The sequence below is a fragment of the Nicotiana tabacum genome, chromosome 4, assembly GCF_000715075.1.
Source record: "Nicotiana tabacum cultivar K326 chromosome 4, ASM71507v2, whole genome shotgun sequence".
NCBI classification, from domain to species: Eukaryota; Viridiplantae; Streptophyta; class Magnoliopsida; order Solanales; family Solanaceae; genus Nicotiana; species Nicotiana tabacum.
The window spans coordinates 92,457,641-92,601,819 of NC_134083.1; the positions used below are offsets into that span (position 1 = coordinate 92,457,641).

At 37.0% G+C, this 144,179-nt stretch overlaps 9 protein-coding genes, 1 long non-coding RNA gene and 1 other non-coding gene across 27 annotated transcripts in view; 5 read left to right on the forward strand and 6 right to left on the reverse strand.

Moving 5' to 3' along the window:
- Positions 1 to 4,260, forward strand: part of LOC142180040 (uncharacterized) — a 4,776-nt gene extending 516 nt beyond the window's left edge. Inside the window, exons 2-3 of the mRNA XM_075250960.1 lie at positions 1 to 289; positions 4,242 to 4,260. The exon at positions 1 to 289 is cut by the window's left edge and continues 37 nt beyond it. Coding sequence (XP_075107061.1) covers positions 1 to 289; positions 4,242 to 4,260 — 308 coding nt within the window. The remainder of the gene's footprint in view (positions 290 to 4,241) is intronic.
- A 4,155-nt stretch (positions 4,261 to 8,415) lies between these two features.
- LOC107779246 (coronatine-insensitive protein 1) lies at positions 8,416 to 12,492 on the forward strand. Its single transcript, XM_016599642.2, has 3 exons — positions 8,416 to 9,198; positions 10,376 to 10,883; positions 11,446 to 12,492. The coding sequence occupies exons 1-3, from the start codon at positions 8,723 to 8,725 to the stop codon at positions 12,229 to 12,231; spliced, it is 1,770 nt and encodes a 589-aa protein (XP_016455128.1). The 5' UTR covers positions 8,416 to 8,722; the 3' UTR covers positions 12,232 to 12,492.
- Positions 12,493 to 24,875: 12,383 nt separating this feature from the next.
- Positions 24,876 to 26,605, reverse strand: LOC142180217 (uncharacterized). Its single transcript, XR_012708380.1, has 2 exons — positions 26,165 to 26,605; positions 24,876 to 25,020 (listed from the first exon to the last, which is right to left on the reverse strand). It is a non-coding gene; the product is annotated as an uncharacterized LOC142180217 (long non-coding RNA).
- Positions 26,606 to 40,058: 13,453 nt separating this feature from the next.
- Positions 40,059 to 41,953, reverse strand: LOC107779245 (transcription factor DIVARICATA). The gene is made up of 2 exons (XM_016599641.2): positions 40,830 to 41,953; positions 40,059 to 40,629 (listed from the first exon to the last, which is right to left on the reverse strand). Exons 1-2 carry the CDS (start codon positions 41,207 to 41,209, stop codon positions 40,257 to 40,259), a joined length of 753 nt encoding a protein of 250 aa, XP_016455127.1. The 5' UTR covers positions 41,210 to 41,953; the 3' UTR covers positions 40,059 to 40,256.
- A 713-nt stretch (positions 41,954 to 42,666) lies between these two features.
- On the forward strand, positions 42,667 to 42,739 carry TRNAR-CCU (transfer RNA arginine (anticodon CCU)). Its single transcript has one exon. It is a non-coding gene; the product is annotated as a tRNA-Arg (tRNA).
- Positions 42,740 to 45,659: 2,920 nt separating this feature from the next.
- LOC107779244 (laccase-4-like) lies at positions 45,660 to 48,573 on the reverse strand. The gene is made up of 6 exons (XM_016599640.2): positions 48,393 to 48,573; positions 48,105 to 48,256; positions 47,727 to 47,971; positions 47,455 to 47,583; positions 46,294 to 47,211; positions 45,660 to 46,035 (listed from the first exon to the last, which is right to left on the reverse strand). The coding sequence occupies exons 1-6, from the start codon at positions 48,486 to 48,488 to the stop codon at positions 45,905 to 45,907; spliced, it is 1,671 nt and encodes a 556-aa protein (XP_016455126.1). The 5' UTR covers positions 48,489 to 48,573; the 3' UTR covers positions 45,660 to 45,904.
- Positions 48,574 to 49,198: 625 nt separating this feature from the next.
- On the reverse strand, positions 49,199 to 50,777 carry LOC107779249 (lachrymatory-factor synthase-like). The gene is made up of 2 exons (XM_016599644.2): positions 50,290 to 50,777; positions 49,199 to 50,162 (listed from the first exon to the last, which is right to left on the reverse strand). The coding sequence occupies exons 1-2, from the start codon at positions 50,296 to 50,298 to the stop codon at positions 49,656 to 49,658; spliced, it is 516 nt and encodes a 171-aa protein (XP_016455130.1). The 5' UTR covers positions 50,299 to 50,777; the 3' UTR covers positions 49,199 to 49,655.
- Positions 50,778 to 62,886: 12,109 nt separating this feature from the next.
- Positions 62,887 to 65,303, reverse strand: LOC107779243 (sedoheptulose-1,7-bisphosphatase, chloroplastic). The gene is made up of 8 exons (XM_016599639.2): positions 65,127 to 65,303; positions 64,885 to 65,004; positions 64,604 to 64,789; positions 64,434 to 64,515; positions 64,137 to 64,358; positions 63,718 to 63,818; positions 63,538 to 63,609; positions 62,887 to 63,449 (listed from the first exon to the last, which is right to left on the reverse strand). Exons 1-8 carry the CDS (start codon positions 65,244 to 65,246, stop codon positions 63,168 to 63,170), a joined length of 1,185 nt encoding a protein of 394 aa, XP_016455125.2. The 5' UTR covers positions 65,247 to 65,303; the 3' UTR covers positions 62,887 to 63,167.
- A 15,902-nt stretch (positions 65,304 to 81,205) lies between these two features.
- Positions 81,206 to 85,842, forward strand: LOC107779241 (uncharacterized protein At2g39920). Of its 7 annotated transcripts, none has more exons than XM_075252195.1 (7): positions 81,407 to 81,547; positions 82,011 to 82,068; positions 82,172 to 82,230; positions 82,326 to 82,484; positions 83,588 to 84,035; positions 84,652 to 84,852; positions 85,233 to 85,842. In XM_075252195.1, exons 4-7 carry the CDS (start codon positions 82,415 to 82,417, stop codon positions 85,444 to 85,446), a joined length of 933 nt encoding a protein of 310 aa, XP_075108296.1. In that variant the 5' UTR covers positions 81,407 to 81,547; positions 82,011 to 82,068; positions 82,172 to 82,230; positions 82,326 to 82,414; the 3' UTR covers positions 85,447 to 85,842. The 7 variants fall into 7 exon arrangements, with proteins under 7 accessions (XP_016455119.1, XP_075108297.1, XP_075108299.1 ...); XM_016599631.2 differs by having other exon boundaries at positions 82,178 to 82,230; XM_016599633.2 differs by lacking the exon at positions 82,172 to 82,230 and having other exon boundaries at positions 81,206 to 81,547.
- Positions 85,843 to 86,661: 819 nt separating this feature from the next.
- On the forward strand, positions 86,662 to 88,318 carry LOC107779247 (glucan endo-1,3-beta-glucosidase-like). The gene has a single exon (XM_016599643.2). The coding sequence runs from the start codon at positions 86,883 to 86,885 to the stop codon at positions 88,143 to 88,145; it is 1,263 nt and encodes a 420-aa protein (XP_016455129.1). The 5' UTR covers positions 86,662 to 86,882; the 3' UTR covers positions 88,146 to 88,318.
- Positions 88,319 to 88,552: 234 nt separating this feature from the next.
- LOC107779240 (uncharacterized protein At2g39910) lies at positions 88,553 to 112,515 on the reverse strand. 11 transcript variants are annotated; one of them, XM_075252205.1, is made up of 11 exons: positions 112,387 to 112,438; positions 110,842 to 110,909; positions 98,851 to 98,970; positions 98,217 to 98,751; positions 98,019 to 98,105; positions 97,144 to 97,334; positions 95,785 to 95,980; positions 95,456 to 95,520; positions 95,081 to 95,182; positions 94,852 to 94,951; positions 88,553 to 89,017 (listed from the first exon to the last, which is right to left on the reverse strand). In XM_075252205.1, the coding sequence occupies exons 3-11, from the start codon at positions 98,889 to 98,891 to the stop codon at positions 88,994 to 88,996; spliced, it is 1,341 nt and encodes a 446-aa protein (XP_075108306.1). In that variant the 5' UTR covers positions 98,892 to 98,970; positions 110,842 to 110,909; positions 112,387 to 112,438; the 3' UTR covers positions 88,553 to 88,993. The 11 variants fall into 11 exon arrangements, with proteins under 11 accessions (XP_075108306.1, XP_075108307.1, XP_075108303.1 ...); XM_075252206.1 differs by lacking the exons at positions 110,842 to 110,909; positions 112,387 to 112,438 and adding exons at positions 108,082 to 108,156; positions 108,536 to 109,046; XM_075252202.1 differs by lacking the exons at positions 110,842 to 110,909; positions 112,387 to 112,438 and adding exons at positions 100,109 to 100,302; positions 101,700 to 104,390.
- Between the last annotated feature and the right edge of the window lie 31,664 nt (positions 112,516 to 144,179).

Sequence of the window (144,179 nt, forward strand, 5' to 3'; positions counted from 1 at the left end):
GGTGGAGAGCCTTAACTAAGGATATAGCCCAAGAGTTGGAAGGGTGGTTGTCAGTTATAGGAGCTTGGAGGAGCAGCGGTGACGTGAGCACTATGTGGTCAGCGATAACAGACTGTATTAGGGAGGTTGTGAGAGAGGTGTTAGGAGTCTCGACGGGCATCTCTGGTAGGCACAAAGGAGACTGGTGGTGGAATGAAGTGGTTCAAGGTCAAATGGAAGCTAAGAAGGTGGCGTACCTAAAGTTAGTGGGGAGCATAGATGAAGAGGAGAGGCGAGCATGCATGGAGAGGTACAAAACAGCTAGGAAGGAGGCTAAGCTGGCGGTCACAGAGGCTAAGACTGCTGCATATGGTCGTATGTACGAGGAACTGGGGAAAAAAGACGGGGAGAAGAAGTTATTCCGGCTGGCCAAATTGAGAGAGAGGAAGGCTCGGGATTTGGACCAAGTGAGATGCATCAAGGACGAAGATGGTAGAGTATTAATGGAAGATGCCCAGATTAAAAGGAGATGGCAGACTTACTTTCATAAACTTCTGATTGAAGAAGGGGATCAGGATATTGTGCTAGGCGAATTGGAGCATTCCGAGAGTCACCGTGACTTTGGATACTGCAGGCGTATCGAGGTTGATGGGGTCGTGGGAGCTATGCGTAAGATGAGTAGGGGCAAAGCGATCGGGCCAGACGAGATTCCGATAGAATTTTGAAAGTGTGTGGGGAGAGCAGGTTTGGAGTGGTTGACTAGGTTATTTAATGTTATTTTAAAGGCGAAAAGGATACCGGATGAGTGGAGGTGGAGTACGGTGGTCCCATTGTATAAGAACAAAGGTGATATCCAGAGTTGTAACAATTATAGGGGTATTAAATTACTGAGTCATACCATGAAAGTGTGGGAGAAGATGGTTGAAGTGAGGGTAAGGATGACAGTGTCTGCATCCGACAACCAGTTCGGGTTCATGCCGGGTCATTCGACTACAGAAGCTATACACCTTGTTAGGAGGTTGGTGGAACTGTACAGAGAGAGTAAGAAGGATCTGCACATGGTCTTTATTGACCTAGGGAAAGCGTATGACAAGATTCCTAGAGAAGTTCTCTGGAGATGCTTGGAGGCAAAAGGTGTATCGGTTCCTTACATTATGGCGATTAAGGACATGTATGATGGGGCTAAGACTCGGGTTAGGACAGTAGGAGGCGACTCTGAGCAGTTTCCGGTTGTAATGGGGTTACACCAAGGTTCTGCGCTCAGTCCGTTCTTATTCGCCCTCGTGATCGACGCGTTAACACACCATATTCAAGGGGAGGTGCCATGGTGCATACTATTTGCCGATGACATAGTTCTGATTGATGAGTCGCGAGCCGGTGTTAATGAGAGGCTAGAGGTTTGGAGACAGGCTCTTGAGTCTAAGGATTTCAAGTTGAGCAGGACGAAGACGGAATACCTGGAGTGTAAATTCAGCGCTGAGCCATGGGAAGTGGTCGTGGATGTGAGGCTTGAATCACAGGTCATCCCGAGTAGAGGCAGCTTCAAGTACCTTGGTTCGGTTATCCAGGGGGAGGAGAGATCGACGAGGATGACATACACCGTATTGGGGTAGGATGGATGAAGTGGAGGTTAGCATCTGGAGTCCTGTGTGACAAGAGAGTACCACCAATACTCAAAGGTAAGTTCTATAAAGCGGCGGCTAGACCAGCCATGTTGTATGGGGCTGAGTGTTGGCTCGTTAAGAACTCACATATCCAGAAGATGAAAGTAGCAGAAATGAGGATGTTGAGTTGGATGTGCGGGCACACTAAGATAGATAAGATTAGGAATAATGTTATTCGGGAGAAGATGCAAGTGGCTCCCATTGATGACAAGATGCGGGAAGCGCGACTTAGATAGTTCGGACATGTTCAAAGGAGAAGCCCAGATGCTCCGGTACGGAGGTGTGAGCGGCTGGTTATGGAGGGCACGAGAAGAGGTAGAGGGAGGCCTAAGAAGTATTGGGGAGAGATGATCAGACAGGATATGGCGAGGCTCCAGATTTCCGAGGACATGACACTTGATAGGAAGATGTGGAGGTCGAGTATTAGAGTTGTAGGTTAGGATGTAGTTGAGTCTTGACTTACTTCGTACCATTGTGGGATTAGCCAGGTAGGGTTTTTGTCTAAGATAGCTAGTGACAATGTTGTATTTTACTACTTCGCTTTTCAGTGCATGTCCTATTTACTAGCTATCGTTTTTGTTTTGCATCTTTCTTCTGCATTTCATGGTGTTCTTATTTTTGTTATGATTGTTGTGGTGATACTAATGTTGTCTCCTCTTGTCATTTTGTCGTTTTGTTTTCTTGAGCCGAGGGTCTTTCGGAAACAGCCTCTCTACTCCTTTAGGGTAGGGGTAAGGTCTGCGTACACACTACCCTCCCCAGACCCTATTAGTGAGATATTACTGGGTTGTTGTTGTTGTTGTTGTTGTTGTTGTTATTAATTACTTTTGGAGAGATCCGCCGGAGACCAACCAAATCATTCACACTATTTCTATGACATACTCATTTTGTCCTCATTATTAATGTCCTTTCTATTCCTATGGGGTTTCTACCCCTTTAATTCCTCTTGTTTTGTGCTAGTGCTACCTCATTGTTTGTAGATTTGGGAAGGGGGGTAAAAGGAATTAGTAGAGGTAAAGTGGTACTCTCGGTTTTATACAGAATTTAAATTTAATATTTATAAAAAATTAGTGAATATTAATACATATATACATATCTTACTTCGTCTTAAAAATACCGACATCATATGAACATGTTGTGTCAGAGCTGCATCTATCATTGATGACAGTTGGAGAGTTTCTACGCTATGTAATACTCTATATACTATTAAATTAATGGAGAAATTTTGTCGTTCCAAGATAAAGATTTTCTTTTCTCATGAGTCATGATCACTCTGTCTCATTCTTCCACTTTGCCTAAGAAATAAGATACAGATGATTTTCAAATTTTGCAATTTTCCCGTCTCGCTCTTTCCTCTAAAGTCTTGAATTAATACTTTTATAGAGAGCCTCCTAGTGCAAAGCGACCATAAATGTCTTTTTAGCATTTGATATTTAATTAGTAATCTAACAAATTACTCACTCGTTTTCTCATTTTATATGACATTTATTTGTTTTGAAATGAACTTTAATATGTTAATCTTGATAGGGAAAGAAAATATTAAAAATAATAGTCGAAATGGAAATATCATTGCAAAAGTTAGAATAATTAATGAATGTGGAATCTTAAAAGTGTATAGAAATGAAGTAATTATGGAACATTTGAAAAGACAAGTGTCATATAATTGAGACAAAATGAGAGTGTCTAGGGGTGGCAACCGGATGGGTGCAAATTAAAAATAAATAATAAAAAAATAGATAAAATATCTGATTCAACTTATATTTAATACGGATAAAAACGGATTAACCCGCAGATAATATAGATAATTCGTACTTATTTTTAAATAATTTTATTTTATTATTTACCTTATATTTTTAAATTTTACCTCATATCTTTTTTTTATAATAATTATAAGTTTATTATTCATAGTTTTTGTGCTGACATCTTGAAACGACGGTAAATAATACAATGTATCCAAATATCATATTTATCAAAATAATATAGTACAATATAAAATAATATAATACGACAGATTATGAAATGACATGTAACAACCATCCAAACAAGCTACTAGGAAAAACATAATATCTTACTCACACGCTTCAATGTGTGAAACGATAGTGTATTTTTGGTTACTCTAAATGAAATTGTAATTTATTCTACCATTTAAATAGAAAATAGATACTCATTAAAACTTAAAACAAGATATCATAATAATATTCTCTATGACTAAAAATAATTCTAGTGCTTTTACACTTGTCAGTTATCGATTAAAAATACTTATGAAGGGGATGGGAGGGGAAATTAACTCCATCGTTTTTACTGCTCCCTCCGTTCCGATTGATGTGAACATGTAAGACTGGGCACGGAGTTTAACAAAAAATGAAGATTTTTAAAATTTGTGGTCCTAGACAAGTCAAAAGGGTGCCAGGGTATTTGTGTAGTTATAAAAGCTTCTCATTAATGATATGATTGTAAGTTTAAGCTAAATTGTTTTCAAATTTAGAAAGAAGTCATTCTTTTGGAACGGACCAAAAAAAATAGGTTCACATAAACTGGAATGAAGGGAGTACTGCGTTAGCATGCATTAATCTTAAATCTTTTTTTTTTCCTTTTCAGTTACTTAACTTCTACTTGATTTTGGGAAATAGTTTAAGAAACACAGCTTTATCATTTCCTCCGTTGATGCAATTAAATTAAGAAACTCATGATTGCACTAGCTTTTAGCTTCGACAATTCTGAAATACTATTATTAGATGCTTTTTACCTAGTTCGTGAATAAAATTTAAAATATGAATAAATAAATAAATAAATAAATAAATAAATAAGTAAAATAAACAGAATTAGTTCATTATTCACATGAAATCACCAATGAATATGCATTAATAGGTTCAGCATTGGTTATTTCACATCATATTTTTGGGAGGATAATTTACGCAATTCCGTTGACACCTTAATTAAACACTAATGTGAAGTCAAAGTAATAATTAATCATCGAAGTAAATTGGACATGAAGTCACAAAATCACATCTTTCTTGGTTTGCACACGGCTTTGTAGAAGAGGTCCATCAACATGCTATTCCACCTTTCTCTATCATATATTCCGGTCCACAACAAGTGACCAATTTACTTTTTTATTTTGATATAAAATAAGTATTCATTTATATAATCAAGAAAAAATTCAATTTATTTTTTTAAAATTACCCTTATGTATGTATTCCTAAAAAATTTTTTGTTCATCACATTAATTATGCTGCAATATTTAATTAATGGTAGTTTAGTCACACTAACTATTTTTATTTAGAATTTTATATTTTTTTAATGAATATGCCCAAGATAAATTGATCATTTATTATGGACCGGAGGAAGTATATACTTAATTCGTCGTTTTTTTTTTCATTTCCCATCTAAATAATCAAAAAAAAAAATAATTAATAGTACAATTATTTTGAAGAAGAAAACGAACAACCACTTGATAAGGGGAGAGCAGGCCAGAATTCGTCGTTTTCAACATCAATATCCGTTTTGCGGGGTAATAGTAGGAGCAGCCCCAGGATCAGGGCAAACCCCCCAAAAAAGAACACACTGTCACGGTCAAATTAGCCGTTTTTACCTCTTTGGTAAAACCTGACACAGAATCGAGTGCAATAAGTAACCAAATCTCGGCGATCTTCCCAATCCCTGCTTGCCACGTTACCGTGTACACTCCCACTTGAACAGTTTATTTATATTTAATTATAAACTTCAACTTCCTCTTGTCAAAATAACAAAAAAAAAAAAAATCTGTACTCTATCAGTCTTAGTTAATGTGACAGTAATCCTCTGTTTCAATATGAACCTGTTTGACTGATCACGTAGTTTAAGAAAAAAAATTTAAAAATTATGATTTTAAACAAGTCAAAAAGGGATCCAGATTATTTGTGTGATTATAAAAGTTTTTCATTAAGGATAGACTTGAAAGTTTAAACTAAATTGTTTTCAAATTTAGAAAAGGGTCATTCTTTTTGGAACACACCAAAAAAGAAATAGGTTCACATAAATTGGAACAGAGGGAGTAATAATTTTCTTTTTAGTTCGTTTAAAATAAATCATAATTCATCTTTTAAGAATAATATAACGTAAAACTTTTTCTTTTTCCTTAATGAATGAGTTATAAATATAATCTCATAAATGTGTAAAATTTTTAGTCCATAGTTTTCAAAAGTTGATTTTTCTTTATTAAATTTCATGCATAGTAAAATAATAGTATATAAAATCGGACAAATGGAGTAATTATTTAAATATAAAATATTTTAATCGTTTTAAGCAAATAAATAAGAAAGAATTCAAAAAAAGAAGAAGAAAGTTCCGATAAAAATTATGAGTAATGATATTTTATTTTTTATAGTTTGTTTTAAAGTAAATTTTATTTTTTATTAGGATAATTTCAAAGGTCTCCACTCATGTTTCACTTTATTATATTAATCTCCTCTGTGATTTATAATATTATGCTTATCTTCTTTATTTTGATTTTTTTTAATTCTTTTCACATTTTTTATTAGTATGAATAAAATATTATTTGATAAATATGCTCTTTTCTAACCAGTCGGCTCTCCCAATTTCTCTACTTGACCCTTTTTTTGGGTTTCTTCTTCACAGAAAACATCACATTTACAAATTCACAATCATCATTCTCTAGTAAAAGAAAAAAGGACATCACAATTTGCATTCTTAGTTTCTTACCACTATTTTCCCCCAATTGAAACCCTTCTTCACCTGCTTTCCTTCTCAGGAAATGTGATTGTTCCTTGTTGGCCCTCCGATCCCTTGTGATCTCTCCCTTTTCCAAGTTTCACTTTCCCATTATATAAACGCATCCGCCATAACTACCACCCCAACTTCTCCCTCAGCTAGCCTACGATTGGGTTTTTCTTTCTTTGAACATAGTGGTAACAAGTTAAAAAAAAGCATTTTATTTACATTAACAAAAATAGGTAAAAAGAATTATTACGGAAAAATTTAAATAAAAGAGATAAATATAATATTGTAACCAAGAACAAGGGTAATATCCAAAATTATAACAACTATCGGGGTATCAAGTTGCTTAGCCATATTTATGAAAATGTGGGAGAGGGTGGTGGAGCTGAGGGTGAGGAGAAGTGTGCCTATTTTTGAGAATCAGTTTGGGTTTATGCCGGGGTGTTCGGCTACGGAAGTCATTCACATTGTTAGGAGATTGATGGAGCAGTATAGGGAGAGAAAGAGGGACTTGCATATGGTGATCATCGACTTAGAAAAGGCCTATGATAAAGTCCCGAGTGAGGTCCTGTGGAGATGTTTAGAGGCTAGAGGTGTACATGTTGCTTACATTAGGGCGATTAAAGACATGTATGATGGAGCTAAGATCCGGGTGAGGACAGTAGAAGGGGACTTGGACTACTTTCCGGTCATGATGGGATTGCACTAAGGGTCGGCACTCAGTCCCCTGGCAATTGACGTATTGATGCGCCACATCCAAGGGAAGGTGTCGTGGTGTATGTTATTTGCAGACAACATTGTATTGATTGATGAGACGCGAGGCGGTGTTAACGCGAGGTTAGAGGTGTGAAAGTAAACCTTAAAGTCTAAAGGTTTCAAGTTGAGTAGGACTAAGATAAAATACTTAGAGTGTAAGTTCAATGGAATGACTCAAGGAGTGGGTGGGGAGGTGAGGCTTGATTCACAAGTCATCCCTAGGAGAGAAAGTTTTAAGTACATTGGGTCTATTATACATGGGGATGAGAGATCGACGAAGATGACACACATCATATTGGAGCTTGTCATGTAACAGAGTAGTGTTTGTCTGTCTGATAAGAAATGGATGAAATTGAGACTTTCTTCCGATTTTTTGTGTGATAAGAATATTCTAAAAAAACTTAAAGGTAAGTGTTACAGAGTGGTGGTCATGCCGACTATGTTGTATGTGGCTGAGTGTTGGCCAGTCAAGAGCTCCCATGTCTAGAAGATGAAGGTAGTACAGATAAGGATGTTGAGATGGATATGCGGGCACATAAGATTAGATAGGATTAGGAATGAAGTAATTCGTGACAAGGTGGATGTAGGCTCTATTGAGGACAAGATGGGGGAAGTGAGACTTAAATGATTTGGACATGTGAGGAGGAGTAGCACAGACGCCCTGGTCAGGAGGTGTGAGAGATTGACATTGGAGGGCCTGATGAGAGGTAGATGTAGGCCGAAGAAGAATTGAGAGAGGTGATTAGGCAAGACATGACGCAACTTCAGCTAACCAAGAACATGACCCTTGATCAGAAGGTGTGAAGGCCAATGATTAGGGTAGTAGGTTAGTTAGTTTAGTATTCTTCATGTCATACCGGTAGTATTAGTATGAAATTTTGTATTCTGTTGGTATTAGATTTGTTGGTATTAGATATCGTTTCTTTCATTTCGATCATCTTACTATCTGATTGTTATTTATGCTACTTGTATTGTTTTTCTTTTTATTAATGTGGTGCTTATGCTTTTCTGAGTCGAGGATTTATTGAAAACATTCTATCTATCTTCATGTTTTGTTGTTGTTGTAACCACGAGGGAGGTCAGTGCAATAGAGCAAAACTTGATAGAAGGTCTATGAAAATATCCATTTTTTATATTATCCTTAAGGTCATAATAGCTTAATTTTTTTTCTTTTTAAAATAATATATTTTAAATCACAAATTTTAAAAGTATCTTTTTCTTTCTAATATTTGGTGTCCAAAGAGATAATCCCACATAAAATAGAGGAAGTTCTATAAAATCGCCGTGTAGGGAGAGTTTCTAGTTTACAACTTGTTGTAATCCCATTCGTCCAACCTCCCACCACCTTTCAAGCTTATTTTATTTCATCCTTATATTATTTTTTTAATCCTTCCCTTGTCCGTCTCTCCGATTTCTTACGTTTGAAGCGCACCAACAAAAATGGTGAATGGGGACCTCTTTCTATCTACCCTCTGATCCTCTCTCCATTTCTCTCTTTCTGCTTCTTCTTCTTCTTCTTCTTCTAGTCATGGACTAGTTCTCCCAGTTCCTTTCATTTCTTCCAATTACCTTTGCTTTTCTCTTCAGTTACAAGTGTTTTTTAATCTATGGAGGAGCGGAACGTGAATCCAGCGGTGATATACGACACCGTATGGGTGTGCGTGATACCGTACGTACAGGACTCGCGTGACAGGGACGCGGTGTCGTTGGTATGCAGGAGGTGGCACGAGATCGACGCGATCACTCGGCAGCACATAACTATGGCTTTGTGTTATTCAGCGAAGCCGGAGCAGCTTTCTAGAAGGTTCCCTCAACTGGAGTCACTCAAGCTCAAGGGGAAACCACGCGCTTCTATGTTTAATTTGATTCCTGAGGATTGGGGAGGATATGCTACGCCCTGGGTTCACGAAATTAGTAGGTCCTTTACTCGGTTAAAGGCGCTTCACTTCCGCCGTATGATTGTTAGCGATTCTGATCTCGAACTGCTCGTGCGTACGCGTGGTAAACTACTTCAGGCACTCAAGCTGGATAAGTGTTCTGGATTTTCTACTGATGGTCTTCTCACTGTTTGTCGTTCCTGCAGGTATTCCACCTCTTCTTCCGTTGACTCCATTTTACTTGTTGGTAATTACTCTGTTAAGATTAAGTTTTGTTCTCTGAAATTATAAATTTATTGTTTTTCGACATAAAAATAAGTTTCTTTCTTCTTCTTTTTTTCAGTTCTGTTCTATTTATTTTTTTATGTAAAATTAATCTCTAGTTTTAACGCCTGAAGTTATTGTCGCTTTTGTTTCAAGCTGTTGAAGTCTTCAAATGTCGGTGAGGATTGAATTGCTTAGGCGGAATTTCTTCTTCCTTTCTTAATAAACGGTGTTTTTGCTTGCAAGCCAGTTTCTATGGTAGTGGAAGTGAACTTTTAAGATTCGGGAAAAGGTAAAACTATAAAAAAGTTAGAGGAGTTTCATTCTATTCTGTAGAATTTTGTGTTGATAAAGAGAGGAACGGAATCATGCAACAAATTAGGTTAGGGATCACTATTATCAAAAGAAAAAGAAAAAGAAAAAGGATATAGGGATTACTATGCACTAATCCAATTCAAACTTGATTGCATATGCAGATTGATTAGGACAATTGGTGTATTGCACACAATAGTGAAGCATGGCAGTTATGAATCTGGTTTCAATGTGATGTGGTTGGCAAAGCTTTTGATATACTGGTGCTATTTGCCTGCTTCTTTTCCTTTTTCTAGTTTAAGAGGGTCTATCCTTTGCTTATACATTTGCCTAGAAGTATGCAATTCAAGTTCATTGCTCTCTGGTTTAACCAAAACTTTTAGGTGATGGGCTCCATGGTTCTCGGGATCTGGTTTCTAAAAGTGTAAAGGGCAGAGGCTGTTTCCACAGCCTTACCCTATATTTCTACAGGTTGTTTCCGCAGCCTTACCCTACATTTCTGCAAGATGCTGTTTCCACGGCTCGAACCCGTGACCTCTCCAGGTCATATTGCACTAACTTTACCAGTTACCCCTACATTCAAGTTCATTGCTTATTTGAGGACTACATTAAACAAGAGAGAATTGTGAACGGAAATCAACATCTTTGTTTCCTTATACTACACTCCTTTAGAGGTTTTAATCTTTTGCTAGACCTGTCATGCCGCTCAAAGAATTTCTTAGGAGTGTTATGACAAGCTTAGTTGTGCATTAAATTTTGTTGCCTTTTTTGTCTCTGTGGTTCTCATATAGCCCTTTTATCCTGCAGGAGTTTAAAAACGTTGTTTCTGGAAGAGAGTACTATAGTTGAGAATGATGGAGAATGGATACATGAACTAGCCTTGAACAATACAGTTCTTGAAAATCTGAACTTTTACCAGACTTATCTTGGCAGAGTGAATGCTGAAGACCTTGAACTGATAGCAAAAAACTGTCCCTCTCTTGTCTCGGTAAAAATTAGTGAATGTGATATTTCAAATCTTATTGGTTTCTTCAAAGCTGCAGTTGCATTGGAGGATTTTGGTGGGGGTTCATTTAGTGAGCCAACAGAACCTGCTGCTGAGAATGGCTATAACGAGCAATTGGGAAGATATTCTGCTGTATCATTTCCTCAAAGATTATGCCACTTGGGTCCGACGTACTTAGGAATAAATGAAATGCACATTCTCTTTCCTATTGCTTCTCATTTGAAGAAATTGGATCTTCTTTATGCATTTCTTGACACGGAAGCCCATTGTTTCTTACTGCAAAAGTGTCCCAACTTGGAAATACTTGAGGTTGAATCTCAGCTGTTCTCACTTTTCTTTTCTTCTATGCAAATTGGCCATATATCTTTGTACATAGCTGTTATTGACACTGGCACTATTGTTCTGCTTTTGCTGTGATAGTAGTCGTAAAATCAGGAAGTGAATATTTGATGAAGATGGACATTGTGTTTTGCTTTTCCTTTTTGGATCAATTTTTTTCTAAAATATGTCACAGCTATTCTGCTTGATTGGCTGTAGATGTTTGAAAGCATATTCTATAATTGATTGACTTCCATGAGTCTAGTATATATTTCTATGTTTGTTTGTACAATTCTGTTTAATCTGTATATATAAGTATATTCACATTTTTTTAATTCTTTTTTGTTCTTAGCAAAATAACTGCTTGTAATTTTTATGGTTCTACATCAGAAATATGACCTGCATTTCTTCTGAAAAACGGTAAAGAAAATCGAGATGGGAGGAAGAAGTTACGGCTGGATTTAAAAAAAAAATGTTATGGCTGGAGAATATAAGTCTATGTGGGGTAATCTTTAAACTTTTTATTTATCAGTGTTTTTGTCATCGTGAACAGGCAAGGAATGTTGTTGGGGATAGAGGAATGGAAGTGCTTGCCCAATTTTGCAAGAGATTAAAGAGACTCAGGATTGAGCGAGGAGCAGATGAACAGGAAATGGAGGATGAAGAAGGTGCAGTTACCCAGAGAGGATTGATTGCTTTGGCCCAAGGGTGCATTGAGCTAGAATACATGGCTGTTTATGTATCGGATATTACTAATGAAGCATTGGAAAATATTGCCACATATCTGAAAGATCTGTGTGATTTTCGGTTGGTTCTACTCGATCGTGAAGTAACAATAACAGATCTGCCACTTGATAATGGTGTACGCTCTTTACTAAGAGGTTGCCAAAGGCTTAGAAGGTTTGCTCTCTATCTCAGGTCTGGGGGTCTCACAGATGTGGGTCTCAAATATATCGGTCAATACAGCCAAAATGTGAGATGGATGCTTCTGGGATATGTTGGGGAATCTGATGAAGGACTTATGGAGTTCTCGAGGGGATGTCCTAGCCTGCAAAAGCTAGAAATGAGAGGCTGTCGTTTTACTGAACGTGCATTGGCTTATGCTGCTTTGCAGCTGAAATCGCTAAGGTACTTGTGGATCCAAGGATTCAGTCCATCTTCGAGTGGTTGGGATCTGTTGATGATGGCACGCCCATTCTGGAATATTGAGTTGATACCTGCGAGACGAGTGATTACCAGTGCAGGAATTGCTGAGCATCCAGCTCATATACTTGCCTATTATTCCCTTGCAGGCCGAAGAACAGATTTTCCAGATACGGTTTGGCCTTTGGACCCATAGTTGCTTCTTGCTGAATAAACTTGTAAATATAACCTTTTTCTTGTGGGATGATGGTTTCGGGTGTGCTTTAGAGGTTTAATATGCTCCTTCCTTTTTAGGTGTCCTCTCCATACATAGGTGTCTCTTCCTTTCTTCTTTTTTTTTTTTTAGAAGAGTTTTACCATATTGATTTTGTTGTCGTCTTTTAGACATGGGGATTGTAATAAGTTTTCTTTTCTTGGTTATTCAGAAGAATCTGCCACTTGGTGCTCAACCTTTTCTAACTGCCGACTGTGTCTTGCTCTTTGAGTGACTACAGTTTTTACAGAAATCAGTGACATGTAAAAGTAGTGAAATTTGACCATGGCCTTTGCGTTGTTAGAAATGATCCGCTCAATTATTTCCATTGTGGCTTGTCAACTGGTAGGTTAACTGTACATATGAACTCGTCAAATGTTACCAGCTTTTTGACACAAGAACACTCGCGAAGAAGAAGAAAAACAGTTTATGAGGTTTCTGGGAACCATCAACTATGGCACTTGCTACATTTATCCTTTTATATTTCATTTTTTACATGTTCAAGGCCATAAACTGAAGGTCTAAATGTTACTAGTATTATGCATTATTTGTCCTTTAGTTTAAGGAAATTTGTAGTTACCACAAGTTAATTCTACTGAAGATGGGAAGTATCATAGAAAACAAATTTCAGTTTGTTGGAGTTCCACCAGAAAATCTATCAGTCGTTGGCCTGCTCCTTTTATCACTAGTCTACTTTGTTACGCGCAATATCTTTTTATCTATGTAATTGAACTGGAACCAAATATCAAGTAGTGACCGGTTAATCTGCCCGCGCTTCGGGAGATCGTGAAAAATATATTTAAATTTATTCATACCCTCTTTTCTATGAAAAAAAATTAAAATGCTTATAAATAGGAGTGGCAAACGGGCGGGTTGGGTTGGATATGGTTCGGGTCGAAAACAGATAATGAAAAAATAGATAAATTATCCGACCCATATTTAATACGGATAAAAAATGGGTTAACCGACCATATTATCCATGACTTTTTGAATATGAATACTTTTAGGAGAATTCCTTGTTTCCCAAACTTGAGGAATCCCCAAATTTGAGACTTTACAAATGTAAAAGTTAAATCCATTAGTTATCCATTTTCTAAATGGATAATACGGTTATAATCCATATTTGACCCGTTTTTAAAAAGTTCATTATCCAACCCATTTTTAGTGGATAATATGAGTGGTTAACTGTGTTCTTTTAATCATTTTGCCACCCCTACTTATAAACAACATACATATAGATATATATTTAAAGTAGTTTGAGAGGAATAAAGGATTAGATAGTAATCAATGTTTTATATGTAAATGGTACCCCCAGTAAAAATAACAAAGCTAAATGTAGGCTATGTTATTTAGAAGGATGCATCATATGTTTACAAAAAGAATATAAGATAAAATTAGAAAAGAAAGATAAAGAAACAATAATTCTATATATATATATATATATATATATATATATATATATATATATATATATATATATATATATATGGGTTCCTTATCAATTGTATACTGTTACTATATCCAATATTCGAATTTAATACTAATTTGAAAAGAGAAGAAGAACATATTTCGTCTTGACTTTTTTAAAATTTCGTATTCTTGTAATTTATATAATATCATAAAATACAAAAACATATTACTATAAATATTCATAGAAAACTAAATTTATAATGAATTTAAAAGTTGTAGATAATTTATGAGAAATGTTACATTTAAAACTTAAAAATTGTATTTTAATGATATTATATCAATTCGAGAATACTAAACATAAAAGTCAATATAAGTTTAAGTTTCAATAACTTCTTATAGTAATTTTTGATTCGCTGAGAAAGAGATGGATGTATGTGTCGAATGAGAATACAAAGAGGAGGTTAAACTCTAGTCATTGTGTAACTCAATACTACTTTTTTTTATTTTGTATCTTTATCTTTTTGTATTTAATTCTCATAAAATGAACGGACATTTCCTTGTGACATCAAAGTAATAAAATTAAAAATTAAACCTTCAAAAAAGGCGTAGTGTGCCTGCATTTTGTGTGTGCGTGCTTGGATCTTCCAACTTTTGAGTAAAAAGAACTTAATTTACAGATAAATGTATTATATGATTGTTCATTTTGATCACATTCATTCACATAAATATAAATTACATCAAAAGTGAGGAATAGTACTTACCAAAAAAAGAAGGCAGCTTATATTCTTGTGACAACTTCTGCCTTCTTGTTTCAGGTAATCACCTTTGGTTTCAGTTCTTTCCATATCGTTATTTTTTCCCTTCGTTCTGTTCTTTTCCTATTTTTGCCGTCATTTTCTTATGTGAAAGTACAAAAACGATTTTAAAAAAAAGTTAACCTTTAATTGCCAAAACAATTCTATTGCTGCAACAGAAAAATCAAAGGCAAATGACAAAAATAGGGAAAAGAAAGACATATGGTTTTCTCGGTCTAAGAGATACACCACATCACCTTTCTTTAGAGTTGATACCAGAATTATATAGATACAAGCAACAACCTTCAATTAGAGTTTAGACCACATTTATATAGATACAAGAAACAATCACAAGCCGACTCATCCTACTCCTCAGCCTGGTGGTATATTTACTTGTTCTAAGCATTACATCTTTAAACCAAAGAAGCATCTTGATTACTTGGCTCTAGTTGTATCAACAAGCCCTTACCCTTCTGGAAGTAGATTCCGATAAAGCTTAAATTGACCTTTGCCTCCTAAATTAATTTCTGAAACAATGTATTGGCAAAATATTTTGTAGAATATTTATATTTATATTGATTGAGAAATGAATATGCTGACAAAAAATAAGATAGTTATGTCCGTATAGTTGTTTTCCAGTCAGTTTGAAATCTAATAAGTCAGAACCTTTGCTCGTGAACCTCAAGAATGAAAATGTCTCTCAAAGGTAGATGGCTTGAAGATGTTCTCCATTAGCATGTCAAATTATCTTCCAGCAACAACCTATACATTAAGCTAACACTATATTTGGATCATTGTTACCTATTATTTTATAATGTATTATATTGTACTGTATTGTATTGTATCGTTTTATGGATACAACGTTTGAATAGATTGTATCATTTGCGGTTGTTAAATAATATTTTTGTTGTTTGATTTGACTGTATCGTACAATATTGTAACCGATAAGTTCACTAAAATACCCGCAATTGTTTTAAATAAAATTTATTTAAAATTACACATAAAAAATAATTTAAGAAAATCTCTTTCTACTTATTTATCATTAATTACCTAGCTTGGAAACAAGAGCAAAAATCTGGGGAAAAAAGGTTAACTAATATTAGCAACCAAAAAAAAATAAATTAAAACGATAAAAAGAGACAAAGAATCGAACGGAGACTTGGATAATAAAAAGAACGGGGCAAACCAACTCTAGAAAATATGGAAGAAGACAAAGTAGGTCAATATGTTGGAGATTTGAAGTTAAAATTAAAAAAATTAAATGATAAAATAAAGTAAGGGCATAATTAGAATAGAAAATAGGAAACGATCCCACCACACCAAATCGGTTATTTCATAAAATGGGACTTTTGCTTGTTCCGGAATAATGAGTTTAACAATACAATACAATGAATTTTAAATAAACAATCAAAACAAATATTATTTTGGGATAACAATACAATACGATACAATGGTTAACAACCATCTAAACAAGCCGTAAGACTTAGACAGGTTCCACAAACTTCAAAATCTAAAGAGATTAAGCTCTTCATTCCGGCAAGAATAAATTTAAAAAATCTGTAGAGGTCAATCAGATCTCTTAATAGATATCGTGTCATGATTTCTTTTTATCAAATATTAATAAATTAATTATATATATCTTTCCACATCCTAGGATAGATAATTGGTTCTAACTATTTTACTTACCTTTTATTGTGTTTCCGCATTGTAATATCGAGCAATCTCCTCCAACAATCATATTTACTGACTACTGCTTTAATAAATTGATTCTTTTTTCTAAAAATTTCCTGGAGCTGCCTCTATACTTCAAAAGGAGTCATCACTAACATCTCGGTTAGAATTCAAGAATGAATATAATGTGACTCTACTCCATAGGATGTACTGATTAACAATCACTTTCATCTTTTATTTAAAAGACCAAAGTGAACGTCATCGGACATTAATATCATAGCAACAAACTTCAACTTGTCATGTAACATGATAAGATAAAGTTATAGCAGTAATTAAATACGCGTACGCAAATGCATATCGACACTCATTTTCAACAACCATCCTTTTCTTTGTTGTTTTACCGAGTCAAATTAATAGATATTTTGGAAAATATTAAGCATTTACACCTGTTACAGTGAGCGTGAGCCTAATTTAATTTAATATCTTTTTGTAAAGCAATTTAAAAAAAATATAATTCAAGTAAATACAACTAAGTAAATGCAAGTATATTACTTCAGCCAAGAGAGAGACCGAACGCTACTGACAAAAAGAAAAAAAATAAGCTACTCTGTTTTACCTTACCACTCTCTTTTCACTAGTCAAATCATATTCTTCCTCATCTAATTTCTTCTCCAAAATTTTCGCTTTTCTTTCCGATAAAATCACCAAATGATACTTTCCTTTTCTTATTTAGATCCTTCTACAACTCTAATACACCCATTATTTTTCCTATAAGTATAAAGAATAGAAAGGACTAAGGAGAAAAATGAAGATACTGGAGTGACATCGCACACAGAAAAAATCCAAACATTAATGCAAGCACACATAGTTAGAAGGCTAAATGCGAAGAAATAACGTGCACCATTTTGAGTAGATGTGGTTCCACTAAAGCACTTTTTGAATCGGATGTCCATTTTGATTTGGGAACAGAATAAAAGGACTGCGACTGGAAAAAAAAAATTAATACAGATACACATGAAGTCAAAGACCAATCAAACATGATGATTCATACCTTCTGACTTTTCTCACGGTGTGTAATTCAGGCCATGGAGGAAAATTAGAAAACATTGCAAAGTTCAATTTCATAGAGATGCAATGTTGAAGTGAAGTTTTGGTTTGAAACGTTTCTTGAGAAATTTGAAAGACACGCCTTTTCTAAATTTTTTTCATAAAAGTTTTTAGCAATTGAGTTTATTGTGTTTAAATTCTTAAAAATTTGAGATAATAGATAAATACATTTTCCAATCCATAAAAGATGCCACATCACTCCTTAAAGTCCCTCCTTTATAAATATATATAGATTCTCAGAAGCTGCACTATTTAAGGTATTCACAATTATTGTCTAAAATGTTCTAAGAAGCCCAATCATCAAAGGTAGTTTGTCACAAAGGATGTAGCCCAATCCAATTCTAAAATTCCAGCTCTTCTGTTTTGCTCCTTTACATAACTCTTTTTCCAATTATCCTTCAGTTTCCTTTTTAAAACAATTATCAAGGATAAACAGAGAACAAATGACCTTAAAGTAGCTCATGCAAATGTGAGGAAGAAAACATAGTTATTCAGTAAGAGAATTACTGCCAAAAATTGTTAAAACCAATTTTCGTAGATAAATAATATCCTTGAAGCCTTAATAAATTTAACAAACCTAATCCAACTGCTCAACCGCTATATAACCTTAACAAACCTAATTCAACAATCTATAACATGAAATGAACGTGTAACTTTACAGAAGTAGATATCCAAAAATGAAACAAAAACTGCAATCTCTTATCTAATCAAGAAAACAAAAGAGCACTTTGTGTTTGGCTCATAACCATGGATAATTATATAAAGTTCCATGACAAGAATATGTTTACTCAATATTTTCAATAATACTCGTACCTCATTAGTCACGAGAAACACTTAATCAACTTTTGAGAAGGAGCTTAATTCTCGATATAAACGATATCTCTGAATCACCATCTATATAAAATAAATATTGAGACCGATTTTGTTGAGAGAATCCCTATCAAAAAGCTTGAGAGAATTAACACTACTAAAAATCTGCTAAAAACCGACCAACTATTTCCGACCAACGTTGGTCGGTCAAAAAATGCGACCAAAAACCGTCCAGGTTGGACGCAAACTGGGAAAAAAAATATTTACATTTTTTTTAAACAAAATACCGACCAAAGTTGGTCGGTAAATTGGTCAATAGCTGGTCAGACAAGAAAATTTTGGATTACCGACCAACGTTGGTCGGTAATTTGGATCCAATTTTTTAAATTTTAATAATTATTTTATTATTCTTAAATATTTTATAATATTTAAGAATTTATATTTAAAATTACCGACCAACGTTGGTCGGTTAAAGATTTTAATTTTTTTTAAAAAAAACCGACCAAAGTTGGTCAGTTTTTGGTCAAACGGTCAGCACTTAATGTACCGACCAAAATTACCGACCAACTTTGGTCGGTAATTCTAAAATCAGAGAAGTGAAAAACGGGGGAAACCCCCATTTCTCTAAAAATTTTCCCTCTTCTTCCTTCCCTTCTCTCCTTCTCCCAGCCCCTCCCCCTCACCGTCCAGGCCTCCCCTCGCCGTCCAGCCGTCGTCGTCGCCTCTGCCACTGCCACTGCCGCCCCTCGATCTCCTTCTCCATCTCCTACAAATTCTAGGTTTGAATTACAACCCATTTATTTATTATTTCCAGGTTTTGTTAATTAGTTATGAATTAGTTTCAATTAATTAGTGTTTTAATTATTTGAACATTGTATTTTATTGAGGATTAGGGTTTAGGTCTTGTTTTAATTAGTTTTGTTAATTAATTTTATTAACTAATTAGTTTTGTTAATTAGTCAATTATTTATGAATTAGTTTAGTTTAGGGTATGGGTTGAATTTTTTTAGTTTAGTTAGTTTATATTTAAACTCGTATGATATGAATTGAAATTTTAGTTTTTAGGATTTGTTCTTGTGAATTGAACTTTTAGGATATGATTTGAACTTTTAAGATATGAATTGGACCTTTTGGATATGAATTGAACTTTTAGGATATAAATTGGTGTAATTAGAAAAAAATAATTATCTTGAATTAACTAAAAAAGATATAATTAATTTATAATTGTAGAATAAATTAATTTGTTCTTGTGAATCGAACTTTTAGGGTATGGGTTGAATTTCTTTAGTTTAGTTAGTTTATGTTTAAACTCGTAGGATATGAATTGAAATTTTAATTTTTAGGATTTATTCTTGTGAATTGAACTTTTAGGATATGATTTGAACTTTTAAGATATGAATTGGACCTTTTGGATATGAATTGAACTTTTAGAATATAAATTGGTGTAATTAGAAAAAAATAATTATCTTGAATTAACTAAAAAAGATATAATTAATTTATAATTGTAGAATAAATTAATTTATTCTTGTTTTATTTGTATAGATGGAACATCGTACTTGGATGTACAATAGAAATTATCCTAATCGGCGGGGATTGCAGGAGGATTTTGTAGAAGGGGTTGATGACTTTATTAGACATGCAATGTCACTTCCACCATACCAAAGTGAAGGAGTAATTAGGTGCCCTTGTGTCAGGTGCGATTGTATGAAGTTTAAAAAATCGGAGGAAGTTAAGCTTCATCTTTATAGGAAGGGGTTTATAGAGAATTACTTTGTGTGGACTAATCATGGAGAGATCGATGGTAGCCGTGAGATATTTCATAACATGGTTGTTGGTGAAAGTAGTAGGTCGGTGGAGAATACAAATCTTGATTCTAGAATTCAGGATATGGTTGCGGATGCTTTTGGGGGTGAGCCCAATGAAAATGTTGAACAAACTCCTAATGATGACGCAAAACGTTTTTATGAACAGTTAGAGGAAGCTAGTCGTCCACTACATGAAGGAAGTCCGCACTCTGAGCTGTCTGTTGCAGTTAGATTACTAAGTATCAAATCTAATTGGAATATTTCTCAAGCAGCCATGGACTGTTTCATTGACCTTATGAGTGAACTAGTTGACCCTAATATCAACTTACCTGGTGATTTCTATAAGGCGAAGAGATTGGTTTCTAAGTTAGGACTTTCGTCAATGAGAATTGATTGTTGTGAAGATGGTTGCATGTTATATTATAAAGATGATGCAACTTTAGACAGTTGTAAATTTTGCGAAAAGCCTCGTTTCAAGAGGCTTTCCAGCGGGAATATGGTCGCTGTCAAGGCAATGCATTATTTACCTCTTATACCTAGGTTAAAGAGGTTATATGCGTCGATGAGTTCTGCTCCTCATATGAGATGACATTTTGAAAATAGAAGACCACCTGGTGTTATGTGTCATCCTTCAGATGGAGAAGCTTGGAAGCACTTTGATAGGACATATCCAGATTTTGCTAGTGAACCAAGGAACATTCGGTTAGGTCTGTGTGCCGATGGCTTCACGCCTTTTTCTATATCTGCGACACCATATTCATGTTGGCCTGTCTTTCTTACACCTTATAATCTACCACCTGAGTTGTGTATGACTAGTCCATATATATTCTTAAATTGTATTATCTCCGGTCCACGTAATCCGAAAAGTTTGATTGATGTATATTTGCAACCTTTGATTGATGAGCTAAAACAATTGTGGTATGATGGTGTTGAAACATATGACATATCAACCAAGCAGAATTTTAATATACGTGCTAATTTAATGTGGACTATTAATAATTTTCCTGCGTATGGAATGTTGTCTGGGTAGATGACTGCTGGAAAGCTAGCTTGTCCTTACTGCATGGAAAATAGTAAAGCGTTCACTTTGAAACATAGCCGAAAGCAATTATGATCGATATGGCAGGATCATCATAGTCCCTGAGGGTGATGGGTAAGTGTTATTCATTATTTTTGCGTCTATTGATTTGTAACATTTTTACTAAGATATTAATATGTTTTTGTTGTTAAATTGCAGGTTCAGGCCGGGTAATAAAACTACGAGGATAATCACCAATGCCATCAGAAAGCTTTATGATGGCCCTTATGCGACTTGGACTGATTGCCCATTCTCACTGAAGGAGCAAATTTTCAATCAATTTAAGGTATAAATGTTCTTTTAAACAGTTTAATAATTTATATTTATGATATTTCCATCTAATATTTAACTTTTGAAATACAGAGCAAGTGTGTATGGGAAGACCGCTATAGCGCGGAAGTGGCTACAAATTTTCATCATAAAGCTCGCAAGAGATTGGCGGATGCTTTCTCGGATGCTAGAAAGAAGAACAAGAGTCCTGGCTGGTTACTTGAGAATTTGTGGAATGATTTGCAAAGGCAATGGCTTACCGCAGAGTTCTTAGAGAGGAGCGAAAAAGGAAAGAAAGCTCGTGCATCCGAGAAGGGAGGCTCCTTGCACACTGGAGGTGCGATCAGCCTAGGAACAATAAAAAGAAGATTGGTACGTAATTGCTTAAATTATTTTACTTTTCTAAGTATATCTATTCTGTTTATTAACTAAATTAATTTGTTTTCAGGAAAAGAAGTATGGGCGTCCAATGAGTCATGATGAGCTATTCAAGGAGACACATGTTGTGAAGAAGAAGAAAGAGGGGGATCAAGATAGGTGGGTCGAGGACCGGGCCTCGACTGCATATGTAAGCTTTCAATTTTATTTAAGTATTATAATTTACTTTTATAAACAACTTGAAATACTGATTTAATTTAAAATAATATAGGGTCGCTACCAAAGTAACGTGGAGGAATTCATCCGTAGTCATCCAGCTGGTGAATCGGGTGAGCCAACCCAACCTTCGGACGAGGATGCTGAAAGAATATGGTTGGAGTCTGTTGGCGGTCCAAAATGGGGGAAGGTATACGGGCTTCCTACTAAAAACTTCCATCGCTATAAGTGTGGAATGCGAGAAATAGGGACTTTCTCGCATGGCGAGCAACTTAATAGGGAGAGTCTCTCCGCTATGCGGGAGACAGTGACAAAGCTCACATCAGAGCTAGAAGCGGCCAAGGAAAGAGAAAGGCTTAGAGATGCTCAATTCCTTGGCATGCAAGCTCAGATCAGAACTCTCCTATCTAGTGGAGCTTTTCCGTTGCCCCGATCTCGTGAGTCATCTCCAGAGGGTCGACCTCCACGTGATCGTTCCTCCCGCCCTGCTCGTGATCGTTCCTCCCGTCCTCCCCGTGATCGTGCTTCCCGTCTTCCACAAGACCGTTCTCTATATCGTCTTGTAGATGAAAGTTCATCAGACGGTGATGATGATGTTGTACAAAACACCCCTTGACTTTTATATACTTTGAACTAGACAAATAGAACCAGTTTTGAACTAGTTGTAATTAGTTTTAACTTGGTTTTGGATTTTTATGTTCAATTGAACTTTAATTTGTTAGTTTTAAAGTATTTATTGAATATTTTGGTTGTTGTTGTTGTTGTTGTTGTTGTTATGTTGTTGTTGTTGTTGTGTTGTTGTTGTTGTTGTTGTTGTTGTATTGTTATTGTTGTTGTTGTGTTTTTGTTTTTGTTGTTGTTGTTGTGTTGTTGTTGTTGTTGTTGTTGTTGTGTTGTTGTTGTTGTTGTGTTGTTGTTGTTATGTTTTTGTTGTTGTTGTTGTTGTTGTTGTTGTGTTATTGTGTTGTTGTATTGGTATGCTGGCAGGTGGTTTAGCTGCCAAAACAGGCATTTTATGCCAAAATTAATCCCAGAAAAACCGACCAACGTTGGTCGGTTTTTAATATAAAAAAAAATTATTCCAAAATACCGACCAAAGTTGGTCGGTTAATGAACGTTGAATTCCCAGAATTCAAGACTACCGTCCAACTTTGGTCGGTATTTTGCTTGCATTGTTGAGATTACCGACCATAGTTGGTCGGTAATGTTTAATTTTAATTAGTTTTAAAAAATATATATTTTCAATTACCGACCAAAGTTGGTCGGTTTTTTTTAATTTTAATAATTAATAAAAAAATATAATTTAGTTAAACCGACCAACTTTGGTCGGTAAAATTAAATTAATAAAATATGTTTCCGACCAAAGTTGGTCGGTAAGTAATTAAACTTGTCAGATGGTCATTTTAATATACCGACCAAAGCTGGTCGGTAATTTCCGACCCACTTTGGTCGGTAAGCCGTTCCGACCATCAAAATACCGTCCACACCGTAAAGGTCGCGTTTTGGTCGGTAATTTACCATAACCGACCAACGTTGATCGGTATTTTTGGTCGGTTTTTAGTGAATTTCTAGTAGTGTAATAAGCATCGAGAACACCCCTTTTGAAAAGCAGCTCCTTTCGTTTTAGCGAAATAGTTCGAAATTCTAAAATGTTTTATTAAAAGACGTTGGTCATCTAAACAATTTCACATTTGTGGCAACGACTCCACAAGTTTTCTATCTTCCGTGTCACACCCTTTTTTCTACCCGCAAAGTAATATTGTGTGGATTAAAGGATTTTTCCAATTAAAGTGACAAAATTGAGTAGGGATTATTTTATTTACAGAGTCGCCACTTGGAATTGATTTTGTTGGTGTTCCAAGTCACCTTTTATTTGAATCCCTAATCAAAGGAAGATTTGACTCTATTATTATTGGTCTGCGAAAACAAAGTCCGGGTAAGGAATTCTATTAACCGGGGAGAAGGTATAAGGCATTTCCCGAATCCCGTGGTTCTAGCACGGTCGCTTTTATTGACTAAAATTTGGCTTGAATTATTTTTGGATAAAGTGTGTATTATTTGACTTAAGTTACTATTGTCTAGTGCTGCTTAATAATTAATAATTTTGGTCTAGGAGCGTGCAAGCACACAAAGTCCTTATTTGATTATATGTATTAAAACAAAGAACGTGTCGGTACACATGGTTTAAATACAATTAATATTGAAAAGTCAAGGAGCGGGAATGCACACATGACTACTTTATTAAAAACAAAATCGACCAAGGACCGTGTATGAACACATGGTCTACATCTCAAACGTGCCTAAAATTGCCTATCGCTTAAATTAATTAAAAAGCGCTTCTTTTTTATTTATTACTTGTTCGACTAAAAAAAAAATTATTATTATTAAAAATAATTTTCACTAATGCAAGATATTAAACCCGGGTAAGCTTATGTTAAGCTTTCATGGTATTGGGCCACTTATTTTATTTAACTAAAGACAATTTATTGGTTTTAAAGAAAATGCTCATCTTGCTTTCTATTGTCATTGGGCCTACAAATTTTAGCTTATTTGGCCCATGTCGCTTAAGAGCCTCGATCACCAAGACAACACAAAATAACAAGTATTCTTCTAAGCCCAAATTGCTTCTTACATTGATGTCCAAACTAAAAATTATTTTTTTTCATAAAAAGAAACTTACATGCTAATTATTATCTTTTATCTTCTTAACCAACTATTTCTTAAGGACTAACATAATATTTCTACTCATCTACACCAATCATGACTACACTCATTAACAACATAAAAACCACGACTAAATATAAAAATTACAAAAAAACGGTAATACTTCAATGCTAAAAAGACCTATATTAAGTATAACATTATGTTGACTATAATTCAAAGCATCAAAACATTTGAAGTTAGAAGTCTTTCTTAGATAATTATACATGAACCATGAAAGTAACTCACGGAAGAGAGCCCAAACTAAACAAACATGGTTAAAAGTGGGATCTTTATCTTTTCCTTAAACTAAGTAATCTTAAGAGAATGCAATTTCAATCATATATATAAAGAAGAAAACGATAATTTAACTAATTTTTAACAGATTTACATGATGATAACACTAATATAACATTCATCTTGAAACAAAATCAGATCTAATATATTCCATCAACCAAACCGGGATCAAATCCTTCTTATTATCATCAAAAATCTGCAATATAAGAATTTGAAAGTTACCTGGTTTGTGGAATAATAAAATACAGCAGTGCAGCAATTAAAAAAAAACTCAGCAGCAAATACAGTAGAAACAACAGCAACTCAAGTGTTAAGACAACCCAGAAAACTCAACAAAGATGCTTGAAACTGGTAGCTATCAACTACACAAATTGCCTAAGGGATCTTTGTAAATTTTTTTCAAGGTTTTGGCACTCAAATAATCCTCACAAAAACTCTAAAATTTTAGCTTGTTATATGTATTAAGCTGCTGATTTTTCTCAAAGATATATGTCTTTCAGCAACTCTCCAAGATGTGTCTCAATATAAGATAGAGTGTGTAATAGAGTGTCCCCCTTTTCAGTAAGTAAGGAACTCTCCATTCTAAGTGTAAGACAGTCCCTTTTATAGGAGAAAGCCAGCCCTTTCAATAGGCAAATAAAGTTAGATTTTTGGACAGATTTTGGTTCCCCAAAAATCTGTCCAAAAGACTGACTTTGTGTGCTAAACACTGTTCAAGGTCTGGCCCAAAGGTGAAAGGACAACCTGAAAATCTGCTGTGTCAGAAGCAAGGAGAAAAAAATGTCCTTTCAGCCACCCTACTAGTAAAAGTAAGCTACTATTACCCTATTTTGTGATAAAATAAACTAAACTTCAGATTTTAACCATCAACAATAAACTACTAGCTCAACACAAATCAAACTTGGACAACTATGAACTGACAAAGCATAAACGAGACTAAAAACGTAATTGAACTAAGTATTAAAACCAACTTGATGGGAATGAATTGGATTTGTGCAAACTAATTACTAAACAAACAACTAAATTCACAAACTAATTCTCAAAACAGAACGAGCATCGTTAATAATCGAACAACGACTAACAACAACTAAATAATCGACTAACTAAGTAAACGATTTAACTAATACACTAAAGATCATGTTTAAATCAATAACGAATCTAACAAACCACTAAACTAAATAGAGATAGCTAATTAAATAAACCTAATTTGAAACTCTAATTAACAAGAAATAACCAAAACAGAATAAATAAATAAATAAATAAAAATAAAAAATAAAAATCAGAAACTAATCTACTAAATAAAAAAAATCAGAAATTAATTAAAGAGATGACGATTATACCTAACAAGTATGCTTGAAGCCGAAAAATAGCTAAAATGGAGGTTCGGGGCATTTTGGCGGTGGTGAGGCGGTGGAGCCGTGGCGGCGGCGAGGAGCGGGCCGGCAGCGACGGGGATTTTGGGGGTGAAATGGGTAGGAAAAGATAGGTCTCGTAGAGCTCTATCCATTCATGTATGTGTTGTAGGGTGGTGTTGGACGGAGCTTCAAGAATTTGGACCAAAAAGTGGCGGCTAAAGTTTCTTAGATCTAAAATTCAAGGAGTTTGAGGGTTTTTTGAAGGAATTGGTTTGGAGATATGGGAAGAGGAGGTTATGGAGATTATATGGTGTTAATTTGGAAGTGTTTGGAGGTGGTCCACCGCCGGTGGATGATTTTCGGCGGCGGCGGCGGCGGTGGAGAGAAGAGAGAGGAGAGAGAAGAGAGAAAGAGTTATGGGTGAAATGAAGGAATTTTTCAGATTTTTGAGATTTTAAATACCTCTTGAGAGATCAAATATGGACCATTAGATCAATGGGTGATCAATGGGTGAGATTTGATATTGGGTCACTTAATGAAACGACGTAGTTTTGAGGCAAAACTACGTCGTTCCGGACCCTTTCAAAGGCAACCCCTTATCTTGCACTTTTGGCCACTTTCTCTTTCAAATTTGGCCCAATTTCTTTCTTAATCCTACTTATTAAACTAAATTTACACAAACAAATAAATTAATTAAGTAACTTATTCAAATGATCAATTAACTAGATTAATTCACCAATTGAATAGTTAGTTAATTCCTAAAATGCACAAATAAAGAAAGAACTATTTTTTGGTATTTTTATGATAGGAAATATGCAATCAAAGACACAAAAATTGGGAAATATAATTAAAGCAACAAAACACTAATGACTTTAGGAGGTATTAAAATAGTACAAAAATTAGGTATTCACATTCCGATTTTACTTTTTCTTTTTTGTTATCTTTATAAAATGTATATTTATATTTTTGCACAAAAAACTTGTTGAAATAATGCTTGCTTGAAGGGTACAATATATAGTTACTTAGCTTTTGATAGATATTTTGGTCTTTCAATTTATCACTGTAAGCTTCATACTTATAATATCGATAGTATGATATGATGATACGATACGATTTTCACGTTAAGTTGATCCTTTTTATCCGAAGGTTAAACTCTTTTGTTTTAGCCTTTTTGTTATAGAGAAGGGTCATCTGTTTCGTCGAAAAAAGAAAGGATGAAGTCATAGGTCCCTCACATACTTTGACATTATAACCCCCCTCCAATCTCATTTGATAGAAAGTTAATCGAACATAGGAGTGATTTTGTCCCTTTTTTTTTTAAAGGAATAGCTGCTCCTTCTGGTAATTATAACCCCCATCCTTTTTTCCTAATTATTATGTTTGTGCGTCTATCTAAGTGCAATTGTCTGTCTATACTCTATACATGTGCGTGTCTAACGCACTTTATATATGAAATAATAATAATATATTATATTCTTCACACATACTTACTATTGGGAAAAGTGTATGCACACATCTTAAGTTGGTTCATACGTGATAGCATTATTTAGAATATATATTATGGAAATTAAAAATTGGTAGATATTTTCTCCTGAATTGAAAGTTGTATGGATCAGAGAATGACATGAATGAAAGAGATCAAAGTAGTCAATCTACCCTACAATGTCGTCACCTAACCATCATCTTCAATCACTAGCTAATATATTAATTCCTTCTTCCTTCTCCAATAAAACAAACCAACAAATTTATGTTATGAAATATAGCTCAAAATAACAATATAGAATAAGAAAAAACAAGCTAAGAAATATAGAGAGAAAGAGAGGAGAGATTATTATTTCTTCTTCAATTGTGCGTATTTTCCTATCTATTGCAAGGCCTTTATATAGGCATGAAAAGTGAAGAAAATATGTCATTGAATATGTAATTAAACATAGAAAATATGTCATTGAATATGTAATTAAACATTTGAGATGAAAATCATGCAGGAAGAGTAGACATCTACCATAATTTGATATTTCTTATAACACTCCCCCTTGGATGTCCATAGATAATGTGCCTCGTTAAAACCTTTCTAGAAAAAAAAATCCTAGTGAAGGAAAAAGAGTACGCATATTTAAAAATACATTTTTTGGTTGCCTCATTAAAAACCTTGCAAGGAAAATCCAGTGGGACAAAACCTTATAAGGGGAAAAGAGTACACCGCGTATTAACTCCCCCTGATGAGAGCATCAATTCACATCCTTGAGTCTTCGCATCCCAATCTTGTACACTAGTTTCTTGAAGGTTGACGTCGGTAGAGATTTAATGAACAAATCAGCCATATTATCACTTGAACGGATATGTTGCACACTGATATCACTATTTTTTTTGAAGATCATGTGTGAAAAATAACTTTGGTGAAATGTGCTTTGTTCTATCTCCTATTATGAATCCTCCCTTCAATTGAGCTATGCATGCTGCATTATCTTCATATAAAATTGTGAATAGTTTGTCACACTTCAAACCACATTTGTCTCGAATAAAGTGTATTACAGACCTTAACCATACACATTCTCGACTTGCTTCATGAATAGCAATTATCTCACCATGATTAGATGAAGTAGCCACGATTGATTGCTTAGTCGATCGCCAAGATATTGCAGTACCTCCACATGTAAACACATAGCTTGTTTGAGATCGAGCCTTGTGCGGGTCAGATAAATATCCAGCATCGGCATAACCAACAAGATCGAGATTGCAATAATTGCCATAAAATAAGCCCATATCGGTAGTCCCTTTTAGATACCGCAATATGTGTTTGATTCCATTCCAATGTCTCCTTGTAGGAGCAAAGTTATATCTTGCTAAGACATTAACTAAAAAAGTTATGTCAAGCCTTGTAGCATTAGCAAGATACATTAGTGCCCCAATTGCACTAAGATATGGTACTTCAGGACCAAGAAGCTCTTCATTCTTTTCTTGAGGTCGGAACGGGTCCTTATTCACATCAAGTGATCGAACAACCGTCGGAGTACTTAATGGATGTGCTCCATCCATGTAAAACCGTTTAAATACTTTTTCTATGTAGGCAGATTGATGAACGAAAATCACGTTTGCCAAATATTCAATTTGCAAACCGAGACATAATTTTATTTTTCCGAGATCTTTTATATCTAATTCCTTCTTTAAATAATCAATTTTCTTTTGGAGTTCTGTAGGAGTTCCAATAAGATTAATGTCATCAACATATATGACAAGTACAACAAACTCCGATGTTGTTTTCTTTATAAAAATACATGGACAAATGACATCATTTATATAACCTTCATTTAATAAATATTCACTAAGGCGGTTATACCACATTCTTCCTGATTGCTTTAGACCATACAAAGATATTTGCAATTTGATTGAAAATATTTTCCTGGACTTTGAATTATGTGCGTCAGGCATTTTAAATCCCTCGGCAATTTTCATGTATATCTCATTATCAAGTGAGGTGTAAAGGTAGGTTGTAACCACATCCAATAAATGCATGTCAAGTTTTTCATGGACAACAAAACTAATGAGATAACAGAATGTTATAACATCCATAACAGGAGAATACGTCTCTTCATAATCAACGCCAGGCCTTTGTGAAAATCCTTGTGCAACAAGGCGTGCCTTATATCTTTGTACCTCATTTTTCTCATTCCTTTTACGTATAAAGACCCATTTATAGCCAACAGGCTTAACACCATTTGGTGTTTGGACTACAGGCCCAAAAACTTCACATTTCGCAATTGAATCCAACTTAGATTGGATTACTTCTTGCCATTTTGGCCAATCACGTCTTTGTCGACATTCTCCAACAGATTGAGGTTCAAGATACTCATTATCTTGCAGAATGCTAGATGCAACATTGTATGCAAAGACATAATCCATCACTATATTCAATCGATTCAAATTTATTTCAATATCGATTGGATTTATTGATAGTTCCTTATTTTCTTGAGTCTCAGGCTCATCGATATCCTCATGAATCTCAGGATTGGTTAAATCATGAGTTTCTTTATGAGACTCTTTCCTAGTGTCATCTTGATCATTTATTTTCTTTTTTCTAGGATTTCGATCCTTAGAACCCAATGGTCTGCCACGTTTTAGGCGTGCTTTTGACTCATTAACTATGACACTAGAAGATTGTCCAACAGGGACATCAATACGGATTGGAACATTCTCTGCAGGGATATGTGATTTCGTTATCCTTTTCAGATACGTAAATGCATCTGGCATTTGATTTGCTATTTTATGTAAATGGATAATTTGTTGCACCTCTTTTTTACAAATAGAGGCACGTGGATCAAGATGAGACAATGATATATTTTTTCACAAAATTTCACGTTTGGTTTCACCAATTTCTCCCCCTAATTTTGGGAAAAATGCCTCATCGAATCGACAATCTGTAAATCGAGCAGTGAATAAATCTCCATTTAATGTTTCAAGGTAGCGAATAATGGAGGGCGATTCACACCCAACATTTATTCCTAACATTCTTTGGGGGGCCATCTTGGTGCGATATGGCGGTGCTACAGGCACATATACAGCGCATCTAAAAATTCTTAGATGGGATATATTAGGTTCATGACCCAAACTAATTGCAACAGGGAATATTTATGATAATTTATCGGTCTGAGACGAATTAGTATTGCTGCATGAAAAATGGAATGACCCCAAACTGAAGTGGGTAACTTGGTTTTCATGAGTAATGGTCTTACTATCAATTGCAGACGTTTAATCAAAGATTCTGCAAGGTCATTTTGAGTGTGAGCATGAGTTACAGAATGTTCCACTTTTATCCCAATTGATAAGCAATAATCATTAAATACTTTAAGATGAAAACTCAGTGGCATTATCAAGTCTAATAAACTTAATTGGATTATCGAAAAATTGTGCCCGTAATCGGATTATTTATGCCATTAATTTTACAAATGCCAGGTTGCTAGATGACAATAGGCATACATGAGACCATAAAATATCTAAACGACCCACTAGGTGGGTGAATAGGTCTACAAATATCCTCTTGAATACGTTCCAAAAACGCATGGGACTCAATCCCAACCTTTGTTGGTGATGGTCTAATAATCAACTTGCCTTGATAACAAGAAGTGCAAGAAAATTCATTATTTAAATGAATCTTTAAATTCTTTAATGGATGCCCATTTGAGTTTTCTATAATTCGTCTTATCATAATTGATCCAGGATGTCCCAATCGATCATGCGAAGGTACAAAAGTATTGGAATTAGAAATCTTTTGGTTTACGATAGAATGTGCCTCAATTGCACTAATTCTTGTCCAATACAGGCCACAAGATAAAGATGTGAACTTCTCAATAACCCTTTTCTGGCCAGAGACATTCTTGGTAACGATGATATATTCGAGATTATTCTCATCTATTGTCTCAATATGAAATCCATTTCGACGGATATCTTTAAAACTCAACAAGTTTCTCTTGGACTTGGAGGAGAACATTGCATTCTCTATGATAAGTATTGTTCCCTTAGGCAGAGTTATATTAGCTCTTCCAGAGCCTTCAATTAATCTTGTACTACCATATATTCATCAACATCTATATGGTGAATATCTATTTTAAAGAGAAAGTTATACCATTATGATCATGGTCAAAATTAGATGCAAGATTTGTTTCTTGCATTATTGTTGTCCTTTAGTAATCACATTGCCAAAATATTTTGGCGTACAATAGGTACGTGACCAATGACCATTCATGCCATAATAATGATATTATTTTCTTATTTCATCTCAAACCCCCTTCTGTTCATATTCTTCCAAGAATGAATATGTATTCATATTGATTATCACATTGTTTTTTCACATTCACTTCAGGAATGGAATATAATAATCTATGCGTGCTTTATAAACTCTCATGCCATATCAATGGCAAACATCACTTTTACAAAGTGGAGGATTATTTTGAGAGCCATTATTGTTCTCATTACCATAATGATGACGATTATAATTTCGTCCATTACCACGTCCATATCCATTCATATTTCAACGGTAATATCATGTCTTATTTTAGACTTATGGGACGAGTTTCCATTATTGGTGGAGATTGAATTTAATTTGCATATGCGAACTTTCATTAACTGAACTCAATCAAATAAAAAGGATCAAGCAAATATAGAAAAACACATAATCAATTAAAATCTACGTGTCCTTTGTGATAATTATCCCACTTTAAGATGGAAAATATATGTGATAAAATAGAAAGGAAAAAAATGTACTCTCTCAAAAGTCTTCACTTCGTGTTTCTTAATATTAACACATAGGAACATAATACTTGTTATAGGAAAAATATTTATCATTCTTTACACCAAAAATCCTAACATGATTTGATGAACTTTCAAGAAAAACTTTTCCGTAAAGCAAGTTTGTTCATGTATGGAAACATAAATAGCAAAGTATAAAGAAACTTGAAAACTTATTAGAAAAGACTAACCGTGATGGCCGAATATATGATGGCGCTGTACACCTTATATTGTCATCGTTCTTACCATATTATTAACATTAAATGACGCTACCAACACTGTCCGTATCATAACAACTCAGTTGGCTAGAACTTCGTGCTGATAACGTGTTATGAAATATAGCTCAAAATAACAATATAGAACAATGAAAAACAAGCTAAGAGATATAGAGAGAAAGAGAGGATAGATTATTATTTTTTCTTCAATTGTGTGTATTTTTCTATCTATTATAAGGCCTTTATATAGGCATGAAAAGTGAAGAAAATATGTCATTAAACATAGAAAATATATCATTGAATACATTATTAAGCATTTGAGATGAAGATCATGGAGGAAGAGTAGACATCCACCATAATTTGATATTTCTTATAACTATATATATATATATATATTGTCGCGGAACCGTTTTTCTGAGGGTTCGGCGAGGGCAGCGAAGTTAGCCTGACTGCTACTTAGCTTCAGCCCTTAGACAATAAATATCACAATTGTGCTAAAGCGATGGCAATTGTTTGGGAAGTTCTCTCGGCATCACGTCCTTATTATCATCAAGGACTTGTTCAATGCAGGGAGGCAATGCTACTGCCTCAAGGGAATGCTCAACGATTCCCGTCAAGGTTGCAAGAAGTGTTGGTTCCCCTTTCTTGAAACCTTTCACAAGTTGCATCGCTGACAGATGCATTCCAGTTTGTGGTACCCGAACAAGGGGCACAATACACGAGCCTCCGGGATCGCTTATGTGAAGCTGGTTGATACGTGGTGCAATAAGTGCGTTGACCTCGTACCAAAAGTCCAATCCCAGAATATATATATATATATATATATATATATATATATATATATATATATATATATATATATATATATATATATATATATATATATATAAAGTCGTTTAGTGAGAAAAGCGTTTCTCTAAGCCATATCAGATATATCATTTCTAGATGCTTCTCCATTTCTCGTGGTCTAAAGTAGATATATTCAAATTAAAAATATATTCCTCTTTATTGTTGTGGGCATATCTATCTACAGCTTAATTTCTCTTATTTTATATGAACATATCATATGATTATATATATATCGTTGCGGCGTGCAGCCCGATTCTCTAAGCCATATCAGATATATCATTTCTAGATGCTTCTCCATTTCTCGTGGTCTAAAGTAGATATATTCAAATTAAAAATATATTCCTCTTTATTGTTGTGGGCATATCTATCTACAGCTTAATTTCTCTTATTTTATATGAACATATCATATGATTGAACACAATAATTAAAATATTAGCATGCCATCGTATTATAAAAGTAGTGCTCGAAAAAACTTCTCAGCTTTATTGACAGACTAAAAAGTATCAAATTAAAGTAAATTCGCATAGTTAAATGAATTTAAAATCTTGAAATTTGTTAAAATTATATTGAATAATATTATCAACAAAATGATGTTAAAATTTTTAGGATGTTTCAAGATAGAGAGTACTATGAAAATTGGAACATAGAGTACGTAATATTTGTTTGTAGATGCCACCATTTTAATAAAATGATAAATATTACCGTTTCAATTGTTATATGTTTGAGAGATTTTGATTACTGAGTAGTCACAATTAGAACTAATCCAAAAGGAAGTGATAATAGATATGAAATAAGTTAAAACAAAATTATGGAAATCCTATAGATTATATAATACCACGAAAAAATCTCGATTAAAATGTAGGGTTGTAATGTAATTCAAAAGAGAAAGCCATGGAGCTAAAGCTAGCTTGTGATTGCATTATAATAAGATGGGCCAACCTATTTCGCTATAATGATAGTAAAAATTCTCCTTTCCAAAAACTTTCCATCATTTTTATTGAAGGAAAAGGAATGCAAAATTAAAGCGATTCCATTAGGAAGAAAAGATGAAAGTACAAGTATCGGACTTTATTATGTATATCCAATTTGGAAAGAGAGTGTCCTCTCTTGTGATTTGTCATGCAACTTGCAAAAGATCTTAATATACTTTTCTAAGGAAAGATAAACACCCCTCGCTCTTTATATCAAGTAATGGCGGAACCACATTTACTTTAAGGGTTCAACTGAATTCTTTTCGTCGGATAAATTATTAAATCTCTACGATAAATTTCTTGCCTCTGCTGATATCAAGTACATATACATAAATGGAAGGTGAATGCTGGACATAATGCAAAACCATTCATAAAATTTAGCTCTAAAAATATCACACTAAATGGACCAATGATCCAAGATAGAATTGTTAGGTACTTACAATTTAGCAGTTTTATATTGATGTGACATTGACGCTGATTAAGATCCAAGGTGAAATTGGAGAACTACGATAATTTTGTGATACCTTTACGAAGCATGAATTTGGTTCATTCATTTTCTAAAATTTATTTTATGGCAATTAATAAAACCATCACTAAATAACATGCATAACCACTTAATTTGTTAAGTGCACAGAGTTCACTGTCTAAGAAAGTACGTGACCTCGTGATTATGATGTCATTCCATTTTACTATACAACAATAACTAGACACTACCTTTTCCTTTTTCTCCTTTTCTTTTTTCTAAGTAACACAAGTTAACCATTGATTAACCCAAATGGATCTCGTTGTTGTTTTCTTTTCAGCATTCAAGAACAGTTTTAATTCCCTCTCTTCAGTCTCCCTCCTAGCAATCAATTATCAGGTTAAAGATAATATTTTAGACTTCAAATATCATAAGACATTTTTATTTCATGTTTTACTCTTATTATTAACTACTCATTTACCCAAATTGTTTTCCAAGACTTTTGAAAATGCTATCATTATTATGGGTAAAATTGTAAAATATATATATTTTTTCCTTTTTTAAGGGAAGTGCAAAGTCAAAAATGAATAACTAAAATTGAACAAATGGAATAATGGAATATCTAGTTCGCAAAAAGATTTAATTTGGACTTTTTCTTTCTAAATTGAACTAGGCAAATGTTTTGATTTTCTCCGTGGCTGCTGAGGAGGGACAAGAACCATCTATATATAATAATATAAATCAATGTATCGGTGTATATCTGGCCCAAAATTGGAGCATCGGCTTAATTCTGAAACCCACTTTAGAACGCAGATAAATCGATTTTGGAAGGGTTTTAATTTATTTTCTGATTGTACTCATTTATTGTTTGTTTGTAATAAGATATGAAGGAATTAATATAAATCAATGCCTCTCTTTGTTCTAAAACAAGAAACAGAAAGCTCTCTTTCAAAGTTTGTCCTGGGTAAGTAAATTTCAAACAAATTTCTTCCTTTGTAACTCAAGTGATATAGAAACTTTGCACTTTTATTTATAATTGACGTTTATATAAAAATGTTTTCATTTAGAATTGGTGAAACAAATTCGACGAATCTTGTGGAATGTAACTGTGTTTTTATAGTTTCTTTGACCGAGATGCACTAGTATTGATCTTAGAGATAGGGAAAAGGGAGGAGAAGAAAGGAGTTTCAAGTTTCAACTATATATTGTATTCAATCTCTTCATATAACGACCCGACCGATCATTTTGAGTACTAGTTCTCTGTTTTGTATTTCGAGACCTCCCGTAGTTTTATTTGATGATTTATAATTTGCATGTGTGGTCTGTGTCGCTCTCCGGAAAGTTCTTATGTGGAAATTTAAAGAAAATGTGCTTTTTGGATTTAAAAACGACTAGAGTTGACCACGGTCAATAATTTTGGTAAATGAACTCGGATCAGTATTTTGAAGATTTCGGTAGGTTCGTATGACGTTTTTGGACTTGTACGCATGTTTGGTTGGGGTCTCGGATGACCCAAGGCCTTTTCGGCGCATTATATGAAAAGTTTGAAAAAATGAGTTTTGAAGCTGAAAACCTTGAGCTTTAATGATCAATTCTTGATATTTAATGTTATTATGATGATTAGAGTTAGCGAGCGAGTTTGTATGATGTTTTTACACCTGTGTGAGTATTTGGGTTGGAGCCCGGGGGGCTGGAATGAGTTTCGGATGCGTTGCAGATGATTTTAGCTTAGTTGGAAATTTCTGCTGGTGTCAATCTGCAGATCTCGCATTTGCGAGGACCTGTTCGCAAATGCAAGCACCGCAATTGCGATGCCAAGCTCGCATTTGAGATACTAGAGGGGGCTGGGTTAGCTTCGCTTTTGCGAAACTCTGATCGCAATTGTGAAGGTGGAGGTCTTCACTTTTGCGAGGATACTATCGCATTTGCGAATGTGAGAAAATTAGGGCAGTTTCGCATTTGCGGACTGCACAAGATTCGAAGTTGCAATGAGTTTATCGCTTTTGCTATGTTGGAGGTTCAGAGACTGGTTCGCAATTACGACTAGTAGTTCGCTTTTGCGAACGTCGCAATTGCAAACAAGAGTTCGCAATTGCAACATTTGCAGCTAAGTAAAATGTGGGAATTTTGGGACTTAGCTCATTTTACACCATTTGCGAACGTCGCAATTGCAAACAAGAGTTCGCAATTGCAACATCTGCAGCTAAGTAAAATGTAAAAATTTCGGGACTTAGCTCATTTTACACCATTTTTGTACCCTAGACTTCATATAGACTTCATTTTGAAGAGTAATTTCTTCCTAAATGCATTGGTTAATAACTTTAACTTGTTTTAAATCAATTTTAATTATTTTTTCATGAACTTCATCATCAAATTTATGAATTTCAAAGTAGAAATTTTATAAACTTTAGATTTAGACCTCGAATTGAGGTCGAATTTTGAAATAAATTACATATCCAGGCTCAGGGGTGAATGGATAATCGGGATTTGGTCTTAATCTTGAATTTCGATTACATGGGTCCAGGTTGACTTTTGTTGACTTTTTTAAAATTTAGTTAAAGATTGAACCTTTTTCATTCACTAGTAGTTTCTAAAGCTTGTTTTGAATTGTTTGAACGATATTTGGTTAGATTCGTTTGGTATGGAGGATTTTTCTAAAGGAAAAGCCATGTTGGATTATTGATTGTGTTCCGAACAAAGATAAGTGTCTTGCCTAACTTTGTTGTGAGAATTTTTTCTCTAATAAAATAATATTATGTGCTACTTGCGGGGTGATGTATATGCAAGGTGACGAGCGTATATGCATGTGTTAGGGTTATCTATGCTCGGGGTAGATTATATGATTCTTTGTGCCTTGTTGGACTTTGTGATTTTTTTGCCTCATGTTTTACTTGACTTATATAGTAATATGAGCACAATTTCAATACGAGTGTAGCACCCCGAAAGATTTTCAAAATGTTAAAGGGCTAATTAGAAGGTCAGTAAGCACTATACGTATCATTTGTAAGTTAACAATAACTACGACTATGGATAAATCTATTTGGATATGTGGACATATATTGTACATGGTTTGAAGTATTATAATGATGTTTAGAAATGGGGAGAATTAGCTTGGAACAAGATAGAATTGTTTAGGAGAAAAAGATACCCAAAGTCGCACATGACCTAACTTCAAACTATCATATCTCTCTGTGTATAATGAGTTACGGCGTGGATAGGATATAATTTATTAAAGATCTTATAGTCTAGTTTCTAACGGTTTAAAGCGTTCATTATTTGGACTTTTGTAGAAAATGTTATGACCATTTTACTCAGCATTATCCAATATACACGCCCGACTGCGCAGCCGCGCACCTAAGAGTGCACCTGGAGGAGTTAGCAGCCCCAAGTGCGCGTCCAAATACGCATTCAAGTCCTAGATGCGCGGATCGGGATACAAATAGTAAATCGAGATTTATTATCATACGTATCTTTCTCATGTATGAGATGAATAAATCCATTTATTTAGTTCTACAGTTATGCATTCTTTGCACTTATTATACCTTCTCAACCAGATTTAGATATATAGATACTTAGATCTATACTAAGAATTTCAAATTCTTCAAATTCTATTAATAATAAATATTATCTAATTTCTAATTAGTAATTATAATTCAAATTCTTAATTTAATTATAATTATTACAAGATATCTTTATTTATATAATAACATAATAACAGATACAAATAGTAAATCGAGGTACCCCTTCTATGACAAATTTGAAGAAGTAATAAATAGAAGTACAAATTGTTATTCACTATGTCCTACTATGTGACACACTTTAATCTTTAGTCTATTCCAAGAAAATAATTTATTTTATATTTAAAAATAATTTAATTTTAAACTTTTTATTTTACCCTTAATAAAATGATATTGCAGCCACCAAAATATCTGTAGCATATTTAGAAATAAATTTTAAAAGTTTATCTTTATCTCTTCCTTTAAATTTGTTATATCAAATCTGTCACATAAACTGGGACGAACAGTGTACAAGTCAATTTTAATAAGGCAAGCAACTCAAATTGCAACCTCCATATATGTAAAATTACATATTTTTCTTCCATAGCATTCTTAAAATAAAAATACTGCGGCAGCTGTTTATAGTAATACATGTGAATTAGGGAGAAAGAGGATAACACCGAGACAAGTGGAATGCAGACTCAGCAGCAACCTCTAGAAAGTAGACTGGCAAAATCATGGGTCAACTTGGCCAAATTGCGTACTCTTTTCTAATTCCATACTTTGGAAATTCAATCAAATAGTGCAAACTGACAACATTTATTGAGTCAGCTAAATCAGCCACAACTTCTAGTGTGACATGTCTTCTTGCCTACTTAATGTCTTTTAGTACGAAAAATTCTCAAAAATGAAAATGGATCCCACAAACTTTCCACTAATTAATAGCACGAGGCAATAGGGATTCATAATTATGAGTTTATGAATTATGGGGTCTAAGCGTTCTATATATTTACATATATTTAATAGATTATTTAATGCAAATATAAAATATTAATCAAAAGGTTTTCCGTTTTGCCTTTAATAAAAGGAAAAATCCTGCACTTAGCCTTTAAAGGGTAGATACGATTAGATAGGAGTGCAAAACTCTGGCTAAAGTTAGTTCACTCTGTAACGCGGAAAATCTTGTAAGCTTGTAATTTTAAGGGTTGTGGCTCTTCAAATATTCTTCGATCATGACTTGGGGGAAAAAGAAAAGTAAAAAGGAGGAACGAATAATTAATCAATAAACCGAAAGATTAAATTTAATTTATCGTTTGCATTATTCAATACCCAAAGATTCGAGCATTGAATGAAGCTCAGCCTGCTTTAGCTGTTGAAATGAACCAGATTATTATATATTTAGAGCTTTCAATTTAAATTATCATCTTAGAAGAAATTAGATAATGATTTATAAGTTCAAATATAAGATGTTTTCTCACTCAAACACCTTTGGTGTAATTCATATATAATTAGATACATACTAAGATCATGGTGGTAAAATATGTAAACCAGGCAGGAAAGGAATCATGTATGCATTTAAGAAAAAGAAAGAAAAAAAAAGCAGGCAAATTGATAGACTTTCATTGGTAAAGTCTGAAAGCAGCACAGAGAGAGTAGGGCTTAATTGCGAAAGTAAAACTAAGATTTACATCACATTAAGATCACAAAACCAAAATCCAAGACCGACATTCTTGAACTGTTGAACCCCATATCTGATATGGGTGTGTATCTGGGAATTGTCATTAGCAATAATATTAATTGTCAGTTCCATATGTTTACTGAACCAAACTCATAGGGGTAGGAGCTGCTGTTATAAGACGATCCAAAAGCCATCAACGCTCCATCATTAGAATTCTGCAACGGGTTGTTAACCGCGAACGAAGATGGAAATTTATTGTTGTTGTTGTTGTTGTTGCTGTTTAGATTGTTGTCGGACAAGTCGATGTTCGTGAGATTGACAGTAGTAATGTCATGGATGCTAGGTCTCCTCTTATCTTTCCCTCCTGAAAGCTGTCTCAGATAGTATTTTTGAGCATGACTTGCCACTTGCGTTGGCGTTTTTGAGATCACAAAATTCCTTGATATGTTCCTCCAATCCCCTTTCCCATGCTTGTCAAGTCCCATCAGAAACCTCCTATAACCCAATAACACCATTGTTTGTTAACATCAAAATCAACCAGTTCTCAGTTATTAAGAGTTTAACTTATATCTATTGAGATCAGGTCATTTACATTACCAATCTATGGATGATATGCAATCAGAATTGGAATTGACTCTTAATTCACATGTTACACTGCATAACAGAAGATAGTAAAATTAGAAAAGGTTGTGCACCTGTGTTCTTCCTCAGTCCATGGGACACCTTTTTTTCTCTCTTGATCAAAAGATCTGCCCCTCTTTCTAAACGCTTGAACACCGCGATTATCATCGACCAACTCAAGCATAAAAGACGAAGGAGGAACTGGGAACAAGCCAGCTTCTATGTCACTTACATCTGCTGCTAATTCTTTGTACTGTTTCATCACATCATATACTGTCTTCCCAGGGATCAAATCCGCCACCTTAAACCATCTATTTGGAGTTCTCTCATCGTATATTGCAAGTGCACTTTCAAATTTCTTGTTCTCTTCTTGTGTCCATTCACTGCTTTTCCTCTGTTCCATCATCATCCAGCTTGAATTTGGTATAAGCGACGTAGCCCACAAAGTTTCCATTTTCTTTTCAATACCCAGTATCCTGAGTTTGCTTATTAAGACTTAGAATAGACTACTTATTTCCATTTGTTAAAGACAATTTATGTGTTGTGTGAATAGAAAAAAAGATGAGATTTTTATAACACACGATAGGCCTTAAATGAGTACCCTTTTTAAGAGAGCTAAAGAATCTTTGAAATAAATAGGGAAAAGCAACTGATTTTACTACTCAGGCATAACCACCTAAACCCTCCCAATTCCCAATCATAAACGATGAGTAAAGAGAAAAAAAGTTGCAAATTGAGCACAACTCAAACAAGAATTTCAAGTTTTGGACAGCCAAGTCGGGTTATATTCAAGAAATAAAGCGTAAAACTGAAAAGGGTATGAGAAAACAGAGAACAACCTTAACAGAAATTTAATAGATGAAGTGAAGGAGCAAAGATCATCCAGACAAAAGGTTGATCCTAAGAAACCAAAGTAAAAGAGCACCAAGAAAGAGGCTGAAGTTGTTCTGCTGTTTGCTATTTTTGGAAGCCAAAGGAGAGAATAGTGGCAAATGAGTTTGAAAAAACAAAAAGAAGTTGATCAAAGTGGGTAATATACAGTGGGGTTGGCAGTGCAACTGTTCTGTATTAGTGGTCTTGCTTGTATACTAGTGTGAACCAAGAGAAGAAGGAGAGTGGAACTAAAATAAGAAAAAGATAATGAGATACGTCAAGGAATACGAGTTGTTGAATAGTGATTAGATTTGCAATACATGTTAAAGGTATCTGCGCTATTTATTATGTTTCACGAATTGGTTTTAAGGTTATGGGCTGCTGCCAAAAGTGTTGGTTTGCCAATCATAATCACTTTTTTTGTGACAGCTCAAAGGACTAAAAGATAAACATCTCTTTTTCTTACTCCCTCATTTAACTCAATCTATTTCTTTTTTTGGTACGTTTCAAAAAGAATGATCCCTTTCTAAATTTAAAAATAATTTAGCTTAAATTTACGATTCTAATATTAATAAAAAAAATTTATAACCATATAAATACTTTGGATCTCTTTTTAATTTTTTTATGACCATAAATTTCAAAAGTCTTTATTTTTTCTTAAATTCTGTGTCCGATAACGGAGGAGAGTACTTTTTTTTTTCTCCTCGGGGGCAGTGACTTCTTTTTCTTTCACTCGCTTGAACAAAAAGAGCTATCGACCGGAAAATGAAAAACCGTCTTCCATTTTCTTCAACTTGTCTTACGGATTGAGCTCTGGGTTCATAATAAATTTCACTTTGCAATAAGAAAGGTAATTTAGAGCGTGTTTGCATAGTAAACTTACTTTATTTGCATTATAAACATGAATATAGTTTATAGCCACATAATCTTACTCTGCCTTAAAAGTAGAGTTGCCTTTTTTATACAAGTAATTCTTTCCTTATGTTAATCGCTTATTAGAATTAAATTAATTGCAGATGTGAGAATGTAAACAGATAAGCGCCTGTAGCTCAGTGGATAGAGCGTCTGTTTCCTAAGCAGAAGGTCGTAGGTTCGACCCCTACCTGGCGCGATGCGTTTTGGTTACAGCTTTTCCTAACTCAGCCTTTTCTTTTCTGTGCAGAACTATTGCCCCTGTAATGGTAAAAATTGCATGGGTTAACTTGTATCCGCTTTGTTTTTCGTTTGCATCCATACTCGTTTTTGTGTTAAAAGTATTTTAAAAAGATGATTTTGCCCTTCTTTAGTAAAACACTACTTTCTCTCCAAGTATACGGCATATTGTCTCTTGTCTATGTCTCTCTCTCCTTTTTCGCGGTTTTGATTTGTTCTTCTCTGAAATCAGTCTCTCTCTCCTTTTTCGCGGTTTTGATTTGTTCTTCTCTGAAATCAAACGATTTTCGGCATTGCATTCTGCTTGTTTTTGCAACTGTTTCTTCCCCAACAACATTAAGTATAATCACAGGTACAATTTTAATGGTTCCTTTAGTACATTGCATTAACTTTGTATGGGGTTTTATTTTAGGATTAGTTATGATTTAATTATTAGATTTTTTGTTGATAGTAATCTTAGTTGAATCGTTTTCCTTTTTTTATTTGTGCTAAAATAGTTTCCTAGGGTTTTACTTTGATTAGTGCATTAGTTTTGTAGGTTTTACTTTTACGATTAGCGTTTTTAGGTTTTTCGAAATTGTGTTTGTGTTTTTGATAAAAATTCTATATATTCTTCAGTGATTTTTGGAGACGTTGAAATTTTTTAAAACTTTGAGACTCAAATAGATAATGTTATTAAAGTGTGAAGTTTATAATATTTCAAGGATAACTTAATTCTAGGAGCTGAAGTTTTGTAAAGTATGTTTTGTCTGTAGTTTTTGTTTTGTTTTTGATGAAATTCAGCATTATTGGAGTTTAATTTGTGTTCTATATTTGTGAAATAACAACATATTTTGGCTGGAGTTTTTGTTCTGTAATTGCTCAGATCGGTTTAACTACCGTGCTTAATAGAAGGGGAACCACGATTTGAAGGGTTTAATTGCAACTTTCTTGACTCCTGCACAACAAGAGAAGCTGAATAATGGTACATTTCAATATATCATGGCTATGGAGAATTTTCATTGCAGCATGAAGTTGGTTCATTATTTGATTCTTTCTCGCGTATTCACCAATGATCGAGATTCCATTAGTTTCAAGATTTTTGGTTGTGATGTGTCCTTCAGCCTTGAAGACTTTCACATTATGTGCGGTTTGAGGATCACATCACATAATGTTGAAAAACGAATTAAACGAGAGAGTAATATTTTGAAGCACTATTTTGGAAAGTCTAAGGGTGTGACCTTAAAGGACATTTGAGAGTAAATGATACGGAATCAAATTAAAAAGGATGATGTGAATTTCAAACACGTATGCGAGAGTGATTAAGGTGATGTGAAGCTTATGAAAATTCTTATTGTGGAGTCTATTTTGTTCGGAAGAAAGAATGAATCAACTGTGTTGGAGTAGTATGCAGCTATTGTTGAAGACGATGAAACTTGTCTTAATTATCCTTGGGGTAATGCGTCTTATGAGAAGCTTATTACCTCAATGAAACATGCTTTGGACAACAAGGACAAAAATAATTCAACTGAGTATACTGTAGGCAGATTTTCATATCCACTATTTGTTTGGTTCTATAAGCGCTTCCCAGAAATTCGGGATAAATATTTAAAAGATGACGACTACCTTGATGTCCCTCAAGTTCCCACGATATTACGTTATACATCTTTGGGAGAGCATAAATTTAAAGAACTTCATAAGGATTACTTCAGTAATCATGGTGTAAGTTAATGTTCTTTATTTTTCCTTTTTTTTTTGTAGTTTTGTTAATATGTTGACGTATCAATTTTATTTTATTTTTGATAATATACTTTATTGCATTAAACTGAAATATCGGGCATTTAGGTTATTGGAGATAATTCCTACCGAAGAGGAATTGAATTTAATGCCTTTAATTGGACAATTACCATGAAGCCGCATTCGTTCGAAGGTACTGAATTCGGTTCCTTCAACTAGTGAATCACCACGTAGTCGGAGTCGATCAAAAGAAACCAATCAAACTCTTGTAATTGGAGAATCACCTCGTACCTAGAGTCGTTCTAAATATTCTATAACGACGTTTGATGATGAATTAGTTAACAGAATATGTCGTGTAATTTTTTTTTTTTTTTTTGTGTTTAATCTGAAGTTTTTCATACTATTTTTTGCTTAATTATAGGATGTTTTATGTGATGTTTTTGTTATGTATTTTGCTGAACTTCAGCAATGGCTTTTGAGCTGAAGTTTTTGTTCTGTGTTTTGTAAAGCTACAACATGTTTTGTCTGCAGTTTTTGTTCTGGTTGTGATGAACTTTAACATTCTAGGAACTTAAGTTTTGTTTTGTGTTTGTAAAAGTATAGTATGTTTTGTCTGCAGTTTTTATTTTGTTTTTGATGAACTTCAGCATTCTTTGGAGTTGAAGTTGTGTTCTGTATTTGCTTAACTTTAGTATTCTTAGAGTTGAAGTTTTGTTCTGTATAAGCTGAACTTCAACATTCTTAGAGCGTATGTTTCCTAAGCAGAAGGTCGTAGGCTCGACCCCTACCTGGCACGATAGCTTTTTTGTTACAGCTTTTCCTAACTTGGCGTTTTATTTTCTGTGCAGAACTATTGCCCCTATAATCGCCTGTTTATTAGGTAAAAATATAAAGTTTGGAGTCTATTACGGGATCCTTTTAAATCTATGGGCCAGTCGGACCTGAGCATTTAAAGGGCATTTGGATGCACGAAACATTCTTAATCATTGAGGGGTTTGGGGCAGGCTGCACAACCTTAATCTACAGCTCGAAGGCTCCGCTCGTAGGGCATCTAAATTGTATTCACTAAGCCCTAGTAGAATAGAGAGGAATCACTACGTTTTTTTTTTTTTTGTTTAATTAGACAGATGTAAGTGGCTTATTTTGGTACAAAGGCAGCTAGATTTATGTGAAATTCCCAAGAGCATCTTCAAGATACATTGCACTATACATGGCAGTCAATTACAAAAAATAATCAAGATTGAAGTTGTGTTTCACCAAAAGACTCAAGAGACTTCTCCTCGTACATCTTCCAAAACGATCAAACTTGTGGTCCTAAACATTTTATTCACTCAACTAGTTGAACTTCACAACTGACTTCTGTGAAGCTTTCATTTCCAATTCGTATGTCAATTTGGTGAAATTTTCTTTAGCATTTTGGAAGATCACTTGGAGGAGGTAGGATTGATTGATTAGGGCCTTTTCCATTTTCCACCAGGAATCCCATCTTAAGTCCCCATGTTGTATGAACCTCCAAATGACAGTGCATAAACCAAACACCTACACATCAAATATTCAGATTACAAACAAATGAAAATCCACTCTAACCATAAAAAATGAAAGTAAAGTTTATTATTTCTGTGAATGACGGGTTCAGACCCTTGGAGCAACAGTAAAGTTGCCGTGTGACCTATATGTCATGGGTTCGAGCAATGGAAGCAGCCACACCCCTTGTCATGCGGCCCTTCCCGTACCCTGTGTGGGTGCATTGTGCATCGGGTTGCCCTTTATAAAATGAAAGTAAAAAAGAAATTTTACCAGGATTATCTGCTCGGAATCTAATGGCAGTCCATCCAGCAGTTGGTACACTCATAGTATTCCTCTCAACTGGATCCACAAGGTTGAACTTCTTTGGATCATTTTTAGGATCATAATTTCCAACTCCTTTCCCAACTACAAAGAAATTAAATCCGTGTAGATGTGTTGGATGGCTCTCTGGTGCTATGATAGAAGTTCCTTGGAGCACTACCTGGACAGTTGAATTAAATTCAACTTTGTAAACTTTTGTACCATTTTGTGTCTGCAAATTTGTTGGTGGAGTGCCAGTATAGTTGAAAGGTATTGATGGATTTCCAGGGAAATCCGCGGTGTAGACACCACTTATATTATAATAATGTGCTTGGAGGATAGCAGTAGTAGGCATGACAAAGGTAACATTATTGATAGCTGCCACAACTCTGCTTCCATTTTGGCAAGTAGCGCAAGGATTAACACCAATACCCATAGTTAGAAGCAACGAATGATCAATTGTCAATGGAACATTAGCAGGGTATTTTTTCGAGTTTAGGCTCCGTAGGGAGTCTACAAAAATGTTGGTTACTGGGGTAGCATTTCGAGAGGGAATGGTAGTGAGAGCAGTAGGGGAAAGTGCATCAGTTCCTAGATAGTGGACTGTTCCGGTTGCAGTTAGATTATCAGTGGCAACTATGGTGTCCATAAAAGGAGAAACGGCTATTAAGTACTTTCCAGCACTCTGATCAGCAGTGAGAATGGCGTTTGTTGTCTGTCCTGGAGCGATGAAAATGGTGTCCGTCTTGAAGGGTTTAACGTAAGATGCATCGACCTCAACAACAGTCAAATTGTGCCCTGCAATCTTGAAAAAGAGCTCTTCGTTCAATGCTGCATTAATGATACGGAGCAAGTAGGTCTTGCCACTCTCCACATGTAGGGTGTAACCTGCATAATCCCGGTCAGCAGATATCATTTTGATCCTTCATCAGGCCATCAAGTGCATATAATCTTTATCTTTGGTACATTATAACATCATAGTTCGATCTTGATACGATGGAAAAGCTGCCTGAATAGTTAGTAAGTTATCCTGTATAATTTTCATGGATTTTTCTGCATGACATTATTTGAAAAGAGGAATATCTCTAAATTTATTTGATTATCGTACATAAACAAGACTTAGTAAAGTACCCTTTGAAGAACAATTTGGTGCAGGTCCAGGATGGCCATTGATGGTGTGTGCATCTGATACATTGGGAGCCACTCCCATTTTCATTGCTTGGTTGATTACTGCCTCAACATCTGAACTCCACCATTCTCCTGCAATTCAAGACTTCCATTAGAAAAAAACAACTAAATTGTCCCTGATGTTTAAATATATAGCATGGATCATCTGCTTTTCTGCATATATTAGCTACAAGCAGAGACCATAGCAAACTGGAGTAAAAGGAATTTAATGTTACCTAATATTATAATTTCTTCCTTTTCTGGCTTGGGGAATGGATAAGGAACGCGCCGTTTGGGCAAGATGACGATGGCACCATGTACCGTTGCCCTTTGCCAGTTGATATGTGCATGCCAAAGAAGGGTACCTCTTTGCCCAGTGAGGGTGAAGTTGTAGAGATAGCTTTGCCCTGTCTGTATTGGGCATTGAGTAATATATGCTGGTCCGTCCGACCATCCTGTCCGAAGTTGTCTGACTCCATGCCTGAAATTTCCCCATTACGAGTTTAGCATCACATTATGACCTTGTTTGTTTATGTCATATTTATATGATCCGCGATAAAGTCAGTTGTTGTTTTTTCCCATTTAAGATGGCTAAAATAGTTGATTTATCATACCAATGGATGGTAACATTGTCTTGGACATGGTTGACAACCCTTACAAGCACTGTATCATCTTCTCTAGCATAGAGAGTTGGCCCTGGAAATTTTCCATTTACAGTGATAATAGGCTTAGTTGCACACAATCTTGTTGCATTTTTCCTCACCACCTACATAAAGTAGCACAATGCTGAAAAACTTTTCTGTATCCCCAAATCTTAAGTTTGAATTTTCCTAGTTGTAACTCATTTTAACAGATTATGGAAAATAAAAATATATGTACCATATTCTATGCAGTGAACTTACAGTGAACTTGTAATGACGAACAATCGACTCCACAAATGCAGGAAAAAATGAAGTTGCAAGAGCCACCAGAACAACAGCTTGAACCAAAGATGCCATGCCAGTACTACACTGGCTTTCGTCTTGCCTTTTTTCCTGTTTGTTTATCTGTGTCTAAGTGTCACTCCTTTTACAAAGAATTGACCAAGATGACAATATAAAGGAATAGAGTATATTGATGCTACGTCATTTTACCTGGTTAGGTGAGTGAACAAGTCCAGGTATGCACATTTTGCCTCAAAGTTTTCTTGCATATTACATAAAGTAGTCTTTTGATCTATGAATCCAGGCTCTTTTGACATATACGAGATCAGTTATTCTTCTTTGAAATCATACCATCTCACTCTCAGAGTACGTATTCCAGCACATATATATTTGGGTCAAATTCGTGGTTGATTGTTCAACTGTTTCAGTCACTTTGCATTTAAACAGAAGCAATGTTGATGATATGTTTGAATGTGGATAGTTACTTGGAGAACGTATTTAAGGAAAACAACTCTAGTTTGTATTCCATTCTTAAACAGTAGACAAGATCAGACCCTTCTATTCCTTCGAGAAGTCAGATACATTAGTACAATAGCCTCAACTGAACCTAGTATTTTCGACATAAATATATACATGAAAAACTACTAAACTTTCAACAAATATTAAATTCTACACTTATAATATCAAAGTACAAGTTCAGTCTCTGACGAGGACCATAGTGCACAATGGTCTGTACATACTATTTCATCTAGAAGGTTGTTACTTGTTAGTGATGAAGCAGCCTATTAGTTGAAAAATAGTTTTCATTGATATTAGGAAAATCCTTCTACAATTGCGGTTTAAATGAGGATTTGCTGGAAAATTAGATGTGTAATACAGTAACAGCTCATCCCTTGGTCCCCACCCACCTCCCCTAAAAATCAACTTTTGTTCTCCTTTTTATCTTTAATGAAAAACAACAAAATTGGAAGATAAGCTACAACAACTCTCTCTCTTTCGGTATTTTAAAAGTAAAATGAATTCAGGGAACAAAAGGCATTTGAATCTTTTCAGATTGGAGTTGTCCAGGCATAGGGAACCATCTGGAACTGGATAATACTAAACTTAAACCATAGAATAATTATAGCCAAGAGGAAGATTAGATTATTTTAGGCTCAGAATAAAAAACTGAACAACCTCTAAATTGACATATTATTGATTTTGGCTGCTGTTAAAGTAGCTAAAATAATATGTTAAAGCAATTTACTCTCCAGTACACTCATTTTTGAGAGGAGGCAATGCATCAATAGCAAACTTAATTCTATTAATACAAGATTTATAAAGAAATCCCAAGTAATCTATAATTGTGTCCTCAGAGGAACCTTCCAGTGGATTTATTTCAAATGTCCAGTTAACAAGAGTTGTATTATCTTCATAATCAAAGAGTTTTAGTGAATTTGTTGATCCATCAAAACCAACATTGCTTGCTTCCATTTTGTAAACATAACTATGTGATGAAATGTGCATAGAAATTAGTCTTTCCTTAATCCAGGACCTGTCTCCATCCTTTTCAGGGAACATGAAACCAGAAACTAGCCGAACGTAGCCTGGAATTCCTTCTTCTCCAGCTAAATCAGTGCATCTTTCCACCATTGGCATCCATTCAGATAGTTTACTACTTTGCGATACTAACTTCCACACTTGGTCTATTGGACCCTCTACTAAGCCTCCTACTGATCCGCGCCATTTCTCGTTTCCTGCCTCATTTTTCTGTAGAAAATTCGAACAGTTAACAGATGAACGTTAACTATTAAGTATATAGCAACAAGAAATAGAATAACAACAAACTCAACAGAGGAGTTAATAAGAGAACCAAATGATGTGCTGAGTGTTGTACCATTTCCATCTGTTTCTTCAGTCAGCCGCTTTTCTGGAAACTAGCAGATCCAGCAGGTGCCTTTGGTCTGGTTTGCTAAACAACGTACCGATCGACTCCCTTAAGGAGAAGGTTTCAAGTAACCTGCCAAGAACTGCTGCTACTTAATGATAGTGTAATAAGTTCCAAAGTTTTCTCGTTATGGTATCCTAAGAAACAATGAAATCTTTGGAGTTTGGACTATGTTTTTGACATTAAAATTAGATAACTTCAAGGACAAGTTTCTTAGGTACTATCAACACTTAAAGTACCCAACACCTGAAGTACGGTACTTCCAATGTTTAACAGGAGGATTGAAGAAATAGTCAATAATACGGTCGAAATAGATTTCGGCTTTCGCATGTCTGATCGAGTTCGAATGATAATCGATCGAAGTCAAACTTCGAGATGGATTTCGAAGATGGAACAAACAAGTTTCGAACCCGAGAGGCCGATCAATGTCGAGTTCGATATTGTTATCGAGCTCGAATCCAAATCAAACTATGATGCAGAGTAAAGCTATCAAGCTCATGATCCAGAGACCAACCAACATTGACCCCGAATCAATTCAAGGGTGCGAGTCAGAATCGAGCTTAAACCAAAGATAAAGAACTCGAGTTAGAATCGGGCTCAAGCCGAGATCAAGAGCCAGAGTCAGATCGGACTCACAGACAAAAGCCGTTGCAATCCCACTAAGATGAGAGAATCTTGGTAGGAGTTGTGGAAAAACTGATTTATCATAGATCTCTCACTGAGTATTTTTTAATTATATTTAAAGTAAGATCCCTCTACTATAAAAAGGAAGTTTTATCATTTCTAGAAAGACAGTTTTTTGGAGCTCACATTGTAATTCAAGCACCATATTCTCTTATATTCGAGAATTATTCTTTTAAGCCTCATAAACTGATTCATCTTGCTTAGTCCCAAAAAATCGCTTTCGTTACAACTGTGTTTATTTTGTCTTCTCTGCGGTCCATATTTGATATTTCCTTTTATCGTTACAATTTGTATTGAGCTATATTACATATCCTTAGAACTACGAATAAATTCAACTATAGAGTTTTTCGGATAAACAGTTTGGCGCCCACCGTGGGGCTAAGGATAACAGTGGTTATTTGATACGAATCTGAAAAAACACGCCATTGTGTTTTGCGTTTGTTTCCGAAAATATCTTAAATTTCGGATTAGCTACGACTAACCATCAATCAAATGGCTTCACCAATCGATAACGGGGCCGGTCTTCAAGACGAAAACAACAACTTGACACCCAGTACTGAAAGACCACTTGTAAACGCCGTTGGAGCTGGAATCGGAGCGCCAGTTGATATCAATTCGCATGTAGCCATCGAGGCGAACTTACATGCTGAACCCGAGAATAACATCCATGGTGGCACTCGGTCTGCGGCTCGAGATACCCATAACGTCGAGGAAAACGGCATTAGCTTGCATATGATTTTCGAAATGTTGCAAGCCCAACAGGCAGCAATAGCTCAGTTGCAGAGCCAAACCCAGCTACAAAGCAGGCCGGAGCCCAATCCACCCCGAAAAATCACCCACAGAACGGAACCAGCCATAGTAAAGTCAAATGAACAAGAATCGGGGACTACTCCCGAAATTGCTAAATTGCTCGAGGAACTCACAAAGCGAGTCGAAGCCAACAATAAAAAAGTAGAAACTTATAACTCTAGGGTCGATAAGATCCCGGGAGCTCCACCAATGATAAAAGGGTTGGATTCAAAAAAAATCATGCATAAAACCTTTTTCCTCGAGCGCAGCCCCGAAACCAATCCCCAAAAACTTCCGTATGCCCGAAATTCCCAAATATAATAGAACGACCGATCCCAACGAGCACGTCACTTCTTACACATGTGTCATCAAGGACAATGATTTAGAAGACGATGAAATAAAACTGTGTTGTTAAAAAAATTCGGACTCGTTCGCCATGTTAGCAGATTCTTTTGTGAAAGCATATAAAAGTCGCAACAAGGAAATCAGACCTCTTCAAGGTAAGACAAAAGGATAAAGAGATGCTGAGGGAGTTCGTATCTCGTTTTCAAATGGAACGAATGGACTTGCCACCAGTCACAGACGATTGGGCTATTCAGGCTTTCACTCAAGGTTTGAACGAGCGAAGTTCGACGGCTTCACGACGATTAAAGCATAACCTGATCGAATGCCCAGCCATCACATGGGCCGACGTGCACAATTGGTACCAATCAAAAATTAGGGTCGAAGATGATCAATTGGGGTCTGAACCCGATGTTCGAAGGGATACTAATCGAGAACGAGGTCCGATCGGGGATCGATACTAACCGTACAATGGAATCCACAGAGTCAGTGAATCGAGACATAACCTCAGGCAAAATAACAAAAGAAGTGATCGAGGTCAAGGGTCCCGGGGGCTGACGAACAGAAGCAGGTTCGATAGGCCTGCCGAATCTAAGGAAGCACCTCGGTTATCGGAATATAACTTCGTGTCGGCTATCGAACGCATCAAAGACACTAAATGGCCTCGACCTATGCAGACCGATCCTGTCCAGAGGAATCCCAATCAAATGTGCGAATATCATGGCACCCATGGCCACAGATCGGAAGATTGCAGGCAACTAAGAGAGGAAGTAGCCCGGTTATTTAACAAAGGGAACCTTCGAGAATTTTTGAGTGATAGGGCGAAGAACCATTTTAAAAATAGGGATTTCGGTAAGCAAAACGAACAAGAAGAACCACAGCACGCCATTCACATGATCATCGGCGGCGCCGATACCCCTCAGGGACCAATGCTTAAACGCACTAAAACATCGATTGTGAGAGAAAAGCGATCTCGAACTCAAGATTACACACCCATAGGAACTTTGTCCTTCAATGATGAAGATGCAGAAGGAGTCATACAACCTCATAATGATGCACTGATAATATCCGTACTCATGAATAAAACTAAAGTTAAGCATGTGTTGATTGATCCAGGTAGCTCGGCCAGCATTATCAGATTGAAGGTCGTAGAACAGCTCGGCCTGCAGGACCAGATCGTACCCACAACCCTGGTTCTAAACGGATTCAATATGGAATATGAAACTACCAAAGGTGAGATAATTCTACCAATAAACGTGGCCGGAACCATCCAAGAAACTAAGTTCCACGTGATCGAAGGCGACATGAGATACAATGCCCTTTTCGGAAGGTCCTGGATCCACAACATGAGAGCTGTACCTTCGACCCTACACTGGGTCCTCAAATTCCCCACATCGAGAGGAGTCAAAACAGTGTACGGAGAACAACCAGCCGCAAGAGAAATGTTCGCCGTCGAGGAAGCGAAACCAATATCCTCGCCTTCGCCAGTAAATGGATCGGGCTCAGAAGGGGAACGAGATACCAAATAGCAATCACAGACATCGGCTTCGACCCAACCAAATAACCAGAAGATCGAAGAAGATGATGATCAGAGGATCCCTCGATCCTTCATGATTCCCGATGACTCTGACGCCACCAAATCGAAAATTGAGGAACTGGAGCAAGTCACACTAATCGAGCACTGGCCCGAACGAAAGGTATACCTGGGAACGGGGTTGAGCCCCGAACTCAGGAAGAAACTTATTCAATTTCTTATCGATAATATTTATTGCTTTGACTGGTCCCATCTAGATATAACAGGGATCCCTCCGGACATAACGACGCATCGGCTAAGCTTGGACCCTAAGTTCAAACCGGTGAAGCAAAAGAGAAGACCACAGTCCGAGGTAAAACACACATTCATAAAAGACGAGGTAACCAAACTTCTCAAGATAGGGTCCATTCGGGAGGTGAAATATCCCGAATGGTTAGCCAATATAGTTGTAGTGCCTAAAAAAGGGAACAAACTTAGAATGTGTGTGGACTATAAGGATTTGAACAAAGCATGCCCCAAAGATTCTTTTCTGCTGCCCAACATCAATTGCATGATCGATGCCACGGCCGGTCACGAGATTCTCACATTTCTCGATGCCTATTCCAGGTATAATCAAATCCAGATGAACTCGGAGGACCAGAAAAAGACTTCATTTGTCACCAGATATGGAACATATTGTTATAATGTGATGCCCTTCGGGCTAAACAATGTAGGGGCTACTTACCAACGCCTAGTAAATAAAATGTTCGAAGAATAAATAAGTAAATCAATGGAAGTTTATATTGATGACATGCTAGTTAAGTCCATGTGCGCAGAGGACCATCTGACCCATTTGCAGGAAACGTTCAAGATTTTGAGGAAATACAACATGAAGCTCAACCCCGAAAAATGTGCTTTCGGGGTTGGTTCGGGCAAGTTCCTCGGCTTCATGGTGTCAAATTGGGGAATCGAGATTAACCCCGATAAAATCAAGGCCATCAAAGACATCACCATCGTGGACAGCGTGAAAGCTGTACAAAGGCTAACGGGACGGATTGCAGCCTTAGGCCGATTCATTTCGAGATCATCAGATCGAAGTCTTTTTCTCTCTACTGAAAAAGAAGAACGATTTCGCTTGAACCTCAGAATGCCAACAAGTATTAAAGGAACTAAAACAATATCTGTCGATCCTACCACTACTTCACACTCCAAAAACAGACGAAAAACTTTGCTTGTACTTGGCAGTATCGAAAATCGCAGTAAGCGGTGTCCTAGTTCGGGAAGAGCAAGGTACGCAATTTCTCATTTATTATATAAGTCGAACCTTAGGAGAAGCAGAAACTAGATATCCGCACCTAAAAAAGTTGGCACTTGCACTGATAAGCGCCTCTAGAAAGTTACGATCATACTTTCAATGTCACCCCATATGCGTATTAACGACTCACCCACTTCGTAATATTTTTCACAAGCCCGAACTATCAGGCCGATTGGCCAAATGGGCTGTCAAACTCAGTGGGTACGATATCGAATATCAACCCCGTACGTCCATCAAGTCTCAAATTTTAGCAGACTTCATGGCCGATTTCACGCCAACCCTCATACCCGAAGTCGAAAAAGAACTCCTGTTGAAATCGGGTACGTCATCGAGGGTATGGACCCTTTTTACGAACGGGGCTTCTAACGTGAAAGGGTCCGGGCTAGGCATAGTTTTAAAGCCACCCACGGGTAACACTATTAGGCAATCTATTAAAACTACCAGGTTGACTAACAACGAGGCCGAGTATGAGGCCATGATTACAGGTCTCAAGCTAGCTAAAAACTTGGGAGCAAAAGTCATTAAAGCCAAATGTGACTCTTTGTTGGTGGTAAGTCAAGTAAACAAAACTTTCGAAGTTCGAGAAGATAAAATGCAAAGGTATTTGGACAAACTACATGTCACTTTGCACGTGAGGTCACACCGAATTACTTCTACGAGCTTAACCTGGGATTGGAGAAATAAGTATATTGAATACTTAAAGAACGGAAAGCTCCCATCAGACCCTAAAGATTCAAGGGCCCTGCGGACTAAAGCTGCTCGATTCACGTTGGCTTCAGATGGAACGCTATACCGAAGGATATTCGATGGACCATTGGCAATATGCTTGGGTCCAGGAGATACCGATTACATCCTACGTAAGGTGCACGAGGGTACTTGTGGGAATCACTCCGGTGCCGATCCATTAGTCCGAAAAATAATCAGGGCAAGGTATTATTGGATCGATATGGGAAAAGATGCGAAGGAATTTGTTCGAAAATGTGACAAATGTCAAAGGTTTGCACTAATGATCCATCAACCCGGAGAGCAACTTCACTCAGTCCTATACCCATGGCCGTTCATGAAATGGGGAATGTATATCGTCGGCCCTCTGCCATCGACCCCAGGTAAAGCTAAATTCATTTTATTTATGACTGGCTATTTTTCTAAATGGGTTGAAGCACAGGCGTTCGAGAAAGTAAGAGAGAGAGAGAGAAGTTATAGATTTTATCTGGGATCATATCGTATGTCGATTCGGGATACCCGCAGAAATAGTATGTGACAATGGGAAATAATTTGTTGGCAGCAAAGTGACGAAATTCTTCGAAGATCACAAAATAAGAAGGATATTATCAACACCATATCACCCCAGTGGGAATGGAAAGGCCGAATCAACAAACAAAACTATCATTCAAAACCTAAAGAAGAGACTGAACGACGCTAAAAGAAAGTGGAGAGAAATCCTACCCGAAGTCCTTTGGGCATATCGAACGATGTCAAAATCCAGTACGGGGGCAACCCCGTTCTCCTTAGTATATGGGTCCGAGGCATTGATACTAGTCGAAGTCGGCGAACCCAGTACCAGATTTTGATACATGACAGAAGAATCAAATAACGAGGCTATGAACATTAGCCTCGAATTATCGGACGAAAAACGAGAAGTTGCTCTCGTCCAATTGGCCGCCCAAAAGCAACGACTCAAAAAATATTATAATCGAAGAACCAAGCTCCGCCATTTTAAGCCCGGGGACTTAGTGCTAAGGAAAGTCACCCTCAATACCCGAAATTCGAACGAAGGAAAACTGGGACCGAACTGGGAAGGACCATATCAGGTTCTCGAGAACGTCGGAAAGGGATCATACGAGCTCGGCATTATAAAAGGCAAACAATTATCAAGCAATTGGAATGTGTCACATCTAAAACGATACTACTGCTAAGGTACAACCCTCCCATATTCCTTTACATTTCAAAACTGACCCCTGTAGAAGTCCGATCAGGAGCTAAGATGGATCCTTCAATACGAAGCCTTAAGATCTGAAAGCACGCGTTGCACTCTTTTTCCCTTAGACCGGTTTTATCCCAAATGGGTTTTTTGGCAAGGTTTTTAATGAGACAACCAATGATCGTGCTGCACTTACAACAGTATCCGAGGCCTTTTTACAATCGACCTCGAATACTGGGGAGGGGGGGCATTAGCCCTCAAATATATCAAGTTCTGATGCAAGAAAGTTATTTCGCAACAACGGGTTTCCAATAAGAAAAGTTGTAAGATCCAAATGGTCAAAACGAACCATGCTCATATAGTTGGCCCGAACCCAGACGCGAAACATGAACACATGTATAGTGACTTGCAAAGAAAGTTCTCCTCTTTACCAACATCTTATATCCAAGAAAAATTCCTCTATTTGGAGATTTATTATGCAAACAGAATTAAGATAAACTCGACCATTGCGCCTACAGGCTACTTTTATTTCGAGTTTGAGTAAGCACTCACTCGATCATTGAGCCTATGGGCTACATTACTTCGAGTTCGAATCATTCACTCGACTGCTAAGCCTACGAGCTACTTTTATTTCGAGTTCAAGCAAACAACTCACTCGACCATTATGCCTACGGGCTACTTTTATTTTGAGTTCGAGCAAATAACTCACTCGACCATTACGCCTACGGTCTACATTACTTCGAGTTCGAATCACTCACTCGACCATTAAGCCTATGGGCTACTTTTATTTCGAGTTCGAGCAAACACTCACTCGACCATTGCGCCTACGGGCAACATTACTTTGAGTTCGAATCATTCACTCGGCTGCTAAGCCTACGAGCTACTTTCATTCCGAGTTCGAGCAAACAACTCACTCGACCATTACGCCTACGGGCTATATTACTTCGAGTTCAAATCATTCACTTGACTACTAAGCCTACGGGCTACTTTTATTTTGAGTTCGAGCAAGCACTCACTCGACCATTGCGCCTACGGGCTACATTACTTCGAGTTTGAATCATTCACTCGACTAAGCCTACGGGCTACTTTTATTTTGAGTTCGAGCAAACAACTCACTCGACCATTACGCCTACAGGCTACTTTTATTTCGAGTTCGAGAAAATAACTCACTCGACCATTACGCCTACGGGATACATTACTTCGAGTTCGAATCACTCACTCGACCATTAAGCCTATGGGCTACTTTTATTTTGAGTTCGAGCAAGCACTCACTCGACCATTGCGCCTACGGGCTACATTACTTCGAGTTCGAATCATTCACTCGACTGCTAAGCCTACTGGCTACTTTCATTTCGTGTTCGAGCAAATAACTCACTCGACCATTACGCCTACGGGCTACTTTACTTCGAGTTCGAATCATTCACTCGACTATTAAGCCTACGGGCTACTTTTATTTCAAGTTCGAGCAAACACTCACTCGACCATTAAGCCTACGGGCTACTTTTATTTCGAGTTCGAATCATTTACTCGACTACTAAGCCTATGGGCTACTTTTATTTTGAGTTCGAGCAAGCACTCACTCAACCATTATGCCTACGGGCTATATTACTTCGAGTTCGAATCATTCACTCGACTACTAAGCCTACATGCTACTTTTATTTCGAGTTCAAGCAAGCACTCACTCGACCATTATGCCTACGGGCAATATTACTTCGAGTTCGAATCATTCACTCGACTACTAAACCTACGGGCTACTTTTATTTTGAGTTCAAGCAAGCACTCACTCGACCATTACGCCTACGGGCTATATTTCTTCGAGCTCAAATCATTGACTCAACTAATAAGCCTAAGGGCTACATCACTTCAAGTTTGAATAAGCGCTCGCTGGATTATAGAGTCTACGAAGTCCAAATTTGATTAAGTTGTTTAAATCCTTATGAAAACATTCATAAGGCGTGAATAAAGTCTTCACAAAACAGAAGCAAGTCGACAAAATTGTCTATATACAAAATTGTCTACATGATTGATTACAACGTAAAAATTAAGGGCTAAGCTTCCTGGTCATCCTCAGGAGCGGTCTCTTCTCTATCGGGCTCCCCCCCACCCCCGCGTTCTCGGATCCACTCTTACTCCCATCATCATCATCGTCATCGAAAACCAGGGCTTCAGCATAGGCTTCGAGTTCTTTGGCCCTTTTTATCTCTTCAGCGAGATCGAAACCACGAGCATGGATCTCCTCGAGGGTTTCCCTCCGAGATCGGCACTTAGCAAGTTCAGTGACCCAATGTGCTCGAGTATCGGCGGTCTCGGTTGCCTCTCTTTCTTGGACCTGGGCAGCTTCAGCATCGGCCCGATAGACGGCCACGAGTGCATCCGCATCAGCCTTTGCCTTTTCGACATCGAATTCAGCCTTGGCAAGTACAGAGGCCAACCGAGCCTCGAGCTCCTCTATTCTTCTTGCTTGAACCAGGCCTTTTTCCTTCATTCTCTGAAGTTGGGTTTCGGCTGATGATAACTGGGCTCGAGCAGTTTCTTTCTCTGAAGCAAAGCGGTCCATACCTTCTTTCCACTGCAAAGACTCCACTTTTATCACGTCGACCTCCCCACGAAGCTTCCCGATCATCTCAATTTTTTGCTGCAACTGTGCGACCGAAAAATTAGCCATCGTTCCGGTATCAAGCCCATAGGCTTTTAAAAGTATCATTACCTGCTCAGACAAATCGGTCGGATCTCGATAAGCCTTGGCCAACTCAGCTTGGAGGTCCTTTATTTCCTCTTCCCTCTGCCCTAAGAGAAGTTTTAGGGAGTTCCTCTCATCAGTAACTCGTTGAAGGTCGGCCTCGTATCGACGCAACTCATTTTGGGACCGAGAACATGCTTCTCGATGAACTGCTGCTGCCTACAAAGAAACCAAAAATGAAGTTAACGAAAAGTAAACATAAAGGTAGTACCGACAAAATAATTTTAAGGCTTACTTGATTCAAAGCCTGCCGCACCTTGTGAAAAAGATCTGATTCACTAGTACCGGCAACGTCCTCGATACCGGTAAACAGGTCACGAAAGGGATCCTCTCCATTGTGAGGCATGTCTAGATCGAGGGCCCCCAAAGCTTGGGCTTCCCGAATCACCCCTACAGAAAAAATGGGAAAGGTGGGCGAATCTTCGATTGATGCTGCCCCAAATGAATCACTTGGAGCATTCTCTTCGGTTCGAAGGGATTCAAGGGCCCCTTCAGACATATCCCCCATCTGTTGGCTCCGATGAGATGCGTCTTTGATCTCCGATAATTCAGGGATTCCACCCGAATCTTTCCCCGGTATATCCTCAGTTCGAGGCGGAGCCTCATGAAGCATCATCGATCCAGCTGTCGATGGGGCATCGGTGGTTCTCTTCGTTCGGGCAGCCAGCGCGGACCCATCATTTTCTTCTTCTTCTTCTTCTTCTTCTTCGTCCCTTAGACGCAAAACTGATTCCACGGTCAAAGGAATGGCATTCTTGTTCGGCTTACGAGCCGTCCTCTTCTTCGATTTTGGATCTTCGGGAACAGACACTCTTTTCCTTTTATTTCCCTTCACCGGCTTTGGGACATAAGCCAAAGTTTCTTCCTCGTTAGACAAGGGCCTCAAAACCGCATCTTTGCCCAAACCTGCATATGGAAAAGTTTATTAAAATATTTGGAAACCATCTCGTTCGAATTATCAAAGAGTACGAGAAAGGGGCTTACCATGATTATTGGCCTCCCACCGACCCTTTGACAAATCACGTCATGAGTGCTCGGCGTATGTGGAGGTCGAAACAAGAGCTCGTACCCAGTTCTTGAGATCGGGAACTGCTCTGGACATCCAGGGAACCGCTATATCACAAAAAGAAGAGTGTCGATCAGAAAAGAAATGAAAGAACAAAATAGAAGTAATAGCAGAATCACACTTACATTTCATATTCCACTTTTCGGGAAAGGGCATCTTTTCGGTCGGAATTAGGTCTGAAGTCCTCACTCGAACGAACCTGCCCATCCAGCCCGATCCCTGTCCTCATCAATGCTCGAGAACAGAGCCTTGGTAGCCCGATGCTGAAGTTTTATTAACCCTCCTCGAAAAAGTCGAGGCCGGTACAATCAGATAAGATGGTCGAGGGTGAACGGCATCCCCTCGATTTTGCTCACAAAGTATCGGATCAGGATAACGATCCGCCAAAAAGAAGGATGGACCTGGCCTAGGGTTATTTGGTATTAACGACAGAAGTCAATAATAACGAATTCGAGGGGATCTAATGTGAAAGGGTAAGTATACACATTCAAAAACCCTTTCACGTAAGTGGTGATATCTTCGTCAGAAGTAGGAATTATTATTTCTTTTTTATCCCAATTGCAATCTTTCTTTAGCTGTTTGAGGTGCTTCTCGGTTATCGAACATATGTACCTTGATACTAGCTCACATTGGCCGGGGACCGATGAGCCTTTATCGACCTTAAAATCAGAAGTAATAACACACGCCCCGGGAACGCACTCCTCAGGCCGTGATTCTGCCGGTGTCTCATCGGCGGCACACTGTGAAGATGAAGCCTTCTCTTTCTGAGGAACGGTTTGTGATGTTTTCGCCATTTTCGAATTCAAAGGTGAGGAATAGAAGAAAGTGACAAAGATTTGGTAGAATTGAAGAGGGGCTTTTGCAAAGAGAAATCACATATTTGCGGGTAAGTCAGAGAATACGAAAAGGGACTTGGGAAATTTGTAAGATTGAAGATGTAAAAGTGGTAAATGATAAAAGGAAGGGTTATTTATAGGTTTAAGCGATGGCGGTTCAGTATCAGCGGTGGCCGACCACCGTCTGACATGCATTAAATGCCTTGAAAGACTAAACCGACAGAACAGCTATCACATGCGTCATGATCGAGCCCGATAGAAACGTCAGGTTAAAATCCGATCGAGCCTTTGAAAAATCATATCGTTTCTCACCACATTCTTCCTGAGAAACGAGGGGACTATCTGTATACAGTCGAAATAGATTTCGGCCTTCGCACGTCTGATCGAGTTTGAATGATAATCGATCGAAGTGAGACTTCGAGATGGGTTCCGAAGATAGAACAAACAAGCTTCGAACCCGAGGGGCCGATCAATGTCGAGTTCGATATTGTTATCGAGCTCGAATCTAAATCGAACTATGATGCAGAGTAAAGCTATCAAGCTCATGATCCAGAGACCAACCAACATTGACCCCGAATCAATTCAAGGGTCCGAGTCAGAATCGAGCTTAAGCCAAAGATCGAGAGCTCGAGTTAGAATCAGGCTCAAGCCGAGATCAAGAGCCCGAGTTAGATCGGACTCACAGACAAAAGCCGTTGCAATCCCACTAAGATGAGAGAATCTTGGCAGGAATTGTGGAAAAGTTGATTTATCATGAATCTCCCACTGAGTATTTTTTAATTATATTTAAAGTAAGATCCCTCTACTATAAAGAAGAGATTTTATCATTTTTGGAAAGGCAGTTTTTTGGAGCTCACATTGTAATTCAAGCACCATATTCTCTTATATTCGAGAGTTATTCTTTTAAGTCTCATAGACTGATTCATCTTGCTTAGTCCCAAAAAATCGCTTTCGTTACAAACTGTGTTTATTTTGTCTTCTCTGCGGTCCATATTTGATATTTCCTTTTATCCTTACAATTTGTATTGAGCTATATCACATATCCTTAGAACTACGAATAAATTCAACTCTATCCGTTTTTCGGGTAAACAAGCCACAAGTTAGTGCTTCTGTGTGAAATGACTTTTTGATTAGGTGAATCCTCTTGCTATACCTTTTATTAACAAATCCAATGTTTCTGGATTATATAGAAACTTCATTCTTCTTTAGCAAAATCCATGCTTGTGATCCTCTATCCCAAGTCTCACTCGTGCATTAGTTAAAAAACAGAATTGAGTTTGATCAGTCAGGGGACGAAGGTGCATTAGCCAATTTATGATACTTCAACGTAAATCAAATGATACAGCCATAAAATCATCTCTTTTAATTTGCTCTCCTTTTGTGCCCTCCAGCATTTGAGAGAGTTGCCGTACAAGATTATATTTCAGAAACAAAGACTCACCAAGAATATATATAGAAAAAGAAAATTGTTTGACTCCCCTTTTCTTCACAAGTTTAACATCATGATCATCTTAACCTTCGTCCCTTTGTACTCTGATAGATTAACATCCTTGAACATCTATACATGAAAATTTAGAGATTTCTCGAAAGAATTATGAGGTGGCTGCAGTTAAACCCTCAATTAAGCAGCAGCACCAACTGGTTCAGCAGCCTTAAGCCTTGAAGATCCATAGAGTGTTTCTTCAAAGCGGATAATCTCATTTTTGGAACCGTATGCTACTTGAGTCCTCTCATCTAAAGTTCCGATCACCTTGTCTAGAACTGACTGTTTCCCATCGCTGCTATAACCTCCAGCTTTCTCGATCAAGAATCCTAAAGGTGCAACTTCAAATAGTAGTCTTAGCTTGGCTTTGGCAGTTGGAGATGTCACATTTGTGAAAATACCTTTCTCCTTCACAATTATCTGCACATTTGAGAAGAAGAAGAAAGTATGAATTTACTGTTAAAAAGTAAAGGGTACTTGATTTCGAAAGAGTACTTAATGAAATTACCTGGTTAACATCAGGCACCATTCCTCCAGTGTATCTCAAGGTGTATTTCTCTTTGACATAGTAATCGATCAGCTGTAGTAAAGAATTAAATGTAAGAATGAGTGATGTCATTGCAATAGATACTAGGAAAGCATACAAATGTAATTAGTTTAAAAGAAAACTGAATATTGATAGTGAAACCTTGGCATAATCAGCATTGTCAAATGTGGCTCTCAAATTTCCAGGGGAAAACATTTTTCCTTCTTCAATTTCTGTTGTGTCCTTGACATGTTGCCATTTCCCTGAAAACCAAACAAAACATGGTTAGAATCTTGAGATAAGAGGAAACCATTGTTAATCACTAAGTTTGGATTTGTGAATTCAAATATACAGGTTTAAAGAATAGTCTCTAGCTGCATTATCTTTGAAAATCTTGTTTACAAAATTCCAAATTCTGCCAAGATGTCTGTTCAATGTTTTTCTATCGTTGTTTCAAGAATAAGGATCGATGCATTTAAGATACTTTCTGCAATTACTTTTATATTAAACTTTGGACATAGTTTATAATGTAGTGAATTAGGAGCATATTGCGAAAACTTAGCCAATGTTAATGTTCAAACCTTCATCGAGGAGGAGGAATTCGTGTGTGCCAGGAACGTCTTTAAGAGCAACAACATATGTAGTACGAGGTCCAAATATACCCATGGCCGCAGCAACTTGGTCTCTTCCTGTGATTCCTGTTAGTTTATCTCCAGGCCACACACCAAATATGGTTCCAACTGTGAAGTTTGTGTCCACAATACTTGATCCATCAAGTGGATCAAAAGCAACACTAAATCCTCCTGTTCATTTTGACATACAAAAAAAACATCAGCTTTGTGAAAATAATTCAGTGCTAAATATCTATTTAAGCCAACCTATAGCAGGGCCTCCCATGTCTTGGAGCTCAGGTACTTCCTCAGAACAAGCATATTTGCAGACGTGTGAATAAGTCAATGCCTAAACATAATTTTTAATTTTGTCAAACTGTGATTAAAATTAAAAGTTGTATACTTATTATTATTATATAAACAGTGATCGATCATACGTCGAAAAGCAACTTGTTTGCAAGCATATCAACAGCAAGCTGTTCATCTCCAAAAGAGTTGACACAAGCTGTTCCTCCACAGGAAGCTGTTCTGACTTTAAAGGCAATTGTTCTGAGTGCTTCTCCCATGCATAACATTAGACTGATCAGCCCCTTATCTGATGTTGATTTTGTAAGAAATTCTTCCTGCCACAAATATATATATATATATAGACCAAATCATTACTTATTTTTATGAGATTCCACTTTCTTAAAAAAATTAGACTAATGAACAAACTTACCAGGCTATCACCAATCTCACATTTAGTCATTAGGGAATAGCTTTTAGTCTTAGAAACATTGAGTGATGATTTAGGGGCAACGTGCAATGATTCCCCAAATAAAGAGCTTGATTTCAGACTCTGCAACAAACTCATAATACCATTGTTATATTAAATTTTAATCTATGCTTGGACTATAAATATACAATCAAATATATATATATATATATATATATATATATATATATATATATAGGATGTACCCTGATGCTGAATGATGGGGAAATGGACCTAGGAGCTGCTAGTGCAGTAGTTGAATATTGTTGAGAAGAAACATTTGGGAGGAGATCTGCACGTGCGCAGCACGTGACACTAGTCTCCATTATTGTGAATTAAGGTTTTACACTGAGGAAGAAGAAAATATGCAAGATACTAAGGTTTCAGCCTGAGATAAGCAGTTAATGGGATGGTGCCACGTGGATGAGATTAAAATAATGAGTATCACTCGTATATTTGTGGCTCAAATATCAAAAGAGATATGGTTACCTAATTGCCGATGAATGGTGACCCATTTCATTTTGTTTTTACTCCTACTAGGCAATTTGGATTTTGGCATGGCATTGTTACGCTTCCTGTCATGCTATTAGAGTTTAGTGACTTTTGGAAGTTGGAATAACTAAGGGGAGTATACATTTTCAAATGTCTGCTATTGTCAGCTAAGAATTCAACCGATCGAACATTATATTTTCGACATGAATCATATGAATATCTATGAAAAGAAGCATTAGAGTTAAATAGTCATACGACATACGAGTGGACTGGATTTTTTTATTTCATGATGGTAGTCTCGTTCAATATTGGCATACACAAATAGAGAGACAAGTTTTCTTAGTTCAATTGAACTTATTATATATATTGTTTACGTATGTTCTAAAATAATTAAAATAATAAATGTATTAAGATCATATTCATTTTGAATTTACTGACTCTATATTCTGAATGAGCCTAAGCCCAAAGCATTGCTTTTTCTTTTTCTTTAGTTTCATTTTATCTCAGAGAAATCCTGCTGTCTTCAAGCTTCTAAGAAAGAATGTATTTGTCGTCACATATTTTAAGAAAGATTAGTGAGTGTGCAGATGCACAAAATGTACGTGAAACATGCAAGATACTCACTATAGTGGTAAAAATGTTAGTAGGTCTAGAGGCGGACCCGGAATTTGAGTGCAACGGGGACACAACGTTTTAGATATGTCAATTATTAGCGACAAATTTCGGCGTGCAATCCTTTAAAAACAAAGCGATTATGATAACTTATTAATAAAGTATATGTTTGACCAAAAATATGACTCTCGGTTCAAATAATCAAATTTATGTGATTATGGGTTAAAATTAGTTAACAATAATATTTCTAGACGTAGCTTCCAAGGGTGTGATAAAGTCACATAGATTTGGTCGAATAGTGATAACAGTATGCAATAACTATTCCAAAAATCATGAATAATAATGTGGCATTTAATGGCAATGAATAACAATAAATGACACTTAAGTAAATAGGAGGAATGATTCACCCAATAAAGGATGAACGGGATGGTTGTTCCTCTTGACAATGATGAGTGACACACAAATCCTTGAATGCTTGAATTATTCTCGGATCTGATGAAAAAGTATGGAATAATACAGACAAGAATCTTAGTGAAAAGGTGGTGTTTGTATCTTAGTGAGAGAGAGAGAGAGAGAGAGAATCTTTTTTGTCAAAGTATCTTGTTACAAATGAATATCACATGCCTCATATCATTGTCTCTTTTTCTATTTATATGAGACATATTCCTAGTAAACCTTAATAGTACAAGTGCAGAGAATCCACTAGAATATTCTCTTTAATATCCTATTTCGAAAACTAGTTGTTACAGCTTTATCAACGGTGCTCGACTTCGACCATTATTGACATCTCGACCATGGCTCTCGTCGATTCTTCGACTATAAGTTTCGCTCCTTCCTAGTCCACCTCGACTAACGACGGCTCGAGAATTCTTTCTTTAGTATTATCTTATCTTAAATATTTTAGGACAGATTTTGACCCATACAGTTAGCCCCTCCGCTTATTGAGGCCGACCTCAGGCGGGCCTGATGAGCGAATTATGTTCATTACGGTCAAAACGATTAGACGAGCTGATCGGCTCGTGATGATTGAGGCGAGCTAGAAAAGTGGCCCTTCGTGAGCTGCAAATTTTGGAGTTGTGTTGTCCATGAATCAAGGTGACGTCATGACCTCGTGCATCATCATGATGCGTATTCCCGATGCGTCGCTTTATTTTGCATGGGGCTCCTGATTGGTCCTGCCACTTCAATTCCGATGCTAGGTAATGATGAGCCAATTTCTTGGTTCTGGCGCCTGAATTCCTATAAATAGGGATATGAGGGTGTAATCCCAAACTTTACAGACTTCCTACATCGAAACCTTATATCTTCTTCTTCCTTTTCCATTGTTGTGCATCTTTTCCCTTTGTTCCAGCGATCCTCATCGTTTTTAATCCTCCGTTGTTTGATACCTTCCTCTCTTTCGTTTAAAACATGTCTAATGTACCTTCTGAGTCCAGCGAGGGAAGTGACCCGGTCCCTCTAGCGATAGTTTTTCCTCCTCATGCTGAGAGCATTCCCACTGCTGTTGAGGACAGAAGCTTCCTGACGATGGAAGAGATAGTTCCTCGTACGATCCAGGTCCGATTTCTCAAAATTGCCTGAAGTCGAACCCGAAACCTTTAAGTCGGCAATGAAGGAGGCTGATTTATTAGAGCTTAAGGCTAAATACGGCCTTCCCGATCACGTCGAGTTGATCCCTCCCGGGTGGGATGCGGTGCAAGACCACCGTCCTGGATATTGCGCATTCTACGCCTACCTATTTCACGCCGGCTACACTATTTCTCTCCTTCCGCTGGCGGATGAATTTTGTCGTTTCTTCGGTGTTTTCCCGGCTCAGCTCGCGCCGAATGTCTACAAGCTCATAAGGATGCTTACCAAGTTTGCAGAGTTAGCCGGGCTCGATATCACACTTCGAGACTTGATGCACTTTTTCACCCTCAACTTTTATAAGGGGACGATATTGAACCTTCGCCATGGAGGAGGCAAGTTCCTGGTGGTGAAGATGGATGACAAGGTTAACCGCCAGTTCTGGCTCAATTTTTTCTTTGTTAGAACTGAGAACGTGGTGGCCAACATCGATGACTTCCCTGAAGATTGGAATTGCACTCGTAAGCGCCTAACTCCCCTGCATGTAGGTACTTGCTTTATTTTGCTTAGTCGTGGATTCTGACCTTTTGTTCTTTTCTTATGCAGCCAAGACCTCGCCTCCTTCTTTGGTCGAGGTCATTTCTGGTTGGGTCGATCGGCTCCTCCCTCACATTACAGGGATTCGTGAGTGGCCGGGCTTCTTCAAAAGGTTTGGGCTCGCTCCCCCCTCGACTAGTAAGTTACTTGTTTTATTGAAGTCTTGGCTCCCTTACTTTCCGTTTACTTTGCTGACTTTCCCTTTTTCCTGTGTTTTTTCTAGGATCGGCCAAAATTAAAAGTTGGCTTATTGAAGATTTTAAAGTTTTTTAAATTTGGTTTGGAGTAAGTTTTGATGTTATCGAGGTCCGTTTAGGATTCCGAGCCCAAGAATAGTTTTGTAAGGTGATTTAAGACTTGCACGCAAAATTTGGTATCGTTCCGAGTAGTTTAAGTATGATTCGGCGTATTCGGGGCAAGTTGCAAGAACTTGAAGTTCATAAGTTGATTCGATTTGGTTGAAATGTGATTCTTAGTTTTTTTTTTTCGTGTTTCGTGAGGTTGAGAAAGTCCGTTTTATGATTTCGAACTCGTTGATATGTTTGGACGAGGCCTCGGGGGGCCCGGATGCTATTCGAACGATGCGCGGAAGTCATTTGGACTTAGAGAAAATGGCTGAAGCAACAGAGCTTCTGATGCAATCGCACCTGCGAGGAACTAGCCGCAAGTGCGAGCTCGCATAAGCGAGCCAACGACCGCAAAAGCGGCGTGGCGTGGGCTGCCCAGGGATCGCAGAAGCGGAGCAAGGACCGCACCTGCGAAGGCGCAGGTGCGAAGAAGGCAAGCGTAGAAGCAGGCAAGGCCGCAGGTGTGGCACGTGCGCCGCGACGCGGACTCGCAGAAGCGGGCCATTATCCGCAGATGCGGAAGTATGCTAGCTGTGGAAGATCTGCATATGCGATGCTTTTTCCGCAGATACGGAGCCGCAAAAGCGGCCGATCCTCCGCAGAAGCGAAAATCGCTGGAGGCAGAAGGGTCCATTTAATACGGGACTTAGGCCATTTTTGCTAATATATTTTACTTCTTGGGCGATTAGCTTCTTAGAGATGGGTTTTCACCTAGCTATTGAAGGTAAGTAATTTCTATCCAATGTAAGTTAAATACATAGATTATGGGTAGATTTTAATATGAAAATTTGTAAAAATTATGGGTTTAGTTAAGAAACCTAGGTTTTGATAAAAATGAGATTTAACCACGAAAATGATTATGGAATTGGGTGAAAATTATATATTTGAGTTCGTGAGATTATGGGTAATATTTATCTTTGAAAATTTTCGGAATCCGGGTACGTGGGCCTGGGGGTGAATTTTAAGAATCTTCCAATTTGGGTTGGGTAATTACTTTAATAGTTAAATTATGAACTTTTGAACATGTATTGATTAATTTATATAACATTTGACTAGTTTCGGATTGATCGGCACCGAGTTGAGGCTTTAGAACGAATTGTGGTTCGGAAAGTGAGCTTTGAGACGAGGTAAGTCTCTTACCTAACCTTATAAGAGGGAATTTGCTCCATAGGTGATTTAAATTACCATTTGCTTCTAATTGTGGGGGCTACGCATGCATGAGGTGATGAGAGTCCGTGCGTAGCTACTAATTATGCTTATGTCCGGATAGTTTATGACCCAAATCATAAAATACTTGTAATGTTTGCACCCTACATGTTAATTAAAGTGCCTAAATTATAATGAAACTTGTCAGAGGATTTGTAAAAGACCGAATTTCACTTACTCGAGTTTTGGCAGGTTACTTGACCGTTAATAAAAATTGTGTTTCTTTGTGTATTAGCCTTGTAATAGCTTTTAAATCGGATGTTCATAAAGTATCCTCTCTTCTTGTGGATCGGGCCAAACACCTCGGCAGTAGAATAGATGCATTTATGGTTCGTGCCGCTCGACCTTCGGCAGTATACACATTATTCAGGATCAGGCCGTACGACCTCGGCATAAATCGTGCGTGATAATACTCGGAGCCTAACTATACTTGATATTATTTTATGGCTTGAGAGGTTATAATTATTTAATTACAGAAATTGACTTGAAATTTACTATTAGTGAAAGAATTATTTATTCACCGCTTGTTATTGAGTTATTATTACTATTTACATAACCCATGCTTATTTAAAATTTATGTATTCTATTGTTAGCCCATAGTAAGTGTTGATGTCGACCCTTTATCACTACTTCTTCGATGTTAGACTAGATACTTACTGGGTACATGTTGTTTATGTACTCACGCTGCACTTCTGTACTAATTGTGCAGGATCTGAGGCAGGTGCATCTGGCGGTCATATCGGTGCGCACCCTCGTTACCCCGAGGCCTAGTGATGAGTTGCTTCCTGAGTCGTTCTACAGCACCTAGAGTCTCTCTTTTGCATCTATTTTCTGTCTACTTTTATTTGAGATAGTATTTAGAGTTTTGGATATCATACTAGTTGCTCATACACTTGTGACACCAGATCTTGGAACACATACTAGTAGACTTTATGGTTTTGGAGTATTTTTGTCATTGTATTTGCTCACTCATTAGCCTTCGTTTTACTTTACTGAATTTTTCTACTCCTCATTTTCTTAATAAATGGAATTTAACTACATAAAATTTTTATTAAAAGGGTAATTACATGATTAGTTCACCGTTGACTTGCCTAGCGGCGAAGTTGGGCGCCATCACGGCCTATAGAAAAAATTGGGTCGTGACACATATGGTGTTCATTGACCTAGAAAACATATACGACAAAGTCCCACAGGAAGTTTTATGGAGATGTTTTGTCACGACCCAAATTCACATGACTGGCACCCGGCACACTACCCGACCCGAGCGAACCAACCCATATGTCAAATCAAATATAATTGCGGAAGCCAATTGAAAATCTTGTACATTTTCAAATCAAGTCATAGAGTATTTTTTTATTTCCAAAATCTTACATGAAAATTTTCATAAAAAATGATGTAATCAAATTAAATAATTATTTCTTTATCCACATCCCTATTTTTACATCCAACACAACTATCTATGGAGCCTCTATACCAAAGAATAGAACTATTACTTGGAATAATTTTAATAAAAAAAATAATAAATAACATGATAGCTACCACGAGATAAAAGTGGTGCTTCATCATACCTCGGAAAGAGAGTCATCCTAGTCCCGTCCACACATCACATGACACATCTCATCCTGAAATACGTAAATAAAATAGAACCCTGAAGAAAGGCCCCTAAGGATTGAGTACACCACGATGGTACTCAATAAGTGTCATAGACTCTCTCTAACTTAAGTTCTTGGGACAAACTTCATAAAAATAATGCACCAATATTTGATATAAAACGATAAAAATTTTTATCAATTCATGGTCTTTATCATTTTAAATAAAAGACAAGTGAAATATAACCTACAATATAAACTTTTAAAATATTTATATCAATCCAAGATTTTGAATAAAATCATACAAAATCATTATATTTGCTTTAAATCATTGAAATCACTTTCGGATTCTTAGGCCTAAACATAAGAAATTCATCCTTACCTTTCACTGGGAGTACTATACCATCACCGACACAAGAAGATCAACTAGGTTATGTACCTAGCGGCAAGTATCATATACTCTACTTGCTCAGATCGTCTCATCGTAGTGACGTACGAATTGGCTTAGCCGTACTAATAAGGAAGAATTACGGCTCTTATCACTTGGCCCAATATCCCAACCAAAATGGCCTAGATTTGGAGTCCTTACCAAGTTTGGCCCACGTTGTATATAATTGGGTTTGAAAGAAACTTTTCAACCTTTAGCTCATTATTAAAGACACACTTATAAGGTTTTTTTCTTTTCTTTCTTCTTTCCCAACATACTCAATCTCTCTTCACTCTCTCCCTAAAAATTACAGAATTATTTTGTACACACTCGTATTAATTACTTTTGAGCACTCAAGTGAAGAAACAAAAACAAATACCACAACATTCTAGCAATTTTTGTGCTCTATACAGATGTGCACAAGGGCTCTTTAATCCTCGCATTCTATGTCAATTAGGTTTCGAATTTTGAGTTCATTGACAAAAAAGGTTAAGGAACCACAATAAAATTTGGCCTATCAGTCCAAAAACTTCAGATCTTGCCTAAAAGAGCATCTCCGGTGACCTCGTCTCATATATTTTTATTTTGCTCAGTTTTTATTTCCATCCTTTGCTACTGGTGAAGCCCATATTTGAATTCCAAAACCTCATCGGAACATTTCAACACCAGCAACCACCGAAAACTGCAATGTAATGATGGACAAAAGGTATTTTCTAGTGTAAATATTGTATAGGTAGTGCTTATACACATTTATACAATATTGTATAAATATATGTGTGTGTGTATATCTGTGTACAATGTTGTATAAATTATCTATATTTTTAATGTTTATGTGTGTATATATATTGTACACGTATAATAGGCATCCATGGAAGTTTGACACTTTCTTCTCTTTTTCTTCTTTGTCTTATTTTTTTTTTTTGTATACATTATTACAGATTATATATACAAGTTTATACAAAGTTATACATCATTATACATGTAATGCACATATCCGGTTAACTCTAAAATTAAAAATTTTATATGTTCAATTTTTATTTTTATTTTCTTGAACAATCTATGTATAAATCGACTTTCCTTGTTGATTTATCTGCCAAATCATGAACGTGCAATAATTTTTTCAATTTTTTTTTTTTTTTTTACTATTTGGAACTTGGAAAAGAAGAAAATTTAAAGTTTTCGAGTTGCAATATATATATATATATATAAAAAGAAGAAAATTTAACGTTTTCGAGTTGCATTATATATTAATTTGCTTTTTTTGTAGATGGAATATGAATATATACAAACTTGAGGAAGAAGAATAAAAAATCACCCAATTTTCGTGCTTGAAGATCTGTTGAATAAAAAAATAATAAGAAAAATGCTCATTTTTCGAACTTTGGCCTATTGTTAATGGGCTACAGATTTGCAAAGTTGTAACCAGGCTATTCTGCTGCAACATATATGGGTGGACTATATTTTTGTATAATTCTCTCTGCTAATAATAGCACAAAATAGTACCCTCTCAAGGGAGAGCACTCTGTTGTAGTTTATACCAAAAAATGCCTACGCCTACACCGGCACGTGTAGTTTCATGATGACGAACACAATATATCTGAAGCCAATCTCGGTGAACACAAGTAACTCCCAAAATATTTGATACTCCAAAATAGATTCATAGCATAGTAGCCTCAAAGGATCTTTTTTTTTATTTTATCAAATCATAGCATTAATAGAAAATATAAACCATTTGAACAAAAATTAAATAAACAACCTTTTTACATGTTAAAACCTTTAGCAATTTAACATCAACATTTATAAAGATACCACAAGTGCTATTCTATTTATCAATTTTCAAAAGAAATACTTTTCATGAAAATTTATCTTTAGCACTCAAATATGTAAATTTTGATAAAAAAAACTTATAACATTTACCGTATCATTTTGCCAACAAGATTTAAAATAAAATTTTATGATAACGACATGACACTACATATGCAACATAATATTTTAGTACATGGAGACATCCGTACTTGTTTGTCCCCACAAGCATGAAAGCACATTTGTAAACAACTTACGCATTAACTCGAAACATACTTTTAAAGAAAATCCCTCAAGAAGCGTAAGTTTTAATCAACTTACCTCGCTTTCGTTTTATTAACATTCACAAGCTTTCAAACTTCTTTCATCGTTTTAATGTTGATTAAAATGCTCAAACATCATCAACAAGTCGATATCTACAATTAGATATCCTAATTACATTAAAATGACTTAAAATATTGATAAATATCCATTTATAGCTCATAAGTTGGTTACAACCCTCTAACAACTCAAATCGTTGAATAGATTCACATGCTAGCCCATTCAACTCCATTCTTATATTCTAATACTCATTCGAAGTCATTAATGATACTACATCAATTGTCTAATGCCACCAAGTTACTATTCATCGTCTTCCATAATCAACACTTGCAAAATATACAATTCGGATGATTACTTAGTGGATCACTTCCAGCTTTTGTAACAAATAATTTCATAGGTTCATTGTATTCATCAATTTCATCGCTAAGATTATTATTCATCTTCTCTCTCATTTTCTCAAAAGTACTATTCATGCCATGAACTAGAGTTTTATAATCCAATCTTTCAACCATTAAAACTTGTAACAAATGTTTCAAATATTTCTAACTACTCATAATAAACGAGTTTGAAGCATTAGAATTACTCTAGTAGATCAATCTTGAAAATCTCAACTTTGGTATTTTTTGTGTTCTGAGGATTTGATGATGAAATTTAGAATTTGGATGTAAGAATGATATTAGAACTCATGTATATTGAGTAAGAATCAATCCAAAATATCATTAACAACTTACCTTAGTTGGTTGGACTTGAATTTGAGCTTAAAATTGCTTCTTGACCTCAAGAATCCTAACCCCAAAAACTCAAAATACTCTCTCTCCCCTACTTTGTACTTATAGGCCCAAATTTTTGGGTTTCAGACCCTGCCCCAGATGCTTCGCATCCCCAGTTCACTCCTCCTCCAAGCTCGGATGCGGACCCGGACGCTATGACAGTACTTCACTGCCATCCTTTGGTAATTTGATCATAACTTCTTGTAGAAATGTCCAAATGACAAACGGTTTGAAGAGGTAGAAAGTAGACTCAAAGATCTTTCAGTTGATAGCCATATAACTCCTTATATATATTTAGATATGCTCGTCCAAGTTAAGTCTTACGCGTACTCATTTGGAACTTTAGTTTATCTTGTAATTTTCAACTTGAATTGTCCCAAGGGCTCTCCTTAGGCCTTATATCACTTCAAATATAAAGCGTACACTTGAGTTTCGTTTAATAGGTGAAATTTTGTTTTATGTATTATATACAATAACGGCTATTTTGGGTTAAAAATAGAATTTGAGCTTGATTAGAAATATATGCGACTAGTACTTTCTAGTAATTTTTTCTTATTTTAATATCTAGTAGATAGTATTAGAGCCTCCAGAATTCAATAATATACAAATCAGTGATTTAGTCTTCCGTCTTATTTTATATCTTATGAATAATTCTTATCGCATGGCAAACTAGTTATATTCTTATAAAAATAAATTCACAAATCCTAAAAAACCAACATGGATTTAGCTTTGCATTTGTTCTTGTGTCCTCCAATTTCTTGTATATTATTTTTTTGTCATGTGTTACTCATTAAAATTTATGAAATATATTACTCTCAATATTTACTCCACACCACCACTTTCTCCTTCATTATATATCTCTTGATCCTCTGTTTTGTTGAACACATGGAGAATAGAGACAAATTTGAACCCTTTTCAGTATTTTCATGTTAAAGTCCATTTCGTCTTTATTTCTTTTCTCCTGCTTCTCTCTTTCTTAATGAGAAAAAAAATGATAACTTTATCCTTTGTAAAACGCAATCAAATATTACAACCTCTACTTGTATCGATAGAGCTTTAGATTTTTATTTCACAGTTCAATAATTGATGCAAAAATAATCTATTTTTAGAATAAATAGAGACAACAACAATGACAAACTCAGTGTATTCTCATAAGTGGAGTCTGGGTAGGGTAGTATGTACGCAAACCTTATCCCTACCTTTAAAAAGGCAGAGAGGTTATTTCTGGTAGACCCTCGGCCGAGGAAAGATAAAAGGGAAGGGGCAATGGCAAGCAAACCAATTAAAAAACTAAGAGAAAACACAAAACTAACACTAAGGTAGTGCAATCAGAAAACCAAAGTGAAGGCAACAACAAGTAATAACAGAAGTCTAGAAAGACAAAAAAATACACGAAAGACACTAAGCGGTGTACTAAAGCTGCTGTAACAAAACAAATACAAAGATCGACTACCTAACCCTCTACACTAATTCTCAACCTCTATACCTTTCTATCCATGGTCATGTCCTCAGTTAGTTGGAGCAACGCCATATCTTGCCTAATCGCCTCTCCCCAATACTTTTTCAGCCTGCCCCTACCTCTCTGTTGGCCCTCCAAGGCGAACCTCTCACACCTCTTCAGTCGTGCATCTATGTCTCTCCTCTTCACATGCTCGAACCATCTTAGCCTCGCCTCCCGCATCTTTTTCTCCACCGAGGTCACGCCCACCTTGCCCCGGATAACTTTATTTCTAATTATGTCTAATCTGGTATGCCCACACATCCATCTCAAACATCCTTATCTCAGTCACCTTCATCTTCTGGACATGAGAGTTCTTGACTGGCAAACACTCCGCCCCATACAACATAGTCGGTCTGACCACCGCTCTATAGAACTTCCTTTTAATTCTTGGTGGAATATTCTTATCACACAAGACACCGAAAGCAAGCCTCCATTTCATCCATCCCGTCCCAATATGATGTGTGCATCCTCGTCAATCTCCCCATTCCCTTGAATAACTGACCCAAGATACTTGAAACTCTCTCTCCTAGGGACGACTTGAGAATCAAGCCTCACGCCTTCCTCCACTACCTGAGTCACGCCACTGAACTTGCACTCCAAGTATTCTGTTTTAGTCCTACTCAACTTGAAACCTTTAGACTCCAAGGTTTGCCTCCAAACCTCTAACCTCTCGTTTACATGCAAAAGACTCCAAGGTTTGCCTCCAAATCTCTAACCTCTCGTTTACACTGTTGCGTGTCTCGTCGATCAGCACAATATCATCTGCAAATAATCAAAAAATATAAATTGGGAAATAAAAAGAAAGAGAAAACAAATGCAGTCATGCCTCTTTATAACAACATCCCTATATAACAGTCATTCACTATAAAAGCCAAGTTTTTCTCAGAACCGATTTTAAGTTATATTTTACCTTTCTATAATAACTTTTTACCTATAAAAACAACAACTATATTTATAACAGAATGCTCTTTGTAAAATTACCCATTTATAACAGCCATATAGAATCTTTAAGATTAATATAATAATTGTAAAATGCACACAATCTTTTCCATTAAACAAAGTTTCTATCTTACATAAGATATAAGATTTGAAGTTATGCACATGAATCTTTTCCATTGAACAAATTTCAAAAAAATATTTAGATAGAAAATTTAATTGATAAGCTCTTAGATTGTTTTCAAAGGAAAGCTATTGGATACCTTTTTGCTGAAAATTTGGACACGAATCTTTGCCAATTCAAGCGTTATATCGCTAGTAAGAGAATAAAATCTACGAAACAAGCTATAATTATAAAGTTCTTCCATCAATCTTGAAAGAATTTATTTTTCTATGTAGCTTTAAAATGTCTGCCTTAGAGTTTATTTCTTTATACATTTAGTTATGAATTTATTAATAATGTATTAGCTTTATTCAATAATTAATTAGAGAAATATGCATATCTTTTGAGATTTTTAATTTGAATAATTTTTTTATCTTTTATATATAACATTAAAAAATTAATTTTTGGATAATTTTTATCTATAACAGCCAAAAAAATATTTAAATATCAAATTTTATTATAGGTGTATAACAGTCATTTACTATAAAAGACAAAAATATATCGGAACAAATGAATCTGTTATAGAAAGGGTTGACTATAAATAGATAAATAAACAAGAATGAAAATTAGAAGAGAAAAAATTGGGGACCACCAAAGCTTAAAGCTTATAGTACTCGCGTAAATCTTTTACAATAGGCATAAGCTTAATTTTCACTATGTCGTAACCTTTCTTCCTGTGTAACAGAAGAAAAAAGTCAATAACGAGAATTTGGAGTGAATAACTAAAAGGCATTATAAATAGAGAGATCTTAAAAAGAAATTAGGTTGAAGAAATGAACAGAAAGTGTACAAGTATTTAGTGGTTTATAAACAATGAATATTCGAAAATCCACTTGAAAGTAGAATTGCTATCGTATACGGGTGAAACGGGGTTCATGAAATAGCCCGGTTTTCAATAAAGTAAATCGAGTAAGAGACGTGATGATAAGAAACCGGAATCGAGACAAGGGTCTCATCGAGCCAGGGTCCGGGGCCAAAACGCCCACCCTCGGGAACATCAGGGCCATGACCCCGGGATCGGTCCTAATCCCAAAAAACTTCAGAGAGTGTCGCCAGGCAACCGAGCACGATTAACAGTAGGCCGTGATATCTGTGACCAGCCGGGTATCATGGCGTGGATCTCGGCACGTACCAGCGAAAATCCGGTGATTAGTTAAACGGAAAATGTTTACCTTTTATGGAATTGTACCTAGGGTAGGACTCCCCTACTATATAAAGAGGGGTCTGATTATTCATAAAACACACTGTAACACGCACATCAAGGCAATATACTATTATTTTCTTCTAGTTCTTATTCATCAGTGCTTGGTCATTGTGTGTCCGGGATCAAGGGCGGATATTTCATTAAGGCTGTTATTAAGTCTGAAATCAACCTCCTCAAGTGATTTGATAATTTATTACCTCCTTTATCTGTTTAATCTTACGTAATTTATCGTTTATATTGAATTAATCCACATATCCTTAAAATCATAAATAAATTTAATTGTTATCCGTTTTCGAGGATAAACAACTATATTGGTACAATGGTTAAATAGGACTTCAAACCCACCATGTAAACTATATATGCAGCTGAATTACATCAGGACACTATGCAGCAATGTTTGAATGTGAGTATTTCCCATATTTATAGAGGCAAACCTCCCAGCTGTGAGCTGACTCTTTATCCAAATATTGTTATAATCAGCATTAGCTAAGAAAAAATTTGACTCCATTGAAGGAATTTTGCTAAGCGGAGCTAGGGATTTAAGCGTGTGAGTTTTAAATTTTAAAATAAAACACTTTTGGCTAATATTAGACTAAAGTCATTATCCTTCCAGCATCGCAGTGACTACAAAAGGAAATGTGAAATCTTTTTTACTGTTTACCCGAAAAACGGATAGAGTTAAATTTGTACATAGTTCTAAGGGTATGTGGTATAACTTGACACAAATCGTAAGAGTAAATAGAAATATCGAGTGTTGACTGTAGAGAATGAAAAATACGCAAAGTTGAAAAGAAGATGATTTATGGATTAAGCAAGATAAATCAATCTATGAAACTAAAAAAGGATAACTCTTCAATATGGGAGTGTATGATATCTTGTTACAATGTATGCCAAACTTGATCCTTTACATAAATATAGTCATCCATTTTATAGTGGGAGGATCCTACTTTAGATATAATTAAAAATACATAGAGGGGAACCCATGATAAATCAGTTTTTCTCTAATTCCCGTAGAGATTCTCTCCCTTAGTGCGGCTGTAACGGCTCATGTCCATGAGCTCGATCTTGATTGGACTCGGTATTGGTCGGTATTGATTTTAAAGCTCGATGTGGGTTTGAACTCGATGCCGACTCGGGGTTCGGTATTGACCTGGGTTCGGTATTGGTTTGCCTTTGGTTCTTAAGCTCGATTCCGCTGCTTCTTAGTATAGTTCGATTTGGACTCGAGCTCGATAATGATGTCGAGCTCGATATTTAATCTGACTCCGAAACTCGAAACTTGTTCGTGCCTTCTTCAAATCTCACCTCGATATTATGAAGATGTTCTTCGGTCTATTTTCACCAATCGTACGAAGGTTGAAAACGGTTTTGACCATATACATATTCAAACATCCAAATGGTTAGGCAGTTTCATTTATTTCTTTTGAGAGATTATTGGCTGAGAATTTCAAAAAAGCTCTCTCTTTTGTCAAGGTGAACGATTTAGTGAAGAATTTCTCGTCTAACTTATTTTCTTACTAGGTTATTTCTTCTTTTCTCTTTTTATGTATTGTAGATGTATATTGTACAGTATTGTAAGGGGAGAGTCTCCCTTATTTACCTTCTAGGTTCTTTTGTGAATGGGGGAGTCCTCCCATATTAGATGTCTGCTAGCTAGATAATTTACGGGTCGTTTGGTACAATGATAAATTAATAAGGATATCTCATGGGATTGGCACCTTTTATATTAGTGTAAAATTTATTCTAATATTAGCTAATATTTATAATCAAATACGGGATAAATACAATCTCAAATTCTATTTAGAATTCTTTTCTCATGCCTCGTAACAATCGTTCCCTAGATTATGGTGTCTATCTTAAATACGGTGATTGGTTACAACCTTTAGTAAGGATGTGAACTAGAGAGCTATATTAGGACTTGGAATTTAGGAGGTCAGGTTTATGTCCCCCTCCATTAATCTTCTCTTTTTGTAGTAATATACAAGGTAGGGGTCATGACCAAACTCTCTCTCCCCCATCATCTTAGGAGGTAAAAGTCTTGGTGAATATATTTAAATAAATAAAAAGGGTAGTATTTTGTCCACTATTTAATTGGATATCTACATTTTGTTAGATTTATCTGATTTTCTTATTATATTTGGATTTTTATTTTACTTGGAGGAATGATAGAATATTTATCATAAAGTGATTTAATTTTCCTAAAAGGAAAATATAAATATCTTTCGTAGTTGACAAATCTCTTTCTTGTAGGAAAATATTATGGAATGCTAAAAATTAAGGAGAGTTTTGTTTAGGGAAAGAATTTATTCTCTTATTGATGTAGGTCAATTACCAAACCATATTAAAGTATATTGTCGCTTTTAGTATAATTCTCTTCGTCGTCTGATTTATCGTCATTAAAATTTATGTTGTTAGCTACGCCTTATTATTTCGCCCCCAACATTTGTCTTGTTTTAATTGGTACCGGAAATACTCATTTTCCTAAAGTAAAGCTCCTTCTGTCAAATACATCATAATCAACAGAAGTATACTCCATAGGTACTTCATATGTCCATAGTTGTTCTACTATACAAATTTATACTTATTCTTTCAAAAATTAAAAGCAAATAATGACGTAAAATATTCTCTTTATCAAAATTTGAAACATTCACATTAAAAAACTGCGTTGTTATTATCTGTGAAAAACGAAATTAGAATATTGGAATTAGAACGTTGAGAGTTCTTTAATGCTCTCTTTACCTTGTATGGAATATCTCAAAAGATGTTCATCCAGATTTATCTTGTAATATTATTTGAGATTTGAGATATTACACTCACTTTCTTTATTTCAATTTTTTCTTTGTTTCAAATCAAATGATAAAAGTCTTGCAATGGGACCTATATAAATCAATCAAGCACAAAATATCACAATTATTTCATCTTTAGGACAAAACGCATTTTTCTGATTGGCCTTAATGCCTTTATATAGTCCCTCTTTCTCAGCATCATTTCTCTAGCTTTTGAAAATGGTGATTAAGAAACATTCGAGATGATCCAGATGGGACACTCTTACAGTCCATTCCAATTTCCTGCAAAATTCAACGTGGATTTCAGGTAATTGAGAAACAAGATTCAATTCTTCAGCTGTTCAGTTGATAAATATATTTAATGAGGTTTCAGTTTGAAACCAGCTCAAAACTCACCAAAACTGAAAATGGGGTTTTTATTATCTTCTTTGAAGACAATTCATATTCTTGTTTTGGTATGAGCTTGATAAAGCTTGTAGATAAGTTGTTTTCTTATCCTCTGTCCCATTGAATGGAAACAGAAAAATGATTATCTAATTGCTGATATTGGTATTATTCTTTTGGTAATAACTTAAATTTTGGAGGATTGCTTTTTGACCCTGTTTGGCAACAACATCTGACGTATTAATCCCATTTAAAGAATCTAATTAATTGGCGAGATTGACTGAATTGTAACTCTGATTATTGTTATCTAATTGCTGGGTTTATTCTTGTTGTATAAGAGCTTATAAACTTTGAGAGTGATTTGCTTTCTGTTTGTGTTTTTTTAGTGTAAAACTCAGATTTGGAGTAGTGTCCTCAAGAGAAGAGAACATCCAAATTAATGGGGTAGGTTGTTATTTTTGGGATGCTACTAATAATGAATGAAAGCGATCAAATTATGATTATGCAAGTAACTTTTTGTAAAATTGAGTTGTTTGTCTTTTTTGAGTGATAGGGCAAGAAGGTACCATGTGGAACTACTCGCATGAAATTTTAAGGAAGCTTCTTGTAAATTGTTGGAATCTGTTGACAATTATATAGCTTGGAAGCTTCCTACTTTCACATTCAGGTTTGATCAATTTTGTTGTGTCATCATTCTTCAGGTAACCATGTTATCTTCCAATTGGAAACTGGTAAATCACTTAGAAGGACATTAGTCGAGCTAACATTTCCCCGTCAAAGCGATAAAGCCATGTCTGCGTACGGGCATATGATGGAGGGGGAATTTTCTGCTCAAAGTCTTTCAACCAGAGGAGGTTCAGGTGTGCATCCTGCTTTCTTTTTCTGATTACAATTGACTATATACTGCACTAGGGTCTTAGCAAATCTTATAAAAAAGGGCAGCCCGGTGCACTAAGCTCCCGCTATGCGCGGGATCCGAGGAAGGGTCGGATCATAAGGGTCTATTGTACGCAGTCTTACAATGCATTTCTGCAAGAGGCTGTTTCCACGGCTCGAACCCGTGACCTCCTGGTCACATGGCAACAACTTTACCAGTTACGCTAAGGCTCCCCTTCTTAGCAAATCTTATACTGAATGCTAAAATTTCATCAAACACATTATTTGGCTCCCAAATGAACACACCAGTATAAGAGGGTTGCACAAATAATATAAAGTGAGTAGAATATCATTCCACGAGAATTTGGAATTTATGAACTACGACTAATTCCTAGGATTTATAAACTTGCTCTATTCAATCTCATTGCAATCCTAAACCTACTTTTTCAAGTTCGAATTAAGATTCATACCCAAGGTACTAAAGTATTTCCCAAAACATTGAAAAGACAAAATAGCCCTTAAAAGCTCATTTGATGCCCTCAAGGACATAGCGTGTCACGATGGAAAAGTATAATGTCATAGTGGCTCGTGCTAGTTTTGGTGTGGCACACTACGCTGCACAACTTGGTAGAATGGCCAATAACTTTGCGTAGGAGAGTCCAAATGATGAATCGTTTGAATAGCTGGAAACTAGACTTTGAGAAATATGATATTGATTGAGGAATCCTGACCAAATTTCCTATATATTGAGAGTAATACTCTGTTGAACTGAGGTAATATATATTACTTTGAATTGAAAAAAATTCTCATTACCTACACATATATGATAAAATAACATGAGATATACACACAAAACACCAGAAAATATAGCAATTTTAGAAGTATATGACTAATTACATATACTTTTGGCTCATCAACATCTTGTTTTTGGTCTGATGAAGTTGAAGTTAGACTGAGGGCCTGATGAGTGCAAAACTGTCATCGTAATCTTCCAATTTGGAGTGAGAGCCTCAAATCATGTCATCTCTTTCTCACAAGTTTAAGTAATAGCTCCAAATGATAATCATTTACTCGTGACTTGTTGCAGAAGTAGGAAGCCATTATACTCTGGAGACGGGGCTTTACATTACTTCTTTTGCTGCCACAGTCCTCATTGCTGGACTTGTGACAGTTGGCGTTTCGCTAATGACCCTATTGATTACATTGGCTGTAATGTTGCGGTCTTGTCAAACTCAGAGTGCTGGTGTTGTTGAGACCTGGAAATCCACCGATGATTATAACTATTGCAAAACTTTTGTTCTGCATGCGGAACTAAATCTTTTGCCTTCAGCTTCTTTCCCAGCAATTTGCAAAAGCCTTGCTGTTGGTTACATTAAAGACGGTCACTACCTGAAAGACTTAAATATTACAGTTGGATTGGCAGAGCAATACTTCAGTAATCTCAAACCACTTCCTGATGGCTGTGACGTTGTGTTGATGGACATTGATGACCTCTTGCCAGAAGATTCTTTCTATCCCTACCAAGTGCTACATCGGTAATGTTTTTAATTCTTGATATGATGGTCTTTTCTTATGCTCATCCTAGTAGTCGGCATTATCACTAACACTACATTATCTCAGTTGAGTTGGCATTTGTAAATTGGAACTACAAAATTTTGCATATACTTTATGAAACCAGCTTTCCGATTTATTGACACTGAAAAATCAGCTTAAGATGCCCTTAGCAATGCACTGTTCTGGGAATTGTCTACAGTACAATCGGTAGGATGTTAACCTAGATGCGTGTTAAAAGATTACATTTCCTCTGGGTTTGGGATAATTAGATTCAAAGAGCTATTTATTTTCTTGTCAAGAATGTCTTTACTTGCTTTGATGTTTTCTCCAAGTCGGACAGGATATATTTAACCTGCTGAAAGTTTTCTGCATAAGAATCTATATTGCTTTGAAGTTCTTTTGTTCTCCAGAGTATAGATTGGAATCAGTACTAGTACATTATCACTTTCATTCGCCTTTGTGATCTGACAATAGAAACCTCTGATTAACTGTAACCCCAGAAGACCCTAAGAGAACAATATTCTTGTACCTGGCTTGAGTTGACCAACAGATTGGTATTCCCAACTACAACAAATTAACATACTTATTCTTATCCAGATTCAAGGAGCATGTTTGTAGTGATTGCATTGAAGATGTGAAATACCTGAAGCACCTATTTTTTCGACAACTGTACCTGATACTTAAAGATGGTGGGTGGAAACTGATTTTCTTGTCTAGGAAGACTGAGAGACTACATAATACCACAGCACAATACCTTATTTCTGCTGGATTTGGTGGATGGTCATCGTTAATCATGAGGTATTGTTGCTTCCTGAATTACTCGTTCATAACTTTCAAGAATGAATGATCACACGGTTTAATACAATAGATGAATATCTTTTAGCAGATCTTATTTAAATCCAAAAATCCTCCTCGCATATTATGTTTTGGATGTAATACTGTATTTTTTATAATCAATCTTTAGGTCTAATGGGATGCTAAAAGTCAATTAATAAGGTGTTAAAAATGTCATAAGTATGATGAATTTACACAATTACATGACTGCCACCTATCAATACATCAATCAGAAGATCATGCAGTTTAAATTTCTCTATATGTCTTCTCTTATTTGCATTTTTCACTAAATTATTGTTTCTCCTTATTTTGTTGATCTTTCATAGATGGTAATGCTATTGCAGAACTGATAATGAACTGCAAATGGACCTACCTGAATATTTTTCAGTTGGAAGAACTATACTGCAAAAGGAAGGATTTCGGATCGTTGCTGTGATTAGTAGCCAGATGGATGCTTTAACTGGCTCATCTTTAGGAAGACGTGTTTTCAAGCTTCCAAACCCGAATTTTTATTTTCAAACGGGGCATTATACTGAAATCAGAGATGTACTCAAGTAAACTCTGCCGAAGAAAATTTTCTTAGGATATGCATATATAGCGGAACTATGTCTCAACTCTCAACTACATACAGAATTTGGCTTGCAGCTTGCGTAAAGAGGCTATTGTTGATATGTCTTGGTTGGATCCTGATGGTTCTACTCTTCATTTTTTGTAATTTGTATATATTTTACTGCTGATTTGCTCTTAGTGACTCCGCGATTTTTAGCGTTTTAGAACTTTTTCTTCATCTATTTTATTTCATTGCCTGTATTTATTATATTTGTAATGAATTCATATCGTCGATCCAGGAATGTAATATCACCGAGCAAGCTGATTGTATTCCTACACTAAGCTTCTTCAAGTTAGAGAATATTTCCATGTATTCCTTCTTCAGGAATATATTTTGTGCTAAAAGTTGAAGTTTGCTCTAAGTCTTTATTGTATTTAAACATTGAATGCACTCTTCAGTTCTATAATTTAGCTTGACCTGTGAAAGTTGAACTATAATGACACTCTTGATTTTAAGTTTTTAATTGTTTAACAAAGATGGTCTATCTTGTGTCTTCCAATGCGGAATATGATGTCCTGTTTCACCAATGATTTCTGTTAATGAGGTGTTTAATTAGTTTGTCAGCAAAGTGTAACTTTAAAAACAGAACAAATACAAAGGAATCGAATGATTTAACGTGTACTAAGTATATGGATTCATATTGCGACTAAAAAATAAGACATAAGAAAAGTAGAAGCTTTCCGGTCGTTGATAACTCGTTTTACATGCGATCTACTAGTAGCTTCTTAGTTGCCATTTGGAGGATATATATATATATATATATATATATGTCCACTTTTAAGTTATAGAGTAAATTTCAGGTTAATATGATTTAGAATAATAGGTATTTGTATCAAATCGAACATGATAACCTTAACAAATCTATAATAATCGGTGAGTTATGGTAACCTAAAAATAATGGCAAAGCCATAAATGATTCTATAAAGGAATTCAGAAAAATACTATAATATCACATCTATCTGAACTTAGAAGCTAAAGCAATCTTTTAGTTCCCTAATTTTCCTTCATGTCAAATAAGTTCAACCGTCTATATATATTTATATAACAGAAAAGTTATTTGTGCCTTTTTAGACGGTTTAAAAATGTAATCATTCTTATTCACAAAACCATATTTTGGTTAAACTTGTAAACCACTTTGGACGCGTGGCTCTCTAGCTTAATGTCCATTATTTCGACTGAAATGGCCATTTTTCAAATTGACGTGGAATCATGGGATGAGGGTTCACAAGCTTTTCCCTACAACCTCAACCATCAAATCATTTTCTCCTCCCTCTTGTAACCGCCAGAGTACCCTGCAACCGTATTGAACCAACTATTGCTAACATGCGCTGATACGTACCCTACGCTTTCTTCTCTCTTTCCCTCTAATTCTGCAATTAGCTGAATGAATAATAAAGTAAGCAAAAATTTCACTCCAAGACCTCACGTTTTCAAAATGCTTCCCTCCTTCAAAACTCCCCTTCTCTCTCTCTTCATCCTCTCTCTCTTACTCTCCCCTTCCGCCGCCGTACCAACCACCACTGTCGGCTTCACCTACTCCCCTGCTCCCAACTCTCCACCGCCGGAGCACGTCGTCACCGCCCTTCAGTCACTCAAAATCCCAGCCGTACGCCTCCTTAATCCCAGCCCTACGTTAGTCCGAGCATTTTCCTACTCCAACATCTCTCTTCTCCTCACCGTCCCCAACTACCTCGTTGGCTCCTTCGCTTCCAATCGCTCCGCCGCTACTCTCTGGGTTTACAACAATGTGCTTCCGTTTCATCCTCGTGCTCGTATTTCGCTCATCTCCGTCGGTTCCGACGTCATCACTTCCCCTACTTCCGGCGGTTCTGACCCTTCCGCTGCCGTAGTCCCCGCCATGCAAAACTTGCACCGCGCATTGAACGACCTCGGAATTCGCACCGTCTCAGTTTCCACTACTTTCTCCTTCATCAACGTGATTACGACGGCGTTTCCTCCTTCCTCCGCCGAGTTCCAGGAGCCGGTCAGCTCGCTAATCATCAGGCCTGTGCTTCAGTTTTTGGAGGAAACTAACTCGTCTCTCCTGGTGAATGTGTATCCGTACAATGTTTATAGGCTCCACGGAGAGATTCCAGTCGGTTTCGCTCTGTTTCAGGAAGGCCCGTTCAACTTTCGTGATGACGTTGTTACGGCCGTTCGTTATCATAACCTGTTTGATATGATGATTGATGCCGTGATTGCTGCCATGGCGGTTAGCGGTTACGAGAATGTTCCGTTAATTGTGACGGAAACAGGGTGGCCAAGCGATGGAAGCAACTATGAGCATGTGAATAATGGTGTAAGGGATGCAGAGGAGAGCCAGCTGTACGCGGAGATGTATTTACAGGGGCTGGTTTCGCATTTGAAATCTGGACTTGGAACTCCGCTGAGGAAGGAAGGAGTTTCTGAGGCTTACATTTACCAGTTGTTTGATGAAAGTGAAACGAAGCAGCAGAGCAATTTGAGTAGTGCTCAAGGTGAAATTACAGGGCAGTACTGGGGAGTGATGTACACCAACATGAGCATGAAGTACAACATCAATTTTGACAGTGCTGATCGGAATTCGAGAAAGCTTGGTGTACTTGTTCCCTCAATTCATCTTCTGTGGCTTCTTTCTATGCTTGTTCTAGCTTCATCGCTCTCATGAATAGTAGTGGAAAAAGTCATGCTTAGTTTCTTGATGTTAATAATTGATTGCATGCGGAGGGAAACTTAACTGTAAGAAATAGTATAATTTTCCTTATTGAACAAAATCTATGATTCTTGCTTCCATATTAATCTGATGGTTGTATGCATATCAAGGATACTTGTGCTATACGTAAAGATTGCTGTTGCTTCTCCTTGCATTTCAGATCTTTGTTGGTTTACCAAGGGTTTTCTTCTGATATGTTTTAATGCCTTTTCAGTTTTGTCTTTCATGATAATTGGTTTACATAGATATTGATCCCTTCACGATTACTGATTCTTGCTTCCAATGTCCATACACATCAGACTTCTGTTTGGAAGTTGTAAGATTTATAACTCTCAGAAACAGCTGAAAAAGTGAACATTGTAGCCATAATTGAGACAAGATAGAATATTTACTGTACATTACAGCAAAATAAGCTTAAGTAGATGAAAAATCATACAATAAATATGAATTACTGAATTTTGACTACACAACTAAACTTGAAAGTATGTGCCCATAGATAACTAACTATTTACATGGACGCCAAATCACTTTCAATCCCTTCGTCTGATAGATAGTTGAAAAGCATAACAATCTCATCATTGAACGACCCCCCAATAGACAATTGTTTCTACCCAAACAATTCTCCATTACCCTCAACTCTATGTAGGAATGAAGAGCTAACGGGCGAGTTATGTAGAGTACGGAAACTGATGCAAGAACTAAATGTATACTTCTCCAAAATGTCTCCCTCAGCAACTCAAAAGGCCAAGTATGTATTCAAGTCCAGCAAGCCACTAACCATTAACAGCTCCCTGCAAACAACATTAACAGACAGAATACAAAAAGTCCTGTCTTTATATCATTAACTACACCAACTTTCCGCACACCATTGTATCAAGAAGCCACAAGTATTACACGCTTTCCCCAATTTATATGACTTGCTTTCTATTTTGAATGTTTCAAAATATTTGAATAAAATCATTTTAAACATCTTTCATAGTTTCAAATTTTCAAATTGTTTAAGTTTCACCTCTTTTCATCAAACTAACCCTTTAATTATCACAACTAATTAATACGTGATCAAGTGAACATGCTATCAAATGCCTTTTCATAAGTTGGGATAGAGGAAGTATTTAAAAACCAACCATCACATAGAACCTGAATATTGATTTAATAGATCATGGCATCATTGGCAAATTATTAAGAAAAAGCAGATGCACAGGCTCATTATGCAGCACAAAACTGGCTAAGATAGCTGATGCTTCCACCTAATATAAGTGCAAAATATTAATCTTGAGTGTTTGTGATAAGCCTCAGGTCATAAAAACTAATTCCATGAGGGCCAAAAGTAACAAATTGAAAACTTAGTAACTGTCTGTTGACAGTTACTCATGTATTGGGCAGTTTTATCTGGAGAAAGAAGGAAGCTGTAGGGGGAAAAAATATTCAACAGAAAAATAAAGAATCCTTGGGAGAGTTCTAGCCTCTCGAATGTCTAGAAATTTCATGTCTCGTAATCTTAGTAATATGTATTTTGGCTCTGTGTCGCTAGTATTGATTTCAGTCATTTTCTATTCAGTCTATAATGTTATATGCTGTAATTTAGGAGTTATCAGTGTTGCAGTGGTTATTCTCAGACTTTGTTGAAGTAGATTCTGTGTTTTTCAGTGTAAAACATTAGTATTTCTTCCTGTTATTTTCTATTTGTGCAGTAAACTCTATTAATTTGGTATCAGAGCGGTGACGTTCGGGCATGGTAAGGAGTAAAATGGAGGGACGAGTTGAGCAAGTGGAAACTAATTTGACTGGGGTAAGAGAAGATGTTAGAAGGCTGGAAGGATGGTTCCAAGAAATAAGAGAGTCTCTTGCAAGAATTGAAGCACAAGGGAGAACTGTGATTGCAGAAGCATCCACTTCTCAAACCAGAACTTTGGGAAGCCAAGAAGAGGGAAGTAATGTTAACTTGACTGGAGAAAAAGATGGGAAGAAATTTCGGAAACTACAACTACCGGTTTTCGAAGGAGAGGACCCTATGGGATGGATTTTTAGAGTGGAACGATACTTTGCAGTGAATGAAGTTTCTGAAGCAGAAAGATTGCAGGCAGTCGGTGTTTGTTTAGAAGGAAAAGCCTTAAATTGGTATTATTGGTTAGAGTCTAGACAACCAGTTCCAACCTGGGAAGACTTCAAAAGAGATCTGCTGAACCGATTTCATCATTCGCGAAAGAGCAACCAGTATGCCGTCTTAATGGGGCTAAAGCAGAACACCACTGTTGCAGCATTTCGTGAAGAATTTGAGAAGGTGACAGGTTCTATGAGGGAGGAATCTGATGGACTGTTATCTGGAGTGTTTTTGAATGGTCTTAAAGAGGAAATCCGAGCAGAAGTGATGCTTTTGCGGGCTCAAACATTGAGGGAGATAATGGAGATGGCTCAAAAGGTAGAGGATCGAAATTCTATTTTGGAGCAAGTTCAGGTGTTTAATTTTGAACAAAATAGAGGCAGTTCAAGCAACAAACAAGTTGGATTTAGACCCAATTACTCTCGGGTCACAAACGTACTTGAAGCACGTGATTCAAGAGCCGGAGCAGTAGGACGCAACATTGATTCGCAATTGCATGCTTCAGCAAAGCCAACTGACTTCAACGTGTCTTCTACAGCAAAATCTGAGGGACGAAGGTTGTCTGATTTAGAAATTGCCCGAAAAAGGGAGTTAGGATTAAGTTTCAGATGTGACGAAAAATTTGGCCCTAACCATCGTTGTAAGAATAAGCAACTTAACCTATTGATTGTTTCAGAGGCACCTAACACAGAGGAAGAGGAAACAGAAGAATTCTTTGAGGTCGCCGGAGAGGCCGCAGATGAAGGAGAACAAAAGGCTACTATGATGGTGTTGAATATGAATTCGGTTGTGGGCCTTACTGAAGAAAGATAAATGAAACTTGTGGGAAAAATTCATGGGCAAGACGTGATAGTTTTGGTGAACAGCGGAGCTACCCATAATTTTAAATCTTCCAACCTTGCTCGTCATCTGCAATTACCTATTGAGAAGACCAACAAATTTGAAGTAACAGTTGGTAATGGTCAACAAGTCAGTGGGAATGAAGTATGCAAAGGGGTGAGGTTGGACGTGCAGGGAGTAAAAATTCACCAACAATATTTTCTGTTTGAATTAATTGGAACTGATGTGATATTGGGGATGGAATGGTTAGCCACTTTGGGTGAGATGAGGGTAAACTGGAAACTTCTTACCATGAAATTTGAAGATGCAGGAAGAATGGTGTTGCTTCGGGGGGATCCAGGTATGGTTCGGACAGTTGTTTCATTAAAAGCTATGAACAATTTGCTAAAGAAAGGGAACCAAAGATTCTGGATTGAGTTGAATCAGGTAGTACATGAAGGTGAAACAACTATAACATCAAAGGAGATTGAGGAGTTGTTATCTGATTATCCAGGAGTATGTGAGCAAGCTTCAGGTCTACCACCAAGTCGTTCTCGGGATCATGCTATTACTATTAAGTCCGGAACACAACCACCAAACATTCGTCCATATCGATATCCTCATTCTCAAAAAGTTGAGATCGAGCGTTTGGTCAAAGAGATGATGGCTGCTGGAATCATTAGGGCTAGTACTAGTCCATATTCTAGTCCGGTATTGCTTGTTAAGAAAAAGGATGGATGTTGGCGTTTTTGTGTGGATTATCGGGCTCTTAATGACATACAAATGCATTGATGAGCTACTTGATGAGCTAGGGGGAGCCACCATATTTACCAGGTTGGATCTCAAGTCGGGATATCATCAGATTCGCATTCAAGCTGGAGATGAAGCGAAAACAGCTTTCCGCACCCATGAGGGACATTATGAGTTCATGGTCATGCCATTCGGCTTGACCAATGCACCCTCGACTTTTCAGTCATTGATGAACCATATTTTCAGGGATCATTTGCGGAAATTTATTTTAGTATTCTTTGATGATATTTTGATTTACAGTAAAGACTATGCTTCTCATCTTGAACATTTGAAGGTTGCTTTAGATATTCTCAAACAGAACCAACTGGTAATCAACAAACTTGAATACTTGGGCCATATCATCTCCTCTGAAGGAGTACAGGCAGATCCCTCCAAGATTGAGAGCATGATATCTTGGCCAGTTCCAAGAGATATCACGTCTTTGCGGGGATTTTTGGGACTCACTGGGTACTACCGAAAGTTTGTCAAAGACTATGGTAAGATTGCTGCCCCATTAACAGATTTATTGAAGAAAATGCTTTTTTGTGGGGGGAACGAGCTCAACAAGCATTTGAGGCATTGAAGTTGGCTATGACTCAAGTACCCGTCTTGGCGATGCCGGATTTTTCTCAACCTTTTGTAATTGAAGCTGATGCTTCGGGATTTGGTGTTGGTGCAGTTTTAATGCAAAAAGGTAAACCTATTGCATATTTCAGTAGAATGCTTTCTTCTAGAGCAAGACAATGCTCGGTATATGAACGGGAGCTAATGGCCATTGTGTTGGCCGTCAAGAGATGGAATCACTACTTGATGGGTCATCATTTCATCATTAAAACTGACCAGAAAGCCCTTAATATTTTGCTGGAACAACGAGTTATGGATGAGAATCAGCAGAAATGGGTTTCCAAACTCATGGGTTATAAGTTTGAGATCAAGTACAAACCGGGTGCTGAAAATAGAGTGGCTGACGCACTGTCCAGACGCGGGGAATCTGCAGAGTTATATGCCTTTTCGGTTTGGAAGTACGAAGACAAGGAGGAATGGGACCAAGAAGTAAAAAGAGACAGTAAAATGGCTTCTATCTTGCAAAGGCTAATTACAGGACAGCAAACAGACGACAAATACAGCTTGTAGAATGGATGTCTACTGTTCAAGGGACGTTTGGTTTTGCCAAAAGGATCATCCAGAATCCCAGGGTTGATGAAGGAGTTTCATTCTTCTCCAATAGGTGGCCATTCAGGGTATCTTCGCACATATAAGAGGCTGTCTGAAAATATTTACTGGGAAGGTATGAAAAGGGATGTGCAAGACTTCGTTGCCAAGTGTGAAATTTGTCAAAAGAATAAGTCTCAAACTTTGAGTCCAGCCTGATTACTTCAACCTTTACCTATACCTCAGCATGTGTGGGAAGATGTAAGTATGGATTTCATTACTGGTCTTCCTAAATCCCATAAGTTTGACACTATAGTGGTTGTGGTAGACCGTCTTACTAAGTACGCACACTTTATCCCACTTTCTCATCCTTTTAATGCTAAAGATGTGGCTGCTGTTTTTGCTAAGGAAGTGGTTAAGTTGCATGGTTTTCCTAAATCTATTATGTCTGATCATGACCGTGTGTTCATTAGCCAGTTTTAGAGGGAGTTGTTTAAAATGGCAGGAACTACATTACGCTATAGCTCCGCATATCATCCAGAGAGACTGATGGGCAGACGGAAGTGGTGAATAGAGTTTGGAGGCATATCTTCGTTGTATGGCTGGAGAAAAACCTAAGCAATGGCTCCATTGGCTAGCTTGGGCTGAATATTGGTTTAATACGTCCTTTAACATATCTGCCGGCATAACACCCTTTAAAGCATTATATGGGAGGGGGGATCCACCATCGATTTTTCACATGGATGACACTGCTTCTGCAGTGGAAGAAGTAAATGAACAAGTTCGTACTAGAAATTTGATCTTAACTGAGCTCAAAAACCATCTAGTACATGCACAACAAAGAATGAAGAATCAAGTTGATTGACATCGCAGGGAAGTGAATTTTGAGGTTGGAGAAATGGTGTATCTCAAACTACGGCCATACAAACTACATTCTCTAGCTAAGAAGATTAATGAAAAACTCAGTCCCCGTTTTTATGGCCCTTTCAAGATTCTAGAGAAGATTGGTCCCGTAGCTTATCGGTTGGAGTTACCTGTTGGAGCACGCATTCACTCAGTGTTTCATGTTTCACAGTTGAGACAATGCTTGCAACCAACTACACCTACTCAAGACCTACCTCCGCTTCTTACAACATAATTGGAGCTTCAAGTTGAACCTGAAGCAGTGAGGCAGATCAGGAAGCTACTTAATGATAAATGGGAGGTGTTAATCAAGTGGAAGAACCTGCCTGAATTTGAGAACACTTGGGAGAACTATGCAGTCATTGATCTACAATTTCCTGACTTTCACCTTGAGGACAAGGTGACTCATATAGGGGTGGGTAATGATAAGCCTCAGGTTATAAAAACTTATTCCAGGAGGGCCAAAAGTAACAAATTGAAAACTTAGTAACTGTCTGTTGACAGTTACTCATGTATTGGGCAGTTTTATCTGGAGAAAGAAGGAAGCAGTAGGGGGAAAAATATTCAACAGAAAAATAAAGAATCCTTGGGAGAGTTCTAGCCTCTCGAATGTCTAGAAATTTCATGTCTCGTAATCTTAGTAATATGTATTTTGGCTCTGTGTCGCTAGTATTGATTTCAGTCATTTTCTATTCGGTCTAGAATGTTATATGCTGTAATTTAGGAGTTATCAGTGTTGGAGTGGTTATTCTCAGACTTTGTTGAAGTAGATTCTGTGTTTTTCAGTGTAATACATTAGTATTTCTTCCTGTTATTTTCTATTTGTGCAGTAAACTCTATCAGTTTGACTGAGATTATGCTCACTTTTCTCATGATAGTACAGAGGGAAACCTTTACCATTGCAAGCTGTTGTTCACTAAAGGAATGATGGAAAACTGTCAAGTCGGGATCATCCTTGTGCTTGTCCCAAACGGCTTTGAACTGCGAGCCCTTGGATCTTGACATTGAGGAGAAAAGATAATAAGAAAATAGATAACTCATGAAGCAGAGAAAAACTACAAAAAAAAGCAAATAACTCATATCACATGCAGGAGGAGAAAACAAAGGCATGGAGCATGATATTTACTGTTGGATCAAAATTATAGTCTGAAGAACAAGTTTTCTAATTTCTTCACGTGCAATTTTCAGCGCTGCCTCCTTGTATAGACTAACAAGCTCATCCACCAATCTGCATCACACCAACAGATACAATTTAAAGAAGCAAGACAAGAACACGTAGGAAGGTTCTACCTTAATATTAAAGCTCGGGATGTTAAACCATCATCAGTTAAGATGGTTTACGTATTGAAAAAAGAGGTCCTCAGTTTAGATGCAAAAATGGAATTCAGTACAAAAAAAGATGTTGGATAATTTTCGAGGTACTCCATTCTTCATATTCAAAGCAGATATAAGTAATATTAAAGGGTGAACCGTAGTTTTCCTTGTCCAATCGTAAATTTACCTTTCAATGTGTGGCGAATTCCTTATCCATGTCAACTTTACAACTGTTTTGATTAGTTCAAGAACCTGAAATAAAAATGAAGTACCACTAGTATGATCTCCAAACACAACATCTTGTACAAAAAAGTTCTGAAATGCAAATGAAGCTTCACTCTTATATATTTTAACATATCTGTTGACACCACTAAATTAAACTTAATCAGACTGAAGAAAAGGAAACTAGTAGAAAGGAATTCAGAAAAATTGTTCAGGATACAAAGTGGTATACTGTCAGATGTTCACAAAAGGTAGCAAGGCTGACTGATTTGAATGAATTTTATCACCTCTTACCAGTACAACAGTTCTGTCATCATCAGCATGCATCCACTTGAAGAAAAGGGGAAAAAGTCGCCTGAAATGAGCTAGCAGCACAAGACCAAGACCATTGAACAGTGGCTCAACATGCTGTAGCCATGCAATACGTCGCTCCTTGTTTCTTGGTTGCCTTTCCAAGTGACTCAACATCTCATTCAACATTTTTTCATACCTGTGCCACAATATTTTTGACTGGTATACATACTTGAAGCATAAAATAAAGGTAAAGATAGTATTTTTAGTAAAGGTAATATTATCGAGAACAGCACCAAATATTTTATCAGCCTCACCAACAATCACCTTTCGCATCGCAATATTCTAAGCTTAAGTTACTCAGTGATAGTAATGAAGTTGATAGATTAAAAAAAAAGGAAGAACAAGAAGGGATTCAGCACTAAAGAATAGAATGAAGAAAAGGTACTGAACAAGGACAAATTAAAGATATAGAACAAGAGGATCAAGAATCTGCAACCTGAAGTTGAACAAAGAGGAGAAGAATATTGTACCCGGAAAGGTTATTTGGAAGTACAGGCACATTTCCCAGGAGAGAAAAATCCTAGATAAGGTCGACTGCATGCTGGAAATCCATTTAATTAGTTTAATGTACAACTATATCTTTGTTATTGCATTTCTAGAAGAATGTCCACCCCACAGAAGTTTTCTGAATAGCTAATATGAAGGTACAGATACCTATTTTAATGTATATGACAATGTCATAAAACTTCAATGGAGTATCATACTAAATTAGGGATTTGCTGCATCACTAGCCCCTAGACAAAGAAGAAATTTTATTCAGATATCAGTTGGCCAAAAAGGACAGCAGTTAGGATACCAAAACAACTTTAAAATCTGACTTCCCAAATTAATTATTAAAAAGAAGAAAAAGAACTTGTAAATTTGACATTGATAAACTGTTCCGCATAGAGTTAACTCCAACAAGTAATAATTAAGGTAATTTTATCCCAAAAAGGAAAGAAAAAGAAAAAAAGCAAACTCTCACTTAATACTTAAGCAAACTGGAACATAGAAAATTATCCAACTTTTATTGGGGGCGGTCACAACAATTTTATAGCCAAGTTCTTTCTGCATTGCTGGCGAGACGTCATTCTTTTGAAGGATTACTGTTAAGAATTAAGCCACGAAGTACAAATTGAAAAACACATGATATGAATATGCTTCTGCATGAATCAACAGTAAAAGAAGGATCATGATTTAGCATTTCACTGATACCATTTTTGCCGCAAATTTATGAGTAGAATAACCATTCTTCTCTATCCATACATGTTTGAAAAATGTAACCAAGATTCAATATATAACAGATAGAGGGCGCTCTACCATATGCTTCGAGCATTACTTTTCTGGGTGAAAGTCACCATAAGTACAGACATTTGAACCACACGCTCCCATGTCTCATCATCGGAAGCAATATTTTGGCAGCAAGCATCAAGAATTACATCTTCATACCAACCAATCTCAGCAGCATTGACATTTTCTGCTAGATGTATTAAGCTAACCATGCCCTGTCCCTGAAGTGAGACAACAAAATTTTGTCAACAGCCTAATGAAAACAAAAATAGTAATTCTTGGTTATGAGATGCAAATGTATGGCAGACAATTTCCACTCGACTGTACCAATTGGAAATCCCGTTTTTATCTTGAAGATGGATTACATCATGCTCCAAAATAAAGAAAAGACTAAGAAGGCAAAACAAACAGAAAGAGGTGCTATCAACATTATAACAATCAGAAGTCTCTAATAGAGTATCTAACAACAAGCTTTGGAAAAGAAACTGAATACCTGATTCATTTGATGTTCTTTTTGTTGTCATCAGTTGTTATAAAGGTCAGATATAAGCCATATCTTAGAGGCACATAAAAGTTTAGTACTACCAAGCCAATACTTGTTTTAAAGTGTGCATTCCTTCTAACAGTTCACAATGTATTTCACCACATATCTCAAGGAAAACACAGTGACATAGGAATTTTGAAAAAGCAAAATTTCCACTTAGTATATCTCATCATCCAACTATTTTACAGTATTAGCTGACCACTGCAAGAATCAACTACTTACAGTATTTAGAGGGTTTAACTATTCTACAGTGATAAAGGAATATTAGCTTAGTTTTAACAAAGATCAACAAGTAGATTAGATATCTGACTGAAGCAGCAACAAATTTCTAAGACCAGTAATCATACAAAGAAGAACCCACCTTTACTTCAGACGACCAATGATCAAGAGCTGTTAAGGCACATGGAATCACCAAAGAGCACACTTTTCCTAGGTGAGGATAATCCACCTACAAACAATAAATCCAGAACATTATGCTTCATCTCAATAGAATACAAACCACAAATAAAAAAAATTCAAAATAAATAAATCTTCAAGTACCAATTTAGGATACACATACCTGAGAAATGAACCATCTAAATTGATAAGCGGCCACAATGGCGTATGCCCCTGGAACTCTAGCGCTTGCAGCTGATATCTCATCACCATCAATTGATTTATCTATCATGCTCTCCTTAATCCTGCCTTTTAGCAAAGGCAACACTTGAGGCATTAACTGTATGGCCAACATCTTCTCATTTGGCAGAGACTTCAAATCCCCATCCAGCTCGCCAATTTTCATCAACTCATTCCCACCAACTTTTCTAGCGTAAGCTTTAGATAGGTCTTTGAAGGCAGAGGCAGCAGCAATAGATAGCAAATTGGGAACCCAAGAGAGCTGATTGTGGGTGGATTCTGAGGTGGAAGCCAATGCAGCACAGCATAAGCTAAAATCCCTTATTTTGCTCTGCATTTCAGTTTCCGAGAGTTCTGAGTTGGATAGCGATTTGCTATAAGGAAGAAGAGACACTAGCATGGATTTGACAGAGACACTGGAACCCTCTGGAGGAGTATAGGGTGCCTTGGAGAGTGATTCTCTTATTGGTTCTGATAATCTATTATAGTTTTTAAAGGACACAGCGGAACTTAATCAAACTATTCACACAGAACACAAGAAAAAAAGAACAGAATGAAGACAGAAAGAATGGTCGTACAGAAGCAGGTCTTCAATGAGAACTTTGAGAGACTTTGACATCCTTCGCGCGGTTTAGATCTTCTCTCTGCTAATTGCTAGGGCTCGAATACTTTAACTAGTCCTCTGTCACCATGACAACCTGTCCATTTTTTGTTTGTGAATTTAGATTGTTCCAAAATACTTTGGGTGAGAACCACGAACACGCTAAATTACTCTTACTACCAAAAACCTGCCTAGGTGTAATACTAATGGTATTTCTTTCTTTTTCACTGAAATGATAATTATAGTATTACTTTTTCAAACAAAGTAAAGTGATGGAAAAAAGTGAAATTAATGAATTATCACTTGTGGAGGGCAAACAGTTGCCAAACTTGTAAAGATAATTAGCATACAAGGAAAGGGAAAAGAGAGACTAATAGGTGAGAAGTTCGCTTGTTGAGATACCATCATACCAGTAATACATACGAAAACTGCTTTCAGTTTAAAGCCCTAAAGTTTTTTTACAGGAAAATAATTTAGTTGTTAAAACAAATACATTATATGAAAACAATCACCAAAGAGACTTGAGGTTGGCCTGGTGGCAATTGACTTGAGCCTTGGGGTTTGCTCCCTTTCAAGGTCTCAAGTTCGAAACCCACTGGGTGCAAACAATTTCTGAGGGCCATCGGACTGGGTAAAACCTGAATTAACCGTGGAGCACTTGCGGGAAACTCCTTGCCGGGGGCCTGTGCACCCCCGGGATTAGTCGGGGCTCAAAGAGACTCGGACACCCGGTGCAAAATCAAAAAAATGAAAACAATCACCAAAAAAAAAAAGAATACATAACATGAAAGACTTATTTTGGAATAAAAATTAGAAGAAAAACATGTCATTTTGAAGTAGAAGCAAAAGAAGAACGAAAGAAATACACCAACAGTGAACAACAAATGATATATGCCTACATGATCGAAGAACATATACGTTTTGTATGAGATATGCAAGACTCCTTCTGCTTGGGAAATTCTAAAGCATAAGAATACAGAAACTATTGAAAGTATCTACCTATTATTAATGAAGAAACTTATACAGACAGCAGAACGCAGATGTTATTATTAATGAAGAAACTTCTACAGACAGCAGAATGCAGATGTTTTAGGTACCTCCTAATTCGGTGTAACCTATGTCTACTACATATTTCATAAAGCATTTGCAGTTCATCATTCATTACCTTAACATCAGCCAAACAAAGAACCCGCAATACATGAAATAAAGATGTATGTAGCTATTGGATTACATACCATTATAGTGACAGACGTATGCACTGACAGTAAAGAACCAATTGTGAAGTCAGATTATAAACATCGGAAAGCAATGTCGGAATAGGAATGGATCAAATTATAAGCAAGAACAATGTGATTCCCACAGCCACGACTCCAACATGGAAGACTAGGTATTTTATAATGAATCAAGATTCTGAACATTGTCATTAGCACTGCTGAGTGCACATAGTATATGTGGAAAAAGCATGAGAAAAAAGAACCTACTTGACTGACATTATACATATATAGATTAATTATGTTAAATAAGCAAAATGACAAAACAAAATGTGTTCTTATTCCCAAGTGAGTGACGCTGAATTCATATTTGTCCACTTGATTGTTCAGCAGGTAAAGAGAACCATATGCAATTAGGCTTGACTCAAGCTGTTGCAGGACGTGAAATGTGTATTCAAGTACAAAAAAACTTCCTTTATCATATGAATAAAACTTGATCTGTTTGTTTTAGAAACAAGTTATGTAAAGATTGTAATACGGAGATTGATAATGCTGAGATTATTTTTTATCGAGCTTGGTTCATTGCATTAATAATTGAATATACAAGTAATAATCTAAAACATGTGTTTGGTATTAAGTGGGATAAAGTTTTGTTTACAATTATACCCTTGTCCTTTTACTACCAGTGTACTACAAATTTCTAACTCGGAAAACATCAAGTAAGACACTTGCTATACATATGAATTTAATACAAAGACAGCTAGAATTAAGTAAAAACGAAGGCAGCGGCAATACAAAAATATAAAACATATTTTTATAGCACAGGGAACATAAGGAGAAAGAAAAACCTAAGAAAACTCACAGGCATCAACAAACCCCACCTTCAGAACAAGCAGCAATCTCTGTTTGCAAGAAGCAAACTGATATAGATGAAGCAAGTAGTTGTTTCTTGCAACTAGGTGATGCACGATTGAAGTAACCCAACTAAAAGGCAGGTCTCTGGTTGAATTAGGTGGTGGAAAAGTAACTGAAAAGTTTGAGAAGAAGGGCTGCTACAAAGAATTCAAGACTATTTTGGTCTCTTAAGGGGTCGTTTGGTATGAGGTATAAGTAGATATAGTGCTGGTATAAAATTTTAATACCCCCTTAATACTTTGTTTGGTTAGCAAACCTGGTATAAGTTATCCCGGGATTAAAATTAGAACCGGGATAACTTATACCTTGTAGGGGGTGGGGCAATTAGTGCTGGGATAACTTATACCTTCTTCTTAGAAATTATGCAATTATTATTTTTAATACAACATACCAAACAGTGGATAAAAAACAATACCAGGATAACTTATCCCAGCATAAGCCGTATTCAAACCAAACGACCCCTAAGTACTTAATCCATGTTAAGTTAATACAGGGATAAGTTATACCAAGTTGAAATCAGCATAAAGCTATACATAAATTGCTGTATTAAGTTGTAAAGGTATTGCTTATACCACAAGTGAAGATGCTAACCAAACATGGTACAAAGTAATACCAGAAACTACACGATGATTATTTTCCCTAATTTCTCACACCAAACGGCCTCAATGTACAAAGGCATAATCAAAGACAGAGTGCTTACAAAGAATGGCTCTGGAATCAACGGAGAAGCGCCAAGAGAACTGAAAGAGTTGGAGTATAGTAGCACAGGGTTATAGCGTGTGGGCTGCAACCCATATTCGACCCGCTATATAACCCGTTAGGCCTGCTTTGGAAAGCTTTTTAAGTATGGGATGGGCCCAACTTTAACTCGTTGGATACTGGTTTTGGTGAGGATACTGGTTTTTTGAATTAAAAGAGATAAAAGAGTGTCTACCAATCCCAATTTTTCTGTATTTTCGATGTTTGACAGTATAAAGCACATGATGTCATTTACAGGCATTGTAAGGAAATTTGGCCATGTGGCCTAGACTTTATAAAGTAAAATGGCTTCACCATATCTAAATATCCATTTACACTAGCTAAATAAAGAGGGCTTGTATTTTGAGTAGTTGCATAAATGCAGGTGAGCTCCACATAAATTGTTAGGAAGAATGGAAAAAATGCATTAAACACAACTGCCAAGTGTGTGTCCTTACATATTCTAAAAGCGCTTAACGAGCTAGATCCAGATATAATATCCATCAAGAAAAAGCGTCAAACTGTACTTCATATCACTGTTGAAGGTCAGGATAGTTCTGTGATCGAGGAAATACTAGATACTGACAACTAATATTGATTAAGCGTGGCAAGAAGGGCAACACAGCTTTGCATATATTCACATGGAAATGTCATCCACATGTATCTTTTTATTTTGTTTCTTAAGGTTATGATACGACTCTTGCTATTCTTAACACATTAAAGACCTGCACTCATTTCTGGATGACGAAGTTAAAACTCAAATTTTGTAGCACCCAATTTCCTAAACATTGCATTATATTCATTTCTAAGGATTGAGTTCTTGAACTGTCAATACTTTTATTTTTCATATTATTGTTAAATAAAATGGTTAGTAGAGGTTTATTCTAGATAAATTGCCTGGAGAATGATATAAATTTTTCTTATAAAAAAATAGAGAAGGAAAAATATTATTGGTTGCAACATTGCAGTAGATGACTGGTGTAAGGACCTCTGGATGCACTGTTATTTTAAGTTGGGGACTAATTGGTACTCATAGGCAGACAACACTATATGGATTAACTTCCTTATATTATAGCTCCAATGGTCTTTAAATTTGTACTCATTGGTATGTGAATTTATGTGCTATATTTATATTTCATAAAATACAACAGCATGGTTTATATGTGCATTTCAATATAGCTATCGAATGAGAATAATTTTCACAGAATTGACCTCGGTAAAGACTTGAAACATGGAGACTTTTTGAAGGTACTGTAATAAAACTTCTAATATGCTGCTGTGTTAGAAAGGCAAAGGTTGGCTACAAAGCTGGGTGGATAGTTTGCGTCATAGCAAATGAAAAAGTAAGATGTATTTGTAATGCGCTTGAGAATGCATACATTTACTACATCTTTGGGTATTATATCTATACTATTTAACTATATATGATTGAACTGAATAGCTTTGACAGACGTATAATATATATATATATATTCTGCAATATTGTACATAAAAGTGTCGTATTATGCACAATCATGGTACATAGAAGTCTTCTGCTATGGTTCAGGAAGCTCAGAACATTGACATGTCACTTTCAGCTCTAGCAGATGTAATATCTGCTATAGAATAGAAGCATCCACAATCTATATAGGTAGCTTCTAATCTTTGATGTATGTAGGTTACAATTGAGTCATTTGATATTCACCAAGGTTCATTAGGCAATCAAATAGTTCTTTTAACTTCAAATTTGTCTAGAAATTCTGATTTCTAAAAATCGTACTAATCAAAGTTGTAAGATTCTTTATATTAATGTTCCTTTTGTTCTCTATATTTTGAGTTGCTATGTCTTTGATGCAGGTGGAAACTCGACTACTTTGATTTTTGTGGAAATCATTCATTCTTATAGGGAGTAATGTGAGACTGGTTTGTTGGACAAACAACAATTAGGCCTCATTTGTTTGCACTTAATGGAGGTCTGAATCTTAATCATTCAGATCTCAGACGTTAAGTGCGTTTTTTTTCAAAGTCTGAATCTTAATTATTCAGATTTTAATCATTAAGTATGTTTGTTTTTTTTTACTTCACAACCACTTAATGATTCTGAATAGGTCTGTATCATTAAGATCTATAACAGAGACTTAATTTCATTAAGATGCTATCATCCATATTCATTATTAACTGCCGCCACCGCCTACCATTATCAACTACCACCATGCCACCCACTACCACCATCATCCTCAATCATATCCGCCACCATTGTCGACTACCACCACCCACCACTCCCACCACCATCATTAATGACAACCAACACTCATCCACCTCAACTATCACAACTAACCACCCCATCACCATCAACAACTATAGCTGGCACTGCCCATCATTATAAACTACCACCACCCACCACCATCTTCCTCAATCACAACTACCACCACCACCACTCGCCATTATTAAATATCATCACCCACCACCACCATCTTCAATCATAATAGCTACCACTACCAATCACCACTAGCTACTACCCTAAACTACCACCAACCACCGCTTTTAGTCGGCATTCACAAACACTACCGTTAGCCATCACCACCAGCAACTATCATATTTTAAAAAGCTATACATTTTAGTGATGTAATATTAGATTAATTAGTATTTTATTTGAATTTTATGTTTATTAATTTTCAGATAAACGTAAATTTTATACATTCAGATGTTAAAAATCAAACAGTCTTAATCATTTAGTATTCAGATCTTAATACACATCTTGACATTCAGATGTGTATTTAGATTCAGATGACTTAATCTTAATACACATTTTGATATTCAGACGTGTATTCAGATTCAGACGTCTTAATCTTAAAAAAAACAAATGAGGCCTTAGCGACATCCAAGAGATGAGATTGATAGATTGTTAAAACAGAAGAATGTTACCGACTGCTTCTTTAAGCATCTCTCTCACTTCTTTTTTTCGATTCTTTCTTGGTTGCAGATTGTCTAGAGTTTTGCCAGATCCAGTATTGTGAAGAGCGTGAAGCGAGGAAAAGCGACAACCCCCATTTCACTTAAAGCGAGAAGCGAGAAGCGAAGCGCTCGCTTTTTTGAAGTGAAGCGGAATTTTAAAAAAAAAATTAAAATAAATACTGCATAGACAACACATGTAATTGTAAGCAAATGTTCAATACTTCAATGTAAAGGATATAAAAATTAGAGGAAGGGCAGTTTTTCTCTGTTAAAAACTGGGCAGAGAAAGGAGAACCCAAGGATTGGCATTAATTCTGAGAAAGAACCGAAGGTTAAAAAAAAAATTCGCCAACATTTCGCTGTTATTTGGACGTTGAAGAAGAAGAAGAAGAAGAAAATCAGAACATACCTGTTGTTGTTGAAGACTTGAACTTGAAGTTAAAGTTGAAGAAGAACCCTAGTCTAATGCTCTCAGATGCTCTGCTTTAAAACCCTAGTCGTTGTTGTTCGTTTAATAAAAGACAGAACAATTTCGTTTTTAATTAAATAGCCTGGGTCTGTTTAAAAACAAAGAAGCGACCGCTTCCTTCGCATCGCATCGCTTGGTCGCTTCTCGCTTTTTAGTGGGAAGCGGTCGCTTTTTTATGCCTGAGTCGCTTCACCCATGTGAAGCGGGCACTGAGTCGCTTCGCATCGCTTCTCGCTTAAAGCGAGGAAGCGAGCGCTTTTTTAATCACTGGCCGGATCTGAGGTCTTTTCTTATGGTTTGGTGTTGTGCTTCCTTGTTTTATTGGGTGTTGTACTTGGTTTGAAGATTCTTTTGGAAATAACTCCCTTCCAAAACTCTTTAGACCCTGTAATTTTGCGGCTTACTAGCTCAATGATTTCCTGCGAAACTCTGTTTACTACAACTCAAATAAATTTTAAGGAACAATTTCACATTTTTCTCAATTTTTTTCACATAAAAACCTTTCGGAAGAAGACACAGACTGCGCACGTAAATCAAGGAAGGCTAAACGGAGCTAATCGAGGTTTTGAAACACAGAAATGAGGGCTAAAACTGAAAATGACCTATCGGGTCATCACAGTATCAGTATTTTTTTGCTTGCCTATCTCTTTGACATGTGCAGTATCTTGTTTTAAATTGTATTTAGTTAGACTTGCCTGCTTATATCTGTCCCGGTCAATTACTTTAGTGTTATAGCTAATATATTACTTAGTCTATTTCTTTTGTAGCCTTTTGCTGGTCCAGTGGTCGCGCGGAGCTATGATAGAGTGAGGTCATGTCCTCGGGGGGAGCGGGGATAGAGGGTAAGGATGGCAGGGGGTTAAGGGACCTTCTAGGTTGAGAGTGGGGTCATGGAACATAGGGACTTTAACGGAAAAGTCTATAGAGTTAGCAAAGATTCTCCACAAGAGGAAGATTTACATAACCTACGTCCAGGAGACTAGATGGGTGGGAAACAGGGCTCGGGAGGCTGATGGGTTTAAGTTGTGGTATTCAGGGAGGGTGAGAGGGAAGAATGGGGTAGGCATCTTAGTTGATAAGGATCTAAGGGAGTTGGTGGTTGAGATTAAGAGGGTGAATGACATGTTGATGGCCATTAAGAAAGTCGTGGGAGGGTATACTCTGAACGTAGTTAGTGCTTACGCACCTCAGGTGGGTTTGGACGGGGAGGTGAAAAGGCGCTTATGGGGGGATTTGGATGGGTTGGTGCGGGGTATACCGTCCATCGAGAAGCTTATTATAGGGGCTGATTTTAACGGCCACATTGGGAGGTTGCCTGGGGGATATGACAGTGTGCATGGTGGCTTCAGTTTTGGAGATAGAAACTGAGGAAGTACTTCGCTGCTGGAGCACGCTAAAGCTTTTGAGCTGGGGATTGCTAACACGGGTTACCCAAAGAAGGCGGAGCACCTAATAACCTTTCGGAGTACAAAAGCCAAGACCCAGATTGATTATCTACTTCTCAGAAAATGTGATAGAGGTCTATGCACGGATTGCAAGGTCATCCCGAGTGAGAATCTTACGACCCAGCATATGCTTTTGGTTATGGACTTAGAGATCAGGTGGACGAGGAGGAAGAGGGCTATGTTTGGGCTATCTAAGGTCGGGTGGGGTGTATTGACTAAGGACAAAGCCCAGGAGTTGGGGAAGAAGTTGCTGGCTATGGGAACCTGAAGGAGTAGCGGGGACGCGAATTGTATGTGGTCTACGACAGCGAATTGTATTAGAGAGGCGGCGAGAGAGGTGCCACATCCCAAACTACCCCCCCTAGACGTGACTGGCACCCAGCTAACACTATCTGCCAGGTGAACCATCTTATACCATACACTCAATATGTATTCAAAACTCAACCGGAATAAAGAAAAAGTTCCTAACATCTTAAAAACTAAATGTGAATGATTAATGATTCAAATTGTTTCCTTAAATATTTATGAATAATAATAACCAAAATAGAGGAACATAACTCTAGCCCAAATCCCATACTAGACCATGGAGCATCTAATGAGAATTACAAAAGACTCAAAATCGGGTGTGTAAACCCCAAATAAAAGACAACGTACAAATAATGGTAAAGACTCTTTTGCAAGCCTCCACGAACAATGCGGTGGCTCGCCTCAATAACTGGATCAACTCTAACGAACCCGTCAGTTATTAGACCTGTCGCCCGAATAGTATCTGCATGGACATGCAGGCAAGGAGTGAGTTATACGTGAATATAACCCAGTAAGATCCTCGACCCGCCACTTTGAATATCTCTCGAACAAGTATTAGAAAATACAAGCACACCACAACAAGAACAATACTAAATACAATAATTATACAATAAAACGGTATATCAACAAAGTTAATAACAATTAACTAACAAGAACACACATATCTCAACCCACTACACACTAAGAGCTTGTTATAACTGCAGTGAAAGTAATTAACCAACACATCTACGAGTCCACAACGGCACCACAATGCCTCAAATATGTAACAGAGCATACACAATGCTCACTGAAGCATAAACAATACCCCCAAATAGATCAACAAGCATACACAATACTCAAGTGATGTATAAAGGCATACACAATGCCCAACATCATGGCTCACAGCTGTATCAAACCATCAAATCCAACCTCATGGCTCACAGCCGTATCAAACTATCAAATCCAACCTCATGGCTCACAGCCGTATCACACCATCAAACCCAACATCATGGCTCACAGCCGTATCACACCATCAAACAACTTATCAAATAATTTTTAGTATCTTTCATAAAATAATATATTTGCGGCTAGTCAAAGACCATTAATTCTTCCAAGCGCATGATTGTCGCAACACATGGACCAGACAGATAAAACATATTTTCAAAACGGGTTTTAGAAACGCAAAAACCAAAGCTTAAAGTCTCACTTACCTCGCTAATAAAAAAAATTCCAACCTTGCAACGTCTAGAACACTAACCAAGCAGCCTCCAATGGTCTCAATCTATCTAAAATATTGATTAACAATATCAAATGTGCTAGTCGGCTCATTTCATAATTTTTGAAGTAGTCAAATCAAAGTCAACTAAAAAATCAACTCCTCGTCACTATGGTGAAATCCCCAAACAAATCATATTTTTGAGCTACCCATATGTCATTGAGTCCAAATATATAATCAAGTTTTAATATTAATACCAATTTTTATGGGTTAAATTTCAAATTATATCATTCTCAAGCTTAAGACTTAAATCTTAATATTTTGTACCTCAAGTCATGGATTTAAAGGTGAAAATATGTCGCAATCCAAAGTTTAAAATCAATATCAATATATTGGATAATAATAATCATGAAATAAAAGAATGATCATGAAGTAAAATTCATTAATACCACTTTTGAGTTTTCCCCAAAACTTCCAATTCGCAGACTTTGCTTTCTCGTTCAAGCTTTAAGCAGACAAAGCAATGCTCTGTATCTCTTCCCCCCAAACTCCATCGCGAATTACTGCCGTAGCAAAGCACCCAAATTGAAGCCCCTTTTCTCTCTTAATTGTCAAAGTTGTAACCTATGTTTTAACCCTGTAGCGTACTGCTTCTTTTACTTTAATCTTACTATAGCTAATAAAATTAACCTATTGCTTATATACCCTCTGGCCCTTGAAACAGAGTTGTAAAATAGATGGGCTTGGCCCACTTTCCCATGATTTCCCTTTGCACTTCTTAGATACAAATAAAATAGGAATTCAAATATTTGTAAACATTAGCCATATATCTATGTAGGACACGTCAGGAGCATTGTAGGTTGGGCCTACTTAATTAACTAATTTATACTCCTTTCAAAGCTACTTAGACATGCAAATTAATGCTCCACATCCTTACTGTCAGGTATGAGCCAAAAATGTGTTTAAAAGTATTGATTTATTAAATAAGTACTCATGGCTAGGAATATATTAAGTGGGCGTTTGGACATAAGAATTGTAAAATTCCAAAAAAAAAGTGAAAAGCATTTTCACGTGAAAATGGTATTTGAAAATTAGAGTTGTGTTTGGACATGAATATAATTTTGGGTTGTTTTTGAAGTTTTGTGAGTGATATGAGTGAAAATTTTGAAAAATAAATTTTCTGAGTTTTTTAAATTTTTGAAAAATTTCAAAATTTATTTTCAAGTGAAAATTGCAAATTTTATGGCCAAACACTGATTTCGAAAAAAAGTGAAAAAAATTCGGGAAAAAATAAAAAACTTCTTATGTCCAAACGGGCTCAATAAGTACTCATGGCTATATCTATGCTTCTTTCTCTAAGTATCGCACACAATATATGTATATGAGTATAAATAAATAATCTAATACATTATACGCAGTCCTTACCCCTTCCTTGAGAAGGTAGAAAGGCTATTTTCGGTAGACCCTCGGCTCAGGAAAGATAATAAGGATAAGGCACTGGAAGGAGTAACAACAAGCAGCAACACCAACAAACCAATCATAAAATTGAAGCCAAAAAAGACGAGTAATAATAGAGATATAAAATAATATAAGACTAACACTACATAGTGCACTAAAACCTAAGTTACTCGGACTCGGCAATTTGGGCACCGTACCTGTGTCGACACGACACTGACATGGGTAAGGGTGTGGGATCTGTGTCGGATCAAGTCAGACGAGATCGGGTGTGTTGACCAAAATTTTAAGGAAAATTTTCGTAAATAAAGGAAGTGGTACAAATCTCTTTATATTTTTTATTGTACTATCCCATGAAAAGTGGCTTTTTTGTCAAAAGAGTGGGGTACAGAGTGAACTTTCTTGTCAAAAAAGTGGGGTAGTGAACTTTATTGTCTAAAAAGTGGGGTACAGAGTGACCTTTCTTGACAGCAAAATACATCCTTCCTATCTTTTCTCTACCTACTTTCCCTCCAAAAGACCAAGAAAATGGACAAAGAAGCCATCCTCTCTCTCTGCTTCATCTCGACTTTCTGTGACCAAAGCCAAAAAAATTCAAATTTTTTTCTTCATCCAATTTATAGCTATATTTCTAGATTTTTAATTTATTTTTCGCCGAATCCCCGCACCCGTACCCGTACCTAGATCCATATCCTCGAAGCCTAAAATTTAGATCATGAAGGATCCAATCTTTGGATCCGTACCCGTGTCGGATACCCGTACTCGAGTCCGAGTAACTTAGACTAAAACTACTGATATGAATAAGGCAAACACTCGACTACCTAACCTTCTATCCTAATCTTCGACCTCTACACCTTCCTATCAACGATCATGTCCTCGGCAAGCCGGAGCATCACCATGTATTGCCTAATCACCTCTCCCCAATATTTTTTCAGCCTACCTCTACCTCTTAGGCCCTTCAAGGCCAACCTCTCACACCTCCTTACTGTGGTATTCGTGCCTCGCCTCTTCACACATCCGAGCCATCTAAGTCTCACTTCTCGCATCTTGTGCTCCATAGGGGGCCATACCCACCTTATCCCGAATAATTTCATTTCTACTTTTATCTAATTTTGTATACCCGCACATCCATCTCAACATCCTCTAATTAATCTTTAATACATTAAAGCCCTAAAGTTTTTTTACAGGAAAATAATTTAGTTGTTAAAACAAATACATTATATGAAAACAATCACCAAAATAAAAAGAATACATAACATGAAAGACTTATTTTGGAATAAAAATTAGAAGAAAAACATACCGTTTTGAAGTAGAAGCAAAAGAAGAACGAAAGAAATACACCAACAGTGAACAACAAATGATATATGCCTACATGATCGAAGAACATATACGTTTTGTATGAGATATGCAAGACTCCTTCTGCTTGGGAAATTCTAAAGCACAAGAATACAGAAACTATTGAAAGTATCTGCCTATTATTAATGAAGAAACCTCAACAGACAGCAGAACACAGATGTTATTATTAATGAAGAAACTTCTACGGACAGCAGAATGCAGATGTTTTAGGTACCTCCTAATTCGGTAGAAACTATGTCTACTACATATTTCATAAAGCATTTGCAGTTCATCATTCATTACCTTAACATCAGCCAAACAAAGAACCCGCAATACATGAAATAAAGATGTATGTAGCTATTGGATTACATACCATTATAGTGACAGACGTATGCACTGACAGTAAAGAACCAATTGTGAAGTCAGATTATAAACATCGGAAAGCAATGTCGGAATAGGAATGGATCAAATTATAAGCAAGAACAATGTGATTCCCACAGCCACGACTCCAACATGGAAGACTAGGTATTTTATAATGAATCAAGATTCTGAACATTGTCATTAGCACTGCTGAGTGCACATAGTATATGTGGAAAAAGCATGAGAAAAAAGAACCTACTTGACTGACATTATACATATGTATTCAAGTACAAAAATACTTCCTTTATCATATGAATAAAACTTGATCTGTTTGTTTTAGAAACAAGTTATATAAAGAATGTAATACGGAGATCGATAATGCTGAGATTATTTTTTATCGACCTTAGTTCATTGCATTAATAATTGAATGTACAAGTAATAATCTAAAACATGTGTTTGTATTAAGTGGGATAAAGTTTTGTTTACAATTATACCCTTGTCCTTTTACTACCAGTGTACTACAAATTTCTAACTGGGAAAAGATCAAGTAAGACACTTGCTATACATATGAATTTAATACAAAGACAGCTAGAATTATGTAAAAACAAAGGCAGCGGCAATACAAAAGTATAAAACATATTTTCATATCACAGGGAACATAAGGAGAAAGAAAAACCAAAGAAAACTCACAGGCATCAACAAACCCCACCTTCAGAACAAGCAGCAATCTCTGTTTGCAAGAAGCAAACTGATATAGATGAAGCAAGTAGTTGTTTCTTGCAACTAGGTGATGCACGATTGAAGTAACTTAATTAAAAGGCAGGTCTCTGGTTGAATTAGGTGGTGGAAAAATAACTGAAAAGTTTGAGAAGAAGGGCTGCTACAAAGAATTCAAGACTATTTTGGTCTCTTAAAGTACTTAATCCAAGTTAAGTTAATACAGGGATAAGTTACACCAAGTTGAAATCAGCATAAAGCTATACATAAATTGTTGTATTAAGTTGTAAAGGTATTGTTTATACCACAAGTGAAGATGCTAACCAAACATGGTACAAAGTAATACCAGAAACTATACGATGATTATTTTCCCTAATTTCTCACACCAAACGGCCTCAATGTACAAAGACATAAGCAAAGACAGAGTACTTACAAAGAATGGCTCTGGAATCAGTGGAGAAGCGCCAAGAGAACTGAAAGAGTTGGGAGTATAGTAGCACAGGGTTATAGCGTGTGGGCTGCAACGCATATTCGACCCGTTATATAACCCGCTAGGCCTGCTTTGGAAAGCGCTTAAGTATGAGATGGGCCTAACTTTAACTCGTTATAAATAGAGATTTTTACACGGAAAACTACCCTCTATGTCCCCTCAAAATTTTAATAGCCCTTATTTTTTTTCATTGACCCGAAATGTCCCTTCAGTCCAAATATATTATATTTAATAGCCCGAAATATCTATTTTGTATAATTTTTGTATAGTGACAGTCTATTTTGTATACTTTTTTTCATAGTGACAGTCTATTATATATAAATTGTACAGTGACAGTCTATTTTATATATTTTTTGTATAATGACAGTCTATTTTATATAGTGACAGTCTATTGTATATAAATTGTATAGTGACAGTCTATTTAGTACATTTTTTGTATAGTGACAGTCTATTTAGTATATTTTTGTATAGTGACAGTCTATGTTGTACATATTTTGTATAGTGGTAGTCTATTGTATATAAATTATATAGTGACATTTTATAGTGTATATTTTTGTATGATGACAAAGTATATATTTTGTATAGTGACAGTCTATTTAGTATATTTTTTTATAGTGACAATCTATTTTATATATTTTTTATATAGTGAAGACTATGCATTTTTCAAATTAATGATGCAACCATGTTTTGCACACGCCGATGCTCCACCATAGAGTTCAACTAATTTAATGTATGTTATTTCCATGCTCGACTCCTCTATATAGGGCATTTCTTGAAAGAAAATGACACCAATACGCAGCACTTGCATTTTAGCGATTGACAATTCTTTTCTTTTTTTTACATAAAGGATTTTCGCCATACAAAGAAATGCTTATATATATATATATATCTTTGGAAAGAGGGCAGGCTCGTGATAGTGAAGGGTAAATTTCATAAATTGTCATATAATTATGATTTTTTTTTTTATCAAAGTCATACAACTATATTTTCTCACATAAAAATCATAAAAACTGCTAGTAACTCACACAAAAAACATAATGACCGAAAAATACAACTTTTCAATAGAATTTTAGTAACCTATGTTTTTTTCCATTGACCTGAAATGTCCCTCCGGCCCAAACATATTACATCTAATAGCCCGAAATGTCTATTTTGTATATTTTCCGGTCTTTGGGTTATTTTTGGTGAGCCAAAAAAAATAAAAGATGAAATTGTAAAAAAGAAGTTAATGTGATCGATAATGGCTAAGGCCGCCAATGAGGAACAGTTATAGGTCCTTTGATTTTTCTATGTTAGGTGCATCAAAATAGTAATTTCTCATTGCAAATTTATCTTTACTATTTTTTGAAATGCTTTCATTTGTTTTTATCTAAAATCAACTAATTGTATTTCTAAAAATCAGGCAATTGTTACTGCTGGTTAGAAGGAAAGGACTAGTGCAGGAGGGACAAAGGGGCGTCTAAAACTATTTGCTGGTTAGCATATGTTATTTGTTTTTGGCTACAAATTGTAATGTAAAACTACGGGCCATCGACTGATATATGTTTTGGCCGAGTGGCCACTTATGTCAGAATCTCATTTTTATATAGATATGTACTATTTTTGAAACTTATTTACCCTTGATATTAAAGTTTTAACTTAATTATAAATTAATATACAATTTATCATTATATACAAAATAATGCATTATACTCCAATTTTACCCATTTTTCTCTCCCTCTTCTTCCTTCCCAATTCCAATCATCTTCTTCCTTCCCCATTTCACTCATCTTTCTCAATAAAGGATCCATTAATTACTAATGGCAATAGCACTGCCAAAATCAATATTGAGTTTGAAAATTTTTTAAAAAAAAAAATAAGTTTATTTTAACTAAACTAACTCAAATGAACCTTTTAAATAAAAAATAAATAAAAACTGGATTTTATAACTCTAAAGCAAGCGCCTTCATATTCTTCCCTCCTTACTATTAATTCTCACAGATTTGGAGAATTGGATGGAAGCAAATGGAGAAGATAGAGTTGTAGAAAAAATGTAGAGAGAGAAATTATGGAACAGATTTTCTGTTATTTTCACTTAACCGCCTTATGTCCATTTACACTGTTAATATATAACTAACAAACTACTAACAAACTATCTACTCAAGTTAATTAGTCTAACTATGGTCTAAGTAATAACTATACACCTAAGTTCACCTAAGTGATAATTGTGCACTTGGTGAGCTCCTTTACACCCCCGCCCCCTCAACCTAGGGGTGATGAAGATAATCTTCATCCTGAGCTTGGACAAAAGATAACGATGTTGAAGCATGGTGAGGGCCTTAGTCAGGATATCAACTTGCTTCTATGATGATGGTAGATACTGTATATGAACTAGGCCTTGAAGCACCTTCTCTCGAATAAAGTGACAATCGATGTCGATATGTTTAGTGCGCTCATGAAACACAGGATTAGCAGTTATCTGAATATCTAACTTGCTATCACAATGTAGAGAGATAGGTAATTGGACATCCACAGTCAATTCCTTGAACAAACCAGCGAGCCATATGAGCTCAGCAACTGTCGAAGCAAGACTATGATACTCTGCTTCAACAGAGCTTCTAGAATTTGTGGTCTGCTTTTTGAACCTCCAAGAGATTGGAGACGCACCAAATTTAACCATATAGCATGTTACAAATCGCCTCGTGATAGGACACAAAGCCCAATCAACATCACAAAATGCTGTCAAGGTATTATCAGCAACAACGGACATAAGAATACCCAATCCAGGAGAAGATTTGATATATCGAACCAAACGAATAACAACTTCCATATGAGAAACCTTTGGTGAATGCATGAATTGACTACGATTTTGCACGGCATAAGCAATGTCAGGCCTAGTAATGGTGAGGCATAAAAGCATGCCCAATAATCTCTGGTACACACTGGGACCATTCAACAATGCATCAAAAATATCACCAACGTGTTTGTCAAACTCATAAGATGTGTGCTTATGACTAATCTCCAAAGGAGAACCCACACACTTTGCCCCAGCTAGTCCCATATCAGAAATAAGCTCTAAGTTGTATTTCTTTTGGTACATAAGTATACCCTCTTTACTTCGAGCAAACTCAATGCCAAGAAAATACTTGAGTTCCTCCAAGTCTTTAATTTTGAAACTCTGTTATAGATTGCTTTTAGTTTCTTAAATCAAGCACAAATCATCACCAATGATTAGGAGATCATCGACATATACTAAGACTACTACAATCTTCCCACAAGATCTTCTAGTGAAAAGGGAATAGTTTAGGCGGCTCTTAATAAAGCCAAAAGATAACAAGGCAGTGGTAATCTTCAAGTCCCACTGCCTTGAAGCCTGTTTAAGACCATATAGAGATTTAAGAAGTCGGAATATAGTGTGTTTCCCTGCTGTAGAGTTGAATCCTTGTGGAAAACTCATGTAGACCTCTTCTTGGAAATCCCCTTTCAAGAAAGCATTATAGACATCCATTTGGTGGATGGTCCAATGCTTGACAACAACAATAGAAATGACAGCTCGTACAATAACTATTTTAACTAGGGAGAGAATGCCTCTTGGTAATCAAGGCCCTCCTACTGGCTATAACTTTTAGCTACTAATCAAACCTTGAACCCTTCTACTTCCCCGGTGGCCTTGTATTTGATTTTATAGACCCACTTGCATCCGATGGCCTTTCTGCCTTCTGGTAAAGGAACCACTTTCGAGGTGTTATTATCCTCTAAAGCCTTGATTTCAAGTTGCATAGCCTCAACCCAGCGAGGATCCTTAGCTGCTTGAGCATAAGTTGTGGGTTCAACTTCTGCTGAGAACCTGGTGAGGAAGCTTTGATAAGTGGAAGAAAGTGAATCATAAGAGACTACATCAGAAAGAGGATAAGAGCAAGTTTGAGCAGCTTGAGGCTTGGCAAGTGTCACATAATCCTTTATCCATATAGGTGGTCTAGAGTGTCTTGTTGATTTTCTGGTATCAATGATATCACCTCCTTCTGGTGAAATGTCTGTGAAACAGGAACATGATCAGGAAGCATTGCATCACTTTCAGAGGAATTGGGAGGCTATGTGGTCTCTGTGGACAACTGGCCATCCTCACTAGGTGAATCTGCATATAATGAAGAGTCAATAGGGGAGAAGGGAGGAACATGAAGAGTGGAAACATCTGTAGAAAATCTGTAGGGATCAACCTCCTCTGGAAAGGATATCTCAAAATTGCCTTGTGTAGTCTTGAATGGGAAGATGGATTCATTGAAGACCACATCGTTGTAACGACCCGTCCTTTCGTTTTGAGAGTATTAGTCCTGAACCCCTAATTATTTCTTCCTCTATTTCATTTTTGAGTTTTGTGACTTGCCGGAAAGTTTTGTTTTTGGTTTCAGAGTGAAATGGGACACATAGTCCCTGAAATGAAAGTTTAAGTCGTAGAAATCGATCGTAGTTTGAACTGTGTGAAGACGACTCTGGAATAGAATTTTGATAGTTCTTATAGCTTCGTAGGGTGATTTTGGTCTTAGGAGCGTATTCGTTCATTGGATCGGAGGTCCGTAGGTCATTTTAGCACCAATTGGCGAAAGTTAGAAAATAGGATATTTTTGAGAAATTTGACCGGTAGTGGACTTTTTGATATCGGGGTTGGATTCCGATTCGGGAAGTTGGAGTAGGTCCGTAATGTCAGTTATAACTTGTGTGCAAAATTTGAGGTCAATCGGACTTTATTTGATAGGTTTCGACATCGGATGTAGAAGTTTGAACTTTTAAAGTTTATTAAGCATGAATCGATGCGCGATTTATGTTTTTAGCGTTGTTTGATATGATTTAAAGGCTCGACTAAGTTCGTATGATATTTTATCACTTGTTGGTATATTTGGTTGAGGCCCTGGGGGCCTCGGGCGAATTCCGAATGGCTAACAGATCAAAAAAGGGACTTGGTGCATGGCTGAAGCAGGACTCTGCTGGTGTAACTGCACCTGCGGAGCTTTGATCGCAGGTGCGAGCTAGCAGGTGCGGGCCGTGTTGCACAAATGCAAAATTTTGGACTGAGGATTGTGGAGCGCAGATGTGGAGGGTGTTCCGCAGGTGTGAACTCACACCTGCGCTTGGAAGGTCGCAGAAGCGGACATTGGAGTTTGAGGCTGGTCCACAGAAGCGGTTTTATTGCGCAGAAGCGGGGTTATGACAGTAGAAGCGGTTGGGTAGCTTAGTGGCCTCCGCATATGTGAGGGCCGGACCGCAAAAGTTGTGCCTCAAAAGCGGCTAATGTGACCGCAGAAGCGAGAATGCTGGGCAGAACACTTAAAAGCAAGGGTTCGTGATTTTTATCATTATTGGACATTTTGAGCTTGGGTTTGGCGAGTTTTTAGAGCACTTTTGACGGATTTCTTGAGGTAAGTCTCTTGTACTTATTTTTGATCAATAACCTTATTTTTCCATTGATTTTTCCACCTAGATTGTGTGTCTTTAAGGTGGAATTTGGGAGTTCGAGGCTAGGGATTTAGAGAGTTTAATTTGAGCGTTTGAGTGGCGACTTGATGTCAAATTTTAGTAATTTTGGTATGAGTGAACTCGTAGTCGAATGGGCGTTGGTAATTTTTGACTTTTACCTGATTCCGAGACGTGGGCTCGGGTCGACGTTTTGGGACGATTTTTCGATTCTTTGCTAAAGTCGTAGATTTATTATTTAAATTAGTTTCTCGTAGTTATATTCATTATATGTAATTGCTTTTGGCTAGATGTGGGCCATTCGGAGTCGGAAAGTTGAGGGAATGACATCCTTATCGATTGATTGAGAGAGATTTAAGGTAAGTGACTTGTCTAACTTTGTGGGGGGAGGGAAATCCCCTTAGGATTTGGTATTGTTGTAGCACTTTGTGATATGTGAGCGTCGTGTACGCGAGGTGACGAGTGCGTACACAGGCTAAATTTAGAAATTTCGATTCTTGCTGAGTTGTTTTCTTTTAAATTCCTTAATTGAGTTACCTTAGCATATGTAGTGATCATGTTTAGCCTAGTACCGCATGTCTACGTGCCTTAACCCTTACTTGCAAATTTGTACAACATGCTTAGTTAAATTACTTGCTTCCCTTGATTTAAATTAAAAACTTTAACTGTAAGTTTTCTTGCCATAAATTCATTGCTCCTTCAGTTATCTGCTGCATATTTACTTTAGGACTACGAGGCAGTTCCTCGGGAAATCCCCTTGTACTGCATATTTACTTTGGGACTGCAAGACATTTACTCGGGAGATCCCCCTGTCTTGCATATTTACTTTGGGACTACGAGGCGATACCTCGGGAGCCCCTTCCCTCTGTCGTGCATATTTACATTAGGGACTATGAGGCGGTACCTCAGGAGTGCCCCTGTTGTTTACCTCTATTTACTGTGCTGATATTTTCTGAAACTTCTTATTGTTTAAATTCTTAGTCATTTCAAAATATTATTATATCTTTTGCCTTACTTTTCTTTTAAACCAGTAGGTCCCTGACTTGGCCTCGTCACTACTCTACCGAGGTTAGGCTTGGCACTTACTGGGTACCGTTGTGGTGTACTCATACTATACTTATACATATCTTTTTGTATAGATCCAGGTTCTTCCCACCAAACCAGATACCAATGAGTTGGACCGTACGTGGAGACTTCAAAGTATATCTGCCAACGTCCGCAGACCTCGGAGTCCCCCTCTATCCTTCCTATGTTGTTTTCCTTATTTTCTTTAGATTCTGATATATAGAGACACTTAGTATTTGCTCTTAAAAGCTTGTGACTTATTTCTACCGGATTTTTGGAGTTATAAATTTTGGATTTGCAGTTTTATATTTATATACCATGTGTTGAGATTGGAGTTCAGTTTATTATTCATTTATTCCGCAAATTGTTAGGCTTACCTAGTCTTAGAGACTAGGTGCCATCACGACATCCTACGGAAGAAATTTGGGGTCGTGACAATCATATGTCGGTTTGGAGTCCCAAAAGAAAAGCTTGTAGCCCTTTTGAAAGACACCATAGCCAAGTAGAACTGACTTAATGGCCTTAGGACTAAACTTATCTTGCTTGGGTAGAATGGAGGCATAACATAGGCATCCTATGATTCTCAACTGTGAGAGAGAGGGAATACGTTTATACAAAATCTCGAAGGCAGACTTATTTCCTAAACTAGACTAGGGAACTTTGTTTATGATATACATTGTTGCTTCAATGCAACAACCCCAAAATCTTGAGGGCAAACCACCTTGAAACTTAATGGCTCTAGCAATCTCAAGGATATGTCTATGCTTTCGTTCAACCACTCCATTTTGTTGGGATATATATGGACAAGGCCTTTGGTGTATGATCCCATATGTGTTAAACAGAGCTTCACAAGTAGAGTTAAAAATCTCTGCACCATTATCAGACCTAACCACCTTGATTTTCTTTTCAAACTAATTTGAAACCATGACAATAAATGATTTAAGCAAACAAGAAACATCTGATTTAACTCTCATCATAAATGTCCAAGTCCATCTAGAGAAGTCATCCACAACAGTAAGAAAATACTTCATGCCATCATAAGTAGCAGTGTTATAGTGACCCATACATCTAAATGAAGCAATTGAAATGGTTCGGTGGACATGCTAGCATGTGTTGGAAAAGCAATCCTAGTTTGTCTAGCTAGTGGACACAAATCACAATTGTTCAAAGTAAAACTAGACTTATTCTGAAAAAAGGAAATTTTCCTTAGTACCATGGGAACATGTCCTAATCGTTTATGTCAAATCTCAGAATCTGTAATTGTTTATACTGCCGTAGATTTGCTGTGGGTATGAGAGGTATTCCTGGACCCTAACTTCAATACATATAAGCCATCTTGTTCTCTACCAATCACCTTCAGCCTTCCACTGAAGAGCTCCTGTAACACAAAGAAGCCAGGATAGAATGCTGCACAATAATTCAAATCCTTTGTCACTTTAGAAACTGACAAAAGGTTGAATTTAAAATCGACCACACATAACACATACTTAAGTAGTTCACCTCCAGTCAACTCACAATCCCAAACATGAGTAATCCTAGCAAACTCTCCAGTTAGCATTTGAACTTCTCCTGAACTTCCTATTTCAATACCATTCAACAACGACTGGTTATTGCTAATCATGTGATTAGTAGAACTAGTATCCATTATCCAACTAGATTCCTTTGTAGGAATAGAATAAGAAGTACCTACCATGTGTGCACTAGGAAAAGAGGTACCTATCATGTGAGCACTAGATTCTGAAAAAGATGACATGTTGCTTAGCATTTGCAAAATCTGATTGTACTGATCAAGTACAAATAGGAGGTTGAGGCACTGATGGTTGTTGTACTGAATGCACTTCTGTTTTCGCCAAATGACCACTTATAGAAGTCCCCTTCTTTTTCAACTAAAAATCAGCTGGATAACCTATGATCTTATAGAAGTTCTCCTTGAGATGACCTTTCATGTTACAATAGTCGTACTTCATAAGTTTGTAGCAACCTTCTCTAGTGTGACCCCTCATGTGACAGAAATCACACTTAATGTTATAATTTCTTCTCTGCTTTTGATTGTTATTCCTAGAAGTAAACAGGGCAGTTAGTTCCATGGACTCAATAGAGATAGTATGACTACCAACAATCATTTTTTGACTCTCATCTTGTAAAATCGTGGCATATGCCTGATTTACAGAAGGTGCCTTATTTTTCATTAATATCTGGCTCCGAGCTTGACTATAGCCATCATTTAAGCCATTCATAAATTACCAAAGTCGTTGATACTGTAAATGCGCAATATGTTTTTTTTAATTTTTCACAGTCACAAGGTGGGAGCAGGGATGATTGAATCATATTCATCCCACAAATCCTTTAACTTCGAATAATATGTCGATACTGACGAGGTTCCCTGAGTTAGGGTAAAAATTTCTTTCTGTAGATAATATATTCGTGAACAATTCACCTTATCAAACCTCTCATGAAGGTCTTCCCACATTGCTCAAGCACTAGAGCGAAACAGAACAACAATGCCCATCTTGTTTCGTATTAGCAACAAAACTTCCATAACTTGGCTCCAAAGTATATAATTTTTCATTTCGATCAAGAGGGAACTCGGTCCATCAGATGGATTCAGATATAAAAGATGATTGTGATCAATCACATTCGATTTATGCATGATTGATTGTTCAACAAATTCATGTTCTTCGACTGTATCTACCGCCATTGACATTAGGGCACACATCAACAAGCAAATATTTGGTGAATCTATTGATTTTTGACTAAATCCGCGAATAAAACCCCTAGATTCACACGATTAAAGCTCTGATACCATGTTAATTCTCACAGATTTGGAGAATTGGACGGAAGCGAATGGAGAAGATCGAGCTGCATAGAAAATATAGAGAGAAAAATTGTGGAACAAATTTTCTGTTATTTTTTTTACTTAACCGCCTTATGTCCATTTACATTGTTAATATATAACTAACAAACTACTAACAAACTAACTACTCTAGTTAATTAGCCTAACTATGGTCTAAGTAATAACTATACACCTAAGTGACAGTCGTGCAGTATGTGAGCTCCTTTATACTTACTATTCTCATTTTGATGTTTAGAGAAAGAAAGGCATTTGGTTTAGGCTACTGCTCATCTTGATTTCCTAGATATTCAATTAAAATTAATTTTCAAAATAGTCAATTATTGGAAAATGTCGAACGCGCTATTCACCGCACAAGATTTGAAGTTTCTTATCACCATCTCTTTAATGAATAGTCATTGATAGTCATTAAAAAGTTTCGAAGCTTTGAATTTGAAAATTAAATTTTATGAAATTGTTATTTGTTTGGAACTTTGGATTAAGTGTTGTTGCAAATGATTGAGAATATCCTTTGGACTTTATATCTCAATTTTGAGAGAATTTGGTGAAGATTCAAGGTGATTTTGGTTAGAATTTTAGATTGAAACTTGAAAAAGAAGACATAAACAAATTGTATATGTTTGTATGTCGGATGTAGAAACGACATACAAAATATATACTACTAACATAATTGTATACAACTTGTATATATATATATATTATATGTAAATTGTAGTTTTTGACCAGATTCTATAGAAAAAAATTGCATTTTAATTTGTAGATAAACGGTAGATTTTGACCAAATTTATATATATTTTGTAAAAAATTTTAGTTACTTTCTGTAAATAGAAAAATATAAATAATACGAGTAAATAAGTTTAATTTTTTTTTTATATATAAAAAAAGTCCCTTATAAATATCATTTCAGTTAACTTAACATAGAGCTACATTTCATGAAAAAAAAAGTCACCTAAGGAAATTTTATTTTGAGGATCCATTATGGTTTCTTTAATTTTTAAAGTGAAAAAGATGGATTTCTATGGAAGTAACGTCTTAAATTACCAATAAAAAAAATTAATTTGAAGGAAAAACTCTCGAAAACAATTTTAGAAAGTATTTCTCCAAATGACATGTGTCGTGCGACGAAACAAACTTCCCTTTGTCGATTAGAATTTAGAAAATCAAAGGCCTAAAACGAAAAGTATTTCGCACTTCCACAAGCTATTGGAGGTAGTAGTTCATTTTACACGAATTAATAAATTTGGATTAGTAAATTAAAAGTCACTCATAAGTATTAAGTGCCGAAAAATATTTTTAAGAATTGATTATAATTATATATTTAAAAGAGATGTTTGAAAGTGATAATAAGTAATTCGTGTGTTGGTAAAAAATATTACTAATATGCAAACAAATGTCATGAATCTAATGGTTTGCTGTGAATATGCGTGTAAATTTTTACTGTTTAATGTGAAAGTTACGAATATAATATTTTCTAATTGTCGATCAACATAATAAATTCGCAACCGTACTTGCTTGAAAAGTTGTGTTTGACGCTCTCTTTCCTGTTTCACTGTGCTAAGTAATTTTTACTTTCTTGTTGAATGACTATTGTAAAAAAAAGATTAGTCCCACTAGTATTGGAGGTCAAGAACCTATCAAAGGAAAATTAATAATACCGATTAAGGTAAACCCCAAAAATGATTACCAATTCATCAGTTTTCTCCAAAATAATAAAAGATGATATGGTTCGAGACACTTTCTTTTTTTTTAAAAAAGATTATCAAAAAAGGTTCAAAAATACCCATGAACTATGGTTTTTGGATTAAAAATACCCTTCTTCTACCTAGGATTAAAAAAGCCCACAACGTTTTTTCCGTGTATTAAAACTACCCTTCAGAGCTGATGTGGGTCTTCTAGTGAGTTACGTGGCACATTATTATTGGTCCAGCTAGACTAAACTTAACCCATCTTATAATTCGACCCATAATATAATACCCGACCCACAAGATTAATACTGAATACTTATTAAACCAAAACCCACCCAGATTCCTCATTCTTAATCGTGCATGTAGGGCTCTAAAGTTCCTGCCTTTTTATTCCTCTTCTTTCTTTCTTTCTTTCTTTCTTTCTTTCTTTCTTCCTCTTCAATATTCCCTTTTCTTTCGTTCATATATCCTTTGTATTTTAATTTGTTATTTGTTTGTAAGGGAAAGAATAATTGAAAGAAGATAGGTTGCTGTAATTGAGGATATTAACTCGGCAGATTTGTTGAAATCATCGAAGTTGGAGACTAAAGCGATAAAATTCAAGATTTTTCTTTTAGTGTTTTGAGATATTTTCTTTGGCTTTGTAGCGGCAAGGGTGATGTAGTCTAGTAAGTTTGATATTAGGAATGAAGTTATGTAATGCATCGTTATCTAGTATAATTTTGAAGTTATTTTGGTTTTTAAATGCAGTACAAATCTGCTATGTAATACTGCAGTTTTTGGTAGCCTTATGTTGTTATTATGGTGTTAAAATGCAGATTTTTCTGCTTGTAATGATATACACTGGTGTTTAAATGAAAGGCATTTTGGCCTTATGTAATGTTGTACTCTATGTAATGCAGTTATTTGTTTTGAAATGCTGTGATTTTTTAGATCAAAATTCTGCATTTTAGCAAGAGGATAGCTGCTGTTTTTTAGGATAAAAAGCACAATTGAATAGCTGCATTTTAACACATTAGAAACTGTTGTGTTTTCTGCTTTCTGACACCATGAAGAGCTGTTGTGTTTTGGCCTAAAATCTGCATTTTTGTCAAGCTGAAAAGCTGTTATTTTTGGTGTTAAAATGCAGATTTTAACACTAAAAAAAACTGCAGTGTTTAGTGTTAAAATCTGTATTTTAACACCATAAAAAGTTGTTGTCTTAATTGATGTTATATTAACCGATTCCAAAGAACAAAAATCAATATTTACTTAAGTTAAAGAACCAAAATCACTGCCACATTAAATTAAAATACTAGACGAGCATGTAAACAACATTGCCAAGTAAACCATCACATAATCAACAAAAGCTATTACCATAAGCCAAGAGATAATAATCAGTCATTGTTAAAACCTAGAGTCATTGTCACAAACCTATAAATTGATATTAGACAAGTAAATATCATCAAAAATATGCCACTAACACAATATTGACTTGTCTAATAACCTCCCAATCATACCACAAAATAACAAAACATACAGGGACAACCAATGTCTAATAACATTGCACAAAGACTAAAAGCAACTGATTTGATTGATCTATTTCCCCTTGCTCCCACGAGCCTTTAGTTTCTGAATTTTCTTATCCTTTACAGTTTCCAACTGTGAAGATGTCATTGCTTCCTTTCCTTTCCAAGTAAGTTTTGTTGGAGAATATGGCAAATCTGTTGGCACATTTACACCAGTTTCACCTCCGGTGAGATTGATGATCCTTATTCCAGTATTGTGCTTACGTTGAAACCTTTGTTGAAGCATAGTTCCAGCTTCAGACACAACCTTTGGCCTTAAAATAGGATCAGAATCATAATCAACTTCTTGCCTATAAAATTCTGCACTATTGAAATTGGAATGATGACAGGTTGGTTGACTAGTGGGCTGATTCAAACCAGGATGTAGGTATAGGTATGCATAAAACCATATAGGTATGCATAAAACCATATTACCAGTGGACATCTCCTTATATTGTGTTCTGGCGCACTCAATAACCACAACTCATTCTAAGTCCTCTCCTTGAAGCTGACCATAACCCTTGCCTATTACTAGCCTCGCCCTTCTCTCTTGTTCTCTTCACATGGCATGTTGTGGCTCCACTTTCCAGAACCTCTCCCCCTAACAGGTTAAAGCTTGTGTTTATAAACCAACATGTAAGCCTCCTTAGAATACTACCAATGAATTTCAGTAGCGGGGCCAATTGTTTTGTGCATTAATGCTTTTAATGCATGAGGGTGTAATGATCCGACCGGTCGTTTCGAGAGTTGTAGCCTCGTTCCCCCATTTACTGCTCTATTTGTACTTTATAGCTAAGATATGACTTATCAAGTTAGTTTGTTCGGCTCCGGAGAGATTTCGGAATGAATTGAGACACTTAGTATCATAATGGAAAGCTTAAGTTGAAAAAGTCGATCGGATATTGACTTATATGTAAACAACCCCGGATTTGAATTTTGATGGTTCCGTTAGCTCCGTTGGGTGATTTTGGACTTAGGAGCATGTTCGGATTGTGATTTAGAGGTCCGTAGTAGAATTAGGCATGAAATGCCGAAAGTTGGAATTTTGGAAAGTTTGACCGGGGGTGAACTTTTTGATATCGGGGTCGGATTGGATTTTCAGAAGTGAGTAGGTTTGTGGTGTCATTTGTGACTTGTGTGCAAAGTTTGAGGTCAATCGGACGTGATTTGATAGGTTTCGGCGTCATTTGTAAAATTTTGAAATTTCGAAGTTCATTAGGCTTGAATTGGAATACGATTCATGTTTTTGATGTTGTGTGAGGTGATTTAAAGGCACAACTAAGTTAATATCGTGTGTTAGGACTTGTTGGTATATTTGGTTGAGGTCCCGGGGGCCTCGGGTTGATTTCGGGTGGTTAACGGACTTAGAATTTGATTTAAGAAGTTGCTGAAGCCTGTGTGTTGCTGGTGTAATTGCACATGCGGAGTGGAAACTGCAGATGTGAGTCTGCGGGTGAAGGTCCGCAGATGTGGAGATGAAGGAGAGAAGGCAGAGGGACACAAGTGCGAAGGTTTTCCCGCACATGCGAGGCCGTAGATGCGGGGTGAAGGCCGCAGAAGCGAAGTAAGGAAAGTGAGATGGACTCCGCAGAAGCGGAGGATATCACGCAAGGGCATGTCCGCAGGAGTGGATGTGGGAGCTGCATATGCGGAGGTCACCGCAGAAGCAGGTATTTTGTCGCTCCTACAAGGCCGCAGAAGCAGCTTAGGTGTCGCAGGTGCGGAAAGCCTGGGCAGAAACTATATAAGCGAGGGTTCCGAAATTTTCACCATTTCTAAAGTTTTGAGCTCGGATTTTGGAGGTTTTTGAGAGGATTTTCAAGGGGATTCTTGAGGTAAGTTCCTTGTGTTCATCTTTTTTCAATAATTATGTTTTTCCACACTGATTGTCCACCTAGTTGGTGTGTTTTTGAGGTGTAACTTGGGGGTTTGAGGCTAGGAATTTGGAGTGTTAATTTTGGGGATTTGAATGACCAATTGGTGTCGGATTTTGATAAATTTGGTATGACTAGACTCGTGAGTGAATGGGCTTTCAGATTTTGTGAGTTTTGTTGGATTCCGAGACGTGGGCTCAGGGGCGATTTTGAACCAATTTCGGATTTTTGAGTTATAGCTTCGTAATTTCTTATAGAAGTGATTCCTTTAGCCATATTGATTGTATTTTACTGCTTGTGGCTAGATTCGGGTCATTTGGTGGTTGATTAGCGAGGCAAAGGCATATTGGAGTAGGGATTTGCTCGGATTGAGGTAAGTAACACTTCTAAACTTGGCTATGAGGGTTCGAAACCCCGAACTTATATGTTATGTAATTGGTATTGAGATGACGTACATGCCAAGTGACGGGCGTGCGGGCGTGCACCGTGAGAATTGTGACCTGGTCGATTCCATGGCACTGTCTAGTGGTCCTATCTTGTTGATATCCGTGTTTTCATCATGTGATAAAGTAATTGAGTTGTTACTCATGCTAGATATCATGTTTAGGCTTTATGCCGGTACTGTTGGGACCCATAGTGGTCGTTTCTTGCTATTGTCTTACTGACTTCATTGATATTTCGTACTCAGTTATATTCATTCATTTCATATCATATCTCAATCTATGTTATTATTTATTGATACATCATATCATTATTTTCGGGCTAGTATCATGACATTGTGAGCCTGTGAGAGAGAGAGACTGGAGAGATTAATGACTGAGTGATGCCGAGAGCCTGATTACGAGTGGCATTTATGGGATCGGGCTGCACGCCACAGCGGTTATACTGATTTATGATAGCGCTTGGGCTAAAGGAGCCCCTCCGGAGTCTACACACACACCCAGTAAGCGCGAGTGATTATATTGAGGGATGGATCTTCCTTGGACATGGATCTTGTCCGAAGCATTATATACTCCGCGGGCTGGATTAGTCCTACTCAGTACTGGGTGACTGATGGTCAGTGATGTATATCTTCCGGGATGGATCTTCCCTGGGCTGTATGGGCCATATACAGTACTGAGTGATTGAACATTTGAGAGTCTGAGCACATGAGGCTGTCAGCATGGTGTGTTACATACAACATGTGCATTGGCATATAGAAGTAGATGAGTTATATTCTTCATATCATTCAGATTTGATCCATTTTACTATTTTGAGATATCCATCAAACTTGAAAGCATGTCTACTTTTCTGCACTGTTATTTTCTATATTGAACGGTGCCGATTGAGTTCGTCACTACTTTCAGTCCACAATTTGGATTTGTTACTTATTGTGTTGGTTGTACTCACGTTATACCCTGCACCTCGTGTGTAGATCCAGGTGCTTCTAGTTATGGCGGCTGCTGAGTGAGGAGTCGAGATCTCGGATACTATCGAGGTAGCTGCATGTCGTTCGCAGGCCTTGACTCTCCTTCATTATCTTTATTTGTATTTCAGTTCTTATTCCTCAGACATTGTAGTAAGTTATATCCTGGTATAGATGCTCATATACTCGGTGACACCCCGGTTTTGGGAGAGATTTGTATTGCGTTGTGGTTTGTTTTGGTTTTTTAAAGGGTTTTTATTAAATATTAACTACTTTCGTTAAATTTTTCAAGGCTTTTATTTGGTTGATCTGATTGAGTAGTTGGCTTGCCTAGTTCCACGATAGGCACCATCGCGACAGTTGGTTTTGGGTCATGACAAGTTGGTATCAGAGCCTAGGTTACATAGGTCTCACGAGTCATGAGCAGGTTTAGTAGAGTCTTGCGGATCGGTACAGAGACGTCTGTACTTATCTTTGAGAGGCTGCCGAACCCTTAGGAAATTTCATATTCTTGTCGTGCAGATTTGTTGATTCCGGTAACTAAACTTATGTTATTTTATTCTCTCACAGATGGTGAGGACACGTACTACTGGGCAGGATGGACAACCACCAGTACCACCAGCTAGGGTCGTAAGAGGCCGATGTCACGGTAGAGGTCGCGGTAGGGCAGGGGTGCAACTCACACAACAGCTAGGGCAACACCTGCAGACCCACCAGTCGCTCCAGCTCAGGAGCAAGTACCCGATACAGTTGAGCCAATGGGGCCAGCTCAGGCACCAGCTGTGCCCACTGTGATTCCAGGCTTCAGGAGGCTTTGGCCCAGATATTGACAGTTTGCACTGACCTTGCCCAGGTGGTTTGGCTTAGGCCGCACCTTTCTCTTCTCAGGCTGGGGAAGTTACTCATACCCCTGTTTCCCGTACTCCAGAGCAGGTAGTGCAGGGACTTCAAATACCGGGGGCACTACCAGCCCAGCCGGTTGAAGCTGTTCAGGCCATAGAAGTCCCCGTTATGGCTGATGATGAGCAAAAGATACTTAAGAGATTTGGGAGGCTTCGACCTCCATCATTTAGCGGTGATGAGTCAGAGGATGCTCAGGGCTTTCTAGATAGGTGCGAGCGGATGCTTCAAACATCAGGTATTCTGGAGACCGGTGGAGTCTCGTTCACTATTTTTTAGTTTTCTAGGGCTGCCTTCGGATAGTGGGAGGCTTATGAGAGGCGCATGCCGGTCGGTGCAGCACCGCTTACATGGCAGGAGTTCTCCGTTCTCTTCTTGGAGAAGTTCGTGCCGCAGTCTCGCAGAGAGGAGCTGCGCAGACAGTTTGAGTAGCTTCGTCAAGATGGCATGTCTGTGACACAGTACAAGATGGGGTTTTCTGAGTTGGCTCGTCACGCAGTTTGGTTGGTTCCTATTGATAGAGAGAGGATCAGAAGGTTCATTGATGGATCACATATCAGCTGCGGTTGCTTATGACTAGGGAGAGGGTATCTGGTGCTACTTTTGATGAGATTATCGACATTGCTCGACAGATAGAGATGGTCCGCAGTCAGGAGCGGGTTGAGAGGGAGGCCAAGAGGCCTCGGGGGTCGGGAGATTTTAGTGGTGTTCCTTATGGAGGTCTACCACGGCAGGGGTCGTCCTTATAGGCATGCTCAGATGACTCGACTAGTTCACCGTGGTGCATCATCCGGCCATACAGTACATATCAGGGCCAGTCATCTCTCAGTGCTCTTCCAGCTTAAAGTTCGTCCCATACACCTTCAGTTCAGGGCTCATCGTTGTCGGGTTCTTCTAGTGAGTATTCTGGTGCTCCGGGCTCCCTCTAGTCCCCACTGCCATTCGCAAGGAGGGGTTGTTTCGAGTGTGGAGATATGAGTCACATCAAGAGGTATTGTCCCCACCTCAAGGGAGGTCCAACTCAGCATACGAGTTAGCCTACGACTTCAGCACCCGTTACTTCACCATCCGCCCAGCCAGCTTGGGGGGGGGGGGGGAGCTCAGCCAGCTAGGGGTCGCCCTAGAGGGGGATGTCGATCAGGTGGCGGTCAGGCCCAATTCTATACTATTCCTTCCATACCAGATGTTGTTGCTTAAGATGCAGTAATCATAGGTATTTTCTCAGTATTCCACAGAGAGGCCTTTGTATTATTTGACCCTGGTTCCACTTATTCGTATGTCTCATCATATTTTTCTCATTATCTGGATATGACCCGTGAGTCCTTAGTTTTATCTGTTCATGTCTCTATGCCAGTGGGCGATACTATTATTGTGGACCGTATATATCGATTGTGTGTGGTGACCATTGGGAGTCTGGAGACTAGAGTTGATCTCTTGTTGCTTACTATGGTTAATTTTGACGTGATCTTGGGTATGGATTAGTTGTCTCCATGTCATGTTGTTCTAGATTGTCACGCTAAGACTCTGACGTTAGCGATGCCGGGGTTGTCGATGATTGAGTGGAGAGGTTCTCTAGACTATATTTCAGTAGAGTGATTTCATACTTGAAGGCCCATCGGATGGTTGGGAAGGGTTGTTTATCTTATTTGGCCTTTGTGAGGGATGTTAGTGTTGATACTCCCACTATTGATTATGTTCCGGTGGTGCGAGAGATTTCGGATGTGTTTCCTATAGACTTGTCGGGCATGCCGCCCGATAGGGATATTGACTTCGGTATCGACTTGGTGCCGGGCACTCTGCCTATTTCTATTCCACTATATAGCATGACACCAGCTGAGTTGAAGGAATTAAAGGAGCAACTTCAGGAACTCCTTGATAAGGGATTTATTCGGCCTAGTGTGTCACCTTGGGGTGCACCAGTTCTGTTTGCGAAGAAGAAGGATGGTACTATAAGGATGTACATTGATTATAGGCATTTGAACAAAGTTACAATCAAGAGCAAGTATCCTTTGCCGCGTTTTGATGATCTGTTTGACCAGCTTCAGGGAGCGAGGGTGTTCTCCAAGATTGATTTGAGTTTTGGGTATCTCCAGTTGAAGATTCGGGACTCAGATATTCTAAAGATAGCCTTCAGGACCCGTTATGGTCATTATGAGTTCCTTGTGATGTCTTTTGGGCTGACCAACGCCCCAACAACGTTTATGCATCTGATGAACAATGTGTTTCAGCCTTATCTCGACTCGTTAGTTATAGTTTTCATTGATGATATCCTGGTGTACTCTCGTAGCCAGGAGGAGCATGCCCAATATTTGAGGATTGTGTTGCATCGATTGAGGGAGAAGGAGCTTTATGACAAGTTCTCCAAGTGTGAGTTTTGGCTCAGTCAGTGTCATTCTTGGGACACATGGTGTCTAGTGAGGGTATTCAGGTAGATCCGAAGAAGATAGAGGTGGTTCAGAGTTGGCCCAGACCGTCCTCAGCTACGGAGATTCAGAGCTTTCTCGGCTTGGACGATTATTATCGTTGCTTTGTGGAGGGTTTCTCGTCTATTGCATCGCCCTTGATCAAATTTGCCCAAAAGGGCGCCGCTCCTTTCAGGTAGTCAGATGAGTTTGAGTAGAGCTTTTAGAAGCTCAAGACTACCTTGACCACAACTCAAGTTCTAGATTTGCCATCAGTTTCCGGTTCTTATATAGTGTATTGCGATGCTTCTCGGATTGGTATCAGGTGTATTTTGATGCAGGAGGGTAGAGTGATCGCTTATGCTTCATGTCGGTTAAAGTTTCATGAGAAGAACTACCATGTTCATGATTTGGAGTTAGCTGCCATCGTTCATGCATTAAAGATTTGGAGGCATTATCTCTACGGTGTGTCTTGCAAGGTGTTTACGGATTATCAGAGTCTCCAACACTTGTTCAAACAAAAGGATCTAAATTTGAGGCAGCAAAGATTATTGGAGTTGCTAAAGGACTATGATATCACTATTCTGTATCATCCCAGGAAGGCCAATGTGGTGGCCGATGCCTTGAGTAGAAAGGCGGTGAGTATGGGTAGTCTTGCATTCATTCATATTGGAGTGAGACCTCTTGCAATTGATGTTCAGGCTTTGGCCAACAGGTTCGAGAGATTGGATATTTTGGAGCCCAGTCGGGTTCTAGCTTGTGTGGTTTCTTGGTATTCCTTATTTGATCACATCAGATAGCGTCAATATGATGATCCCCATTTGCTTGTCCTTAAGGACATGGTTCAACCCGGTGATGCCAGAGATGTGACTATTAAGGATGATGGGGGTATTGAGGATGCAGGGTCGGATTTGTATGCCCAATATGGATGGGCTACGTGAGTTGATTCTTGAGGAGGTCCACAGTTCGCGGTATTTCATTCATCTTGGTGCCGTGAAGATGTATCAGGACTTGGGGCAACACTATTGGTGGAGAAGAATGAAAAAGGATATAGTGGGGTTTGTAGCTTGGTGCCTTAACTATCAACAGGTGAAGTATGAGCATCAGAGACCGGGTGATTTACTTCAGAGGTTAGAAATTCCTGAGTGAAAGTGGGAGCGGATCACCATGGATTTCATAGTTGGGCTCTCACGGACTTCGAGGAAGTTTGATACTATTTAGGTGATTATGGATCGGCTGACCAAGTCTGCGCACTTCATTTCAGTTGGTACTACTTATTCTTCAGAGCAGTTGGCTGAGATTTACATCCGAGAGATCGTCCACCTTCACGGTGGTCTAGTGTCCATCATTTTAGATCGAGGCACGCAGTTTACATCACAGTTCTGGAGAGCAGTACAACGAGAGTTGGTACCTAGGTTGAGTTGAGCACAATATTTCACCCTCAAACGGACGGACAGTCCGAGCACACTATTCAGATATTGGAGGACATGCTACATGCTTGTGTCATTAATTTTGGGTGTTCTTAGGATCAGTTTCTGCCACTCGCGGAGTTTGCCTACAACAACAGCTACCAGTCGAGCATTCAGATAGCTCCGTATGAGGCTTTGTATGGGAGACAGTATAGATCTCCGGTGGGTTGGTTCGAGCCGGGGGAGGCTAGGCTATTGGGTACTGACTTGGTTTAGGATGTATTGGGCAAGGTTAAATTGATTCAGGATCGGCTTCGCACGACGCAGTCCAGACAGAAGAGTCACGATAACAGGAAGGTCTGTGATGTTGCTTACATGGTTAGGGAGAAGGTCTTGCCGAAGGTTTCACCCATGAAGGGTGTTATGAGGTTCGGAAAGAAGGAAAAGTTGAGCCCTCGGTACATTGGGCTTTTTGAGGTACTTCAGAGGATTGGAGAGGTGGCTTATAAGCTTGCCTTGCCACCTAGCTTGTCGAGTGTGCATCCAGTATTTTATGTTTCTATGCTCCGGAAGTATGTCGGCGATCCATCTTATGTTTTTTATTTCAGCACAGTTCAGTTGGATGGTGATTTGACTTATGATGTGGAGTCGGTGGCCATTTTAGATCGGCAAGTTTGAAAAATGAGGTCAAAGGATATAGCTTCAGTGAAGGTGCAGTGGAGAGGTCAGCCCGTGGAGGAGGCTACTTGGGAGACCAAGCGGGAGATGCGGAGCAGATATCCACACATATTTGATACTCCAGGTATATTTCTAGACCCATTCGAGGATAAACGTTTGTTTAAGAGAGGGAGGATGTAACGACCCAGCCGGTCTCGAGAATTGTAGCCCCATTCTCCCATTTACTGCTCCATTTGTGCTTTATAGCTGAGATATGACTTATCGAGTTAGTTGGTTCGGGTCCGGAGAGATTTCGGAATGAATTAGGACACTTAGTCTCATAATGGAAAGCTTAAGTTGGAAAAGTCGACCGGATATTGACTTATGTGTAAATGACCCCGGATTTGAATTTTGATGGTTCTGTTAGCTCCATTGGGTGATTTTGGACTTAGGAGCATGTCCGGATTATGATTTGGAGGTTCGTAGTAGAATTAGGCTTGAAATGGCGAAAGTTGAAATTTTGAAAAGTTTGACCGGGGTGGACTTTTTGATATCGGGGTCATATTGGATTTTCGGAAATGGGAGTAGGTTTGTGGTGTTATTTGTAACTTGTGTGCAAAGTTTGAGGTCAATCGGACATAATTTGATAGGTTTCGGTGTCGTTTGTAGAATTTGGAAATTTCGAAGTTCATTAGGCTTGAATTGGGGTGCGATTCGTGTTTTTGATGTTGTTTGAGGGATGGATCTTCCTTAGACATGGATCTTATCTGAAGCATTATATACCTGGAGATAGATCTTCTCCGCGGGCTGGATTGGCCCTACTCAATACTGGGTGACTGATGGTCAGTGATGTATATATTCCGTGATAGATTTTTCCTGGGCTGTATGGGCCATATACAATACTGAGTGATTGAGCACTTGAGAGTGTGAGCACATGAGGTTGTTCGCATGATGTGTTATGTACAGTATGTGCATTGGCATATAGAAATAAAGGAGTTATATTCTTTATATCATTCAAATTTGATCTATTTTACTGTTTTGAGATATCCATTGAACTTGAAACCATGTCTACTTTTCTGCACTGTTTTTTTCTATATTGAACTGTGCCGGTTGAGTTCGTCACTACTTTCAGTCCACAGTTTGGATTTGTTACTTATTGAGTTTGTTGTACCCACGCTACACCCTGCATCTCATGTGCAGATCCAGACGCTTCTGGTTACGGCGACTGCTGAGTGAGGAGTCGAGATCTCGGAAACTATCGAGGTAGCTGCATGGCGTTCACAGGCCTTGACTCTCCTTCATTATCTTTATTTGTATTTCAGTTCTTATTCCTCATACATTGTAGTAGGCTGTATCCTGGTATAGATGCTTATGTACTCGGTGACACCCCGGTTTTGGAAGAGAATTATATTGCGTTGTGGTTTATTTCGGTGTTTTAAAGGGTTTTTCTTAAATATTAACTGCTTCCGTTAAATTTTTCAAGGCTTTTATTTGGTTGACCTGGTTGATTAGTTGGCTTGTCTAGTTCTACGATAGGCTTTTAGATCTATGCTCATTGTGTGCCTATCTCCACCCTTAGTGATTTCATAGCCCCTCTCCCCATTAAATTCAACCTTGCATTCTAAAGCTATCCTCCTGTAATCACTGTAAATCTGCATGGCATGTGGACTAATATCACTTTTCCAACCCATAGCTTTTGTTTCATGATCCTTTAACATATTCATAACCTTTAAAGCATAACAAAAGCAAAAATTAGATCACTTTCACTAGAAGATAGTTGAATTAACACTAATATTTAGATACCTTTACTCTAATATCTTCAAGCATCTTAATGATGGGTTTCTGCCTTACTTTTAAAATCCATGAGTTAAAGGACTATGTGAAATTGTTGTCCATCATCATATTTTTACATTGGGTGTCAAAATATGCTCTATACCATTTTGTTGGTGGATAACATAATAACCTCTTAGTAGCTTCCTTTGAGACTTCACCCAACTTCTTCAATTGATCCTTAAACTCTTCTTCATATGTACTCCAAGCACACCACCAAAGAAGCTTTTTCATTTCATCACTATTTTATATTTTGCTCCAATTTAATTCAACATGTCTCACACAAAATCTTTGATTGGCATGTGGACAAACTTTACTGATAGCATCCAACAAACCTTATAAAAAAGAAATTACGGTTAAAAATTGATTTAACAATTAAAAAAAATAGTAAAAAAGTTAAATTGGAATTAAGCTACCTTTTGCATATCAGAAATAAAAGTTACTCCATCACTCCTTCAAGTCCAAAGATTGTTTCAGCTACTCCATAAATGTCACGACCCAATTTCATAATAGGCCGTGATAGCGCCTAACGACGCCGCTAAGCAAGCCAACTGTGAACTAGTCACGTGATTTCCTCTTTTTAACAAATTCTTTTTCAAGTAATTAAACTTTCCTTAATTTAAAAAGAATTTGAGAAATAACAGATCTAAAATAAATAACACGAAAGCAATTGTGTGCAACCATACTCATAGAATAAAACCAAAACCGCAAGTTTACTAGAGTGTGCCAAGATCGGGTATCACAAGTGTATGAACATCTAGTAGAATATACAAAATAATACTAGTCTACTATCCAAAGTGAAATAGACGGAAAAATACAATCAAAGAAAGACTCTAACTGCTGCAGAACGGGTTCAGAAGGCAGCTCACTGTGAAGCCTCGAAGTGGTAATCAAGTGGGCGTGCTAGACTGATATCCAGATGCACCTTCCTCAGATCATGCATATTTAAGTGCAGAAGTATAGCGTGAGTACATAAACAATATATACCCAGTAAGTATCCAGTCTAACCTCGAAGAAGTAGTGACGAGGGGTCGACTTTGACACTTACTATAGGCTAACAATAATATGCCAAAATTTATAACTAAGCATGGATTTCGTGAATAATACTGAAAACTCAATAACAGGAAATAATAAATAATTCTTTCACAAGTACTAAGTCCTGAATTCATTTTCATCATTTAACAATTTATATCTCAAGCCAATGAAGAAATATCAATTACAAATGATTCCAAAGATGTATCATGTGCAAATTATGCCGAGGTCGTACGATCCGATCCAACATAAATATTTAAATTGTACACTGCCGAGGGTCGAACGTCACGAACCATAGATGCATCTATCTGCTACCGAGGCGTTCGGCCCGCTCCACAAAGAAAAATACTTTAAAGAAACACAAATTCTCAATAACAGTCAAGTGTTCCATTCACAACTTCAAGTAAGTGAAATTTAACCTTTTAAAATATCCTTTATAAGTTTCCAATCCAACTTAAGCAATTAAATTAACATTTAAGGGTGAAAACATTTCAAGTAAGGGTGCAAACATTTCACCTCGTGCGTACGTAGCCCCCCACAAATGGAAACACATGTTAATCAATTCACCTATGGGGATAATTCTCTCTTACAAGGTTAGAAAAGAGACTTACCTCGTCTCAAAGCCTACTTTCCAGTCCAAGGTTGTGCTCAAACCCTCAATTTGGTACCAAACGACTCGAAACTAGTCAAATATTATATAAAATGTTCAATACATGTTCAAAAGTTCATATCTTAATTATCAAAGTGATTTCCCAAGCCTATTTGAAAAACCCCTAAAATTCACCCCCGGGCCCACGTCCCCAAATTCCGAAAAATTTTGGAGAAATTTGTTACCCATGACATTATGAACTCAAATATATGATTTTCACTAGATTCCTTAACAAATTGCATGGTTAAATCTCCTCTTTATCAAAACCAAGGTTTTCACCTAAACCCTAAGATTTTCACTAATTTACATGTTATAATCTACCCATAAACTATGTATTTAACTCACATTTGATAGAAATTACTTACCTCAATTAGTTGATTAAAACCCCCTCTCTAACCAGCTCCAAAATCGCCCCCAAGAAGTGTAAGAAGTGGGCAAAATGCCTAAGTCCCGTATTTAAAACAACCTCACTGCCCAGCGAATCTCGCACCTGCGAGGCCACACTCGCACATGCGTTGCCGCTTCTGCGGATGAAATCTCACAGGTGCGGTCCTCCCCCAGCTGGCCAACATTCATATCTGCAGAGCTAGATCCACTCTTGCACGACCGCTCTTGTGACCTTCGACGCGCGCCTGCGGACATAGCCGCTTCTGCGGTTTCCCCAATCGCACATGCGCATTCGCAGGGGCGCAAACTCGCACGCATCTGCGGTCCATGGCCAAATGCTCCAGTCACTTCTGTGGCACGAACCACGCATCTGTGGGCTCGCACCTGCGGCCCAAGGCTCGCAGGTGCGGTTACACCAGAACTGGTGCAACCAGCAGCCCTTTTTAGTTTCAAACCAATTGAATCAAAATATGAACTTCAAGTTCTTTAATTTACTCCCAACGCGCCGAAACGTACTTAAACTACTCGGAATGACACCAAGTTTTGTGTGCAAGTCTTAAATAATGTTACAGAACTATTCTCGGTCTCGGAATTTCATTTAAATGATGCTACGCAACTGTGTGCAACCATAGTCATAGAATAAAACCAAAACCGCAAGTCTACTAGTGTGTGCCAAGACCGGGTGTCACAAGTGTATGAGCATCTAGTAGAATATACAAAAGAATACTAGTCTACTGTCCAAAGTGAAATAGACAGAAAAATATAATCAAAGAAAGACTTTGGCTACTGCAGAACGGGCTTAGAAGGCACCTCACCGTGAAGCCTCGAAGTGGTAATCAAGTGTGTGTGCCGGACTGATATCCAGATGCACCTGCTCAGATCCTACACATTTAAGTGCAGAAGTGTAGCATGAGTACATAAACAACATGTACCCAGTAAGTATCTAGTCTAACCTCGAAGAAGTAGTGACGAGGGGTCGACTTTGACACTTACTATGGGCTAACAATAATATGCCAAAATTTACAACTAAGCATGGATTTCGTGAATAATACTAAAAACTCAATAACAAGAAATAATAAATAATTCTTTCACAAGTACTAAGTCCTAAATTCATTTTCATCATTTAACAATTTATATCTCAAGCCAATGAAGCAATATCAATTATAAATGATTCCAAAGATGTATCATGCGCAAATTATGTCGAGGTCGTACGGCCCGATCCAACATAAATATTTAAATTGTGCCCTGCCGAGGGTCAAACGACACGAATGATAAATGCATCTATCTGCCAACGAGGCGTTCGGCCCGCTCCACAAAGAAAAATACTTTAAAAAACACAAATTCTCAAAAACAGTCAAGTGTTCCATTCACAACTTCAAGTAAGTAAAATTTAACCTTTTAAAAATTCCTTTATAAGTTTCCAATCTAACTTAAGCACTTAAATTAACATTTAAGAGTGCAAACATCTTAAGTATAGCATGATATAGGTCTTAGACTACCCAGACAATAGCATAATTAGTAGCTACGTACGGACTCTTGTAACCTCATGCATACGTAGCCCCCCACAAATAGAAACACATGCTAATCAATTTACCCGTGAGGATAATTCCCTCTTATAAGGTTAGAAAAGAGACTTACCTCATCTCAAAGCCTTCTTTCCAGTCCAAGGGTGTGCTCAAACCCTCAATTTGGTGCCAAACGACTCGAAACTAGTCAAATATTATATAAAATGATCAATACATGTTCAAAAGTTTATATCTTAACTATCAAAGTGATTTCCCAAGCCTATTTGAAAAATCCCTAAAATTCACCCCCGGGCCCACGTCCGAATTCCGGAAATTTTCGGAGAATGTTGTTACCCATGACATTATAAGCTCAAATATATGATTTTCACTAGGTTCCTCAACAAATTTCTAGTTAAATCTCCTCTTTATCAAAACCTAGGTTTTCACCTAAACCCTAAGATTTTCACTTATTTACATGTTATAATCTACCCATAAACTATGTATTTAACTCACATTTGATAGAAATTACTTACCTCAATTAGTTGATGAAAATCCTCTCTCTAACCAGCTCCAAAATCGCCCCCAAGAAGTGTAAGAAGTAGTCAAAATGCCTAAGTCTCGTATTTAAAATAACCTCACTGCCCAGCGAATCTCGCACCTGCGAGGACACTGCTGTACCTACGGTGCCGCTTCTGGGGAGGAAATTTTGTAGGTATGGTACCCCCCCAGCTGTCCAACGTTCACATCTGCGGAGCTAGAGCTGCTCCTGCGACCTTCGACGCGCGCCTGCGGACATAGCCGCTTCTGCGGTTTCCCCAATCGCACCTGCGCATTCGCAGGTGCGCAAACTCACACGCATATGCGGTCCATGGCCAAATACTCCCAGCCTCTTCTATGGCATGAACCATGCATATGCGGCATCGCACTTGCGGCCCAAGGCTCGCAGGTGTGGTTACACCAGAACTGGTGCAACCAGCAGCCTTGTTTAGTTTCAAACTCAATCTGTGCATCGTCCGAACGGCATCCGGGACCCCCGAGGCCCGTCCCAACATACCAACAAGTTTGGAATTATAAAATGGACTCGCTCAAACTCTCGGAATATACAAAACTACATCAAACCTAAGAATCACACCCCAAACTAATTGAATAAAAATATGAACTTCAAGTTCTTTAATTTACTCCCAACGCGCCGAAACGTACTTAAACTTCTCGGAATGACACCAAATTTTGTGTGCAAGTCTTAAATGACGCAACGGAACTAGTCCCGATCTCGGAATTCCATTTGGACCTCGATAATACCAAAACCTACTTCAAAGCAGATTTAAAAAACTTCAAAAACTTTCAAAGAACCAACTTTCACTATTAGGCGCCAAGATGCTTCCGAGTCATCCAAAACCCGATCTGAACATACGCCCAAGTCTGAAATTATCATACAAACCTATTAGAACCGTTAAATCTCCATTCTGAGGTCGTTTACTCAAAACGTTGACCGAAGTCAAACTTAGCTTTTTTAGCCAACCTTAAGGAACCAAGTGTTCCGATTTCAACCCGAACCCTTCCAAATACCAAACTAACCATCCCCGCAAGTCATAAAATAGTAGAAGCACATACGGGGGGTCTTATTTAGGGGAAGAGGTTTCTAAAAAGTAAAACGACCGATCGTGTCGTTACAATAAACCAATTTGATGTTCTACTTGTTTCTTTATCAACCACTGCCTAAGCAATTGGATAAAAATGCTTGACTGAATCTTGATCCACAGCCACTAACATTTGTCCCTTGCATTTTCTTTTCAAAAATGTACCATCCAGACCTATCAAAGGTCTCAAACCTTCTTTCCAGTCATATTTTAAAGCTTGGAAGCACACATACATCCTTAAAAATATCCTCTTATCTTCTGCCAAAGAATCTTTGGATATATTAATCATTATGTCAGAACCATGCTTGCTCTCTCTCAACTCCTGTGCATATCCCTCCAACCTATAGTAATCATTCAAGTAACTACTCTCCAATTTCTCCAAAGCAAAGCCTTTTAACTCTTTTCAGCTTTGACTCACTCACATTAAGTTTAAATTGTCTCTCCAACTCATCATTCATTCTTTTTATCTTATACTTAGGATTGTTCTGAATTTTTTCTTCTAAAATATTGTGCTAAAGTATTAGATGATGCTCTTTTATTTTCATATGCATCATCACAATTGTGTTTTAAATTTAAAGTCTTGATCTTAAAACCTTGATCATTCCCATCCTTGGAAATATGACAATAAAAGGGACAACCCTCATCACAACTATATGTAACTCTACCTGTATCAATTTTTCAAACCTGTAATCCCTTTTTATTTGTAACAGCATACAACCCAATAACTTGTTTAGCTTTAGCTAGGTCTTTAAAGGACATACCTTTCTCCAAAACCTTTTACTCTTCCAGCTTTCTGTGATACCAAGTTTTCTTTGCTTTTTGAATACTTCCAACCTTTCTTCTCTATCATCTTCTTCACTAGACAAAGAATTATCATCTACATCCTCCTTACTACTATCACAATCTATTATGGGTTCTATATTAACACTAAGAGACTCATGGAAGTGAATAATTTTCGTAGCATACACGATATCTTCTTTATATTTGTCTACCGCATATAAGTTCAAAATATAGAACTAATTTGAAAGTAAACTATGGAGAGCTCTAACACCTTCATCCCTTACGACCACATAATATATACCAGATGGTCCAATCACTAAAAGTTGTTTTACCTCAATAAACCCTAACTTCTCACTCATGAATTCTTTACAAATATCAATATAAGACCCAAAAAAAATCTGCTTCGTAACTTCTCGACACGTGAATAAGTTTTTTACTATATACCAGCTGTGGTTTTATAACGATTCGACCGGTTGTTTTGAGAATTTAAGTCCCGTTTGGAGACATAAGGTCTTGAGAAGTTTTGTATTATATGTATTGATTTGTGTGCGTGATCGAGTTCAATTACCGGATGATTCGGAGTTAAATCGGAAGAAACATTCTAGTTTTGGAAGCTTAAGCAGTAAGAATTGACCGGAATTTTATCTTTTGTGTAAACGGCTCCAGAATGGGTTTTGAACGATTCCAACAGCTTCGTATAGTGATGTTGGACTTAGGCGTGCATCCGAATTTGGAGTCCGTAGGGTAATTTGGAGCATTTCGGCGAAAGTTAGAAAAGTTGAAGTTTTGAAGGTTGAGAGGTTTGACCAAGAGTTGACTTTGGTGATATCGGGGTCAGAATGTGATTCTGAGAGTTGAACAGCTATGTTATGTCATTTGGGACTTGCCTACAAAATTTGACATCATTCCGAGTTGATTTGATAGGTTTCGACGAGAGTTTTAGAAGTTGCAAGATTTGAAAGTTCATAAGTTCGATTCATGGTGTGATTCATAGTTTCGACATTGTTTGATGTGATTTGAGACCTCGAGCAAGTCCGTGTTAGGTTATGCAACTTGTTGGTATGTTTAGATGGGGTCCCGGGGATCTCGGGTGTGTTTCGGATGGGCTACGGGCCAATTTTTTTATTTTTGGACTTCTAGTTTCTGCCATCTGGTTTCCTTAATCGCGTTCGCGTAGTGCAATTTATGGAGAATGAATTATTGTTCTTCGTGTTTGCGTGATTCCATTCGCGATCGCGAAGGTCTGCTTTTCCCTTCTTCGCGTTCGCATCCGTCTCTTTGCGTTCGCGTAGCTCAGTTCCTGGGCCATCAATTTCCTTATTTGCGATCGCATATGTTTGTTCGAGATCGCGTAGCACTAATTTCGGGCAGTAATTATTTCTTCTCCGCGTTCGCGAGCTTGTTTTCGCGTTCACGAAGCACTTCTTGGCAGCCTCATTTTTCTTCTTCGCGAACGCGATCCTTCCTCCGCGTTCTCGATGCATAATCATATGGGTAGATTATAAGATCTTCAAATCGAGGGTTAGGCCATTTTTATCATATCTTGACTTGTAGGGCTCAGTTTTGAGCGATTCTTGTGGGTTTTTCAAGCAAATCGATTGGGTAAGTGTTCTTCACCTAGAATTTATTTTATTCAATGATTTTATCTTTATTTTTATCATTTAATTTGTGTTTTGAGTTGAGAAAAATAGAGGTTTTTGAAAAAAACATTCAAAATGAAAAATCATGATTTGAGAGACGAATCGGTATCGGAATTTGATAATTTTAATATGATTGAACTCGTATCAGAATGGGTATTCGGGTGTTGTAAAATTTGTCGGGTTCCGAGGTGCGGGCCCGGGGGTCGACTTTTGGGTCGATTTTTAGATTTTGATAAATATTGAGGCTTTATGATCCGGAATAGTTTCTTATGAGTTTTATTTGTGCTTTAAAGTTATTTTTATTAGATTTGAGCCATCCGGGGGCCATTTCACCCGAGAAGTTTATTTTTGAGTATCGGTATGTCTTCTTTGAGGTCAGTATCTTGTCTAACCTTGTGGGGAGGAACTACCCCTTAGGATTTGAGTCTTCTATGCTAATTGTAGTCCGTGTACGCGAGGTGACGACTATGTGCTCAGACTTATTTGTGAAAAATTGGCCTTTTAGGGTTCTTAGGTCCTTGTAATCACTGAATATGTAGTTGTTCTCGTTATGATCATGTTTCTTAATTACTAGTCCACCTCTACCTGCTTTAATTAGAATTTATTTGCTTCATGATCCACTCTTATTTCTTATTTGATCTATCCGGGCCTCAACTAAAATTGTTATCTCTTCTTTTGTCATATTTTCCTTTCCTAACTGTTTATCTTTATTTGAAGTATAATTATCTCTTATGTAATTATTCACCCTTAATTGAGGCTATGATTATCTTTCTGACGCTTATTCTTATTGAATTTGTTGTATCTCTTCCCTAATTGCTCAACCTTAAAAATAAGTTAGACATCCTATAATTTAGTTGACTTGTCCTTATTTGGAATTATTCGACTTGTGTTAGCTCCCTCGTTGTTGAAATGTATATTGTGGACAGTTGTACATAGTATTTCCTTTCTTGTTGAGATGTTCTTATTATGACTAGTATTCTTGATTGTGGCTACTCCTTGTGAATTAGTTTCTCCGTTCCTTTAAGTTCTAGAA

Coding starts and splice junctions, on each gene's coding strand:
- LOC107779246 (XM_016599642.2), top strand. CDS start 8,723: ATGGAGGAGCGGAACGTGAATCCAGCGGTGATATACGACACCGTATGG. Junction 9,199..10,375: donor ACTGTTTGTCGTTCCTGCAG/GTATTCCACCTC, acceptor TTTATCCTGCAG/GAGTTTAAAAACGTTGTTTC. Junction 10,884..11,445: donor CCAACTTGGAAATACTTGAG/GTTGAATCTCAG, acceptor CATCGTGAACAG/GCAAGGAATGTTGTTGGGGA.
- LOC107779245 (XM_016599641.2), bottom strand. CDS start 41,209: ATGGAAACTTTGTGGGCTACGTCGCTTATACCAAATTCAAGCTGGATG. Junction 40,630..40,829: donor TGGACTGAGGAAGAACACAG/GTGCACAACCTT, acceptor ATTGGGTTATAG/GAGGTTTCTGATGGGACTTG.
- LOC107779244 (XM_016599640.2), bottom strand. CDS start 48,488: ATGGCATCTTTGGTTCAAGCTGTTGTTCTGGTGGCTCTTGCAACTTCA. Junction 47,972..48,104: donor GACAATGTTACCATCCATTG/GTATGATAAATC, acceptor GGGAAATTTCAG/GCATGGAGTCAGACAACTTC. Junction 47,584..47,726: donor GGAAGAAATTATAATATTAG/GTAACATTAAAT, acceptor CTTGAATTGCAG/GAGAATGGTGGAGTTCAGAT.
- LOC107779243 (XM_016599639.2), bottom strand. CDS start 65,246: ATGGAGACTAGTGTCACGTGCTGCGCACGTGCAGATCTCCTCCCAAAT. Junction 64,790..64,884: donor GTGAGATTGGTGATAGCCTG/GTAAGTTTGTTC, acceptor TATTTGTGGCAG/GAAGAATTTCTTACAAAATC. Junction 63,819..64,136: donor ATTCCTCCTCCTCGATGAAG/GTTTGAACATTA, acceptor TTTGGTTTTCAG/GGAAATGGCAACATGTCAAG.
- LOC107779241 (XM_016599633.2), top strand. CDS start 82,415: ATGTCTGCGTACGGGCATATGATGGAGGGGGAATTTTCTGCTCAAAGT. Junction 82,485..83,587: donor TTCAACCAGAGGAGGTTCAG/GTGTGCATCCTG, acceptor GACTTGTTGCAG/AAGTAGGAAGCCATTATACT. Junction 84,036..84,651: donor CCCTACCAAGTGCTACATCG/GTAATGTTTTTA, acceptor ATTCTTATCCAG/ATTCAAGGAGCATGTTTGTA.
- LOC107779247 (XM_016599643.2), top strand. CDS start 86,883: ATGAATAATAAAGTAAGCAAAAATTTCACTCCAAGACCTCACGTTTTC.
- LOC107779240 (XM_075252200.1), bottom strand. CDS start 98,891: ATGTCAAAGTCTCTCAAAGTTCTCATTGAAGACCTGCTTCT. Junction 98,752..98,850: donor CTCATTGAAGACCTGCTTCT/GTACGACCATTC, acceptor AAACTATAATAG/ATTATCAGAACCAATAAGAG. Junction 95,521..95,784: donor ATGACAGAACTGTTGTACTG/GTAAGAGGTGAT, acceptor TTTTTATTTCAG/GTTCTTGAACTAATCAAAAC.